The sequence below is a fragment of the Doryrhamphus excisus genome, linkage group LG7 (genome assembly GCF_037039965.1).
Source record: "Doryrhamphus excisus strain RoL-2023G ecotype Guam linkage group LG7, RoL_Dexc_Guam_v1.1, whole genome shotgun sequence".
In the NCBI taxonomy this organism is placed as follows: Eukaryota; Metazoa; Chordata; class Actinopteri; order Syngnathiformes; family Syngnathidae; genus Doryrhamphus; species Doryrhamphus excisus.
The window spans coordinates 13,685,417-13,810,794 of record NC_136363.1 but is presented as its reverse complement, the minus strand read 5'-3'; the positions used below and the strand labels follow the sequence as shown (position 1 = coordinate 13,810,794).

General features: G+C 46.4%; 5 protein-coding genes and 3 non-coding genes across 27 annotated transcripts; 2 read left to right on the top strand and 6 right to left on the bottom strand.

The window, feature by feature from the left end:
- Positions 1 to 4,648: 4,648 nt before the first annotated feature.
- slc45a4a (solute carrier family 45 member 4a) lies at positions 4,649 to 31,502 on the bottom strand. Of its 7 annotated transcripts, none has more exons than XM_078792162.1 (16): positions 31,353 to 31,502; positions 30,249 to 30,349; positions 13,252 to 13,440; positions 12,632 to 12,672; positions 10,662 to 10,841; positions 10,399 to 10,589; positions 10,139 to 10,325; positions 8,991 to 9,449; positions 8,578 to 8,849; positions 8,342 to 8,503; positions 8,030 to 8,129; positions 7,878 to 7,958; positions 7,677 to 7,807; positions 7,339 to 7,407; positions 7,110 to 7,264; positions 4,649 to 6,791 (listed from the first exon to the last, which is right to left on the bottom strand). In XM_078792162.1, the coding sequence occupies exons 2-16, from the start codon at positions 30,269 to 30,271 to the stop codon at positions 6,626 to 6,628; spliced, it is 2,406 nt and encodes an 801-aa protein (XP_078648288.1). In that variant the 5' UTR covers positions 30,272 to 30,349; positions 31,353 to 31,502; the 3' UTR covers positions 4,649 to 6,625. The 7 variants fall into 7 exon arrangements, with proteins under 7 accessions (XP_078648288.1, XP_078648284.1, XP_078648285.1 ...); XM_078792158.1 differs by lacking the exon at positions 12,632 to 12,672 and adding an exon at positions 21,779 to 22,690 and having other exon boundaries at positions 31,353 to 31,418; XM_078792159.1 differs by lacking the exons at positions 12,632 to 12,672; positions 30,249 to 30,349; positions 31,353 to 31,502 and adding exons at positions 21,779 to 22,690; positions 25,182 to 25,707.
- Positions 31,503 to 32,218: 716 nt separating this feature from the next.
- dennd3a (DENN/MADD domain containing 3a) lies at positions 32,219 to 45,154 on the bottom strand. 3 transcript variants are annotated; one of them, XM_058046533.2, is made up of 30 exons: positions 44,994 to 45,154; positions 43,303 to 43,391; positions 43,008 to 43,163; positions 42,788 to 42,923; positions 42,608 to 42,723; positions 42,410 to 42,540; positions 41,887 to 41,998; positions 41,682 to 41,801; positions 41,495 to 41,593; positions 41,300 to 41,419; positions 40,818 to 40,933; positions 40,594 to 40,749; positions 39,761 to 39,857; positions 39,554 to 39,657; positions 39,077 to 39,282; positions 38,845 to 39,004; positions 38,632 to 38,788; positions 38,211 to 38,433; positions 37,057 to 37,136; positions 36,807 to 36,986; positions 36,566 to 36,736; positions 35,859 to 35,988; positions 35,682 to 35,789; positions 34,515 to 34,612; positions 33,884 to 34,038; positions 33,651 to 33,717; positions 33,509 to 33,581; positions 33,322 to 33,440; positions 33,113 to 33,250; positions 32,219 to 32,974 (listed from the first exon to the last, which is right to left on the bottom strand). In XM_058046533.2, the coding sequence occupies exons 2-30, from the start codon at positions 43,381 to 43,383 to the stop codon at positions 32,780 to 32,782; spliced, it is 3,804 nt and encodes a 1,267-aa protein (XP_057902516.2). In that variant the 5' UTR covers positions 43,384 to 43,391; positions 44,994 to 45,154; the 3' UTR covers positions 32,219 to 32,779. The 3 variants fall into 3 exon arrangements, 2 of the variants coding, with proteins under 2 accessions (XP_057902516.2, XP_057902517.2); XR_009119198.2 differs by lacking the exons at positions 32,219 to 32,974; positions 33,113 to 33,250; positions 33,322 to 33,440; positions 34,515 to 34,612; XM_058046534.2 differs by lacking the exons at positions 32,219 to 32,974; positions 33,113 to 33,250; positions 33,322 to 33,440; ... (2 more) ...; positions 33,884 to 34,038; positions 34,515 to 34,612 and adding an exon at positions 34,647 to 35,552.
- A 314-nt stretch (positions 45,155 to 45,468) lies between these two features.
- Positions 45,469 to 45,540, top strand: trnah-gug (transfer RNA histidin (anticodon GUG)). The gene has a single exon. It is a non-coding gene; the product is annotated as a tRNA-His (tRNA).
- A 435-nt stretch (positions 45,541 to 45,975) lies between these two features.
- On the top strand, positions 45,976 to 76,428 carry ptk2aa (protein tyrosine kinase 2aa). 11 transcript variants are annotated; one of them, XM_058046737.2, is made up of 35 exons: positions 45,977 to 46,277; positions 55,459 to 55,485; positions 56,807 to 57,048; positions 57,784 to 57,959; positions 59,424 to 59,511; positions 59,732 to 59,811; positions 59,892 to 59,954; positions 60,789 to 60,843; positions 63,178 to 63,318; positions 63,433 to 63,510; positions 63,587 to 63,694; positions 63,810 to 63,927; positions 65,770 to 65,800; positions 66,211 to 66,275; positions 67,761 to 67,778; positions 68,911 to 68,967; positions 69,162 to 69,182; positions 69,763 to 69,860; positions 69,995 to 70,079; positions 70,160 to 70,260; positions 70,391 to 70,506; positions 70,573 to 70,673; positions 70,938 to 71,027; positions 71,098 to 71,302; positions 71,375 to 71,486; positions 71,562 to 71,636; positions 71,891 to 71,977; positions 72,049 to 72,153; positions 73,637 to 73,699; positions 73,777 to 73,816; positions 73,886 to 73,989; positions 74,563 to 74,718; positions 74,795 to 74,884; positions 75,374 to 75,459; positions 75,525 to 76,428. In XM_058046737.2, exons 3-35 carry the CDS (start codon positions 56,851 to 56,853, stop codon positions 75,643 to 75,645), a joined length of 3,132 nt encoding a protein of 1,043 aa, XP_057902720.2. In that variant the 5' UTR covers positions 45,977 to 46,277; positions 55,459 to 55,485; positions 56,807 to 56,850; the 3' UTR covers positions 75,646 to 76,428. The 11 variants fall into 11 exon arrangements, with proteins under 11 accessions (XP_057902721.2, XP_057902720.2, XP_057902714.2 ...); XM_058046731.2 differs by lacking the exon at positions 45,977 to 46,277 and adding an exon at positions 52,815 to 52,957 and having other exon boundaries at positions 74,795 to 74,875; XM_058046730.2 differs by lacking the exon at positions 45,977 to 46,277 and adding an exon at positions 52,820 to 52,957.
- A 77-nt stretch (positions 76,429 to 76,505) lies between these two features.
- On the bottom strand, positions 76,506 to 76,578 carry trnav-cac (transfer RNA valine (anticodon CAC)). Its single transcript has one exon. It is a non-coding gene; the product is annotated as a tRNA-Val (tRNA).
- A 640-nt stretch (positions 76,579 to 77,218) lies between these two features.
- On the bottom strand, positions 77,219 to 78,371 carry rplp1 (ribosomal protein lateral stalk subunit P1). The gene is made up of 4 exons (XM_058047133.2): positions 78,145 to 78,371; positions 77,639 to 77,713; positions 77,431 to 77,551; positions 77,219 to 77,347 (listed from the first exon to the last, which is right to left on the bottom strand). The coding sequence occupies exons 1-4, from the start codon at positions 78,214 to 78,216 to the stop codon at positions 77,265 to 77,267; spliced, it is 351 nt and encodes a 116-aa protein (XP_057903116.2). The 5' UTR covers positions 78,217 to 78,371; the 3' UTR covers positions 77,219 to 77,264.
- A 2,244-nt stretch (positions 78,372 to 80,615) lies between these two features.
- clptm1l (CLPTM1 like) lies at positions 80,616 to 89,433 on the bottom strand. 2 transcript variants are annotated; one of them, XM_078792155.1, is made up of 19 exons: positions 89,412 to 89,433; positions 87,348 to 87,537; positions 86,783 to 87,005; positions 86,619 to 86,713; positions 86,355 to 86,544; positions 86,081 to 86,268; positions 85,935 to 86,013; positions 85,723 to 85,840; positions 85,556 to 85,650; positions 85,387 to 85,471; positions 85,099 to 85,202; positions 84,913 to 84,978; positions 84,259 to 84,309; positions 84,102 to 84,184; positions 84,000 to 84,034; positions 82,251 to 82,306; positions 82,132 to 82,176; positions 81,116 to 81,231; positions 80,616 to 81,056 (listed from the first exon to the last, which is right to left on the bottom strand). In XM_078792155.1, exons 3-19 carry the CDS (start codon positions 86,945 to 86,947, stop codon positions 80,972 to 80,974), a joined length of 1,656 nt encoding a protein of 551 aa, XP_078648281.1. In that variant the 5' UTR covers positions 86,948 to 87,005; positions 87,348 to 87,537; positions 89,412 to 89,433; the 3' UTR covers positions 80,616 to 80,971. The 2 variants fall into 2 exon arrangements, with proteins under 2 accessions (XP_078648281.1, XP_057902919.2); XM_058046936.2 differs by lacking the exon at positions 89,412 to 89,433 and having other exon boundaries at positions 87,348 to 87,632.
- On the bottom strand, positions 87,935 to 88,006 carry trnah-gug (transfer RNA histidin (anticodon GUG)). Its single transcript has one exon. It is a non-coding gene; the product is annotated as a tRNA-His (tRNA).
- Positions 89,434 to 125,378: the final 35,945 nt, after the last annotated feature.

Below are 125,378 nucleotides of genomic sequence, written 5' to 3'. Positions count from 1 at the left end.
AGGTACCAAATAGATCTCCCGCTCCATTTGGCCTCAGATACCCCCGTGACCTCTGACTCTGCTAACTGCAGCGGGTCAGGGGCGCCCTACCTGCACAAGGTAGCTCACCTGGACATGCAGCTGTACTGTGACTTCTACGCCGTGTGGGTCTCCCTCATGGTGAGGCCATGCAGGAAACCCTGAAAAGTGTGTGTCTTGCATAACGATGTGACCTCACGGGCGTGCAACAGCGTGATGCTCGTTCTGGGCGTGCCCCTCAACAGCCTGGTTCTGTACATCTTCTGCGGCCACCGCCGCTCGCAGTCGGCAGCATGAGTATTGACCGCTACCTGGCTGTGGTGCACGCCTCAAGCACGCAGCATCCGTGGCGGGAGCGCAGGTGCGGCCGGGTGCGTCAGTGTGGCCGTCTGAACTCTAGCGGTTTCCAGGTCAGTGCACACACACACACATACACAGACACTCACAATACATTAGAAATGTTAACCCTGTTACAGACCAATGCACTAGAGCTGAGCACCTCCTGCGCCCTCCTTCCTGCCCTCTTGTACCTCACCATCCTGGAGTTCCTCCTCACGCTCCTCTCATCCAGCGGGGTTTGATGGCCCACTAGCACAGACGAGGGAGAAGGGCACGCGCCGCCAGGCTACTGACGGCCGTCCTCCTCATCTTCACCGTCTGCTTCACGCCCTTCCACGTCCGCCAGGTGCTGGTGTACTTCGGCGTCCACACGGGAGCGGGGGGGCACCCCGGCACAGGTGACGTGCTGGCTTGCCATGTCACTGTGACACTGAGCAGCCTGATCAGCTGCCTGGATCAGGTGGTTTACTGCCTGATGGCGGACAGCTTCAAGAGGGTGTGGAGAACCCGCAGGAGAGGAGCACCGGCGCTGCGTTGGCGATAACTCACCAGGGTCGCTACGCTCACGCTGACCAGAGCGCCTATGTCTGCCGGCGTCATGGAGCAGAAACATGGACATGAGTGATGGCAGGAGAAGATCATCCTGATCAGCTTCTTCCACACCAAACACTTCCGAGCAGGTGCACCGCACTGGGGGATTCATTTGAAGACGCCCAAGTTGTGTCTTTTGGTGAAAGCCAGTGGTTTCATGTTATTTCTGAGTTGATTTAAAATGTATGAATGGTTTCATAGTTGGTCATAAATACGTTAAAAATGTACAGTAAAATGGTTAAAAAGCTATGGCCAAAACATTAAAAGTGAGACATCTTCAAAAAGAATTGTTTCAATGACAGCAAGAGTGAGTGCTCATCTCGCTATTAGACAATCTTTGACGTATTTCCTCTCTCAGTGAAGCAAATATCCACTTATTGTTCATTCATTCATTCATTTTCTACCGCTTATTCCTCACGAGGGTCGCGGGGGGTGCTGGAGCCTATCCCAGCTGTCTTCGGGCGAGAGGTGGGGTACACCCTGGACTGGTCGCCAGCGAATCACAGGGCACATATAGACAAACAACCATTCACACTCACATTCATACCTATGGACAATTTGGAGTCGCCAATTAACCTAGCATGTTTTTGGAATGTGGGAGGAAACCGGAGTACCCGGAGAAAACCCACGCATGCACGGGGAGAACATGCAAACTCCACACAGAGATGGCAGAGGGTGGAATTGAACCCTGATCTCCTAGCTGTGAGGTCTGCGCGCTAACCACTAGATCGCCGTGCCGCCCCACTTATTGTTTTGATTTGCATTTCTGTTTTAGACCGGGGTCACCAACCTTTGGGGAACTGAGACTTACTTCTTGGGTCCTGAATACCAAGGGGTACCAGTTTGATACACACTTCTCAAATAATTAACAATAATTCCCAATTTGACTTGAACTATATATTATTGTGAATAATTAATTATATTCGTCTCCCATGTTATGTTGCTAGCAGTTAGCAACATAACATCTCAGCTATAAGCAATACACTAAACACACTGAAATAACATGCTAACAATAGCATGAATTAGTGGCAATGGCTAACTTAGCTCAGCAGTTAGTGACCAGTTCAGCGGCTAAACCCCAACACACTCCCTCCAATATGACGGTGCCAACAGCGTCTAGCATTGGATAATAACCAGGTTACTTACATTTATAAGCCACACTGTTAATTGCCCTGGTGCATTCATGTGCCCATGTAGTGTCGCAAATGGAAGCTATATTTAATCATTTAATTAATTCATTCAATCACTTAAAGCAGCAAAAGAGAATGGACACAAGTAAACCAGTCATTTGTACAAATGTTTAAAATATATTGTCCTTTCCTGTTTACATGTAATTGTGATTTAAACAAGAATAACAACGAAAAAATTGAGCTGCAGCTCGCAGGTTGTTGTGATGTTCGGGGTATCAGTGAAAGCATCTCGCGATCTGTCAAGTTAGGAAGTGTTGGAATGACGAACGGACTACAGACGTGTTTTTTTGAGATACATAAATTGTGTTTGAATTGCACTGCTGTTGATGTGTTCAGCTGAGAATAAAGTTCTAAAGAGCCGACAGTTCTGTGTGGAGCAACACTGTACCGCCATCTGTCGTCATAACAGAGAGCAGTGGCTTGCCATGATGCGCATGCGTTAATTACGCTGAAAAATTAACGTAATGAATTAAACAAATTAGTTACTGCCGTTAACGCCTTATTTTTGACAGCCCTAGGTGAAACACTGTCGAGCTTAAGAGTGTTCCACGGTGATCCACTAGAGGGCAGTGTTTGTCCTTCCCCAGGGACTATGTATGGACCATACACTTGCAAGAAGTGCAAATAGGAACGTCCTTTCACCTTCCAGTCAACTCGGAAGAGCTCTGACAAGATTTAGTCGTGTGTGTAAACGTACAATCAGATGGAACACCAAAATATAAACAAAGGAACTATAACAAACCCCGTAGAACCTTTAAGAGTGTGTCATGAGAGCAATGTAGGCGAGTGGCGGTCTTCGGTTGTCAGAGTTCACTCGGTGTCACTTTCCACACTCAGCAGGCAGGTCACATGGTACACTTACACACACATTGGTTTCAGTTTCCTCGTCCACCGTGTACACTGCCGTGTTTTCCCAAACCCAAGATGGCAAACATATAGAAGAGGTCAGGTGACCTCTCCAGTGACCCCTCCCCGCCTGCTTTGCTAGTTTTGGTTTAGTTTGTTCTTAACACTGCAAAACGTTTTCCTCTCAATTACTGGGATAGTTGGGAATACAAAAAATATAAAATATCTATAAATATCTATAATTAATTATAATCTATAAAAATTGTTTCTATCCAAAAGAAACATTTGTTGGATAACATGCATTTGCATATATATTACACATATAAATAAAATTGGAAACAATATGCAAATTCATATGAAGTAATTTATGGGAAATTTTCCACCTTTTTTGCAACCCTGGCCTTATATTGTGCATGCTAATACCTCTTCCGCCATTTTTCTTTCTTTGTTAAATGACTTCTGTAAAACGTAGGAAAGAAGAGTCAGAGCTGGTTTGATTTTGAAAAGGTGCGTTCATACAGTGTTTCATCATCCAGAGTCATTCTACATATTCTATGTGGTGCATATTTACACAACATTAAGATATAGATTTCAATATCTAGGATATATACAGGCTTTATATAGAAAACCAAAATAATCATCTTTTTTTCCATAGCAGCAAAAAAAGAGGAAAGTAAAAGTAGGTAATTACACCTCTTTCCTAATGACAAAAGGCATCATAAGCACGTTAAGAGTACACTTCCCATTCTTGAAGTAGTTCATCTCCAGGTACTGTATATACTGTGTATGTATAGATTGAGTTCATTCATCATCATCATCATCATCCTCATCATCATGACAGAGTTGAGCAGAGGCGGAGCCACGCAGGCAACCGAAGAAACAGGAAGACGGCCTCCACCAGGTGAAACGTCCAACATCCCAACAGAACGTGCATGGAAGTCATCCATCGCAACCGAAAACACTTTTTTTAAACATTTGCTCACACGTGTACCCCCCAGAACGCAATTTATCCTAAAGCTACATCACATAATAATAATAATAATAATAATAAGAGGAATAAATATCCACTGCTAGTTTTCAACATTTTCATGTGCAAGATTTGTGCAACATCCAAACATTCATTATGTTTTAGTTTTTCTTAAGAGATGGAATCCGAGGTCCTGTACATCCGAAGCCAAGCTCCCAGCATGCAAGCAACATTCCGGCACAAGGCGTGGCACTTACACAATAAATACATCTTCCAAATCACCACACAGACGCCGACAGGGAGCCTGTCCTCCTCAACATCCTGCTCTTACTCGTACTCCTGCTCCTGCTCAACTCTTCTTCCTTTCTAGAAAAAACACCAACTCACCACATCTTATTCAAAAACCCAACTAAGTGTTAACACGTTGATATCAAGGAATACTGGGGCCACGCTCAGAAGAAAAATACAAATGCCAAAATAAATCTATCAACAAACATACGATGGATGGGTGGGGGGATGTGTGGGTGGGTGAGTGGATGGGTTGGTGAGTGGATGGATGGATGGGTTGGTGGGTGGGTGGATGAGTTGGTGGGTGGATGGATGGGTGGATGGGTGGATGGGTGGATGGGTTGGTGGGTGGATGGATGGGGGGATGGAGGGGTTGGTGAGGGGATGGATGGGTGGATGGAGGTGTTGGTGGGTGGATGGAGGGGTTGGTGGGCGGATGGATAGATGAGTGGATGGGTGGGTTGGTGGGTGGATGTGTGGCTGGATGGGTGAGATGAAAGTGAGATTTCTGTGAAAGAAATGAAATATTACTGGAATAAAGTACTTTCCCTTTAGGGCGTTAGAGTTGAGGTGTGGTGAGAATAAAGTCATTAACATACGTTTACACAAAGTGTCATTTTCGAACACTAAAGTCACACAATATCTTTATCTTACATTTCTCTCCTAATATTCCCAGAATAAAGTACGGTAGTTTCATTTCAGGATGTTGAGGGTGGAAGATTAGGGTTTTAGATTGGATTGGATTGGGGTTATATTAGCAGAAAAAGGTGCCATTTAATCATAACAACGTGGCAATATCGTTGAAGATTTCATCTGAGAATCAAGTATTTTAATTTTTGGGGAATAAAGCTGAGTAGAATGACTTCCGAGGAGAGTCAGGTGGGAATATTCCAAGGTGAAGGAGTTTTCTTTTCAGTGTGGCCCCAACGTTGCCGTAACCGCAGTCACGGAATGACCCCGAGGGAACGCCACGGCGAGTGAACAAAGGCCCCGCCCCCAAACTACCTTTTGACATCAGTACTGAAGTCAACATTCACAGAGCAAATACTTGTAATGCATTCAAGAAGGACCTCATCAAATGCTTCCAAAGTTCAAGTTTGTCCATCCAGCATTGTCGACTGTGGAGACATTCGTTTAAAAAACAACAACAACAAAAAACCTGACTGAGCTTTGCCGCTTGGTCTACTTCCTCAGAGTTGTGAAAGCGGGAGCAAAAGTTGCCAAACGCAGCAGTTAAAAAAAAAAACACCTTGCATGCAACTCTCGAGTGCCTTTCCAGCCGGAATTCTGCTTCTGAGTGCAAGAAGAAGAAGAAGAAGAAGAAGAAGAAGGCTTGAAATTCAACTGGGTAGTTATAGCTTTTCCCTGAAGATGCAGGACGGATCCCACCCACATGCTGCCCTGCATTTATCCATCCATCCATCCATCCATCCATCAACTTCTCCCTTCTTGACGACTGTTCAGCACAAACAACAGAAGAAGCTAACCCACCAATACTATACTACCAGTACTATACTATAATGCCAGTACTATACTGCACTGCCAGTAGTATAGCTTTTATGGGTGCATCATTAGGGGGGAAGGGATCTACAGTACGCTTTTTTTGTAGTTGTTGTTTTTACGGCAGGTGTATTGTTGTATTGCAACAGACCCCCCCCCTCCACCCCAGGTAATCTCTTTGCAGCTCCCGTGCAGCCATTCAGCAACAGCGATTAGCATTTTGTAAAAGCTAACAAAGAGAAGCAGAAATGAGACAAACTTCCTCTCTGGTCGCTTGGCTAACATGCAGCATTTGTCTTATGATCACACGTGAAGAGGTCATGCAAATCATCATTTGGGATAATAACACTAATACTAATAATGCCCTGTATAGTCCATATCTTCTTTATATAATCTCTTATGGAACTTGACACAACATGTGATATACTGGAGGCAGCTCTGTGCTCCTTCTCTTGCCTTGTCCTGGAATGACAAGATTTCCTTAGCAGTCCAACAGTATGGATTTGGGCTCCATCGGTGTGTTTGCAGGATGTTTCATCTCCCGCAAGCAGGCTTTGGGCTCTTCTTTTCAAGTCAGAAAGTCTGGAGAGTCTTAAAGCTTCAGAGCGGCGTTCATCAGGCATCCAAAGTGAGGAAGAACCACGTTTTGGAAAACAGCTTGGAGGACTTGGGAGTTCGTCAGTAACGTCTGTGTGTCTGTGCGTGTGTGTGCGTGTGTGTGCGTGTGTGTGCGTGCGTGTGTGTGAGGGAGCGCGAGTTCCCCCTGAGGTTTCCTGAGAGACGGCGACCACCCCTCCTCCCCTTTTTTGACCTGCAAAGCGGCTGTGGAAGGATTTGGGGTGGAGGCCAATAAGGATGCAGCAAGATGATGGCAATGGCTGGCCAATCACAGAACTGATTCATTCTCCGAGTGACAGGAAGTGGTGGTAGCGGTGGCCTTTCCTGCCTTGTTGAGTTTTAAGAAGCTGGGTTTCTCCTTGGGTGGCGTTTTGTTGTTGCTGGGAGTCAAAGTCAAAGCCTGTTTCTCTGACACTTTGGTCGATCCCGCCTCCCTGTCAATCACAATATTACAATGTCATCACGCCAACAAACATATTTATATGGTATGCTGAACGTGGTGGAAGCAGAAAATATCCCAAAACACCTTTTTGCCTCCACCAACACAACGTAAACAACAGGAAACAGATGTGGACGAAATTGTGAGCAATTGTCGGAATTGGGATATGGAAGAACTGATGACATTTTGGGGTGATCCGGTACAGACATGTGTACATACATGCATGCGTCTCCCATGGTTTTGCCTTTTTATGTGAACTAATCCAACAACAATCAGCATTTCTGGACTCATTTTGCTGATAAAAGCTTCTTACCCGCTATGCGGTGAGGGATACATGACCAAGAAGCAGGCGCTGAGGAATCCCAACAGGGAGCCCCCGGAGGCCACCACGGGAATAACACGCACGCTCCCCACGGCTTCCACCACAGAACCCAAAGCTGAAGCCACCAGGATTTGACTGATGTACACCTAGGAGAGCGGAAGGCGTCATAAGCGTATGGTAGGCAGCCGCGTGTGGGGGTCCAAAAAGGGAGAAAACGCACTTGGCAGGACAAGATGGCGCAGTCGATGCCAAATCCTCTGCGGGAATTGCCGGGACTGTGATGGATGTACTACCAACAGAAAAAGTCCCATCATAACCCAGCAATAAGGGATTAGGGCGGACATTCACACAGCTGTAGACAATAATAACACCGCAATGCAAAACACTGCCTTAAAAAAAAGAAGAGGAAATGTCCAAAAAATATATAGCAATATAATAAAATAGCAAAGATTGGAATGAAATGAAACTACTGAAAATAGAAAGCATATACACTTCAATATCTTGTGTGTGGAATAGAAATTAGTAAAAGGCAACATAGGACAAATGGGTTACTACTACCTCTTTCATTTCGTGGTACTGTCCCAGCAGGGCGTAGGGGCAGTAGGAGATGCTCATGGACATGATGCCCATGCTGCTGATCATCACCATGGCAACATACACATTGGGGAATAAGGCCATGACAGCGGTTCCTGGAAGCAAAGGAGATGACGCGGCATGGTTTTTAGGGCGCTCATTCCCACATGAGGCCGGCGTTCTTACCGATGGAGAATCCCAGCGTGCCCAGGATGTAGATGACCTTGATGCTCAAGTCAAAGTTATCCAGGTACTTTTGCAGGAGAGCTGCATAGATTGGAAGAAAAGGAAGCACATGCGGCCAGGCGCTACTCCGGGTACATCATACGTGTTGCTACCTGAGCACGTAGCAGCAGTCATGGCGTATATCACCAGACCCCAGCAGCCCATCTGAACGCCTTGGTGGTAGTTAGCCAGGGCGGTGGAGTTAACTGCAGCCTGGGACGACAAAACACTTCATCGAGCATGCCCACTAATATGTCACAAATCTGTTGTGAAAGAATACGATAATGAAACTACGATAGAGGTACTAGCACGTTTGTTCTTAATTCTTGTACTGGATCTTTGACGGTGGGATATGCTAAGTCAAGCCCTTGTGCTGGTCATCAATAACATCTTCAGTAAGGGTGTGAAGCAGCGTTGGGCCTCACAGTAGGATCTCCGTGGTAGATGACTTGTCCCATGAAGTCGGTGAAGAAGACGGCCTCGGCGATGATGGAGAACCACGTCAGCAGGTGACAGGCGCAGAGACGCAAGAGCTCCGGGGGCATCTTCAGCATGGAGAGCCACAGGAGACGCACGGTGGTCTCCACCTGACCAGACCAGACCGGCGTTTATTCGCCATGGCGACCGGCGCGTCGCAACAGGAGAATGCGGGTATCCTCACCTCGCCCTCCTCGCTCTCGGCATCCCCACTGGAGGAGTTGGTGTTGCCGCTGCGGTGCCGGTGGCGCTGGCGGTTCCTGCGCCGGTGCCGCGCCTCCACCTCGTACAGGTCGTTCATGCTGCGTGACGGCTTGATGAGAAATGCGGCGTTGGCACGCCGGTAGCGGTAGCGGCGGCTGCCCACTCTGCCATAGTAGGAGAAAGTGCAAGATGGCTGGCGGTAGAAGGTGTGGTGGTGGTGGGACGGCCGCAATGGGGCACCCGTGCTGGCAGCTGCAACAACAGACCAGAAAACCGCCATGACGTTCGCCCTTCCAAATGCTGCACCACAGCCTATCACAGCCAGGACAATAATACTACATGGCAATATAGTATATTGTTATAGTACATTTAGCATTAGCACACGCTAACTACCTTTGACCATTCCGGCACGATGAGCTTGTCCTTTAGCGCTGAGCCCAGCACCTCTGTCCGTGGAGTCGTTGCACGCCAGCAAGCGTCCATTCAGCGCACGCTGCTCATTGAGCTGGTTGTTGAGCAGCGCCTCCTCCCCGTCGTCCTTCTCCATCTCCTGCAAGAACGCAGACAGGCGGCAAATCCTGCCTCCTCCGGTGGTGGTGCTGGTGGTGCAGTGTCTTTGGTGGTTGGCATTTTGGGGACGGAGCAGGTCTTGGCTCCCTGTGCCGCTGCTGCTGCGTCGCACGGCCGGCGGCGGGGTGCTGTGATTGGCGCGTAGGAAGTGGACGGCCGGCGGGGGTGAGCCATGATAGGGCGAGAGGCGGTCGGCGAAGATGGATGGCTCGATGTGGCACAGGAACAAGGCCTCCTGGTCCAGGGTGGCGTCCGTCATGGCCAGAACGCTGTCGCTTTTACCTGCAGGGAGCATGTCCAGTTATTTTGGAGTCCGTCTATTTGAATTTGACTGGCCACTCTCCCTGTCCTTCCACTGCCGTTTGTGGCAGCAGAGCCTTCTGTTACCATGGAAACATGATAGCAAGGGTTTTGCTGCAAAGCATTTCTTTAAGAGACTTTTGAGCACAATTTGAAATTCTGCCAAGCAGCACAACGGACAAGAAAACAAACATTGGTCAAACATTTGCCTGCCGACTCTCCCTGTCCTTTGCGGCATAGGACAGTGCAACCGCCTGAAAACATCATCAAAGGGGTTCGCTGTGGCTGCTACCTAATTTTCCACAAATGACCACTGTAATTATTTTATTTATTTTGTAATAGTACTACTAAAATGATGTGATTTTTCCTAACAATATAACTGAGATTCTCCTAAAATACGCCTTTTTCTTGTTAGGCTGAAACTTTTTACTCTTAATATTTTTTATTTATTCTTGTACAATGACTACTGCTATTGGCCGTGGGCCAACAAAAAAACAGCCATGGACAGCAAATAGCCCCAGGGCTGCATTTTGGACACCCCGGTATATGGCATTGTGTCACTGCTGGGTGTCTAAGTCCAATTTTTGATGGCCGACTTTTCCTGTCTTTCCTTTGTTGCCATAGAAAGATGAAAGGAAGCATTATTTGTTGTTTCTTTTGTGGAAACTCACTTCTAACAAGCTCCACCTCCAGGAAATCCATCTCCAAATCCCCGCGCTCGGACAGGTCGTCTCTGTAGGCGTCATACAGGTCGAAGCTGTCCATGGTGTCGTCCTCGCCGATCATTCCCAGCTTTGGAGCCAGAAATCCCGTCCTGCTGTTGGCTGGAGGTTGAGGGTGGCCTGGATCGGGACTCTCCTGTCAGGAAGGCCACACGTGACACATGGTGCCGGGTTTAAGGTGCCCAGAATACCCCATGAAGGTGTAGTACCTGGTCCAGTCTTTCATGTTGAGGTACGTACTGCTGCTCGTCAATGCTGAGCAGATGCAACACCACCGACACAGAGAAGAGGACGGCGGCGAAGAAGAACAAAATCTGCTCCTGAGACTTGAAGATGGCCCCCAGAAAGGTGTTCGTCCAATTGAGCCCGCCCAGAGCATAGCCCACCGCCCCACCGAGACCTGCCAAGACAAACCAATATTCATGTGCGCCACCGACACGAGCGCCGGCAACGTCACGTCTACTCCGCATACCCGCTGAGGCTGCGTGGATGTTGAGCGCCATGTCCTGCTCCTCCGTGTCGGCCACGTCCAAGAGGTAGGCTCTGATTGGGCCCTCCGTGGCATCAGCGCAGAAGTCCAACACCACCACTCCCAGCACGGTGAGGACGATCCCTATCGGTTGTCTTCCCGGCACGTCCCCCAGAGACAGACCTAGCACAGCACGGACGTCCTTTGGTCTCTTCTACAACTTCATTTGTCACATCACCACTTCAACTTGCATTGAAACTTTCAATGCAATTCTGCCATTTTGCAAGTTCTCCCACTTAGAAAATAGAGAGAGATCTGAAATTTTCATCCCACTTAGAAAATAGGGAGGGATCTGAAATTTTCAGAGATGCCTTTTCACTCTTAGAGACACAATCGAAAAAATAAAATAAAAAAATCTCATTGTATGATTTTTTGAATGATTTATTTGTAAATGGTTCGTAAGTATTTGCACCATTGAGATAATCAGTGCTAATATTTAGTGCAGAAGCCGTTATTTGCAATTCCAGACGTCAATCGTTTCCTGTAGTTGCTCGCCAGGTTTGCACATCCAGCAACAGGGATGTTGGCCCACTCCTCCACACAAATCCACTCTAGATCTGTCAGGTTTTGGGGCTGTCGCTGAGCAACACGAAGTTTCAGCTCCCTATAAAGATTTTCTATTGGATTTAGGTGTGGAGACTGGCTAGGCCACTCCAGACCCTTGATATGCTTCTTACGCAGCCACTCCTTCTTCCATCTTGGCTGTGTGCTTGGGATCATTGCCATGTTGGAAGATCCAGCCACGACTCATCTTCAATGCTCTGGCTGAGGGAAGGAAGTTGTTGTCCAAAATCTGACGATACAAGGCCCCATTCACCCTCTTTTTAATACAGTACACGTCCTAATACGTCCTGTCCCCTTTGCTGAAAAGCATCCCCAAAGCATGATGTTTCCACCCCCATACTTAACAGTAGGGATGGTGTTCTTGGGATGCAACTCAGCCTTCTTTTTCCTCCACACACCACGAGTGGAGTTTGAACCACAAAGCTACATTTTTGTCTCATCTGACCACATGACAATCTCCCATGACCCCTCTGGATCATCCAGATCATCCAAACTTTAGATGAGCCAACATGTGCTGACTTCAACAGGGGAACCTTCTATGCAATGCATGCTTTTAAAGCATTACACCGTAGGGTTCTACTGTGACAGTAGACTTTGAAGCTGTGGTTCCAGCTCTCTTCAGGTCATTGACCAGCTCCTGCCATGTCATTCTGGGCTGATTCATCACTTTTCTAATCATGAATCATGGCCCACGAGCAGAGATCCTACATGGAGCCCCAGTCCGAGGTAGATTAGCAGTCATGTTTAGCCTTTTCCCTTTCCTTTCCTAACAATTGCAGCAAGTGTTGATTTATTCCCACCAAGCTGCTTTCCAATTGTTCCATAGCCTTTTCCAGCTTTGTGGAGCTCTCCTATTTTGTCTCTGGTGTCTTTGGAAAGCTCTCTCGTCTTGCCTATGGTAGCAGTTGGTTTATGACTGACTGTGGGGGTGCACAGGTCACATTAATGAGCTCAAAGGGGGTGTAGGTGGGGGGTTGCTCGTGGGGTAAATGTGGACTTTTTTAGGGTGGACTGAGAACTCTTTGAGAGTCAAAATTGTTGCTGATTCGCAAGGGTGCAAATACTTATGAACCATAGTCATTTACAAATAAATCATTTTAAAAAATCATACAATGTGATTTTTGGACTTTTTTTAGACTATGTCTCTAAGAATGGAAATGCATCTATGATGGAAATTTCAGATCTCTTCCTATTTTCTAAGTGGGAGAACTTCAAAATCGCAGGGGCAGGGGTGTAAATACTTATGACGCTCACTGTGTGTATTTCCTGTCCTGAAATATACTTATTCTTATTGACATGCTTGTGTTGATTTGATTTGAGTTGGCTTTTTGACCATGGGAACATTCTACCATCATGTCTGAGGGTCGAAGAAAGGTTATCGTGTCTGTTTCTGTGTGAGAGCGAGAGAGAGAGAGAGAGAGAGAGCGAGAGCAACACAGGATGACATGGCAGAGCTTTGTCATGCCGTTATAAATGTGTGTTTGTGTGTCCTACAATGGAAGTGCCACTAGTCGCTAGCTAGCAGACAGGAAGTGGTGCGTGATTGGTTGACAGGGAGACGCAAACAGGAAGTATTTTCTTGTGAACTGCCTGCTGCTGGGTTCCCATGTCACCACAGACACAGGCACACACTGGAGGTGCCAGGGTCTCAGCAGGAGATATGAGAGGGAAAGAACGACAATGCTTTTTGTGCGTGTGTTATCATTGGCGTGATGCAAATAATAATGGCAACCACGACTACACTGAACCACTACGCTCAATATTTGCACGCTGTCGGTCAAACTGTCAATCAATGGCTTTGACTTTGAAATGACCTCTTGGTGACACCCTCTGCACGAGGAGGAGGGCCTTTGCCATGCGATGGCCATTTGCCTCCGAGGGAAAGTCTGTTTCCACAGTGAGGGACAAAGCGGGGTTTGCTTGTCCCACGGACGCTTTACTAGGTACGGAACATCTTTTTCACAGTTACCCATCAGCGAGCCATTCAGGAAGAGCGCCACTCCAATCAGCGTTCCGATGCACAGAGCCAGGATGAAGGGCCTCCGCCGGCCCCAGCGCAGCGAGCAGCGGTCGCTGGCTGAGCCGATCAGTGGCGTGAAGATCAGGCCCAGGACGGGACTCAGGAACCATGTCAGGCTGTTGTACTGCTCCGGAAGACCTGGACGCACACATACAGTGAAGAAAATAAGTATTTGAACACCCTGCTATTTTGCTATTTCTCCCACTTGGAAATCATGGAGGGGTCTGAAATTTTCATCGTAGGTGCATGTCCACTGTGAGAGAGATAAACTAAAAAGAAAAATCCAGAAATCACAATGCATGATTTTTTAACAATTTATTTGCGTGATACAGCTGCAAATAAGTATTTGAACACCTGAGAAAATGAATGTTAATATTTGGTACAGTAGCCTTTGTTTGCTATTACAGAGGTCAAACGTTTCCTGTAGTTTTTCACCAGGTTTGCACACACTGCAGGAGGGATCTTGGCCCACTCCTCCACACAGATCTTCTCTAGATCAGTCAGGTTTCTGGGCTGTCGCTGAGAAACACGGAGTTTGAGCTCCCTCCAAAGATTTTCGATTGGGTTCAGGTCTGGAGACTGGCTGGGCCATGCTAGAACCTTGATATGCTTCTTACGGAGCCACTCCTTGGTTTTCCTGGCTGTGTGCTTCGGGTTGTTGTCGTGTTGGAAGACCCAGCCACGACCCATCTTCAATGCTCTGACAGAGGGAAGGAGGTTGTTCCCCAAAATCTCACAATACACGGCCCCAGTCATCCTCTCTTTAATGCAGTGCACTCGTCCTGTCCCATGTGCAGAAAAACACCCCCAAAGCATGATGCTACCACCCCCATGCTTCACAGTAGGGATGGTGTTCTTCGGATTGTACTCTTCATTCTTCTTCCTCCAAACACGCTTATTGGAATTATGACCAAAAAGTTCTATTTTGGTCTCATCTGACCATAAAACTTTCTCCCATGACTCCTCTGTATCATCCAAATGGTCATATGCAAACTTAAGACGGGCCTTGACATGTGCTGGTTTAAGCAGGGGAACCTTTCGTGCCATGCATGATTTCACATCATGACGTCTTAGTGTATTACCTACAGTAACCTTGGAAACGGTGGTCCCAGCTCTTTTCAGGTCATTGACCAAGTCCTGTCGTGTAGTTCTGGGCTGATTCCTCACCTTTCTTAGAATCATTGAGACCCCACGAGGTGATATCTTGCATGGGGCTCCACTCCGATTGAGATTGACCGTCATGTTTAGCTTCTTCCATTTTCTAATGATAGCTCCAACAGTGGACCTTTTTTCACCAAGCTGCTTGGTAATTGCTCCGTAGCCCTTTCCAGCCTTGTGGAGGTGTACAATTTTGTCTCTGGTGTCTTTGGACAGCTCTTTGGTCTTCGCCATGTTACAAGTTAAAGTCTTACTGATTGTATGGGGTGGACAGGTGTCTTTATGCAGCTAACGACCTCAAACAGGTGCATCTGATTCAGGATGATACATGGAGTGCAGGTGGACTTCTAATGGGCAGACTAACAGGTCTTTCAGGGTCAGAATTCTAGATGATACACAGGTGTTCAAATACTTATTTGCAGCTGTATCACACAAATAAATTGTTAAAAAATCATGCATTGTGATTTCTGGATTTTTCTTTTTAGTTTATCTCTCTCACAGTGGACATGCACCTACGATGAAAATTTCAGACCCCTCCATGATTTCTAAGTGGGAGAAATAGCAAAATAGCAGGGTGTTCAAATACTTATTTTCTTCACTGTACATCCACGGCCACAGTTAGTGGGGGTGGGTGATTTATCACGTCAGTGCCATTTATGTACATTGGAAACCATGTAACAAAACTACAGTATCATCTCCATAAATGCTGAGAGTCCTTTTGTCAGTCATACAGTCTCTTGGCCTGGGTGGGCGGAGGCAGGGCCGCTAGCATATATGTACACAGGGGAGTACTGCAAGGTAACTATTGTATGAGTAGATTGCAATATATTGTCATTGGACTTTCCTTAAAGGTTGAGGCTCCTCAAGCATCATAGGTCTCCTTTAATGCACGAGCACGCTTGAAGGTAGAGCAACAATAATGCAACACCACGCCTGGAGTGCAGTGGACTTACTCAATGTCAACATTAACACATGTTGCATAGAGGGTAGGTGTGTGTGTGTGTGTGTGTGTGTTGAGAACTATTGAGCGATCAAGTTCCTCAGGCTGTTTGACTGACAAACACAAGAGCCATAGAAGACTGCAATAACTTTTAAAGTCCAGCATGGACCTGAAGACTAGCAGCGTGGGAAAAAAGCAAACCTCCAAATGCCCAAAGACAGCTGGGATAGGCTCCAGCGTAGCTAGTGAGGATAAGCAGCATAGAAAATGGATGGATGGATGGATGGAGGTTATTATTCAGGGATTTTCATCTCTGCCTCACCGACCTCCTGTTGGCCGCACGTCACGAGTGGCTCTCATTTCAAGTCTCACATTTTCACCCGGCTGGCGTGGGAATCCAGGCAAACTAGACAAACGGGAAATTCAAAGCCATTTTCTGCAAATTGCTGACACTTTGCAGAGGTTTTTGTTGCGGCAGCAGGAATGCCGTCAGCACCGAGCTGTCACTCCAACATAAATTTAAAGAGCGTCTACCTCTGAGAGTCAAATGGGGCTTGAACCCTGTCATCTTGGCGACCAGGTCTCGGGAACACTATCACCACCCCACCCCAACAGCAAGGTAGCCCGCAGAGTGCTTCCTGTTGTGGGAAACTTTCTCTTGGACACACACACACACACAAACGCTCCTACTCCATCAATACCAAAAGAAAGCATTAGTACTACAAAAGGCCAGGATTTGGGATCCAGCCTTACTTGTTTGACAAATGATGTGATGCAAATCATCCGTGTGTATATACACACACATACACACACACTCACACTGAGGCAAAGCAGCAAACACCATCCTTGTTCCCACACCCAGAAATGCAGACATCGTTCCCACACACTTGTAGGTCCTCACACAAAAAGCAAACAATACTGAGAGAAATTGCACGGCAGGAAGTTTTTTAGAAAGAGAAAAGGCCGAGACCAGGGGGGGACTATGAGAAAGGATTGGGGGTGAAAGACAGGGGACAAGAGGAGGATGGAGATGGACAGAATGTTTCTGCTCCAAGATGTATGTTGGGAAGCGACCGACCCTCATGTCTATCCTTTATATTTTGCAGGGCTGGCAATAAATGTGCAATCGTCACCACAGTCAGCGCGTCATGTCAGAGGGGGAAAAGTAAGACGTGTCGACATTCTGCTGCTCAAAGAGCCTTAATGTTGCTTCAGCACGAGGAAGCAAAACAAAAGTGAAGCAGAACTTCCATCTTGCGACAGCAACAGTCACCTCCTTGTTGTCAGAAGACCCTGAACAAGGCCCACTGTATGTCTGCACTCTTTCCCCGGGGGGTGCCACACAATGAAATGCACCCCTGTGTGTATGTGTGTGTTGTTCTGGAAATACAGTGAGGTGCACAACAAGCGTTTGGATGCTTTTATACATGACCAGTCACACATTTGGACATACCTGGTCTTGATGCCGGCGGCACAGCGGTCGAGTGGTTAGCGCGCAGACCTCACAGCTAGGAGACCAGGGTTCAATTTCACCATCTCTGTGTGGAGTTTGCATGTTCTCCCCGTGCATGCGTGGGTTTTCTCCGGGTACTCCGGTTTCCTCCCACATTCGAAAAACATGCTAGGTTAATTGGCCACTCCAAATTGTCCATAGGTATGAATGTGAGTGTGAATGGTTGTTTGTCTATATGTGCCCTGTGATTGGCTGGCGACCAGTCCAGGGTGTACCCCGCCTCTCGCCCGAAGACAGCTGGGATAGGCTCCAGCACCCCCGCGACCCTCGTGAGGAAAAGCGGCAGAAAATGAATGAATGAATGAATGAATGGTCTTGATGCTGGTGTCGGCATCTTTTTTCATGATAAGACTCCGTTTTGTGTGTCTGTAGCTTTAATGCTAATAGACTGTTTTTGTGGCTCCAAAAAGCGCTATCGCCATCTTCATCCGCTTGACATATACACTGTAACACCACATTTGTCCAAGCAAATAGAGTACAGTATGCAGGCCTGCCAGCTCCTTGACTACAAACATGGGGCCACCTTGGGGCCAAATAAAGACAATTATGATGCCGTGTGTCATATTCCTGAATGGAGAAGAAAACAGAATACCGTTTTCCCAAAGGCAATAAAAACGGGCCAAAATGAGTCTCTCTCTTTCGGCAAGCTGTAGCGCCACCTTCCCCTCATAAAAAAAAAAGAAGAAAAAAGGCTATTCGCATCCTGCCATGGCGTGAGAAAAGGAGAGAGCAGCCGGGAGGACTAAGAGGCGGAGAGAAGGATGGATGGGGAAGAGAAAAGAAAAACAGCCTCAAGTGTGACAGATGTTGCTGATTGCGTACAATATTAATATGGGTGTTGAATGCTGCAGATTTCACAGCAGGCAGGTTGGGGGCATGAAAAGTCAACCTGCCGCTGCTGGAGCAGAATGACTTTTTGGGACCAGCACCTTATGGCCGACGAGGAGGAGATGATCCCATGTCTGGCCAGCCAGCTTACATAAGAGCACCGCAGGCAAGCAGAAGTCAGCCTGGGAGGTCGCCACCGACCGCAAACATCCCGCAGTAAGACGACCACACTTTAAACAGTACCTCAGGAGGATCGGGCTTGCCCGCTGCGCTTGGCCTAGCACGCACAGGAAGTTCCCATCATCCGGCGCCACACACATGCAGTAGGTCAGTGGGGACTCATCATCATCATTTCCCTTCTTTAGTAATCAGCAGTAGAACACAGGTACGCTTCAGGAAAATATCAGTTCCCCACTAAAAAAGCCAAACATAACTTTCACTTTGACACAAATATTTTTTCTTCAGCTCAAATATCTAAACGATACAAACATAAACTACACAAAACATCAATATAAGACTTTAGTTACAAATATATCAACAGGAAGTTTTTAGTATTTAGTGTGTGCATGCATTAAAATTTCCCTCCAATGCAACACTCCTCCCCACAACACTCTCACTTCCTCCTTCCCTCGTTCCTGTGTTTTTGCCATCCACATGCTCTCTGCTATGCTCTTCTTACGTGACTTCTGCCACGTGGTGGCCCTTTCTATGGCTTAAAGGTTAAAGCCATCAGTGCATATCCTGCTAAGTCATTTGGCTAACTGACGCTTTGCTTGATGTTTCCCGAGCCAACTCTGCTGGTCGGTCGACGGAAGGCGTGTACACATTTCATGTCCATTCCAAGCCCTGAAAGTTACACGAGGTGTTTCGCAGAGCCGTGTGAGCATTTTCAAGTCAAACGCTTCAATAACAGCGCCGCCGTGTGGTGTGAAAAATAATAGCAGAGGCAACAAAATGGGGGTGCACATGTTGAGAAATGTTCACCGTGTAGCTTACGCAAACTCCGAGTCAACAATCAGGCAGAGCAGATGCTTTTGTAGCTTTTTTAAATCACACAGACAAAAATAAAAAGCCCTCCAGACCACTCATAACAGCTCCTGTGCATGGAAAGCGTTCATGCGTGTGAAGAACGTGGACTTAACATTTGACTGGCGCACTGCGGCCTCAATTAGCCTGCCTTTCAGCTGTACACCATAACCCGCACAGAGAGCTTTGTAAATCTTCCGCAATCTGCACCTATTCCAGCTTGATTTCCAAAACGGTCTGTTTTCATTTATTGCACCCAGGGCCCTGCCCGAGCGCTCACAGCCATTCCAACCTTCTTTCAGGGCTCACCAAATGTCTGGAACTTTGGCATGGAGAATGCTACATTGTACCAACACTAATAGGTCAGAAAAGTGGAAATGCATCACAGGTCCCCTTTAAACGCCACTCAGTCTGTGCTGACTCAGCACCCGAATGGAAAGGCCACGAGCAGCACTTAGGACAGCCAAACTTCCTCCATGACCCCTCTGGACCCCCATGGCGGTAAAATTTGTAAAAATGTTTGGAAGAGTTGAAATCATTCCAAGAGTACTCAGAGAAAAGTTAGCAGGGTGCTTATGTAAGGGCTATGAATAGGCCTGGGCTTTAAATAAACCAGCAGACTGGTGTGTGTCTGAGTGCCGCGTGCCAGCGGGGGTGCGAAACACACAAGATTACGGCCAAAAAGCCTCCAAAGTGGTCACAGGGGGACAACCCACATAGCCGGTAGCTATCATGTCCCACAGACTCTCCTCTTGCAGCGTGCAAACCAAGACAACATGACTGACTGAGTCAGATTATTCTGATTAGCGGGCTGGGTGAAACCCTGTGCTGCACCGTCTGCAAGGTCATCTGGATAGATTATCTAACATGACAAGATCATCTGGCCGCTACCTCGCATGGAGCAAGACGACAGTCGCTCCTCTTCAGACAGAACGGCCTCGCCACCGCTGTCCTACAACCATTGGAAGGTTTGTTGTCTTCCTGGCTCTTCGTGCAAAAAACAGTGCAGTGTTTTACATCTTCAAATGAAGAACTTGTGCCCCTTTACACAACCCGCCCTCAGGATGGACGTGAGGAAGCATCAGAAATGAAAGGACAAAGCTGAGGTTGCTTTAAGGTTGCCATGCTTTTTAAGTCGCGGTGCCTGAGCGGATGTACCGTAAGGACATTTCCCCTTCCGGTAATCCCCTTTAGTAAAAGCCAAGGTGGCCTGATAAGGAGGTGTAACGGTGTCGCCAGCTCCTTAACCATTTCTCAACGGCAAATTGTCAATGAAACCTTGGTTTCTGTCCTCAATTCCTTTCCAAAAATATGAAACCATGTCAAGTAGACACGCGCTTCAGCATGCAGCATGTCTTCCTTGGAACGTGGATGTTTGTACAACTGACAGAAAGGAACTTCTATTTGACAGCTCTAATAGTGACAGTTCGTTTTCTATGCTGTTTATCCTACCATGCTGGAGCCTATCCCAGCTGTCTCCGGGTGAGAGGCGGGGTCCACCCTGGACTGGTGGCCAGCCAATCCCAGGGCACATATAAACAAACAACCACTCCCAGCCACATTCATACCTATGGACAATTTGGAGTCACCAATTAACCTAGCACGTTTTTGGAATGGGGGAGGAAACTGGAGTCCCTGGAGAAAAGCCACGCATGCACGGGGAGAAGATGCCCAAACCCAGCCCAAGCGGAGATAGGAACCCAGACCTTTCCTGACTGTGTGGCCTGCATGCTAACCACTCGGCCAATAGGACTCACCATGACGAAATTGGAAGATGCACAGGTAATCCATGTGATAGCTCGCTCATGGTTGATCGGTATCGGCATAGGCAAAATAAAACCCAGATGGTGGCATTCCTACGCACCTCATATTGTGCAATGTGTGTCCCTAGAGTCAATATATGACAAAGCTAGCACAATGTATGGGGGGGGGCTCCTTCATTCTCCACAATCTCACAGTACATGGTGGAATTCATCTTTCCCCTTCAATAAACCCAAGGTCAGTGGCACTCGTGCAGCCCCAGAGCATCACACCGCCACCACGCTGGACTTGTCCTGAAGACACAATTCATATTGCTACTTGCTGTTGTTGCCATGCTATTTCGACAACAATGGCCATGTTAACTCGTCCGGTGGATGGTAAATGTGTACCGCTCTATGAGCCGTACGCTGACTTCTCCACAGTCTTGACAGGAATGACCCGTCACTTTGGTCAGATCCTGGAAACAGTTTCTACAAGACTCAGGAGTGTGTCCGTTCATGCAGAGAGGTCAGAACACGACTGTGGAAGGTTTCTTGTCTTTTCACCAAGAGCTGTGTAAACATGGGCCGCTACACGCGCACACACACGCGTACCCTCACTGAACCACAAGAGATAGGGTCTCACACACACACACATTCTAGGAGAGCGAGCTCCAGCACCTGCATATCTCCTGCACTTGAGACATTTTGGCCCCCCCCCCTTTGCTTCCCACCTTGTTTGCCTTGCAAGAACATCCTGTCAACACATTTGTAGCACTGTTATGATTTTTGGCATTGCATGGGTTCTTCATCATAGGAAGAGTCGGGTTTGTTAGCTGGATTATGCCAGAACTCCGGTCCTAACCCGAAACCTAGCCCTAGCCCGAGCCCTAGCCCTAGCCCTGCATCCATGTTCCAGCAACACAAAACAGGCACCTCCAGCTCAGTGACGGAGACGTACGGTGGGTGCCTTCCTGAAGGAAGTGAAGCAACATACGTTGTGGCAACATCCGGGTTGTGTTCCAAATGCTTCGGAAGACACGCTAGCATCCAAGCTTTATCACCATTGGACATATGCTCAATGACTTATGGCCAAGTTAGACATTTTGCTTGATGGCAGCCATGATTTTCCAACCAATCTTGCTCACATTTTAAACACGCATGCCTGTATGTCGCCCAAAGGCATGCACCAATTTCCGTGAATCGCCCTGAAGTTACAGCCATGTGAGAAATTTCAAGTCATTTGGGGTTTAATAAGGTCAGGTGACTCACCAATCTGCAGCAGCACGGGCGTCACCAGCGCCGTCTCCATGGCGTAGCAGAACTCCCGGCCGAACATGACGGCGCCATGCATCACCCATCTCTTCAGCGGGATGCCCTCGATGGATCCCTCACTGGCAGACTCTTCCCCGCCAGCGCCACCGCTCCCTCGCCCCAATCCATCCGTCTCGCCGCCTCCTCCTTTCTCCTCGTCCGACGCTGTGGAGTGTTTGGCCTCGGCGGCGCCGCCCAACAGAGATCCCACCTGCATGGTGTCCGCGCCCGTGTTCTGGGGAGGCATGGCGGGGGGGGGCATGCGGACGAGCGCCCTTTCCGAGCTCGAGCGCTCTTTTTTGTCAATTCTTTACAGCTGAATGAAAATTTAATTCCAGCTGATTTGCTTGGAGATGTGAAAACTCCAAAATGGTTTCCTATGATCTAGCATTCCCTACTTAATGCCGTTAGCCACTCAACATCCAATCCCAAATCCTTGTCATGCTTCCATGTTTTTCTCCCAAACAACAAAATCAGCTTTTCCCAGAATTATCAACCCCCCCCCCCCAATAAAAAGGAAGCAGCTTAATTTTCACAGGAAGAGACACATTCAAAGATCTTGTGCAGTTTTGTGAATGTGTGTGTGCGTGTGTGTGTGTGTGTGTGTGTGTGTGAGGTGGGCGTTTATGGCTTCTCGGTCATGGAGGTGCCCCCCCCCGTCTTCCTTACTTTTGTTTTTGTCTATTACAAGGGGTGAAAATCCATATAGAAGACCATTCGGTGAATTCCAGAGTCATTTTGTGTATGGAGGGGGGTTGTCTGGAGCCGGCGGGGGCGAGGGAGAGGCCGCGGGGGGACGGGGAGGGAGGCGGACAGGCGGCGGCGGATGGCGGAGCTCCTCGTGAAATCCCCATCGATGGGCTGATGAATCTGACGTCCGCCAGGAATCGCGGAGGCGGCGCCGTCGGGGGAGAAGAGAAGAGGAAAGGCATCATTGGGCGGTTTCAAACATAGCATGTCATGTCAGGGTTCAAAGGTTCCAGCCAACCACCTCAAAATCGGAGTGGTGAACTGGTTTGGCCTCGCATGCTCCAGGCACAAGTTCTCGCCCGTCACACAGGCGTGTCTACTCTGGCTGTGAAAAGAGGCCATTGAGTCTTTATTGTTCTCAGGCCGTCATGGCTGCCAGCACATGATCCTTCACTCGGAGACGCTCTCGGACGGGCAAAAGATAAAAGCCGTGTCTGAATGGCCTTGCTCTTCGGGACGAGGCAAGTGACCAACAGAACCAAAGAGGCGGGGCTATGTGGACTACCAGAAGTGTTGCCATCGGGGCGCTCACGTGTCACCATTAACATTCATGAAGCACTCGTTAATATTTTATAAAGATGCGCTGATCTGACCTCACGGATTGCAGTGGATTACATAACAGAGATCTCCTTCTCTTGTTCAAGGTGGAGGATCTTTGACCAGCATTTTGCATCAGGTCCTTAGAAAAATATCTTTGACTAGCCTTTTTGCAGCATCTTCCTAAAAACAGCAGAGCACCCCCATTAACAAGCATCTTTGTGGCATCACAGCATCCCAGTTGTATGGAGGATTTTTGACGAGCATTGACTATCATGCATAGAAGGTCTTTGACTCGTGCATTTGGAGTAGGTCCTGAAAAAGAGAGAGTACAGAGCCTCCTGTTCTCAGACAATCTTGGGTAGATGTCAGCAAAGCACTGCTGTCAGGCTAGCGTCGTCTGCAGTACATTCGTGAAAAGTCTCCATCTGTCCATCTATACGTCTCCGTCTATACGTCTCTGTCTGTCCATCTACACATCTCCGTCTGTCCATCTACACATCTCCGTCTGTCCATCTGGACCGCTTGGTCTTCCAGAACAGTCCAGTCTTGTGTATGTTATCTGATTTTAGTGCTTGTGGTGTGGGTCAGTCCTCCCTTTGTGTCCGTGTGTGTTTGTGTGGAACATGAGCTCAGCTAATATGGAATTAGACCTCAGATTTTCTGGGCAAATGACCCTCTCACGTGTGACTTAAGGGGGCGGATTAAGGAGGAAAGCGTGCCTTAAATGAGAGCGGAGAGGTTGGGTAGCAGCTTAGACAAGGTCAAGGCCACGAGGGACGAGGACGTACAAGGAAGGACGAGGGACATCACCCGTGTCTCACAGACCCTCCACCAGCCTTCTCAGTCTGCAAATAAACACACGGGACCCCACAGCCCACGGCCCCCACTCTATTTCGGTGAGTGTTAACTCTTGTGACCAGATCACCTGCGACATCAGGAGGAGCTGGCAGGTGCTGACCTCTGCCAAGGTCAAACAAAGCTGAGAAGCATTGGCTTCCCTCTCCACTGGGGAGGCAGTTTTTGCCGGATGACGCAAACCTCTTTAGGTCATCTTTTACTATGCAAAAGCTTTGATTGATGCAATATGTAGCCTTAGATCGTGTTTCGGAAAACACGGAATGGGAGAAAAATCTCCCCGACTTGTTTGCTCCACATCTGAGAGATGCAACCCTCAGCTGGTTCCTCCTGAGGTCGGGGCTTTTCATGACGTTGTGGAGGAACGACCTGGTGGCATGTTCCAACATTCATCCAGCATGACTCGCCATGTACATCAGTGGTTCTCAGCAACCCACACGGTAAGGTATTCCTATTCCTGAGCTCTTCTCGGAATGCCGCGGTGATGTATCCCTAATCCAGACTGAAGGTCAAGGGACAGAGGGAATGAAACTGATTTCAAACCCTATCGAAGCTACTTTGTGGTGATCTACCTGGACATTGATTGTCCTAAAAAGATCCGCGAGGCACGTAATCATCTGTCGACGTGCAACAAAGCTCTGACCCAAATAGAGCCACGTATGGATTACAAGACTGGAGTCGGGGCTCATGGACGTTTGCCGCTGAGAGACAATGAGGAAACCAAGAGGCCTGGTGAGAAGGCCAGCGCTGACTCCCATCTGCTTCTACAGTCTCTGTGGAATTATGTGGAACATCAAGGTTGGATGAACAATACGATAAATGTGGTCGCGATGACGGCCGAGGTGTCTTTACGGTTGACACACTGTAAGGACAAGAGGCAGCTAGATGGAAAAGCGGTTGCCAACACAACAATAAAGGAGGTGATTTATTCAAAAGGAGACTGAGGGCAGCAAGATGTGGGACTATTTCTGAAATTATAGAGAGTTTACCGAAAAAGGAGACTGTAGCATTTGGGAAGGGTTGTGTTTGGTAAAGAGGCCTACAGTTAACTTGACATCCCTGCAGTCACGCAGCCATTACCATCCATTCCAGTGTGGAACCACGACCCAGTTCCGGCCATAGCGTACTGTGGCTTGGCTGAAAAGCCGCTGTAGACCGACCCGTGTTGTTACCAGGCAGTGTCACTCGGGCTAAATGTCACCGACATATTTATTACCCTTCCAGTTGTTTTCATTCTCGTGAGATGGCGTGACTCGAGTGCAGAGTGTGTTGGGTCTGTATCATGGAGTCCTTCAGAAGCTTTGAGAACCGAGAGAGCTGGCGTTGCCTTGTCGTCCTGCACGCAAAACAACATTCCCTTTCGGCTTCTTGTGTGACTCTCGTGGAAAAAACATCTAGCGTATATTCCCAGCAGTGGGAAGCAGATGGATGGCAGGGAGAAAGAGCGAGGGGGGGTGAGATAAGTGAGAGTGATGCATTTGGGTGCAGTGCATCTGCAGTGCAGTAAGTGGAGACAGGAGGCACGTGCGTTTCAACGTGCGCTCGCTCGCGTCAATGACAAATCCCGTACTCGTCTAACAGGCGGATTATGGCTACACGGCCAGTTAAGAGATGTGACATAATATACCTGCTGTTCCTACGGACACCACCACGTTGTGAAAGGTCTGTGGTGGGGGGGTCAGCACACACATGCTGATTTAGCATCACCGGAACCCTTAGCTTCCCCTTTTCTTGTTTTAATGATCCTGAGCTGAAGCAAAAAGCTTCCTGAGTTCCGACCTGACTTCCTGCCGCTTGTGGTGGACAACGACCTGACTTCCTGCCGCTCGTGGTGGACAACGACCTGACTTCCTGCCGCTCGTGGTGGACAACGACCTGACTTCCTGCCGCTCGTGGTGGACAACGACCTGACTTCCTGCGACTTGAGGTGGACAACGACCTGACTTCCTGCGACTTGAGGTGGACAACGACCTGACTTCCTGCGACTTGAGGTGGACAACGACCTGACTTCCTGCGACTTGAGGTGGACAACGACCTGACTTCCTGCGACTTGAGGTGGACAACGACTGACTTCCTGCGACTTGAGGTGGACAACGACCTGACTTCCTGCGACTTGAGGAGGACAACGACCTGACTTCCTGCGACTTGAGGAGGACAACGACCTGACTTCCTGTGACTTGAGGAGGACAACGACCTGACTTGCTGCGACTAGAGGAGGACAACGACCTGACTTCCTGTGACTTGAGGTGCTCGTCAATGAGTCACTTTTGAGGCAGTTTTCTTGAGCCGGGTGCAAATCTGGCAAGCCAGTGAGAGCCGCGTGTAAAGATTCATTCCTTCACTCGTCAACACCATCAAACGCCCCCCCCCCCGGCCAACACGTGCACAGTGCACGACCGAACTAAGTATGGCTTGTGGCCAAAATGCTCTTGGAAGACATGCTAGCATACGGATCTCCTCAATATTTCACAATCGTCAGACAAAAGCGACTCATGGAGAAAAAACATCGTGGTGGTTTGCGCGTCCCTCAAAGATAGTGAATGTAAGAACTGAATGCAATGCAATCAAAAGGAGAGGAGGTTGTGACGCCAAAGAGGCCCATTCTGACAAGTGCTTGACGGCCATGTTGTCCTACTTTTGGCTGGGTATCGCCCTACCCACAAAAACCACACATAAACGCACCTCAGGCTTGTCTTTCTTTGCCTTGTTGTGTCTGTGTTTACTCCCACACGCTTACAGGAAATCACAATAAGACGCAGGGTGGGGGACCTGTACCGTGCTGTACAAGGTGCCCGGCTTTAGGCCCCGCCCATGTGTTTGCTAATGGAATATTCCACTGCGGAGCGAGCGCTCACTCAGTCAGTCAGTCAGTCACACACAGGCTGGCAGGCAGGCCTGGGGGGCCACATCGGCACGCCTTCTGCTTCCCAAGTCAACTTTTAGCATAGGAGCTGGAAACGTGACCTGCAAGCGGTCAGTCTTTTGGCTTTTGATGGCTTTTCACACGCCGCTGTCCCAGACAACCACCGCAGGGGCACAAACCAGCATTTGGTAACCATTTACACACTTGACACTTTGCACATACTACTTCCTGCCAGGAGCACTTCACCTAACAGAACATCCATGTCCATTATCCAAATGTCCCGTCAGCTCTGTCTTCTGTCATCTGGAATGTTACAGACTGCCCCATTTGGAAGTCTACAGACTGACCCATTTTCCACACACTGTACCCACCTGGAATTCTTAGCAGCGAACTGCATGAGCACGAGGAAGGCTTCCATGAGAGCATGGCAGTTATGGAGAAATAATAAATAATAATCCCACCGTGGATTTTAATCTTCTGACCGCTGTTGGGAAGAATCTGGCGTCAGATGAGGCCTTCAGTGGGGAAAGGAGTAGGTAGCGTTGTGTCCAAATGTCCAAATGATCCAGATGTAAGAGCTTCCGTTCGAGGCAGGTCTTATCAGAGACCTGTAGACCGGCGTCATGAGGGCCGTCTAGCCATGACACACTAGCTTTACTGTCAACCTCGCCAAAGTATGGCGTCATAAAACCGTCACGCACAGAATTCTCTCTGGTTTGTTTTCAACAAAGATGAGTTTTGAGTGGGCCACCCAACCCTGCGCCTGAATGTGCACATGCTGGGTGCAGATAAGGGCTCCAGGAACAGCGCCCTACTGTTCAGACCCGTTAACAGGTTTGTTTAACAAAAAGCAGAATCAGGAAGAAAAAAACTGCTCTGAAGGGAACGTCACATGCACTTCCTTCCGACGGTGATGGGGGCGTGAGGGGGGTTAGTAGGAGGAGGAGTCAAACATGACCAACACTGTCTTTCTCAAAGTCAGGACAGATCTTAACTTCTTAACAAAAATAAATACTTGACTTTCTGCTGTCTCTTTCACGCTCTGACTTCCTTTCTTCTTTACAGCAAGGTAGTCATCCATTGGTGACATCATCATAATGCTGATATTCCTATGCAGGATGCTGACGGCTAACTATGGTGAAAAGCCGCTCAAGTGGACACCTTAACTTACCACTGCATGCAGTCAGCCATGGCATGAGAGTGAAAAAAAGGTCCTCCTCCCACCCCGTGTGGAAGTGGTACATTTTTTGCTACTTAAGTTTGGAAAAAATGAATTCAAGGCCAACTGGTTAGCTCGCTAGCTTGCTATCTAGCGGCCATCTGGCGTGTTGTAAACAAAGAATAATAGGCGTGTAAAGGGGACCGTAGGCGTGTTATTTCACATCTACTGGGCAGCTCTAAGAATGTTAGAAACAAGTTTTGTATGCTCTAACTACCAAAATATTCACTTTATTAACAATGAATCCTCTTTATTTATTGCAGTCGGGTTTGGAACCATTTAACTATATATTTTTATTTGATACCAATTTTCTGCTGACATTGAATTAACAACATTTATCTTGTGTTTATATACGTAATAAGACTTTTTCCAGCTAGCTGAAGTTGAATCAACAGCGCCTCTGCTGGTTGCAGCCCAGAATTGCACTCCATTTCACCTTCAACCAAGTCATCAACTCCACACAACAGACCCAATTCTTGTACGCATCCCCTCGTCGAGAAGCGTATGAAGTCAACACGATGGGCACAGTCGAAGCTTTTAAGGATGCGATCAGTGTGGAAAGATGATTCAGTCGCTTCATCAAAAAACGGGACATTTTGACCGCAGAGGATCCCTCCATCGCAGAGCAAACAAGCACTTGAGATGGTTTGTGGCGTGGAGTGAACCCAAACAGCAGTTCAAAGTGCACAAGTAAAAGCGTAAAAGCACAAAGCGGCCCATTGATGGCGAGCGTTGGCATTCGCCTCCGAGGCAAAAACACCCAAAAAACTCTTCAGCACAAAGTTCAAATACGCTCAAACCGACCGTGAAGGCGTTCAATCAGATGGTGGCTGGGAATGTAGCCTCGTTTGGACCAAAAATCCAAAACAAAACACTATCTCCACAATTACTTACACAGTTGAAACCGGTTTGGATGACAACCACGTTGTGTTCTTGAGCCAGATTTCTGGCTCTGGGCAAACAAGGTGACAACCGTTGGTGGGCTACAATGAAAACACTCACACTGCAACGGGAGGATTTGGGTTGACTCCGCGAGTCTTAGCGACCTCCGTTCACACAAGAAACCTGAACCGGTCGTGGCATATCAAACTTGTCGGTAGGAGGACAAGAGCTAGGAAAGAGGATCCAGGATCAACACAGACCGGACTGGTCGCCGACCATCCCGACGCTGCACACAAAACACAGGCCTTACGTTTGGATCTTCTTCAATCTGATGACCCGGAAATGTGTGTGTGTGTGTGTTGAGGAAAAGCAACAAGGGTCCTTAAACAGTACACAAACCACCATCCAAAGACATGCTTATTTTTCACAAAAACAACATTTTCCATACAAGCAAGATTCAAGGAACCCATTGCAAAAAAAAACAAAAATACTTTCTTCTCAAAGACACATGCCAGCTGCTGTGGTTGAGGACCTCCTGCAAAAAACATGGGTCAAAGATCCTCTATATGACAGGACTGCTGTGCTGCTTCGTTGAAATATCAAAACAAGACCACCACCGTGCGATGACTGTCCCATACATTCAGTCCTTTTTGACTCGCTGGTTGCCACCCACATACAAGGGATCCACGGCCTGCTTTTGGGTCCCGACCCACCAGCTGAGAAGCCATGCTCTCCACGACAGGAGCCCTGTGCTGCTTTCAAAAACATATTGGAAAAAGACCTTCGAGGGCATAGGAGAGGAAGCTCTGCTGGTCCAAGATCCTCTATATGCTCTACGTCGTGCAGGAAGCCCTGCTGGTCCAAGATCCTCTATAAGCTTGACGTCGCGCAGGAAGCCCTGCTGGTCCAAGATCCTCTATAAGCTCTACGTTGCACAGGGCTGGCTTTGCATGGCCGCGGTGTGCTCATGTGACCATCCCGACACCACAGCTCCTGTCAGGATGCATCGCTGCGGTTGTCAGCATCCGTGTGCGTCTGTGTGCCGACTCAGCAGTCAGCAAATGTGTCATCAGGAGGAAGTCGACAGCAAAAGGAACAACACACGGAACCCGACCAAGAGGACCGCGTCCCAGAGCGGGCGTGGTGCCAATGCAATGAAACAGATTTGGAAAGCCTCATCGGCCACAAAGGGCCCTCCTTTCTTTTTACCAACAGAAACCTCACTTCGCAAAGCTAATTTGAAATAAAATTAGCTATTTTGTGGTCTGCAAGCATGAACGACGTCTTCATGGTTTTCATCACAAAAAGCGCTCACTCACCAAAAAGGCTCTGAAAGCTTCATCAATGTCGCGAGACGTTTGGACCAGGCTGCTGTCCTGTACCTGCTCCACAACGGCGTTAGGACTCCAAGTAGGTCATCCTGCCAAGACAAAGCTTGTTATGACGGATATTCCATAGTCCAAGGTATAGTCCCAAAATGTAAAAAAAACAGTTATTCTCCTATCCGGTGTGGAAGTGGTAATTTTGGCTTCTTTCTTCCCCACTCCTTGTTGACCTCCTTTCTTAGGTTTATAATAAATAAATTGCTAGCATGCTGTGTGGCCGCGTTCCTGCGTTGATCCTGTTGCCTAGGCATTAGCAATGTGGCGTGGATAACAGGAGTGGAAAGGTGACCATAGGGCTGTTGTTTCATGACTACGGGGCTCTAATAATGGTCATAAACTGTTTTTTTACTACTTGCATAGCATCAAAACCTTTTGTTATTCACGTTTTACGCTTTTAATGCCCTTTTCGTCATGAGAAGCCCACATTTATGTGAATATGATTATATCGTACATGATAAATGAAAAATTTACACGTTTACCCATAGATCCCAAAATGTTGCCAACAACTGATAACGACATTGGTTATTTGGGGATAAAAACCCGGAATAGTCCTTGTGGTGATGTGATGTCATGGTTCAACACAGGAAGCCAAGCAAACCTTAGTCAGCACCAAGGTGGTGGAGGGTTAAAAAACTTTGATCGTTCCTCTGATGAATCCATCAACAAACAAAAGAAACAATCCCAAGTCCCGTGGGGGAAATGGGGCTTATTGGCTAGCTAATCCGGGCTGCATTGGGGTGCATTGGGGGTGCAGCCTGCGGTGCAAACATAAATAGCCAAACAACACAGTACAGATAAAAATACCAACATAATGAAAAAGCTTGAGCCACTCCTCTATTTTTGTTTTTGTCATAGGCCTGCACAAACTAGTGGAAATAAGCCCGCCCCCCTCCCTCACTGCTTCTCTGCACCAGCAACCTGAGATGCTGCCCGAGTGCGCCGGTCGGAGGATCAACAGTGGCTACAAAACGCCATAGCACCCCCGAGCCCCCGGCTCCCTCGGTCGTCAAAGCTGCTACGGGCGGACACTGGGCTCACCTTGCCGGTCGGTTCGGTATCGTGGCCCGCTGGGCTGCTCGGACCGGAGGAGGGGACTGTCGCCGGTTACGTTGAGCAGCCGGGCCGCCGTGCCTGCAACTGAAGCCGAGCTGTTTAAATACGCCTTTAAAGTCCGCACTCGCTTCCGTTGACGTCATCGCTCATTTGCATAAGAGGCGGGTCCTTGTGGTGAGGCTCACAAAACAAGCCAAGCAAGGGGGGGCCTTCAATTGGGAGTATATTCATTTGGAAATATATATATCGGTTTCCTGTTCTACGATTAACAGTGTAGACGTGGGTGTTCGAACTTTTTCCACCAAAATCACCTTCCGTCAGTGATTTGTAGCCAGAGATCACTCGGTCAAGGGATTTCATTTCCCATTTCGATTTTTTTCATTAAAACATTCTATATGCGATGAAGTTGTGTTAGCTATGTTGGTAAAATGAGCATTTAAACAATATTTTAGAGCCTAATATGGCAACGCTACACACAGGACACCACAATTGTTCCGAACCAATAAAAGTCGATTCCAGACTGACCACCAGATGGCGCCACTTCACATTCAAAGTAAACCGACTGTCTGCACAGTGAAGGGCTAACATAAGATGAGGGGTTTTTACATAACAAAAACAAAGGTAAAGTCTGTATTTTTTTTCAAAGACACTTTCCAGGTGACTTGACCGAGAGGCGGGGTACACCCTGGACTGGTGGTCAGCCAATCACAGGCAAACAACCATTCCTACCCACATTCATACATATGGACAATTTGGAGTGCTAATGTGGAGTTATGTAATTCATATGGCCACTTAGACACTCCAGCAGCGCCATCCTGTGGTAGAATGAATGCAACAGACAGAGAAGAATGTTTTAAAAAGTATTTACTGTGCACATTGCCTTTACTGCTAAAAATCTCAACAGCCGTGTGCACTTTCAACAATAGTGTCATCCTGACGTAATAAAAAAAATGCAATGACTGTGGATGTACAGTACACACATCAAATAGGTAGCGGCATATAAATACGCATGAGACATCTTTAAAGTGATCTTTGTTGCAAAACATTCAGGCTTCCGGTGTCCTTCACATGCGTAAGTCGTGAATAGAACATAGCAAAATGGAGGCGATGATCTGTGAAATATTGCAGTGCTGATTTGACAAGGTCACATGTTGAGTCACAGGTTCAAGTGGGATTTTCGATATCCGTACGCAGTATAACAATGTTTCATTAAATAATCTTCATTGAGGGTGGATAAATGATGTCATCCCAGCTTTTTTCCAGGTGAATTCAAAGCCTCCACATGTAAAGCATGCGTTTCTACTGACGATGAGATACATCAGTTCCATCACTCCCATCAGTCTTCTCTTTTCATGCTACAAGTGAACACGCTGCAAGATGTAAACAACAATGCACTGCCGCGTGTTACGCTCCTACTCCACCTTCCAGATAGCCACCTTCCCGTCGTGCTTGGCGGCACCGCTGAGCACATAGCGGTCCTCCGCCGAGCACAGCGTGGTCACTTTGTCGGTGTGCCCGTGGAGCTCCTTCAACACCTGGCGGCGCTCCGCGTCTAGGACGTAGATCTTACCTTTGGTGGAGGCACGACCGACCGCGCCCACCCAAACCTAGAAAGAGGTGTGTATTAGCAGAGGCCATATTCATCACGCATGTTACATAACAGGCAATAGCATACATACAATATAAAAGAGACATCTAGTGGAATGTAGATGTAGTGTATAATGGCATGTGTATAAGTACAACACCTGTGTTTTCACTTTAATCATGCAGTGACAGCCGGTGCAGTCCTGTAGCGCCACACGGTGGTAGGGAGTGGATGTGTCCTTCATGTGCCAAATACAAACATCTCCGGAATCTACACACACGCTCCACAGCTCCTCCCTCTGTCATACAACCAAAACTATCATCACACACCTGCCGGTAGGTGTATAGAGTGTGCGTGTGCGTGCAGCACCTCAGGTAACAGCAGCACGGAGCTGAACGTTGCTGGGGAGCCTTTGTGTTGCTCGGGCAGGTTCAGACGATGTTTGAGAGAACCATTCCTCCACACCTCCATGATGCTGTCCCTGGAGCCTGGCGAGGAAGACAGAGACGTGACACGAAGTCTGATGGGGTATTTTCATGGTCCAAATGAGACCTACAGCACCACAGCGTCACGTTGCAGCTGTACACTGACTGCAGCCGGTCGCAACACAGACGAAAGTTCTTCTTCACCTGAGTAATGACAATCCATAATAAAATCACTTCCTGTGCGTGTTAGTAAAAAGGTGCTGTCATCCTAACCTGCAGTGTTGCCACGTCCCACACCATGATGGTTCCCTCTGCGCTGCAGGAGTATGCCACCTTCTGGCTAAAATCATACATTCCAAAAATTCAATATTTTAGCAGTTAGAATATAGAAAACCGGTTTATGACCTTCTAAATACTGTTACCATTAGAGCCCAGCAACCATGAAATAACACCCCTATAGTCTTCCTAAGGTGAGACGCATTCTTGCAGCCATCTTCTCTAGCTACCTGTACTTGTCGGTGTCAAGAGCGAGCCCGGTGACCTCCGACCTGTGCTCCGTCAGCTGCCTGTTGCAGACCATGGCCACCATGCTGATGATGTAGATGACGGAATCTTCTGAGCCCATCCACACTTGGTCTTTGTCCACTGCCAGCATGCAGTTCTGCACCAACAGAACGGTGGGTGTTGATATGAAGACAAACATATCTTATTTATGGCTTAGAATGAACAAAACGTGCCAGTGCGCACAAGCACTACCCAAGTATGTCCACTGGGTGGCACTATAGCTATATCAGCCTAAGAAGCTCCAAGCACCATTCAGCATTAGAGGAATCCCACAGAATGGGCATCAGCTGATTGTTAGTGTCAGGCAAATATTTACATGCCTGCATGGGAAACCCACACAGAGCTAACATATGTCACGTGACCGAGACCTGCATGCTTGGGGGCAAAGGTCAGCAAGAAGAGTGGCGCAGAGTGGAATGAACACACAGGCGGTGGCCACTCCCCAAAAGGAACCTGAAGATAGCACACATTCTGTTTGAGTGGTTGAACGTGAGGATGCGTGTCCCATGTCGGTGGCATGCATGTGCTTGTGCACGTGTTCAGTCAGGTGGTTCTTATGCATGGTTATTTTACCAGTCGTGCGTTGCCCACTTGGCAGGTGTGCGTCAGAGACCAGCTGGAGGCATCGAACACCATCACCTTGCCACCGCTTACAGACACCCACAACCGACCTGAAACACATTTCAGCGTGAATAAACACTCGGCTAGGACCAACGCTCGCTTCAAAGTCAGCCGCTTAGCCTGACCCCACCCGCCGCCAGCCAACATGCATATTTCCTGCAACCTTTATGAAACACAAACAAGTGACAAGCCAGGGGTGGGGGCGCATGAGCAACATGGAGGGAATGAAAAGGCGGTTGACAGCCGGCGTGGGAGCGAACTGGATGAGCGCCAGGAATCCGTCTGAATGACCTACATTCAACAGGGCCGGCACAGGAGGCGAGGAGAGAGGAGAGGCCGGCAGCCAGTGTCTGAATGGATGGATTTGTTCTTCTCACCCACAGAAATACAAAATGTCAGCAGGTCGGCCCTGCTACCAGCCGGCCGACTTGAGTGGCACCAGATGTCCACGGGAGAACATCCTCCAGTCCAGCATTGCTGCGGTCATGTCATGGTGCATGAGTGCTCGGGGGAGCTGTGGTTCATTGTGGAAAAACATGAATTTCAACACGTGCTGTGACGTGCCGAAGCAGACCTCTTGTTTTCCAAGGTGAATTAGGGCCCAAACACACCGCCAAGATGGTCAAGAGCCTTACCGGGGAAGCTGAAGGTAAAAGGAAGGACCGTGGAGGACCTCCACCAGCTCCACCAATGATGTGGAGAAGTGGAACCCGTGCAGTTCTGGTGAAAGCCATGCCCAAGAGGATCAAGGCGGTGCTAGACAACACACTAACTATTCACAGGCAGGACATGCCCACTGTGAGGTGGACACACGTCATAGACAGGAATGGTGCAGGAACGCATGAATGGATCCTGAAACGTTTGACCAGCTGATGAAAAGCCTGCTTCCCTTGAATGTTTGTTTGCGTGAAATTGCTGACTCAATGCATGTTTTAGTCTCACTCCCATTTCTTCTTTTAGCTCTACTTAGAACCTCCTTGAGATCCAACACTGCAAGAACAAAAGCGGAAGTGCTGATGGGAATCTTTGGTCACAGTGACACTCAGTGGGGGTTGGGAGGGCCGATGTGTCATGTGATGGCAAAGGGTGGAACTCTTCTCAGGAGTTGAATTGTTATACCTGGCGTGTAGAGCAGAACGTCCACGGCTCGGGGCGTGGCCAGCTCCAGGGAAGGGTTGATTTTGTGCTTGAGCGTCTCGGCGGTGGTTCTGGGAACCATCATGGGTACTGAAGACACACAGACCAGCCCATTAAGAACACCAGCTGCAATACGTTTGTTATTTGCCATTTGTTTACCTTCCATCTTGATGCGGTCAAAGTGAGCCAGCTTGGAGGCGGCGTAAGTGGCCTTGCTGCTCTGAAGGCTGCCCACTACGGCGTCCATCAACAAGGCGTTGGTGAGGGCTTGCTGCATGTACTGGGGGTCCTGGAAGCAAACACCCAGTCAAGGCTTTTGTCCCGAAAGCTCACGTGGGAGTATTTCAGGTATTTACTGCTGCACTGCATCACAACCACCCAGCTTTCCAGGGGTGGTGCAGATCTGGATAAAAATGCTGCTTTATGGATTTTTAAGTTGATTAATCTTTTACTGAAGACCAATCCTACGCAAGAAAATTGCATAAAAAACAATGCAGCCGAGACACTAAATGAGAAAGTGTCTAACGGACTGGTGCTGTGTACTATAAGCATGGGCGCCACAATAAAAAAAAAGCAGTATGCCTGTATATCAAATGCTTCACAGCGGAAGCAGACAGGAAGCCAGGTCCAGCGAACAGGAAAGAGTGTGTGATTATGATGTGTGGCAAGGCTTTGCACTGGAGAGCAGCAGAACCCATCAGGTTCCACCTACACCCAAAACAGTGGAGGACCCTCCACCCCCTTCAGCGGTGGGGACCATGCGGACAGAGCCCACTGTGAATGTGGAGACCCCCTCCAGACTTTTGACCACGGCTTGCTGCAACAGAGGTGAAAATCTGAAGACATCCTCAAGAGAGCGAGGTTACCTTGTGCTGGTCGGCCATGTCACGTCCTGCCCACATCTCCTTGACCATCAGGTGCCACAGTTCGGTCTCTGTCTTCAAATTTGCCTCAAAGGTCTCTCTCCTGCCCCGGACGCGCAGCTTCAAGCTGGGGATTCGCAGGAGCAGGAAAGGAGCCGAGGAGACTTTCACCTCCTTTAGGCAAAGTCAAGACTGTCATGGCGTCCTTTGAATACATCATCTGGTCATTCACCGACCGGTCTACCTCCAAGTCTCTGTACTGAGCCACCTCCACGTATCCCGGCCGCCCCTCGGTCAGCAGGAAAAGGCGCCGCTGGGTCATGGCGATCTTCCCCACGCCACGGCTAGTCTTGACCGAGGAGGACAGCTTGAAGACGCATTCACTGGCTTCGATGTGCTCCAGCACAGACGCGGGTAAACACACCTAGAAACAAAACACTCCAGCTAGCTACCTGCACAATCGCTACTTCACCTTAGCTAACATTGATACACACCTCCTGTGCTTCCGCCTCCGTCTCCTTCCAGATGGTGTAGAAAACCCGAAACAAATCTGGTCCAACTTGCTTCTGATGGCCTGAAAGAAAGACCTTTTTATATCTCAGTCAGTCAGTCAATTACAGTCCTCTAAAACAGGCCACCAACAACTGTGTCCAAATAAAACCTCCGGTTCTAATTAGTGCCAGGTCAAAAAGCAGTTTTAAGATGGAAGTATCAGCATCCTGATGAATGATCAGCATCCTGCAGCTTTTAACAACCTGTCCATGTTCCTCATCTGGAGTCACAACATTGGTTCTATCCAATAAACAATAAAACATAAAAGATACACTTTTCCTTTTCTTTCTCATGCACTCCAGATCCTCCTCGGCATATGATGATCAATGCAGCCCGTAGCAAGCCCAGCGTGCAGAGGCGTGCCCTAGTCCCTAGTCAAATGGCAGCTAATGCAGCCAAAACGCTGGACAACGTTGGCCCGTATGTGCCTGGCAGTCTGGATGCCACTGGACAATTAGACCAATCAGATGAGCAGCCTTCGTCAGCAGGGGGAGATACCGGGTTGGCCGACACTCCCCCACTTGGAATTAACCTACGTGCTACCAGGAAGTCCTGCTGGAGCTCTTTTAATTAGTAATGACCTCTTATTTAGGCCCATGTCAGTCGGGGCACCTCGACATGATGTTGCCCCAGGCCAATAGCAGCCGTCAATGAATGGATGAATTTAAAAAGAATCCATGTTATCGCTATCGGTTGATTTCGCTCATGGATGGTCGGTATTGGAATCAGCAGCAGAACACCCTAATGGGAGTATCCCTCGTTAAGAGATTTTTTACCCATTTTGGAAATAACAGCTTGGCACTAGAGAAATATTAACACTCCAGCTCTTTCCGCGCTTATCTGGTATTCTTGGCTCCTTGCTAATCAGTCACAGGAATGCCGTCAGGTCACAGCAGCACCAGGAGCTACTGGGCTTCAAACCATTCCCTGGATGACTATTTGGCATCCACAGGACCTGCATGGAGATGATTTGTCTTCAAGAATGTGGGTAAATAATTCACCTGAGGTCGATGTTTGCTAAGACGAGTGTGCACTGAGGCTGAAAAAGGCCTTGGAATCTGTTGAAAAGCATCCACAAGATACCGACCACACTTACCAACAGTGAGCGCATCAAAAAGCCTTTGAATGGTCCCCTGGTCTTTCACCATCCCCGACTCCTGCACGCATTTCACAAACTCATCCAGCTGCATATACTTTTTCGGCAGCTGGAAGCGCTTTATGGCGCCTTCCTCGTGCCCGCTGCCACGGCGCTCCAGCTCCCGCTCTTGGTCCCGCTTCAGACGGCTGATGAGGCGCTTGAGTTCTGGCCGTCTGTCCGCCTGAGATGAGCAATGATCACATGACTACCCCTTCTGGAGCAACAACACTACAAGAGATAGTCTTTGCAGCCGTACAGATCTACTAACCATGAAAAAGCCTCAACACATGAAAATAGGCAAGAAAGTACAGTGAACATGTTATATATATTGATATGCAAGCTGTACATTGACTACTCTAAAGCATCCATGCACACTGACCTGCAAACGTTCAGCTTCTGGAAGGGAGTCCACCAGAGACTTAACCATCCGCAAAGGAAAGATGTCCGAGTCGGTCTTATAAAGACTCTGGAAGTCCTCCAGAGCATCCAGGCGTCTGTTTGACACCGTGTTGACCAAACCACGCAGGTAGTGGTACCTGGACAGAGAGCATGTGTCAGTCGTTGGTCTCTGTCGCTCATTTTATTTCAGCACCTGGCCAGCAGAGCAGCTTCATCAGGAGGTGTGGCGTTGATGGCCCGGCCGAGGCGCGCCACCATTTCCGAATAGTAGTTCTGGACGTAATGATATGCCAAAGGAGGGGGGAACTCTGGGAGGTGGAAAACCTTCACTGCTTTCTGAGGGAACTTCAGCCCTAAAATGGAGGAGGATAAGGAACGTTGAAAAACAAGTGACAGTGATCATCAAGCCCTCGCAGTCCACCCACCGATGTCAGGGGTCATCTTCCTGAGCGAGGCCGGCCTGACAGGGCTGATAGCAGCCAGGGTTTCGTGGACGGACTGGTCCAGGTTGGGCATGCTGGCTCCCAGGCGCCTGCTCAGCCGGTGGTCTGGGCTGGCGTAGCTGCTGTAACCGTTCCTGGCCAGCTCAGACATGGGGGGACGCCGAGGCAAATCCGTCACCGCTCGGTTCCTGCAAGAACAGAACATTTTTGGCTCTTATTAACGTCACGCTCCAGCATTTTTGTTGAATAGGCGCTGCCTTTGACATGTCATATTGCTACGCTTGTCCATAATCTGGATTTCCAATAGCATAAAGAGAGGAAGTGGGCTGACTCCTGCCCAAAAGGGACCATTAAAACACAAAGGTCCTGCTTCAAGTGGCCCTCCTCATACATCCAAACAGCGTGTTGACTTGCACCTGTTCCCTTGTTTGTCACACGCTGATGACATCACAGCATCACCTGTGCGTGAGGTTCCGTGTGCTCTGCTCCATGCGACTGAAGCCGTCCTGTTTCCTGTTCAGCCTGTCTCGCAGGAATGAGTGGAAGATGTGAGTTTCTAAAACCTGGAGGGCAGAAAAAGCCCAAAAAGATGGGACAGATGAGGAGGAGGGGGGCCAGCGTGCTTGCTCGGCATAGACAATATATCTTTGTGTTTTATTAGGCCACCTTCTTGTAGAAGAGCTGGTCTGAAGGCTCCCTGCTTCTTAGAAACTCCTCGCTGTTAAAAACTCTGTGCTCGTGGTTTAGAAAGTCCTGGACACCCCTGAGAGAAGACATTTTATTATCTGTTATTACATAGCTCTTTTCTTTGACTTGTACCAAAACTGTTCTTGCACGTTTGGGCAAAAATCCCACAGCCCCCAAATTTGACACATGTACGCATCCCAACATGTTGGGATTACTTTTATCGTGACTATTGTAAATTCCAGATCAATGCGAATCAAATCTGGATTTGATGTTGATGCTACTTTTGGATGTCTGACCATGCGTACACACACATTGAACACAATTTGGGGAAAAAATTGGGGCAATATCCAAAGGATAGATCTTTTTTTTTTTTTTTTTTTTTTTTACTTTGTCTTGTTATTCTTATACTGACTTGAGTTAGATATTTTTCATATTTTTATACACAGCATATAAAAAGAAAATGTCAATACATATAAATATAAATAAAAAACAAATATTAAATTAAAAAAATGTGTAAATGTGTAAAAAAATAATACTAATTATACAACTTATTATACAAAAATGATTTAAATTTGATTTAAAAATATATAAATAATATCATTTGAATTGAAAGAAATTCCACTTTTAATGACATCAGTAATAAAAATGTAAAGCTACGACACAAGTAAATGAAAAATTACAATATATATATATAAAATACATAATAAACAAAATTATTGAAATGTAAATGTACATTCATCAATGTGGAGCCAAAGAAAAGCCACCTTTCCCTTCCAAAGGCATCTCGGTGGCGGTAAAAAGAATGAACATGCCTGAAGATGTTGACCACCAGCTCCAGGCAGATGTTTTGGATCTGCTTGTTGAGCCTTCGCTGCCAGTCTCGCCGCTGGCACCGCAGGATGTTGGGGTCGGTGGCAGATCCCAGGTGGCACAGCTCCAAGTCGTAGTGGAGCTGCAGCGACTCGGCTCTGACAAAACAACAAACACGCAATTTCCAATCAGGCTGTAGCGGGACAACGGACGAACGCTGCGTTACCTGGAAATAAAAGACTCAGCCGCCGTCAGCGGAATGGCAGGTAGGTCGATGACTTCGGCCCAAGACGACTGAATGAGGCCCTCATCAATATTGACCAGGATGAGATCCTCCGTCTCCTAGATTGAAAGAGTTTGACACAACATGTCAGGCTGGACGTCTCCGCTCCAAAACAGGAGGGACGTGCTGTTTTTATAAAAAGATCTTTATCAGTGCATCTACTCCAAAATCCACTCCTCCATGAAAGGACTGCTTTGCTGTTTTCAGGAATCAACTGCAAAGATCTGCTTCATGAAGGAGTACTGCTGTTTTTAAGGATCGACAACAAAAATATGGCAGGAGTGTTGTGTTGTTGTTTGGAATCTACTGCAACAACACTCATAAAAGATCCTCTTTAAAGGAACCGGACACTGCTGTTTTTAAGGATCTACTTCTAAAACGCTAGTCAGAGGTCCTGTATTGCGACAGGAAATGTATGTACTCACTGCAGCCACCTCCTCAAAATGACTAATGTGGCAGCCCATCAGGAAGGCGGTGGGCGCCATCAGGAAGTCCAGCATTCCACTGGCCAGCACGGGAACGTAGGGCTGCTGCCAAGAGAGAGGCTGCAGAGGACAGGGAAAGACGGTGCACACAGAGATAGCAGAAAGGCGCGTGCAGGGCTGCGGGCAGACACCCACCTGCAGATAGAGCAGGAGACACTCCGCCACCAGAGTGAGTCTGGCCCAGTCACACGAGAAGAGGACCAATCGCTGTTCTTGGAGGAGGCAGGACAAAATCTAAAAGAATGGCACAACATCATAAGTCCTACACAAACAGCGGACACGTTTGTGGACGTCCGGGAGGGCAAAGCCAGCTTGGCGTTACCTGCAGGAGTGTTGCATGGGAGAAAGACAGGAAAGGCAGGTGCAAGTTGATGTCAATAATGGGGCCGTCCTGGTCCTCCCGGGATGGAAGGACCACCTGCAGGGGACGCAGGCTGAAAGACTGGACACACACACACACACACACACAATTTGGTTTGACTGAGAAGATTCTGACATAAGCATGATATCGTTCTAAGCGTCCTGACCACGTGGAGCTGTCCAGAAGGAGGTATTGGGACCAGGGACAACTTGGCAGAAAACTCCTTCATTGACTCCTCAAAGTCGGCATGTCTGGCGGGCCGCAACTGGACAAGCAGGCTAAAAAAACAAGATGTAAAAAAAAAGACACAAACAAGCATGTCAAAAGCCGTCATTTAGCAGTAGCAGAGCTGTTCAACTGGCGGCCTGGTGACCAAGTATGGTCCATAGATGATACCAGACCGGTACACAGTTCACTTCAAACCAACATTTTTGCAGCAGATTCCTAAAACATCCGATATAAAGGATCCTATTTTTGCAGCAAAGTAGTCCTGTAATGACTACCATCTCAGCAGTAGAGCATTAACAACAGTAGCATCTGGTCATAAAAGCAAAAAAAGAGCAAAAAAAAGCAAAATAATCCCGCCATACGGAAGGTATTACACTCCTGTTCTATGTGGGATCTTTAGCTAGTGCTTCTGTAGTCAGCCCATACAACATACAGTATAACCAGTATTTTGTCAGCATTACCAGGACAAGCAGTCCCTCAAGGCGTTGTAGTAAGGGAACTTGGAGATGACACACACAGCGAAGGGCGTAAAAAGACGGGACTTTGATGAATTCCACCGATGTCCGTTCTGGCTGGCGCCATCCTGGCAGGACTGAGACCACGTTGCATGAACATGTAAAAAGCACCCACACCCCTGTTTGGGAATATCCACTATCTACCTGTACAGATCTGTGGTACTGCGCTACCACACCGTGAGTGCGGTTTCCAAAGAGGTCAGTAAAAACCAGGAAATGATAAGCATCTTCTCTCTGCTCACTGGCCAACTGGAGGCCACCTGCTCAAGAAATCCACCATGACATGACTTGCTGCCAAGTGTAGCCGCATAAAAGTCAGATTACCAGGAAAGCAGAGCTGCGGCAAAGCGATGAGGTCCAGATCCTTCGGGACGCTGATGTCCTCTGTTGTCGAGGACCCCTCTGAATGATTGGCGGCTTCCCCGTTATGTACAGGGTCAGGCACGCGATCTCGCCTTTTCTACAAGACCCAAACAAGCTTTCAAAATGGACAAAAAAAATATCTTAATGATGATAATGATATGGACACAATACCTCAACATACCTTCTTGATGAAGCTCCTCCTCCTCTGCACACGGCTAAATGCCGGACCGATGGCCTGACTGGAGCTGGTCTCCTTGGAGACAAAAGGCGGGATGTGCACCTGCAGCACCTCCGCGTCCAGCAGTGGTGCTTCCACTGATTTCTTTTGCTGATGTAGCTGGTCACAAGGAGACAGAGACTCACTTCATCAACAAATCACATTTTCAAAATATCTTTGAAAAAATGGATACGGGTGACTGGAAGCACGTCATGTTCCAACTGAAAGACCAACCACAGCAATGTGGAGCCATGAGTACCTGGTATACGTCTCGGAGCTTATCACCAGAGGCCCCGACCACCACACATGCCTCCAACAGTCCAGACGGTAGTTCTGCCATCGCGCAATCTGAAAACAACAATGTGTGGTGAGACATTCACCGCATCCCAACGTCATGACAAACCTTGACTCACTCCTAAACTTTCCACAATTGTGTGGATGGGGATGGTGGCGGGGGTGTGGAGAGGTGGGCGGTGAGTATGCAGCAGCAAACCAATTAAAAGCCAGCATAGTCACCACGTGAGGGTAACACACAAGCTTGCATATCTGCCTTTGTGAAACTTCCTGCTCATGAACTGCAAGACAGGCCTTCCTGTCATATAGAGGACCTCGTCTTTGACTTGTTGGACTTTATGCAACACTTGCTTCACAAAGATGACATTAATGACATCATGTGAAATGTCGGCGGACCTCACAGGATCTCAGATCAGCCAGCTCTCGCAGGAGTGCTTTGCATTTTCTTTGGCTTTTTGTTTGGATTGCAAAAAGACAATCGAGCGGGAGAGTGTTTGTTGTTTTCACAGTGGTCAAACCCCCCATTATCCTTTGTGATGGAACTTATGGCTTAGTCTTCTTGTCTTTGCTATTGTGGTTAACTTCTTTTTACACTTGTATGACAGTTAAGCATGCACAAATCCTACCTTAAAGGCAGCCAGTACTGTCGATATGGTTTTAATGGCCAGCGCCGGACACTGGAATTTGTATTCCCATCTATCCCAAGAGGTAGAGTCTTCACTGTATCATACAGTATACTGCACCACTGCTCTGCACTGAGGACAGCAAGGCGGGTCCATTCCAGCCCGACATCTGACTTCAATTAGTTGCAGGCACCAGCAAAAGACATTTTTGTTCATACAAGAGTCAGTCTTTGCTGCTGTCATGTTTTCTCCTGTCATTTTCCTCAAGTAAAAGCCTCTATTTTGTCATTTTCCATTCAACTTCCTCCCCCTCTTGCCATGTCTATCTACTGTGTTCTGCTTTATCTGACGCCTCGCCTTCAAATAGGCCTTCTCTTCAGGCCATTCCGGCCTCCGACCGACTGTGTCATGGAAACACACACTTAAATCACAGGTTTCCCCTTAACCCCCCCCCCCCTCCTCCCCGTTTGTAAAACTAACAAGATCCAAACACACACTTAACAACATGCAGATGTGACATTGAATGAAAGAGCAATGGAGAGCTTATGTGGGATTCTATTTCATGAATGCACACATTTGATGCCAGCCCCTCCAAGGAAAAGGACAATAACTGCAGGATACCTTTAAACCTCAGTCAAGCAAATAACAAACGCTTATTGGGCTTTAGCAAACGAGTTTGGCTTCATATCTTTCAGTGGAGCAGTCAGTGTTTTATAGCAGTGAGATAAGACAGGCTGGAGGGAGAAGCTCATGGTTAGTCAAGGAGCAAGGCATGTTTATTATTCTATCATAAACATTACATCCAAGTAAGCAGCGGGTACCTTGAAAGTTCACTTTTGCAAAATAAGCCGTTTTCTTAGTTTGATTCATTAATTCATTCAGTGAAAACATGTTTCGCCCTAACTTTAGTGAAGTTTGGACTGAAAGTGTATGATTTACAGAGTTCCTCTTTGTTTTCATGCACACACTATGATAAATCAATGATCCTGGCCGACTGGCGTTATTTTGCTGTCTGACAGTCAATGAAACTTACCTGAAATTAGTCAAACATCTCCGCTGATTGCTGCTATTTCCACTCACGACGTCGAGTGAGCAGGCCCTGCGGCCATTCAGGAGTTCACACGGCGTGGACGACAAAAAAGTGTGACGCAAAGCTGTCAACAAAAGTTAGGTTACAGGTTTGCCCGCTCAAATGTCAAATGTATCGGATTAGCAGGTACTTTTCCGGTTACACTTTCAACATAAGAGAGACTCCCAGGCCACGTTCCCGGAAGTGGAGAAAATATCGCAATGGCGCTATCTGCTGTACATTCGCTGCCTTACACCGAGGGAAATGCTGTAAATTAGAATAAACTGTGAATTTGCACACTATAGCCTTTGGTTTGTCTATTTAGCTATCATTACCATACATATATTTATATATAAACTATATTCCTACACATATGATTATCTTGCAGGCCTACTCAAACACCCTATTAGAAGGATTGCGGTGGCCGTTACTGTTGTCTGCCGTGATCGTATAGTGGTTAGTACTCTGCGTTGTGGCCGCAGCAACCCCGGTTCGAATCCGGGTCACGGCAAATGCACAATCTATTTGGAAAATTGTATTGTTGTATATTTGCCAAATGTATCTGATTTAAATTGAAAGTATAGTCTAAACATAATGCGTAAATGTTGCTGAGTACCACTAGATGGGGCCCGCTAGACGGAGAAAGACCTTGGCCTGGCTCGTCATCGCCATTGGTGTCACTTTTAAAACGTGCATGCAGTGTCACTAAAGCTTGTATCACAATAAAAGTTTACATTTACAAGGCTGAACTCATTTAACTACTACAAGCGGGTTCTTCGTTGATTCATTGATTAAAAACAGTAAAAAGTTTAGTTAGTATTTTCGACAAACGGCAGTCGAAGTTGAAGCCGTACTGGCTGGGTAAATTAATCGGAGATCCCAGAGTTATCCTTTTCATTCTTCCATTCATTCATAAAGTGGGCGTGTCTTGTTGAACCCGAGGCAAGGATTCAGACGCGTGCCAGCGCCTTGTTTGTGCACGCGCCCAGGAGTGCGTTCGTGTGTGCGTGTGTCTCCCAGCGGCGGCCATGTTGGAATGTTGGATGTGGACGAGGCGAAGAGGGGAAGCAGGAACAGGCGACTCCGGAGCGAGCGAAAGGGGGGAGAAGACTGAGGAGGCGAGATTGGAGCGATAATACACCGCCAGCAGCTATCATTCTTCCGGGATAGCGGATCTTCCAGCAAGTTCTTTCAGTTTGAAAGCCGACTGAAGGCTGAACGTAGGACGTCCACAGGAACCAGTCAGCGGTAAGTTGACTTTTTAAGAGGTGGGATTACTTCAGGAGCTAAAAGGAAATGATGCGTTCATTGCTTTGGGGATATCAGCCCATTAGCAGTATTTGTCGTTACTTTTTCCACTGTCATTCGCTATTAAACAGGAGTTTAATTAGCTTCTAATAGCGACTAAGCCAGGGGGTGTAAAATAAAGTAAGTCACAAGTCACATGGAGTAACGTTACCTCCACCGTGGACGACTGGAGTGGATTAACCCACTTTTCTCTCCTAAATCTCCCTCCCAGGTGGTTATTTGAGCCACAGGGCACTGTTTTTTTAATGAAGCGGTTTTGAAGTATTTTTCACCTGACAGAAAGGCCCGTGTCTTTATGTGGTCCAGTTATAAATCCTTACCTGAGGCTTTTTAAGGCAGCCATATTCAACTTGCGACCCATGGACCAGTTCTGGCCCGCAAACGACATTAGGCAGAGCACAGCAGAGCACTCACTCTATCTATATATATGTATATATGTATGTGTAGTATGTATGTATATATATATATATATATATATATATATATATTTTATTTTTTTTATTTTTTTTTGTCAAAGGTCATTAAACAGCAGGGCAATTATGATCAGCTGTATGGAGGATCTTTGACATCCTTTTTTTTGAAGACGGCAGGGCACTCCAATTGAATAGGATGTCTTTGACAGGCTTTCTTGCACTGGGTGAGTTAGTCCTTTTAATATGGAGGATTGCTGAGTAATTTCTGTAATCGGCCCCCTCACATACAGTATAGTGATGTGGTCCAGAGCGCTCCTGTCATGTGAAGGATCTGTAAAGTACTTCTATTTCCCTTAAAGGTGTGTTGATACTACACTGTCTGTACCTTTTATTATATTATTTATATAGCCCCTAGTGAAAAGAACAACGCTATAGAGGTGAGAATGAGCCACGTTACGGATTGTGTCGATGTAAATTGACCATCAGTGTTGTGTGGTAGTGCTGCGTTTCGCTGCATGTATGATTTGCTTCTACTTCACATTCCAGATGCAAGAAAATGCTAATGAACTGCAGCATCCACTAGTGAGTCTCTCTGTGCACTAATAAGAGCACAGGACTTCTTGTGCAGTCCTCATGTTTGCATCATTTCCTCCACTGGTGCTAGTGAACAAGGGCAGTGGCATTGGAAATGATTGGATGTGGTCCTTAGGTCAGGCGTGCTGGTGAATCTTAAACAGTGTAGTCCGATGTGGACCACTCAGGTGATGCGCACGTGTTTCCTCATGTCAGCGGATTTGTAACACTCCCTTGTTATGCATTGTGTCCGTACGACCCTGCTTGTGGGTGTCACAGGACCAGCTTGAATGCAGGCTACGCAAGGACACAATCCATTTCATTATGATGTAGTCATGCAAGTGTAAAAATAAGTGAAACCCAGTCGATGGTAACACGTACGTGCCTGGAATTAGAAATCACTCTCTTGGAAATTTTCAAGTGTAAAAAGAAGCTAATCGCTGTTGCGATGGTGCGCCACGGCCGGCTGGCTTTGCCTCTTTTCATGTGCTTGGTTACAGCAGGCTAATACAGGCGTGGCAATGGTGTGTGTGTAAATTGCAGAGCAGCGCTTGTATTTATAGAAACACTTGACGGCTCTCAGAGATCTTACAGAGGCAGTCACTCCTGCAGAAAACAGTCTCAGCTTCAGTTCCTCCCATTTTAGTGTTATTTTTGTCAAACTAGTGAAGCGACTTCCTGCCTCTGTTGGTCATGGAAAGCGAATAAGCGGGAGAAAGGGTGACAAAGGCAGCAGTCTAGTGCCAGCCGGCTGCTGCATGACTCTGCTATGATAGCAATCAGTGTGTCAGGAGGAATGTCCAGCTTCCCAATAAGTGCTGGGATTCTAGCCAGGCAGTTTATTTATTTAAACCACAAAGAGGACAGGGCGTTGATTGGGAGCAGGCGATCAAGTTCATTTTTGAACCAGCTATATCATACAACACAGCAGTGACTGAACCAATGTTGTAATTGTAGATATGGCATGTTAATAAGTTGTAGAAAAATACAATGCATCTCATCTCAGCTTTGTGAGATAGCTGAAAAAGTCCATTATTGTGTGTTTCAGTGTTTGCTCTTTTTTCAAATTTTTGCTCATTTTAAAAACAATTCAAAAAAATTCCGAAACATTTCAGCTTTCTTCTACAATAACCTTCATAAATCTTCTTTTTGTAATATTGTGACTTTATTCCCTTAATACTTTGACTTTATTCCTATCATAACCTTTCCCCCTGCCTTTTTTCTCCAAAATGACAACTTCACATATTTCAAGAGGAACATACTGTATATTTCACTTCTATTCCCCAAAAATGACTTTTTTGCTCATATTATTTTCATCAATTTGAGACTTTTTTCTCTTAATATTTAAACAAAATCTTGATAAATTATATCTGCAAATGTGCAGGCAGGCAGTAAAAACAGCCTTGGCAAATGGCCCCCATGCTGCACTTTGGACACCCCTTTTAAAACGTGCATGCAGAGGTAGACCAAGCTGCTACTTGAAATATGGCTACTGCCGTATTGTGGAGGCTGCCTACAGCCACAGCTGTGCTTGTTTTTTGATCCAAAAATTCAATTCAATTTAGTGTACAGTGGGGCAGTGACCCACCAGATCGAGCAGATGGAGCTACTGTGAGTGTCATTTGAGATATGATTATTTTCATTATTTTTCAATTCATCTACAGTGACTTTTGCCGATGGTGCATATGATTACATGGGGATGAAAAATTGTCACTGTGCACACCCTCTACTCTTCTTTGGGTATACATGCAGGAAGTAAAGCGTGCACTTCAAGGCCGTATAGTGTAGTAACCATGTCGCATCTTCTTCCTCTGTGTCGCATGTATTTTCTTCACCTCACTATTTTTGGTATTTGTGTGGATGAAACCTGTGTGCAGGGTAGACTGCGGTCTGCGTTACAATGGCAGGAAATGACATCATCATCGCTAATGACCTCGTGGCTCCTTGGGGGCTTGCACTTAGCCGGACATGTGCCATAGCCGGACAAAAACACACCATGTTTCTCACATTGGCATAAACCCAACATTAAACATCCACACTTTTGTCCACGGAGGCCTGCATACGGAATAATCCATTCTGCACTATAAATCTGATATGTAAATATTCTACCATGTAGATATACTCAGATTTTTTTCATCAAGCTGCACTTTGGACACCCCTACCCATTGCCTTTTTGCTTTTTTCAACTTCCGTGTAGTTTTCTTGTTTAACTAAAGCAATAAAAATGCTGCAGGACCAAAAATGACCCCCAGGGCGCACTTTAGATACCCCTGTCTTAAAGGGAAACTGCACTTAAAAAAAATTGTCCATCCTTCGCAATCTTTATGTGAAACATAAACACATATTTCCTTTTTCTGTACATTATATCACCAGAAATTAAGTGAATATGAGCTAGCTAATATTGCATGTCATTGGGACACAGCTATGTTGATGTTCAAGCCCTAACAAAAAACGTCAGCAGTGTTCAATTTCCATAACTGACCTGTATATTAACCCAGCTACAGCCATATTGTTCTTGTAGCAGCTAACACCAAATACTATTTGTATTTCTGGTACAATAACACAACACCAATGATGGGCAAAATTCCCCAAAAAGTGCAGTTCCTCTTTAAAGCAAGCCTTCTTGACTCTCACTGGAAGACAACTTGGAGACTAATTGGTCGTCTGAAGTACACACACACACACACACACACACACACACACACACACACACACGGTTGAGAGAGCAGTAGTCTTGAAGGTCAGTGGGTGCTGCATGTCAGCCGGGGGAAGAAAGCCCCAGGCAGAATAATAGGACATAGAAATCTTGGCTGCAGTCTCACTCCTTTAACATTTTCTGAGGCATTTTTGCTGAATTGCGAAAAAGGGTGCACATATTGTAAAGCTGTTGCCTCCTCGCTCCCTCTGTCTGTGTCTCTTATTACATGAGTCAGAGACAAAAAAGAAAAGCGTCATTGTCATAAAGTGAAAAGAAAAACAGAAACTGTGGGGAAATGATCCATGCAAATTCCCTATGGCGTATATGTATGCTATTTTATTCAGTTTTGTGACGGGATGTTGGCTCTATTGTTCAATAAATAGATGAGGTTTAGGGCCCCCCCTGCAGTTCTTGGCCTTTGTCCACCCGCCTTCAAAGGCTTGAATCTCAGGCTACGTCTCAGACGTGCAGGGGTGTATGGATATTTCAAGTTCAATCAAAAGTTGGAGTTGTAGGGAGGATGACAAAGCGCGTTGTGCATCAGCGTCTGCTTAGCCGATCAAATGACCTCATCTCTGCTCCTCAACAAACACACACTCACAACAGACACCGTCCTCACAGCTATGACATCACACACACTTGCACGTTTGGACACTGGAGAAGTCAGGCTTGGGTAAAATAGCGCTTGGTGTGTCTGTGTGTCTGGTTGTGTGATGAGTCACCCGCAAACGCCGTCCTTTTAGACAAAGCTTCATTCAGCCCCCATTCCTCCTCCTGGTTTGAACCCGTTTTATGGCGCCTATTTTCACAGCATACACAAGACGGGAAACATTGAAAGTGCAGTGCCACTAGAGGGTGATGGTACTCCATGCTGGCAGCACACCTTATAGCAGGGGTCCCCTAACTAAGGCCCAGGGGCCGGACATGGCGCGCTTCCACATATGAACAATACGCTACCAGAGATATGCGTATAACCCCACCACCACTCCCTTCAGCTGTTTTGCCATGGTACAACCGATGTCATGACAAAAACTGTACCTGCTCGGATAGAGACAGGGTGCGGTATCTGTCACAGAACCGAAAATTGAGTTGTCTATTTATTTTTCTATTTCATCTAAATGCTATTTGCCATTGTCTGTAGGGTGTGTGTGTGTGTGTGTGATGTCTTGGCCTAGTAATCCAGTGGCCCATTAATCTGCTTTGGTCTTGAGCAATTCCGGCCTGGACTGTCAGGCTGTTTGCTTGCTTGGGATTCTGTCCACGAATAACCTGCTAGCATACTGTACATGTGGTCATATTGGACCGTCGCCATGCTGTTGTTTGATTCTCAATGTGACACTGTGCCATCTTTTCTTCAGAAATAAAACAATACATATGCATAAATCCGTAAATGGTGTCAAGCCATCTTCTAATATTTGGATGAAACTAGTCGCTGTGGTGGCCGTTGCCTCTATCTGTCTGTTTCAGATGGGCAGTGAGGTGAACAGCCTGAGCGACAGCCTGTTTCACTCGGACTGTACTGAGAATGTCACATTATGACTAATGGAGTAGCCCCCTCCGGGTGGTGTTTGTGTCTGAGAGGCGGGAGGGCTCGAAGGCAACAACGCAAGCAGGATCGCGCGCACACACACACACATGTCTGTTTTTGCAAGGATTTTGTCGCATTTTGGGATGTAATATGCTACAAAAATATTAGTTAGTAGGATGATGCAAAGCCTTTACAGTTTAAATGCTCAAAATTATAGCTGGGGTGTCTAGGCCCTTATTGGAAGCAGACAATAATTGAGAGAGAGGTTGCTTGATCAGTAATTATTGATAAAAACTTCATTTTTTGTTGTCAGTCAGGATTTGGACCTGGAGCTGGACCGGTAGCTGGTTCAAAACCCTTGCTTTTGTGGAGCATGCACCCACCAACTATGGGAGACTTGGTAGTGAATTGAAAAAATGCAGTTAATTTGCAGTTAATTTTAATTTAAAAAATTGGTTTTATTTTAACCATAGCGTCAGTGGGGCAGTGACCCAGCAGATACCGCCACCTGTAAATTATGTCTAATCTACACCCATAATCATGATTTGGAGTGCATGAGAAAGTGGAACTGTCTCTCTTTGACCACGTGGTCTTCTGGCAACAAGTATATTATGCACAACGTGACAGCATCAGAACCAATGTTGTAATAGCCGTAAGGACTTGCAAACTGCTCATCCAGCCTTAATACCGCTGATGAGTTCATTGTACATCACAGTACGGCAACCTTAACCATAACGTGCAGGCAGAGCACTGCTCAGCAGGAGGTTTCCTACAGCCAAGGATGTGAAAGCCAGTGTTACAGTATATATTAGTGACTGTAACTTCTTCATCAGGAGGTCAACTACAGCCATAACCAATATTTTTTTGTGCTAGTGTTAATTAAAGACCTCAAAGGGAGACTCAACTGGCTCATTAAATAGATGCAAATTGATAGGCACAAAAAATGGAAATGGCAAGAGAGTTGTAGAGTCCGCTTATGTTATGGTCAGATGGGGCAGTGACCCACCAGGTCCAGCAGGCAGAGCTTCAGGAAAAATGTACCTGCTTTATATTGTGAAATACCGCCACCTGCAGGACTCGAGTAGAACAGTGTGTTGATGCTCTTGAGTCAGTGTGACTACATCTGGTTGCCCCCCCTCCATCCCTCCTCTGGTAGACAAAGATTCCCCTTCCCCCTCCGTCCTCCTCCATGCATGCATCCATCCATTCCTATCTCCCTCCCACTTAGGATGCTGTCTCTGCTTCCCACTTATGCCACGCTCTGTCAGTGTTGTAGTAGAAGTCAGGGATTAGGAAGGGGAAGGCCGGGTTTGACAGTGACCACACAAGCCCGGGATCTGGGCTTGCCCAGTTTAGCACCCTTCTTTTTTCTACTATTCTGGACTTGAAATGGAAGGATTGTACCATGGTAAGGAGAGGCCGTGGTTCACTTCATGTGTTGTTTTGTCTTTGCCCTTTCTTATGAAGGTTGTCGCAATCAGGACTTTGTTGACACTTTTAAGGATTGACACAAGCGTGCAGTTTTGATAATGGTGTGTGTGTGTGTGTGTATGTGTATATACAGTGTTTGTGTGTGCATGTGGTTGGTTTGAAGTGTGTGTGGGAAGTTGCATGTGTGGGAGAGTAGATGGATGTTAAATTAGAGGCTTGTGTTGTGCATTCTTCTAGAGTATTTGGTTTTGTGTGTAGGCATGATGTATTTCGGTTTTAGGCTTTGGGCATCTGCAGACGTGTACTCCTGAAAAGGTTTTCAAACATGTACCCCCTGCTGAGTTGCCCGTGCTATTATTTTCTAATAACGCTAAAGCCCTATGATTTCCGAGGAAACAGAATGGTTGAATTGGCCAATAAAAACTACTCTTAAACCCAGAATGAAATACATATTATTTATATTTGTGTGCAAAGGATGACGTCCCTTTAGCAAAGTCGGCCAAGCTCCATGCATTTGTGAAGTATGTAATATAAACAAGGAATTTCCTATCACAAAAGTACACAGTTTATTCTGGTAAAATAAGCAGAAAGAGTAAAAACAGATCTTAAAAACTGGGGGGAAAATGGCATTTGGAGAAAAAAACAAAAGGGAACCAAATAAATCCAGATGCCCTGTAAGTTGGCTGGACTTGAAATTTCTCCCACATCTTTACATTAGACTGTAACTTGATGGTGTCCAGCCAATCACAAACATTGGATGCACACCTTGAGGCCATTGCCAAGCACATATCTGTACATGGCAGGACAACATGGCTGCCATCATCCAAAATGCATGCTAGCATGTCTTCCATAGCAATTTCAGTGTCACTTGCAGTTACTGGAATAACTGCACATCAATCATGTCCTTTCCTCCTAAATGGATGCTGAATAAAAGATAGTGTGTGGCGACCACGTTAGCGCCGCACCTCCACACACTTGAGTGAGCATGTGTGTGTGTGCTTTTGCAGATAAACGCCAACGAGCACTCATGCGTCGACATGACCTTATTATGGTTCATGCATGCAAGATTTATGCATCATCTGCGTGTTTAATGTGACGGTCCATTCTCATCTATCCCAACATACGTAGTCATATATGTACATCTCGTAAGTCACAGCTGAACTTCTGCATACAAAAGAGTGATTTCCACGCTTCCCTGCTGTCTTTTTGAGCGGCAGGTGTGCCGGTTGCCTCGGGCACTGTGTTGTTGCATACTAGACTGCATGCTCCACTAACACGTCTTTGTCCGCAGGGTCGCAGAGCAGTGACATACTCCTCCTGAGGCAGTGAGGCAGACTGCTTGCATCAAATGACATTAAGAACTTGCAGGAGCTTTAGCGGCAAGTGTGTTTGCAGCTTTGAGGTGCTTGGCTTTGACTGACCTCGCTTGTGAAGCTGTCAAAGCAGCATCAGTAGAACAGATGGTGGGCTTTGGAGTCTATCTAGATGTCATTATTGTCACACCAGCACATGAACTGATGAGTTTTCAGGGTCCTTTTAAGCCACTATAGTCGCACTATTTCACTTTTCCTCAGTCAAATCTTGGATTTTCACAGGACAACAACAAAGGTTCAAGTATGAGGCACATATGTTGACCTCATTCTTGTAAAAGCTTAATTTTACAGTTTATTCTTGCGTTTTTTAACATAATTAATACTTTTTTCTTGTAGCCAATGCTTCATTTTTGTATTATTAGTGTTATTTCCTGTCTCCACTACACACACACACACACACACACACACACTCACATGCACACTGTGGTTTCATATTACACTAGTGTTTGTCCATAAACTGTACTGTTTATTTGCATGACATCATCCTTGTTGAGGACCTCCTGTGTGTGTGTGTGTGTGTGTGTAGACCTGGGTGTCTACACAGCACTTATCCTCCTGACCTGTATCACTGACACACTAAATGACACCCAAAAGGCTTCTCCTGGACTTCCTGTGGCATTCATTTGATGAGGCATTTATTCCAAAGTACTGTACGTCTCAGTATATAAAGTCTAGCAACCTGCTGAGGGGTTTTTATAGACCCCCACTTAAAGGAGTCCTATAATCATTGTGCTTGTTTATCTTTGTCCCAGCACCACATCATTTATCAAGGAGAAAACTTTTAAATGAACTCTTTCAGCTGTTTATCTGACATCTGATGGCCTGTTGATTTTTCCCAATCAATATCCTGTTGGAACTGGGATAGGCTCCAGCATCCCCTGCGATCCTTGTGAGGATAAGCGGTTGAGAATGAATGAATGAATGAATATCCTGTTGGTGTTTCTCATCATTGCATTGATTTATTAAAAAAAACTCCAATCCAGTCATCAATAATTTTAACACCAGGTGCAATCCCCTGGCGTAATCTCTGACCATAAAGCTAATACGATGACCGCTTTATGCACTTTAACAAGCTTAGTGAACCCCCCCTCTGTTTGTCTTTCAGATATTTCCAGGATTGCCTACTACACAGGTGAGTCCCATTTCATTTGCCATTCATTATCATACAGCTGCTGGCCCACCAGAAGCCCCCCTCACAGGGAACAGAGGTGTTACTCAGATCGGTGCACCGCAAGATGTTTGATGCTCATGAACGGGCTCTCGGGACCCATGTGACTGTTAGAAGGTTCCTAAAAAGTCCATTCGGCATATTGGAGACACTTGAATATGATTTCCAGTTAAAACATGAGGAAAGGTGGTTGCGATGGTAGCACTTCAACATGGCGTGAATCGGACGTCAGAATCAGCAGCTTCTGCCTAATGAGTGACCAAAAGGTTTGACGTCGCCACTCATGGACAAAGGTGGGAGTGGCTTTTCATTGAACACCAGAGCTTAGCAGTGACCGGCATGAAGCTCCTCCCGCTCCTCTCTTGCTCCCCATTCAACTTTCATTTGCACTGCTTTTGCCGTCCTCTTCCTCTCATTCTTGCTGAAACAATGTCAGCCTTCCCCGGTGTCCCTGCACCTCCTCTGCCTCCCGTCCCCTGCTGCTTTTGTCTCTCTTTCATGGCATGCCGCTGTTGCTAAACAAGAAGACAGCCTTCTACTGGTCGATCACTAATTAATTGTCTGTCTTTTTGGCTCGGACCGCCACTGCGTGTCCACTGGTTTGGAAGAGGGAACAAGGAGTCCAAATCCTCTGCTGAGGGACGGTCTCCATACACTTCCAAGGCAACTGTGTTACTATGGCGTGCAGGCATGGGCCAGGAAAGACCCGATAGCTAGCAAACAGTGTGTTGTCGTCAGAGAGGGGCCGCCAGGGAGCACAAGGGAAAGTGGACAGAAGAAAAGCAGAAGTGTCCGAATCAGTCTTGTGGCTTTCTCTGCAAAAGGACTGGAAAGGATGGGATCAGACTGCGTTGTCACACAGACTTTTTATGGATGTTCCGCTGCTGGAAGCTGCAGGCTCAGGTTGGATCTGTGGTTTTTGTAACTCCTGCACGGGAGCAGGTGCAGAAAGGGCGTCATGCGTGGTTGCGAGGCCGCCAGCTGCCTGTCGGTGCTCAGCACTGACGGAGGCAGGCGGGGACGGACCTGCGTTTCCATGGCGACGAGCAGCTGTAGCCCCTTCCCCATGTGTTGGGGCCGAGGTATGCACGGAAGCTCCTGGATAAGAAGAATGGGAGTTGTGTTAACACACAGCACCGCATACTGATGGCGTGGGGAGGGGAAGTGTGTCAGTGTTGGGGATTTAGACAGGAAAAATAACCACTTTAGGTCCATTGTTTTCATTCTGTTGGAGAATTTTTTTGGAGTGTTTTTTCATGCCAATGTTTCTTCTTTGTCCTTCCAGAATATGACAGACACCTAGCAGCGGCGGTATCGGCAGGGAAAACCATGGCCACGCCATACATGGACCCCAACCTTAACCACTCGCTCCTGGGTGGCGCCCCAAGGCTTAGTGCGGGGGGGTCGGACCGGACAGTGGCCGGCTCCGTGGACAGGGTCCTGAAAGTCTTCCATCACTTTGAGACCAACACGGAGCTCAGCAGCTGGTCCTCTAACATTCGATACGGGGATGCCACTGATGTCAGGGTAAGATACCTTCCTGTTCCTGTTGCACTGCGGGACATTGCAAATGTTAGCGTAGCAATGTGCTAACATTACATTTGCACTTCAACTTCTACATCTTTAACATCTCCGACGTTTGACTGACAGAGAAGTGATGTCCATATGCACAGGGCCGACTCCTTCATGACACCTTCGAGTACCCCTTGATGTGCTGGAGGACACCAACCCTAGTGCTAGTAGCTAATGCTAACATAGCAGTCACATTTTAACATTTTATTCTCAAAGCGATAAACACAAAGCGATCAAACTTACAGCCCCCATGTCTGGCGGAGATACAGTAGTTTACTGACTGGGCTATTCGTCATTTTAGATGTGTAGCGAAGCCAGCTTTGATTTTCTTATACCATATGCTTATGCTGTTGCTGCACCTTAGCTCTGGATGCTTAGGTATTATGATCCTCAGTCTCCATCTTGCTGCAGTGGTATCTTTTCCTACTGCACTGGTTCTCCTCTTGACAATTCCTCAAGATCCACTTTTGTAATGCATAAAGTACCAAGCACCCCTCCAACACATCATATCTGGGTCAGACCCACCCCCCAAGAGTTTTACATGGCAACACACATGCTCCTGTGAGCATACTCCACATGTGATGTCTGGCAACATGTCTGTAATCCTAAATTGACTGCATGCATGGAGTGATGCCCTCAGGACTCCCATAATCCAGTTGTCAGAAACATCTGATATCCCCACATCTCCAGGGGATCATCCAGAAGATCCTGGACATCCACAAAGTGCGCTGGACGTCCTGCTTCGGCCTGCGTCTCAGCAGCAGTGGCCAAACCAGAGACCACCAAGTCCACTGGCTTCACCCGGACCTGGGCGTGTCTCACGTCCGCGAAACATATGAACAGACACATCCCGGTGAGGAGTGGAGGTGAGAATCCATGAGACCTTTTGTGTGGCTGTTAATGTGCAAGATGCTTTTAAAAGATAATGCATCTTAAAGATTAATCTGTGTGGATGCGCAAAGGATGTCACGTCATTTATATTTGAAACCAAGTAGAAAAAGAAAGAAGGAATAGTCTGTTTCCACTGACAAACACCCAAACTCTAACACTGCTCATACGGCCCTGCCTTATGAAAACCAGCTTACTCACATACAACCCTTCATTCTGTTTGGCCCGGGACCGTCAGGAGGATAAGCGCTATAGAAAATGGATGGATGCAATATGGCAGGAAGTAGGGCATTGCCCCTGCAAGATAAGATGTGAGCTTACAGTTGGGCTTCCACAAAGTCCCAGCTAGCATCCTTTACTCAGCGTCCTGTAGCCAATGAACAAAGCCACAGGAGTGAATTACTGCCTCATGAAAAATATCCAGCAGGGTCCGTCTGTCGTGCACGCCGTGGATCACTTTTATCGTGGCCATCTTGCTGCAAATGCCATTGTGCATTTAAGACTTTTGCACCGCGGAAAAAAGAAGGGAGGCAGATGTTGCCTTTTGGGTGACTTAAGTCAGCAACTTTTTTTGGCTTCAGGGATGATGTAACCTCTTCTTTTGGCTATTTTACATGTGATGTTCTCCTTTCAGATTAGCTAGAGAATCTTTAAGTTGTGTTTTTGTCAGAAGAGCTCTAATAACAGCTGAGTGCTCCTCTCAAATAGACAATCTTTGTGTTTTCTTTATGAATGTGTTACTTTATGGACTATTTTAGCCATTGTTTAAGTATTTTTAAATATATAATGTGGCCTTAGCTATAGAATAACTGCATAAATGTAGTAACTGGTGCATTCATGATGCATGCAACCCTTATACAATATTATATAATATATACAATACACATTTTGGTCATTTATAGCATTCGCAGAACTTCCTTCTTAGGGTCGGGCCTCATTTGAAGATTCTAGTTCTGATTCCAATTCCTCATTTTGATTCCGGTTCCCATCGATTCTCGATAATGTCATTGCAGGTCTCATTATGTGAATGGAGTGTTCTTGTCGCTCTTTGGAGGTTCTGAGCAGCCCCCTTTTATCTCTTTTTCTATCTTTAGAAGGCGCAGAGAAGAGACAGTTGTTTATTCGTGTACTCGTGCACACAAGGATTGTGGATGATGGGCAAAATTCTGAACGTAGTGCACTTTTGCTAGTCACAGGCGGCTCCGTCTTGCTTGTGGCATACAAAACAAGCCACAGAAGAAGGTTGTCTCAATGTCTTTGGCTTTTCATGTTTTTTTTGCTTACTTTTTGTCTCCCACTGCTTCCATAAATATGACATGCACATGCAAATTAGACGATGCCATCCGTCATCTTGATCCTTAACTTCTTCAAACTGTGCCCCCCAGAGGTTGAATAGACCAGTTTTAAACATTGCTTCTTTTATATTCTTGTATATGCTATAGGTACGAGCTGAGGATCCGGTATCTGCCAAAAGGCTTCATACAGCAGTTTACAGAAGACAAACCTACACTCAATTACTTCTACCACCAGGTACTCACACACACACACACACACACACACACACACACATTTCATCTCTCAACAACAAGGCATATGGCACTGATTGCCGCCTGTGTTTTGCCTGGGAGTCATCTAGGTCAGCAGGCTTGTTGCAGGCTTGGCCTTCCAGATTGTTGCTGGGAGATGTAAATATTTCATTCTCTTTGAATAACAACATATGCTTGTGTTTATTTGCATACATCACATCCAGGTGAAAAATGACTACATGACACAGATCGGGGATCAGTTGGAACAGGATGTCGCCCTCAAACTGGGCTGTCTAGAGATCAGGTGAGACACACCGCAGGGTATTAAGGTGAATAGAGTAGAATGTTGACCGGGATGGCTGACTGTACTCTGCTGATTTCCAGGAGGTTCTTCAAAGAGATGCGAGGCAACGCCCTGGACAAGAAGTCTAACTATGAACTACTAGAGTGAGTGCCCGTTTTCTGCTTTGCTCAGTGATGCAGTTGTATACCTCCAGTGTTTGCTCAATATGTCAATGACTTGATGTAAGTTTACTCCAGCCAGCGCTAACGAAGGGGGCTCCTTAACGAGGATTGGCTCCCACTCTAACGAGCTGCTCCATTCTACCCGAGTCTTTCTTTCAGCCCATTAGCCTAACGAGCGCTCCAGTCAACTGAGAAGATATGTCCAGTCGTTATGGCTCCCACTTCCCATCGCCGCTTGTCTCCGTTGTCTTTCCCCCCGTCCTTTCATTTTGGTTGTCTTTGTGGTTTTGTCTCAGTCCGTCCCTCATCCCTGCAAATATGTCACTTTCAAAGGCGGGGCTGCTGCAAGGACCTGACACTTGGCCATTAGTGTGGCATCTTCACCATAACTTATGTATTGCCATAATGTCATGAATCCAACAATTCTTAGTCCAATTATGTCGGGTCGATAACCAATTAACCATGATAAACGAGGGGTGACTGTTCTTGAAAGTAATGTTCGAGCCTCGCCTCGTCTCGTTCCTGTAGACCTAAGATCATGTATGGTCTCGTCTTGTAAACTAATGATAATCAATATTTTAGATAAACATTTACTACAGACCCATTTTGGTTCTCCAAAACCACAGTTTGGAAACCTGAGCAAGACATGGTTGCTGTAGGATTCCCATCTCCTGTTGTGCAACCGAGCTTTGTCGGTCATTTGCTAGCTGAAGAAAAAACAAATTGCTGATCAGATAAAGACATTAACATTCCTGTGAGTATTTACAAGATTGTAAAGATTGTGTTCCTGATGGCGGCTTATTTGTCTCTCTCCAGGAAGGATGTTGGTTTGAGGCGTTTCTTCCCCAAAGACCTGCTGGATTCAGTCAAGGTGAGGAAGCCACAGTAGCCATTACTGTATTGGCCTTGACTGTACCACATGAAATGTCAATTGACAGGAGACTTCATTCATTTTCACACATTGGGTGGGTGCTCATGAGCAGTGATAAATTTAAGGCACACGTTGGTAGGCAGGGTCCGTGTGTGTGTGTGTGTGTGTGATCCCAAAAAGGTCCTGATGTCAGAGGCGGGGAGACAGATGCTCTGCAGTGGGGAGCGGAACAGCTCGTGTGCGACCCCCGGGGTCACGTTAAAGCCCACTTTTCTCTTTCCAACAATGAAGTGGGAAGGGGGGAGGTGTGCGCCTCCTTTCCTGGGTCCATCCCTTCTGCCTATCAAACCCAGCTGCCCACCTCGCCGCTTCACAAACATAAAGCGCTGCCTTTGAGGCCACCCCCTGACACACACACACACACACAGTCAAACATCCATAAATTGTCTGATAGGACTTGAATGCAGAGGTCTGTGTCCCATTTTCATCCTCTTTTTGTGGACAGCGCAGGGAAACTTCCATAGACTACACAGCTGTTCGAGGGAAATATACCATCGAGCGTTAAAAAAAATCATCATCTATATTTGCACATATACAATTAGGTATTCCAAACATATACATTGGAGCACATCTGCTGTGTTACATTTAGAGTTCAGCTGAATGGGAGTCATTTAATGTGATTATTCCCTCTCAATGGACTCCACTTGCTACACACGTGCACATAAACACACGCAGGAAAGAACAGATGGCTACAGTAGTAAAGAGTGACTTATGTCTGTGCCGGTCAAAGCCTTCTCAAGACCAGAGGCTGTTCATTCATGCTGACAGCTTTGCTAAACATGTTTGTGTGCGGATTTGGGGATGCTAGTGTACATATCTTACCTTCCATAAATGTCCCTCCGCTGGTATGGCCAGATGTGGTGTTGTCATGGCAATGTCGGCACGCACAGTGATGGCAAGTGCTATGGCTACTTCCCCTGGACACTTGAGTGACACTTGAGTGACACTTGAGTTTTGAGGGGGGTGTACACTCCTAATTAAAATTTTAAGACCAGTTGAAAAATAGCAAGAATATATTTTGCATTTTGGATCTTAAAGAGGTTCAAAAAAGAAAAAAACAACAACATACAAAATGAAGAAAATGGTGCAAGACAACAAATGTTTCAGTAAGTAAGTAATTTATTGCAAACAAGCATTAAAGTGAAATGGGCTGATCATCAGCTGCTGATCAGCGGGCTATATGTGGCGATGTTGCAGGGGGCATCCATCATTTTTCAACACTTCCTCCAGAGGGATAAGCTCACTCTTTTGGGCCATTCTGCACGTTCCCCTCATTTAAATCCAATTGAGAAAGTTTGGGGATGTGTGACACACCTCCCACTCCACTCCTGGAAAGACTGGCAGCAAGCATGCCCAAAATGTCCGTTCTTCAGTAGGTCAGAAGTTTGTGGTGCTGGCGGACGTATATTACTGTAAGAACATCATTAACAAGCCAATTGTTCTTGATAATTATAGGTTATCACATGGTTTGTCTGGTATCATGCTGACACTTGGGGGCATGATACCTGGCCTGATAACAGACAAACCATGTGATGATCTTATTATCACATACTATTTAATCATGAGCTTATTATCACGCACTATTTAATCAAAAGACCATTTTGTTTCCAAAAAAATTTCAGTTTATTACATGTATTATATCTAAACAGTGTACACTGTGTGTTCACGCTCGTGCGCTGTTCTCTGATTGGTTGTTTCACGGGCACGATACTAGAGCAGTGTGCTCTGAGTGGACAGCTACGGGGGCTGATACTGGACATGGTTACACTCTATATTTTATCAGTATCACTGCCCTGGGCCTTTACCCGTATCATTCATGGGCGGTTTCTAGGGTACAGGGCCAATTAATACTGTAGTATGTGATAAGATGGTCATACCGCTACAGCATGTCGGTTCAAGCCTGGGAGAATTAGATATTTATTTAATGCTGCCAGCTACATGTTGTCTTAAACCTGCTTTGAACCAAACTCAACCTCCAGACTGAATCTCCTTTATTCCTAATCTATATATAGTGAGCCGTTTATAGATGTGGGGGGGGGGGCTTTTCTACGCCTTTACTGTACTACTTCCACTGCATGCATGCTTGTGTGTGTGTTTGGATTATTCTGCCCTCCTGGTGCTCAGTGGATTAGTAAAGTTGCTCATCAAATATCTTAGAGATGATTACAGCCTATATGTCACGGTTTAGGCATAAAGCGGTGAAATGGAAAGTTTCTGGACGGATTTTCTTCCCATTGTCAAAAAGCATGATGGATGGCTGATCAATTCCTTCAGGCTAAGACTCTTCGTAAGCTCATCCAGCAGACTTTCAAGCAAGTGGCCAACCTCAACGACGAGCAGTGCATTCTGAAATTTCTGGAGATCCTCGCTCCCATCTACCGCTACGACAAGGAATGCTTCAAATGTGCGCTGGGGGTGAGTCGTATTTGCTGAAGGCTTGCGTTAGGTCGACCCCTTGTGGCGGCATTGATTGTTGCACGCATTCAGCTTCCATGAATGCATTTTTCTCCTTTCTGATTCATCATGCAGTCCAGCTGGGTGATCCAGGTGGAGCTGGCCATCGGGCCAGAGGAGGGGATCAGCTACTTGACGGACAAAGGATCAGCAGTGAGTCCAAGTCCTCACCCCTGGACTCACACACACATACGGTATGAAGTAGTCATGTCTCTTTCACCTCTTCAAGCCCACCCATCTGGCCAACTTCACCCAAGTTCAGTCCATCCAGTACTCGGCCATGGAGGAGAAGGACAGGAAGGGAATGCTGCAAGTCAACGTGGCGGGGGCTGCTGAGGTAAATGGTCACAGCAGCTTTCCATGGATGCTATCCACGCTGTATGACACTGGTGTCTCTGCCCCTACAAACTATAAATGAAATCTCTGGAGATAATGACCTTTTTTATTTGCAGCCTCTCACCGTCACGACAGCCTCTCTGACCATGGCCGAGAACCTGGCCGACCTGATTGATGGTTACTGTCGACTGGTCTCCATGGAAACCCACTCTTTCATCGTCAGAGTGCAGAAAGGTAAGGATGTGCAAGCCGCAGCTGAGTGTTCAGAATGTAAGATTCCTTGCATAGAGAGCATGATGACACATCACTACATTGACAAAACATGCTGCATTGATATACTTCATTGTTATTTGCATAGTTATGGTTTTGCACTGCATTGCAGATATGTAGTGCATCACACAGAGAGGCATTTATAATTTTGTGTCTGTTTAACGATGTGCTCCAAGATGAGATGATCTTGGCGTCTACTACGTCTATAAAGGCTGTCAAGTCCATATTCAATAAATAATAATAGTAAAAGATATCCAATGTGCAAAATATATTGGACCGGAGATCCTGTCATATAGAATATAGAGCAGGGGTGCTCATTAAGTCGATCGCGATCTACCGGTCGATCGCGGAGGTGGTACTGGTCGATCGCGGCGTGACATTAAAAAAAATATCATCCTTGCATCAATGCCGTCACTTGATTGATATACAGGGCAGCCATTCAGATGACAACTGAATGTTGCCCTTCGGGTGACCAATCAAATCAAACAACGTCTCTAAGTGCAGCAGAACTTACCATGTCAGCCTATCATCCATCCCCGTTACTTGATTGACATACAGGAGAACCAGTCAGATGACAACTGAATTTTGACCTTTAGGTCACCGCTCATGCGTAAACAACGATGCAAAGTGCTAAGCTCGTCGGCGAATAGCGTCAGATTTTAAGCCCTCGCTAAAGTTTATGGTCACTAAAATGAGTGAGTGAATACATTTGAAAATAAATAGATGTTTTGCATTTTTGTAGTGGGTAGATCATTTTGACTGGGTCATTTTAAAAGTAGCTCGCATGCTGAAAAAGTGTGAGCACTCCTGCTCTAGATCCTCTATATGACCGAGTCAAAATGATCTACTCACTACAAAAATGCAAAACATCTATTGAGGATTATTTGTACGTACAATGTATGTTGATGTACCTTACATAACCAAATGAGCCAATATTGCAAAACACACATAATTAACTATTAACATTTTTTGTAATTACCTGAGTTTACTTTGATGACTTGTACTGAATTGAATCAGCCAGGGATGCATAGTCCAGACAGTAGCTGCTGATAGCCAGGTTAGCCAGGCAAACGCACTTCGAAAAAGACATTGTGAAAAAAAAGTCCACCTCCCATTCCGTATGGAAGTGATATGTTTTTGCCTTTTTACTTGGTCCAGCTACTTCACTCATTTTAGTGACCATAAACTTTAGCGAGGGCTTAAAATCTGACGCTATTCGCCGAGTAGCTTAGCACTTTGCATCGTTGTTTACGCATGAGCGGTGACCTAAAGGTCAAAATTCAGTTGTCATCTGACTGGTTGTCCTGTATGTCAATCAAGTAACGGGGATGGATGATAGGCTGACATGGTAAGTTCTGCTGCACTTAGAGACGTTGTTTGATTTGATTGGTCACCCGAAGGGCAACATTCAGTTGTCATCTGAATGGCTGCCCTGTATATCAATCAAGTGACGGCATTGATGCTAGGATGATATTTTTTTAATGTCACGCCGCGATCGACCAGCGATCGACCAGTGCCACCTCTGCGATCAACCGGTAGATCGCGATCGACTTAATGAGCACCCCTGATCTAGATGATCTGTAACTGTAGAGGATCTTTGACTGGAGTTTTTGCAGTAGGTGTTAAAAACAACAGAGCACTCCTGTCTTATAGAGGATCTTTTGCTGTGGATCCTGAAAAAACATTCATTCATTCATTCATTCATTTTCTACCGCTTAGCCTCACGAGGGTCTGGGGGGGGGGGGGGTGCAGCTTTCCACGAATAAGCTGGCTTTGACATGTTGTAATGTGTTTGTCATCCTCCAGAGGGCGAGAGAGCGCTGCCTTCCATTCCAAAGTAAGTCCACTTCAAGCAGTATTCTCTTTTTTTTTTTTTACTTCAGTTGAGTTCAGTTTCAGCAGCGTGTCCAAATCCCAGTGCCAGTCACTTGGTTGGTTAGCTTGGGGCCTTCATTGTGTCTCTCCCTGCTTCACCTCCTTGTCCTTTTGCTAATTTTCACCTCAAATCTTTGTCTTTACCTCTCTCTCTGTCTCTTGCTCTACCTCCCCCCATGTCTGCTCAAATAAGGAGATAAGTTTGGCAGCCAAATATTTTCCACTTGTGTGAGTCTCCTCCTCTTTGCCGCGGCCTCTCAGTCTTCCAGCCTTTGCTCCCCACGGCTGGAGGAGGCAGAGATGATTGATGCACTTCTGGAGGTAGTGAGCAGGTCAGAAATGCGGTGTTAATACATATGCTTGTATTTGCAGAGTGTCTAACAATGAGAAGAAGTTGGAGGCGGTGAAGAGCGGAGTGAGAACTATTTCCATCTCAGGTAGGCCAGAAATTCCCTCTGCTCTGGTTTCCTCCAACATCTGTTTTTTCTCTTTGTTCCTGTCTGTCCCTGTTTGCTGACCCCCCCCCCCCCCGCATATCTGCCTGTCCTCTTCCATTCACGATGTACAACTCTCCTCCAACCAACCCACCGCGTGTCCTCTTTGTGCTCTCTGATTGGCCGAAGACCCGGTGCCATCATCGACACTTCCTAAGCCAGCCAAGGCGCGGCGTTTCCTCCTCCCCTTTGTCTTCTGTTCAGAGTCGCCACCCAATGGTATTCATTGGCTGTGTTGTTCATGGCCGGCTTGTGATGTAGCATTCAGCTAACACCGGGACTGAAGGCCGTTTGAGCAGCTGTCATGACAACAGGCTGCATCACAACCTACCTACCCTCTCTTCCTCCCTCCTCACCACCTGTTTTTAACACATTCACAACACTTACGTTTGTTTCTACATTCTTGTTACAATGTTTCTCTTGGTTAATATTTTTTATCATTCTACTAATATAATGCCCTAATATTGTACTAACAACCTGTTACATGCCCTACTTGCTCAGGTTGCAGCCTGGAAAGAGAGTGTGTAGTGTCAGCCCCATACACATGCACACAGTTGTTATTATTATTATTATTAATACATTATTATTGGTGGAAGCACAGCTGCAAGCTCAGCAGAGCACAGAGTCATAACTCATCAATCTGGACGGCAGCTTGGAATGCTGTAGACATTTTCCCAAAGCTGCTGACTTCCAATTTGACATGTAGATGTTGCACATATTCAAGCATTGCTCTTCCAAAACAATGAGAATATCCAAGCAATGAAGATATCCCAAACCTCTCTGACCACAGCAATGCTATGGGCCAAACCCGGCCCTGAAATGACGTCAGCCCCCATGTTCAGCTCAAAATGTGGGAGAGATGATTTTGCAGTCGATTCCTTTGCATTTGCATAGTATTTATTACTGGTTGATGATGTTGTTACTATACAGCATATGGGATGATTTCATCAAGTAAACCTTACCAAGTAAACCTTAAGATGTGCATTGAATCACACATAAAACAAGAATAATACTGAAGGGAAAGGTGCAGCCCCTGGTTCTTTGAGTCCTGAATACATTGTAGCATACTCGTTTCAGCTCAGGGTTCACAAGAGAACACTGAGGGTCTGACCCTGCTCTCGGTTTAAAGTCCACCACTGGAATTTCTGCACTCACCTCAAGCTGCATCCACGGCTTCCTCTGAGAAATATTTACACCGGCCGCAGACGACAGCACTGGAAGCCACAGTGGCGTCTAAACGCTCTTTCCACTCGCCGTCCCCCTCCCAAGTTAACGCATTCATCGTCTTAACTTACTGCTGGCTGAAGCCTTTTTTTGGCTTTGCAGGCTGTGGTGCCACAGCAGCCATCTTGTTGTAACCTCTGCTCTCTCTCTCTCTCTCTTCTAATCTGCTTTCCTGTCTCTTGCATGCTCTCCTGGACCTCGCAGAAGATCTTAGCGGGGATGGTAACGTTATCAATCTTTCTTCTTTCATGGTGCCCCAGCTGAGTGCACCCTTCTGGGGGGGTTATGCATACATTCCTCCTTTTAGCCGCAACAACACTATGTACTGTATCTTGCATCTTTAAATTCCAGTATGCAGATGAGTGTTGGTTCTCATGTTTCCCGTGCTATTTCTCTTTAAGGGAATTCCTCCAAATGCTTCTCACTCTCCTCATGCAGACACACAATCATGCACACGTGGCCCGACTGTCATATATTCATGCGGGCAGAGGTTTGCATTCCATGGCTATAACGGGCAAACTGGAACACACTCACTCACACTTAGCCTCCACTTAAAAGTGCTCCAGCACGTTGTATAACACTTTTACAGCTAAAAGTACACAGCCCGACCCCCCCCCCCCTTTTTAGTATCACTGACAGTATAGCATTGAGTATTGCGCAATGGTTAATGTTTCTGGTAGTGAAGTGAAAATGTCCTTTCATTCATTGACTTTATAGAATGATTCTATTCCTGTGGGACGCAGCGCTGTAGGCTATTTCATTGATGTTTTGTGAGCCAGTGTCATGTTCCCGTCCACGTTTCTGTAGTCACTCAGCCCCCATGCCGCTACAGGAGTGCTGATAAACTGGTGTCCAGTCTTCACACAGCGCCTGATGAGTCCCGTGCAAAGTGGTGCTGGACAGCAGATGTTCCGCTCGTGTTGCTAGCAGCTGTCCCCGTGCGCCCTGATTTTATTTTAAACACCGCCATCTGGTTAGGAGAGATCCGTCCATCCTTCCCTCCCTCCCTTTTTTCTTCACTCCCTCCCTCCTCCTCCTTCTCTGTCTGTCCTCAACTTGCAAACATCTCTTTGGGTCCGCTGCGTTTTTCTTTCTTTTATCTCCTTTTCCACTCTTTCCGCCCTCCTCTACCCCGACCCCACCCAATATCATCTCCTCCATCGCATTGCAACCCAGCTGCTCTCCACCAGGCGGGCGGACACACCGAGCCGTGTCTGTGTGTGTGTGTTTGTGTGTGAGAGTTGCATGGGTGCCACTTTGGGCAGGAGTTCTCCAAAGAGTGAGACTTTTTACAGTGACGGCTTGCTCCTTCCTTTCCATTGACAAAGTCTTCATTGTCATCCCCACCTTGCAGAAACTGATGACTACGCCGAGATAGTTGACGAAGAGGACACTTACACCATGCCCTCCAGTAAGTCCGTGACTAGCACGCATGGCTGTCCCGCTGTCAGCCAGTCTGCTCCTCTCTCAGTATCCACTACATCCCTGTCTCCTTGCTACATGTTTTCCAACACAGAGCATGCATGTTCGTCCTTCCTGTCTTTCTCACTTTTCACCTTCCCGTCTTCCTCTTCTTTTTCTCCCCTCCACCCGTGGCCAACGCAGTGACCTATGGAATAGTGGAAGGTAAAACCAAGCTTGAAATGCTCTTGTGGATTTTTCTTTGCCAGACAAAAAGCTAATATTTTATTGTAGCATAGACTCGGATTCCATATGCACAGCCTTTAGGGAAGTTTTGACGTAATTACGGAGGAAATGCAGGGCTCTGGATCTATCCGACATTTTCGTAAAGCTGAAAGCTCAATATTTTAACGTCACATTTTGGTTTCAACGTGCAGAGATATGCAGCAACTAACTGAAAAGGACAGGTTCATTTTCATCTCCAAGAGACAAAGTAGTGCTGCATGCCTCTGACAGACTTTGTCTTTCTGTCTTTCCCGCATAACATCAGCAGGTATGCTGATGTCAGCATGTCCGGCATTCAAGCTTAGCGTTGGAAACTATTGTTGAGATTTGGTGGCTAATAATTGTCTGGCCAAGAAAAATTGTTTTTATTCCTCAATACGTTGTTTCAACTGCTGCTAGCTCTATTTTATTTGACGTTGCCTCTTCTCTTTTTGCACATGTAGAATGGGTAGGTGGTTAGAACACAAGCTTATGAAATGCTGCCTTTCAGCATTCTCATGATTTCATTTGTCCTTGGAAGCGCGGGACTACGAGATCCAGAGGGACAGGATCGAGTTGGGTCGCTGCATAGGAGAGGGTCAGTTTGGAGATGTCCATCAAGGAGTCTACAACATCCCGGTAGGTACCTGTATCTACCTCTGCATGCGCTGCAAATCCTTGCTGTTGTACTGTACTGTTGTTCATAAACGAGCATGTGGCCTTTTCCTTCCCACTTTGGCTTTGATTGGTGGAACGCCGCTGTTGTTGTGCAGGACAAGCCATCCCTCGCTGTCGCCATCAAGACGTGTAAGAACTGCACTTCAGACAGCGTCAGAGAAAAGTTCCTGCAAGAAGCACGTAAGGTTGCACCCCCCTGTGCTTTTTGCTTTTGGCTCTCCTTTGCCAAACACCAGTCTCCTTCCACACGTGTCCTGCAGTGACCATGCGCCAGTTTGACCACCCTCACATCGTCAAACTGATCGGTGTGATAACGGAGAACCCGGTGTGGATCATCATGGAGTTGTGCACGCTCGGAGAGGTGGGTCCAAAGCTGTTCTTTGCACGCTACAGAATGGCATTTTTTACAAAATGTATTTAATATACGAGTGCTGTTTTGTGAAATGTGACGTAAACAAAGCTTAATCGGAGGGTCTTCTCTCCCCAAACAGCTGCGCTCCTTCCTTCAGGTGAGGAAGTACAGTCTGGACTTGGCCACTCTCATCCTGTTTGCCTACCAGCTCAGCACCGCCCTGGCGTATCTGGAGAGCAAGCGCTTTGTGCACAGGTAAACCCGTCCTTCTATCCAGCATGCTCGCCTCGGGCATCTCAAGCATCATCTTCCGCCTCTCAGGGACATAGCCGCACGCAACGTGCTGGTGTCATCGGTGGACTGCGTGATGCTGGGGGACTTCGGTCTGTCGCGCTACATGGAGGACAGCTCTTACTACAAAGGTGAGTGTCCCACAACGCACCATTGGCGGTGTTTTGCCAAAATCCAGCCTTGATGCCGGAACTCCAGCTCTGCTGCCGTCTTTTGCTCAGTCGAGCAAACAAGTGCTCCCCTTTGCTGATGAATAGGCTTCAGAGACACCATTCAGAGGCCATGTTCGCATAACAGGGGAGCTTTTCACGCAGAAGCAACCAACCTCACTTCAGTGGGACCTTTGCACCAAGATTCAGCAGCTATTTGAAAGCACTTCCTGTGTGTCTACACAGCCTCCAAAGGGAAGCTTCCCATAAAGTGGATGGCGCCCGAGTCCATCAACTTCAGAAGATTCACCTCCGCCAGCGACGTCTGGATGTTTGGTGAGCCAGCCTCTCGTTTGCATCCCATGAATCCAAGCGCCGACGTCACTTCTTGCCGTCTCCTTCGAAGGCGTGTGTATGTGGGAGATCCTGATGTACGGCATAAAGCCCTTCCAAGGGGTGAAGAACAACGACGTCATCGGCAGGATCGAGAACGGAGAGCGGCTGGCCATGCCCCCACAGTGCCCGCCCACCCTTTACAGCCTCATGACCAAATGTTGGTCATACGACCCCAGCAAGCGGCCGCGCTTCACAGAACTCAAAACGCAACTCAGGTAATCCTCTCGCCATGGCGTGTAAGCCCGTGTGGGAAAGCATCAGTACGACTGCTGTCGATGCTCTCGTAGCGCCATCCTGGAGGAAGAGAGGCTTCAGCAGGAGGAGAGGCTGAGGATGGAGATGAGAAGACAAGTCACAGTGTCTTGGGACTCTGGTGGTTCAGATGAGGCTCCGCCCAAAGTGAGACTCCTTCTGAACTTTGTGTACTTCTTCTGTCCGCTATGGAACGCAAACAATTTTCCATTTGACTTGCAGCCCAGTCGACCCGGTTACCCCAGCCCCCGCTCCAGTGAGGGCTTCTTCTCCAGCCCGCAGCACAACCACTTCCAGGTACACACACATACATCAGCATACCCTAGGGAGACCCTCAGATAGGATTTACTCCTGTGTGTCTTTTTGCAGTCACTGCCTGGCCTTTTTTAGTGGACAGCTATTTGTTTCTAATGCATTGACCATAAGTACTGTATGTCGTTACAGATCGTTAAATCATTCTCATGTATTGTATTTGCTACCAGTGCTGTTGTCACTAAAGGTCTTGTTTCAGCATGGTTTCGCATCTCTTGCTCACATTTGTCCACCGCCAGCCCACGGCCCACGGCGGCTTCCCTGCCGGCGATTCCTGGAACCAGCACAGGCCAGAACATCCGGCGCTGTGGAGCCCCAACGTGGAGGTACGGCACGGCGGGTGGTGGAAAATGAACCAAACCTGGTGACATTGAAAGACAAAGATGCATTGCTGCAGGACACAGGATGTGTGGGCCAAGCCCTCATGGAGGAGAGGCTGATGATGCAGCAGCAGCAGATGGAGGACGACCAGCGATGGTTGGAGCAGGAGGAAAGCTTCATGGTAACGTGTGGTGGTCAAAATGCTAGCGTACATCGTACATGTTTTATCGTCTTTACCGACTCAGGGTGTTCCGCTTGAGGATGGCCATGTTTTTCAACTAATCTTGCTCAAATGAAACGCCACTATGTCCCCTAAAGGTGTGTTGCGAATGTAGTGTGGATTCAACTCCCTAAACCTACACACGGACACCTCCAGGCCAGGGTGGAAGGCTCCATTACAGGGGTGCTCATTAAGTCGATCGCGATCTACCGGTTGATCGCGGAGGTGGTACTGGTCGATCGCTGGTCGATCACGGCGTGACATTAAAAAAATATCATCCTAGCATCAATGCCGTCACTTGATTGATATACAGGGCAGCCATTCAGATGACAACTGAATGTTGCCCTTCGGGTGACCAATCAAATCAAACAACGTCTCTAAGTGCAGCAGAACTTACGATGTCAGCCTATCATCCATCCCCGTTACTTGATTGACATACAGGACAACCAGTCAGATGACAACTGAATTTTGACCTTTAGGTCACCGCTCATGCGTAAACAACGATGCAAAGTGCTAAGCTAGTCGGCGAATAGCGTCAGATTTTAAGCCCTCGCTAAAGTTTATGGTCACTAAAATGAGTGAAGTAGCTGGACCAAGTAAAAAGGCAAAAACATATCACTTCCATACGGAATGGGAGGTGGACTTTTTTTTTCACAATGTCTTTTTCGAAGTGCGTTTGCCTGGCTAACCTGGCTATCAGCAGCTACTGTCTGGACTATGCATCCCTGGCTGATTCAATTCAGTACAAGTCATCAAAGTAAACTCAGGTAATTACAAAAAATGTTAATAGTTAATTATGTGTGTTTTGCAATATTGGCTCATTTGCTTATGTAAGGTACATCAACATACATTGTACGTACAAATAATCCTCAATACATTTGAAAATAAACAGATGTTTTGCATTTTTGTAGGGAGTAGATCATTTTGACTCGGTCATTTTAAAAGTAGCTCGCATGCTGAAAAAGTGTGAGCACCCCTGCTCCATTAGATAATCGCGCCACCATGTGGATAATGGCGCTACCATGTGGTGCATTTATCAGAGAAACAATAGCCGAGGAGGTGTCCATGTTGTTGTGTGTGTGTGGATTCAGGAGTAGAGAAGCACTTGTTGACGTTTAGGAGTTTGTCAGCTAGCTAGGTTGTGATTGGCGGAGCCCACAGTGGGCTTGGGAGACGGGAAGTGGGCTCGGGAGGAGGCGTTGATGGAAGGAATGAGAGGATGCTCAATGAGGCGGTGTGTCTCCCTTGGAGCTGGAAAATAAAGCCTCCTTTTCTGTCGCCTACTTCCTTTCTTGTGGGAATACTTCTCCCAAATGTAACTGTTCAAGGCGTGCGTCAGCACAACGATAGGCGGAGAGGGAGGGAGGAGGCCATTGAGTTGAATTCCACGCCTGGCACATTGTTCATCAGCTGCGTGGCTCATAAGAGTGTTGTTCTGCTGCAGAAGGCCGAGTCCAGGAACAGTCGAGGAAGCATCGACAGAGAGGACAGCAGCCTCCAAGCGCCGGTCTGTGCTTCACACGCTTTCCTCCAATTCCCCCCCCCCCCGGCGTTTGCATGACGCTGTGTTTGTGTGTGGTACAGGGTGGCAGTCAGCACATCTACCAGCCCGTGGGAAAAGCAGGTGACTGCTCCAGCTGACTCTCGCCTCACATATCCACACGCGCTGGCTTTAACCGTCTGTCTCTTTAAGACCATGTGGCCCCGCCTAAGAAGCCGCCCCGCCCCGGAGCGCCCGGCCACCTGGGCAACCTGGCCAGCCTCTGCCCCGTGGACAGCTACAACGAAGGCGTGAAGGTACGCACCCTACGGTCCTGCTAGCGCCGTCTTAGTAGCACTGTGTCACGCTAACGTGCTGTCCCTCGCTCTCTCCCCCCACCGCCGCCCTGCCTCCCCACCGTAGCCGTGGAGGGTAAGATGACCCGTGCGTCCCTTGTAGACATCTAGTTGGCTCCGTCGGCCACAGTAGCTCCGCAACAGTGTCCTTAAAGGTCCCTTATTATGTCATATCTCCTCCATCCGCTTGGTTTGCTGTGGACCTTTTGAAGGCCTTCCATGATGTCATGGCGCTTGATGAGCTCGCTCCGTCACAGAAGACAAAAAAAACAGGCTTTGCTACGAATCTGAGAATTATCTACAAACGTGGGAAACAACACGGCATGTTCTAGTGTCCACGCGCTTCCGATGCTGTTTCATCCTTTCTTTTGGAATAATATGGGACCTTTACCGAGGCTTATCGACATCACAGTAGAACGTCTTGATGGGTCTACACATCTAGATAGCTCTCCGCTGCCATCCAGTGTGCAGTCCGTGGAAGTGCAGTGGCTGGCTGCTTGATTAAAACTCAAAGGTCTCTGTCCCACGATCCAGTTGCAGCCCCAGGAGATCAGCCCGCCCCCCACCGCCAACCTGGACCGCTCCAACGACAAAGTCTACGAGAACGTGACAGCCCTGGTCAAGTCCGTCATCGAGATGTCCAACAGGATCCAGCCCGCAGCCCCCGAGGAGTACGTCCCCATGGTCAAGGTATAAGGGGGCGGGGCAGGGTCGTGATTGGCAGACAGCCAGGTGCATGTCCGCTAAAGACCGTGTGTGTTTGCAGGAGGTGGGGCTAGCGCTGCGGACTCTGCTGGCCACAGTGGACGAGACCATTCCTGTGCTGCCTGCGAGCACCCACAGAGAGGTCAGAGAGGTCAATGTGGTAAACACCACGTCGCTAACGTGTAGCCGACTATCCACAGGGAACAAACGTCCAAATATCAGTCGTGCTTTCTTTGGCTTGCATCCAACATCATCGTCTTCAATTAAAGATCTGTTTCATCACTTCAAGAGAAAATTATTATTTTTTTATTTGTACAACATTTTGTTTACATTTGGATTTCATATAATGACAAAATATACACATATTTAGATACATATGAGTATGTAGAAAAATAAGAAAATATATATCTTTGTCGATTAATATTTATATGCATAATGGTATTAATTTGTAGAATATTTTGTCCGTATATCATTCTATTTTTCATGTTGAAAAACACTATGAAATATGGCAGAGTATAAAATGTACTACTATATTTTAAGATAGAGTCTGTATTATTGGTTTATTCATGTATTATTATCATTTTATTCATTTTTGTAATTGAGAAATAAATGGAGAATAAAAGTGAATTGTTTTTTCCAGATCGAGATGGCCCAGAAGCTGCTGAACTCCGACCTGGCGGAGCTGATTGCCAAGATGAAGCTAGCTCAGCAGTATGTCATGACGAGGTATGAACACGCCCCTTTTCCTCGACTTTGGCTTCCTCCGTGCTGACATCCCCCCTCAACTCCAGCTTGCAGAAGGACTACAAGAAGCAGATGCTGATGGCGGCCCACGCTCTCGCCGTCGACGCCAAGAACCTACTGGACGTCATCGACCAGTCGCGGCTCAAGACCATCACCAGGCCACATTAGCCGCCGGACAGAGGCAGGGGGTGGGGGGCGCGCCGCTGGCGAAAGGATGGACAGCGGACAATCAGACACCAACGCAAGACCTTCTTGTGAAAAACAAAGAAACACAAAAACTCCTCCTTCATCGCATATCCTTTTTCTTTGGATTTATTTAACACGTGACGGCTCGTCTGAAGGACTTGGCACGTGACCAGCTGGAGGATCATGAAGATATTTCCTTTTTTAAAATAACTATACATCTATATATTCATATTTGCAGCCATGCCTCTTCATAGGATGTTATTTTTTGGATAAATCTCCCTTTACAGTTGTCATGCTTTCTTTTCTCAGGCTTTAAATGATCCACGTGGGAATTTTTACAAACATTTTGGAATGGAGAAAGGCCACTTTTTAAGTTAACATGATAAATATACAAGTAGAATCTATATTTTTAACACCTTTCCCAGACATTTGGAGACAAATGAAGGAGGTATAAGGACACCGAAAGCCATACATATCTATCTTTTCACAAACGTATTGCTTGCTTTTAATGTACTCTTTAGTTTTTAGAGAATGTTGACTTCACACAGCACATTGGCAACAGCCATTTCAAAGTACCATCCAATACTGTGAATAGTACATGATTTATTTATTGGCTGAATGGATGTTTCAACCTGACAAACTCACTTTATTTCACCAACTTGGTCTTCCATTCCACTGTTCACTTTTGCCTCTGCCTGGAGGTGAGGAATTCTCTCAGGAAAGAGTCGCATGTACAGTTGCAAATAAAAACACTGTTATAATGAAGTTGGAGTTTTTCTTGGCCTGAAGCCGTACGTGTGTGTTTAATCCATCCAACGTCATTCTTTCAAGAAAGAAAAATATGTTTCCGCCCGGTTTCGAACCGGGGACCTTTCGCGTGTGAGGCGAACGTGATAACCACTACACTACGGAAACCTGGCGACGCTAGAGGGTATCATACTTATTTATCAGCACGCGCTTGGCCTTAGAACGCCTGATTAGGGTCGGTCTTCGAGAATTGTTTTAAGAAATATATAAACTTTTGAAGATAAAATGTTCCAGTGGTACTAAATGCAGTCCTCGTAACAGCGGACTGTCATTGACTGCCCCGCTGCGGCCAAGGTCAGTACTACACAGCACAGCGCCACTGTCCTATCCGCTCCTGTTGTGGCCGAGGGCGACCGTCCAATGCAAAACTAAACAGCGCTACAACCCATTGACTACCATCTTGTGGCCAAAGTCAGTACTACAGAGTATGACAAAACAGCGCCACTGTCCCATTGGCGCCTATGTGGTGGCCGAGACAGACACTACCAAGTCAGGCATAAACTGTGGTAGTTTCTGTGTAGGTTATCGAATACACTTTGCTGTCGTGCTTTAATGTTACCAACATGCATATATCACATTTACATCATATGCATAAGTGGTGCTTTTAGTCAAAATGCACATATTAACTTTGATAGCTTCATACTTACACTGGGATTAAAATATCACTTTCACATAAGAACTACACAAATGTCATAGCTGTGAACTCGTGTTTTTAATCAAGGGGGAAAGTAAGTGCAAGAAGTCAAGATAACTTTTTTGGAATCATTTTATTGTGTTTTTAGAAAAACAGCCATTTAATCAAAAAGACCGAAGCCCATGTCATCATCGGACTCCTCTGACTCTTCTTTCTTCTCTTCTTTCTTCTCCTCTGCCTTGGCTGCAGGGTCAAAGACAATGGATGAGAGGTTAAATTGAAAAAACTGAAAACCAATTTCCCAGCAACTAAATTTGTCCATCCACCTGGGGCGTCTCCTCCAGCTGCAGCAGCAGCAGCACCTCCAGCAGCCGGGGCTCCAGCTGGGGCTCCACCTCCAGCACCGACGTTGCAGATGAGGCTGCCAATGTCGATGTTGGACAGAGCCTAGAAAACATCAACATATGTTAATTTTGCATCTTTTGTGCAAGTGTGCGCCATGACAGTTGTGTTTTCCATCTGGTGTTTACTCACTTTGGCAAACAGACTGGGCCAGAAAGGCTCAACTGTCACTCCTGCTGCCTTGATCAGGGCATTGAGCTTGTCCTCCTGAAGATACATAATGGTCAATATTACATTTACGGATAATAAAAAGGAATGGTACACACTGTAAAGCTGCATTCATCTCATGTTTTGGTGTATTCGTGTGCGATAGTAACATCTGAGCTGGTCCCGAGACTTGATCACATTGCGACGACTCTCGCATTTAATCATTGGAAATAAACAAGGTGCGATTATAAGGTGGCTACTTCTCAGCTAGTTCCAATACAGCTGGTCCGAGGAGCGGTCACTCATGCTCGACGTTAGCCTAGCCTGCCATTCGGAGCTTGCATGGCGCCTTCAAACTCTGGTAAGAGCGGTTTCGTGTTTAAAGACATTTTCATGACTTTCTAATTCAAACGTGTTGATATCATTTCACTACACATTTACGGTGCATTTTCCTAGTAGCTAACATGGTTAGCATCGAGCGGGACACTTACAGTGACAGTGACTTCATCGTCATGGAGGATGAGAGCTGAGTAAATACAGGCGAGCTCTGACACGGAGGCCATCGTGGATGTTTGTTTTGACGTTTGTGGCGTCGGATGCCTAAATTCGATGGTGCTAGTCGCCGGATTGCGGGCCTTAGCTTCGGGTGAAGAACCGAGCACCTTAGGCACGTCGACTTCCTGTAATTGGAAAGGGACGGGAGGGGGCGGGAGCTTGGGATTTATAGTGTACGTCAGCTGCGTGGAAGTGACGTAACGACGCACACCCACAACGGACTCGACGTTGCCGGCTCGGGGTCGGTGCACAGACATGGCCTCGTGTACTAGTTTTTCTCTGATCTTAATGTGAAAGAATTCTACGACAACAGATCACAACAGTAAGGATAAAACATGTAGCTTTTCTACATTGAATAAATCCAAAATAATTCATTAAAATGTGACAAAATATTGTCCATGAATTTATTAAATTAATATCTTAATTATATTGAACCATTTCAAAAAGTTTCATTTTTAGTTGATTAAACCACAGTGTGATGTAAAGAATAATGTATTATTTATTATTATTTTCTTCAATGTGCAAGTGGAAATGTGATGTTCCTTATTGTAATTTTAAACTTGTACAAAATCAAACTATATAACTGTAACGGCATATGGCAGATTGTTGCACAGGTCAGCTGTTGGTTCCTGCTTCGACCTTCCGGCCTGTCGCACCCCCTCCGGTGCCGATGCAGGCAGCTGCAGGGTCATCAGCTGGAGGCCACCGTTCACAGATGTTTTGCCCCCATGCCAGTACATCTCCCGAAAATAAATATTGTAAAATGACTTCTCTCATAGTAATGCAACTTAATTTTCACCAAAATCCAAACAGGCTTTATTCGTGTAAAAATGATTTGACTTTTTACTTACAATATTAAGACTTTATTCTTAAAGTTGCCTTAAAGTGAGTTCCCAATATTTTTAAATTGACTGCCACAAGCCCCCCCCCCCCCCCCCCCTTTTCAGGAAGGTTTTCATCCATACGGTAAATGTATGGTATCTAAATAAATTAATTTCCTTTCAGTACATTGGGTAAAGTGTTTTCACCTTGTACATAAAGGCTTTCCAGGGCAGATGGGCCACCGATTTCAACTGTTGAAGAAGAGAATGTGAAATGTTGTAAAAAAAAATCCAAAACACACACACTATTATTATTTGTGATCTGACCTTGTAGTTGACAAACAGTTGGGGCAGCATGAAGAGGAAGCCAAAGGCGTAGACACCTGCAGCACAATACATGGGCATTACAGTGCATCCGGAAAGTATTCACAGCGCTTCACTTTTTCTACATTTTGTCATGTTACAGCCTCATTCCAAACTGTATTAAATTCATCTCTTACCTCAAAATTCTACACAAAATACTCCATTATGACAATGTGAAAAAAGGTTTTTTTGACATGTTTTGAATTTATTAAAAATAGAAAACAAAAAAAATCACATTTACATAAGTATTCACAGCCTTTGCTTAATACTTTGTTGATCCACCTTTGGCAGCAATTACAGCCTCAAGTCTTTTTGAATATGATCCCACAAGTTTAGCACACCTATCTTTTGGCAGTTTTGCCCATTCTTCTTTGCAATAAGTCTCAAGCTCCATCAGGTTGGATGGGAGACGTCTGTGCACAGCCATTTGATTGTTGCACAGGTCAGCTGTTGGTTCCTGCTTCGACCTTCCGGCCTGTCGCACCCCCTCCGGTGCCGATGCAGGCAGCTGCAGGGTCATCAGCTGGAGGCCACCATTCACAGATGTTTTGCCCCCATGCCAGTACATCTCCCGGTGGGGGGGCAGTGGCGTATGGGGACATCTCCCCGCCACTCCTTTGACGAAAGTAGCTAGCGTACTATTGCCTGGCTGTGGTTTGCAGCCAGCCACCCTGCATCTTTCAAGGTGCTCTGCCAACTTGGCTAGCACCTGGTCGTGGCGCCACCTAAACCGTCCCGGGGTCAACGCCACTTTGCATCCTGACAGGATGTGCTGGAGGCTAGCCTTGGTGGGACTGCAGAGCGGACAGCCTACCTCACTCCCGAACCACGGAGTGAGGTTCCGGGGGCATGGGAGGGTGTCGTAGGCTGCTCTGATCAGGAAGCTTAGTCTGCTCTGTGGGGTCCTCCAGATGTCTGCCCAGCTGATGCGCCTCTGCACAGTAGCCTCCCATCGTGTCCACACTCCTTGGCTGCCCTGGGATATCGCCTTTATGTGGAAGTGCTCCTGCTCCACCCTGGTGACTTTGTCCACTTCCATGGTCTTCCTCTGCCTCATGGTAGCTTTGGACCAGAACTGTTGCGGCGCTGCCCAGCCTAGGCCAGTGCGACCTATCTGGGTTGACCCCATCACCTCTTTGTGTTGCAGGCTGGAGATGGTGTTAATAATAATAATAATTAATTAATAGTGATTCAATTGTAAATAAAATATGCTTCAAAACCAATTCACATATTTAGTCAGTTTTATTCCAGCTCATATCATCACAATTCACAGTCAAGTAATATCATAAAAAAAATTATACCAGAACAGAAAACCTTCACTGAGTTTATTTAATCTGAAAAACAAACAGGTTATTTTAGAAAAATGGAAGAGAATGTATCATGTGACTGTTAATACTTGGCTTCCTGTGAGTGTGCCTGTTGAAACATCAGAGCATAGGTGGGCAAGTCAAATCCCGCTCATGTTTGCCACTGATGCGTTGTCTTACTTGTGAGATGTTAAACAAAAAATACTTGTGCAACATTGAATTAGGCGGCAGAAATGACACAATTTCAGATCAGTACACGCAAAAGTTCCTATTTAGTCCTTGTGAGTTTTCCCTCTTGGTTTGTCATCGTACGAAACGCCATATTCGTTAACTCTTGTCTTGTCCACTGGGTAGAGCCTGTGAAGGAAGAGACGTTTAGATGCGAATTGTGTATGTTAGAGTGTGTTTGTGTGTACCATCGCTGGTAGAGGTAAATGAGAAACACAACGTCGTCTCTGAAACAGGCCAGTCTATGAGATGTGGGCATGGTGATGATGAAAGCAAATACGTCATCGATGAAGGTGTTGAAAGCCTGGAAAAACAAAAGGGAGAAACGATTCTGATCTTTTTTCAAAATAATTTGAAATATACCAACATTTCTAACCAAAATGTTTCAGATGTACAAAATGCATACTTGTAAACAGCGGCAGTATGCTGTTGGCTGCCACCTTGTGGCCAAAGTCAGTTCTACAAGGCAAGACTAAACAGCGCCGCTTCCCCGTTGGCTGCCATGTTGTGGCCAAAGTCAGTACTACAAGGCAAGACTAAACAGTGCAGCTACCCTATTGACTACCATGCTGTGGCCAAAGTCAGTTCTACAAGGCAAGACTAAATAGCGCCGCTTCCCCATTGGCTGCCATGTTGTGGTCAAAGTCAGTACTACAAGGCAAGACTAAACAGTGCAGCTACCCTATTGACTACCATGCTGTGGCCAAAGTCAGTTCTACAAGGCAAGACTAAATAGCGCCGCTTCCCCATTGGCTGCCATGTTGTGGTCAAAGTCAGTACTACAAGGCAAGACTAAACAGCGCCGCTACGCCATTGACTGGCATGTTGTGTCACTAAAGTCACTAAAACTATTCTGTTAGGTCTATTCAAAATTTAGATAAAAAAGCCTCGGATTAATCTTTTATTCTTAGAAAATAAATATTGTAAAATGACTTCTCTCATAGTAATGCAACTTAATTTTCACCAAAATCCAAACAGGCTTTATTCGTGTAAAAATGATTTGTCTCTTTGCATACAATTCTGACTTTTTACTTACAATATTAAGACTTTATTCTTAAAGTTGCCTTAAAGTGAGTTCCCAATATTTTTAAATTGACTGCCACAAGCCCCCCCCCCTTTTCAGTAAGGTTTTCATCCATACGGTAAATGTATGGTATCTAAATAAATTAATTTCCTTTCAGTACATTGGGTAAAGTGTTTTCACCTTGTACATAAAGGCTTTCCAGGGCAGATGGGCCACCGATTTCAACTGTTGAAGAAGAGAATGTGAAATGTTGTAAAAAAAATCCAAAACACACACACTATTATTATTTGTGATCTGACCTTGTAGTTGACAAACAGTTGGGGCAGCATGAAGAGGAAGCCAAAGGCGTAGACACCTGCAGCACAATACATGGGCATTACAGTGCATCCGGAAAGTATTCACAGCGCTTCACTTTTTCTACATTTTGTCATGTTACAGCCTCATTCCAAACTGTATTAAATTCATCTCTTACCTCAAAATTCTACACAAAATACTCCATTATGACAATGTGAAAAAAGGTTTTTTTGACATGTTTTGAATTTATTAAAAATAGAAAACAAGAAAATCACATTTACATAAGTATTCACAGCCTTTGCTTAATACTTTGTTGATCCACCTTTGGCAGCAATTACAGCCTCAAGTCTTTTTGAATATGATCCCACAAGTTTAGCACACCTATCTTTAGGCAGTTTTGCCCATTCTTCTTTGCAATACGTCTCAAGCTCCATCAGGTTGGATGGGAGACGTCTGTGCACAGCCATTTTCAGATCTCTCCAGAGATGTTCGATCGGATTCAAGTCTGGACTCTGGCTGGGCCACTCCAGGACATTCACAGAGTGGTTCTGAAGCCAATCTTTTGAGATCTTGGCTGTGTGCTTCGGGTCGTTGTCCTGCTGAAAAATGAACCTTTGCCCCAGCCGAGGTCAAGAGCGCTCTGGAGCAGGTTTTCATCCAGGATATCTCTATATATTGCTGCATTCATTTTTCCTTCTATCCTGACTAGTCTGCCAGTTCCTGCTGCTGAAAAACATCCCCACAGCATGATGCTGCCACCACCATGCTTCACTGTAGGGATGGTATTGGCCTGGTGATGAGCAGTGCCTGGTTTCCTCCAAACATGGCGCCTGGCATTCACACCAAAGAGTTCAATCTTTGTCTCATCAGACCAGAGAATTTTGTTTCTCATGGTCTGAGAGTCATTCAGGTGCTTTTTGGCAAATTCCAGACGGGCTGCCATGTTCCTTTTACTAAGGAGTGGCTTTCGTCTGGCCACTCTACCATACAGGCCTGATTGGTGGATTGCTGCAGAGATGGTTGTCCTTCTGGAAGGCTCTCCTCTCTCCACAGAGGAACGCTGGAGCTCTGACAGAGTGACCATCGGGGCCTTGGTCACCTCCCTGACTAAGGCTCTTCTTCCCCGATCGCTCAGTTTAGAAGGCCGGCCAGCTCTAGGAAGAGTCCTGGTGGTTCCAAACGTCTTCCATTTACGAATAATGGAGGCCACTGTGCTCATTGGGACCTTCAAAGCAGCAGAAACTTTTCTGTATCCTTCCCCAGATTTGTGCCTCAAGACAATCCTGTCTCGCAGGTCTACAGACAGTTCTTTTGACTTCATGCTTGGTGTTTGTGCTCTGACATGCACAGTCAACTGTGGGACCTTATATAGACAGTTATTATATTTCCAAATCATGCCCAATCAACTGAATTTACTGCAGGTGGACTCCAATTAAGCTGTAGAAAGATCTCAAGGATGATCAGAGGAAAAAAGATGCACCTGAGCTCAATTTTGAGCTTCATGGCAAAGGCTGTGAATACTTATGTAAATGTGATTTCTTAGTTTTCTATTTTTAATAAATTCAAAAAAAAAAACTTTTTCACATTGTCATAATGGAGTATTTTGTGTAGAATTTTGAGGTAAGAGATTAAATTAATACAATTTGGAATGAGGCTGTAACATGACAAAATGTGGAAAAAGTGAAGCGCTGTGAATACTTTCCGGATACACTGTACATGAAATAATGGCATTTATGGTTACACGGAGGTCTTACCGTTAACTAAGCTGTTGATGAGCCACGAGTACCAACTACAAAGGTGACAAGCAAAGTCAATGAGGATCATGTGATGGGTCAACCTCCAGTGTGTGAACGCACCTCTTGTATCGTAGGAAGATGAGCGCATACAAGGCTCCCCCGAAGCACAGCGGGTAAAGAAGGTAGGACAGGTACTTCATAGCCTACCAGAAGCGACAAACGTGACCCAATGATGAAAGGCACATCTTGGTAAAATTGTAAGAACACACTTTCTTACCAGAGTGTCGTACTCTTCTGTTCTTCTCTCCGACTCGTCAAGTTTGCCAAACTGTAATGAAAAACCAGGAGAAGAACATTTGGCAATATTGCATTAACACCAGCACATTTTTTCCCTGAAAAACAGTCGGAAAAAGACAGGTCGTCTTATATTCTGAGTCGCAGGATTCACACCTGCAGGCGTTGCTAAATGACGCATCAAGTGAGCCACAGCTTTCATTCCTGCATTAAAACGGTATTTTATTCCCTTTGAAAAACATCTGAAAAAGATGGGTCGTCTTATTTGGGCTCCGGAGATTCATATAATGAAAACCAAAAGGTGGTGCCAAAAGACTTCTTCAGGAGCAAAACTTTTTTCCCTTTTCCCCCCAAAAAGGAACATAGATCGTCTTATATTTGGAGTGTGGAGTTTTATACATGCAAACCTGAAGGTGGCGCCAAAAAACAAGTCTGATTACCTTCCTGTGGCAAACGTTTTTTCCCCCTATGAAAGAAGTCTGAAAGACATGGGCTGTCTCATATTCGGCGTCTAGAGATTTCTACATGTAAAATAACTTTTCTTCCCGTCAGATATTGTCTTAAAAATCACGGTATATGGAGGGTTGTCTTCCACTGTTGGGCTTTATTCAGCACATTACGCATACCCTAAACCTACCAGGAATGTTGGTTTTCCTTCTTTCCACGACAGCTGAATCTTCAAGGCCTTTTTCACTTTCCATACCTGCAAGCACGTTCCATTATTCAAACATCCAACAGCACCTCTTTAAGTAGGAAACAGCATTACTGAAGAAAAAATCCATCACAGTAAAGAGCAGCCGTGCTTTGCATACAGAGCGCTTACCTCAATGACTGCGCCGATGCCGGCGGGGATGAGGACCAGCAAGCTGGTTTGCTCGTCAAACAAGTAGAGGAAGATGACAATGGTGCTGAAGCAACGCCACAGCACTGGAAATAAATGAGCATTATGATTATTTCATGCAAACAATAAATGCATGTGTAATGTATACATGATGTACATAATCCCAAAGTAGCAAATAAATATAATTAAAAGACCTGTCGTTCCTATTTTTTGCGTTCGAGGATCTGCTTTCTTTACTTTCACATCTTGTGACCATACACAAATACCTACCAGCTTTGCTCGACATTCCCACCATGCTTTTCTTCTGCTTCCAGAAGCTGATGTCGTTCTTGAAGGCCAGGAAGTCGAAAAGGAGCTGCAGACAAAAAAAATGAAAAGGACACTCACTTGAGCTTTTAATGAATTTAAGCTGGAGCATTCCTCTTGCAGCCACTCTCACGTGGAAGGCGGCCACAAAGAAGGTCAAGGCCAGGAAGTACAAGTTAGTGTCCGTGAAGATCCCTTTAATCTCGTCGGCGTCCTTCTCTGTGAAGCCTGTTGGCCGAGGAAGAGTGTGAGACGGGCGGCATGACGCGTGAATGCGCTGCAAGGGAAAGTGCGACATACCAAACTGTTGCAAGGAGTAGACAGCATCCTGCATGTGGATCCAGAACCTAAGTCGTCCCAAGGAGATGGGATCATAGGTGATGGTCAGGGGGAGCTCCATGGTGGTTTTATTTATCTCCTACGCACACAAACAGCAATATCTCATTTAAAATAGGACTTGTGGCTCCACACAGCACAGGACAATTTCAAGCCGTCACGTGCGTGCCTCTTACCAGGAGGTCCTTGACGCGGTTGCTGAGCTCGTCAACAAACAGCAGAGGTAGATACACCATCTTCTTGCCATTTTGGAGCCTGAAACCAATATCCTCAATCTCATCTTTGTCACGTTTGAGTTATTCTTTTTTTTTTACACTCTTACACTCTGAGGTATCTGTGCACGTCACTCGGAAGGGATTCCCTGTCGAACACGAAGTGGTCGCCCACGATGTTGAGCGTCAAACGAGAGCGCCAGTGAGAGACGGGCTGATCTGACATGGAGGCTCCTCCCCCTCCTGCTGTAGGAACTCCCTCACGCCGTTTCCTCTGCTGAGTCTCTTCAGCAGTGTCCTGCCCCATTTCAAGAAAAAGGGTAAAAGTCCAGAATTGTCTATCAATATTGCCTCACATTATTGCTACCATCACCTGACCCATACCAGTGTTCGATCCTCCCTGGAAATGAGGGAGATTTCGGGTGGTTTGGGCACCATGTAGGTGGTGAGCTCGGCCACCAGGTGCACTTGACGTGGATCCTGCCACGGCGTGACGCCGGTCTGATGGACAAACACCAGTGCGTACAACGTTCCGTTATTGCGCGTCTTCTTGGGCAGAGAGACGTTCACTGTCCTGAAGGATGCAGTTTATGTTAATGTTATGGGAGTATGTGATGTATTTTAGTGGGCTTGAGCTGTCCTGCAGACCTCTCAAACTTGTCTTGGACATCAAAAATCTCCTCCTTGTGGATGAGAGCGTGCCCGCCGTCTGCGTTGGGCCGAGGGGCGGCGTAGATGCTCATCTGGCAAACACACACACAAATAATAGCAAACATGTCCTGCAATCGCAGACAACGTTACACGTTTCTTACCTGAAGCTTGGGCATTCCTGCCAGGTACGGCGTGATGCAGTTGACGCCGCTAGGTGGGTCGCAGGGTTTGGTGTACACGATGCCGTACATGACCCAGCAGGTGTGTAGCACGTACACCACAAACACGCCCACCACCAGGGTGGTGAAGGACGATTTCAGGAACATGGCTCTACTGGCCGTTTGTAGTCGTCTTGCTGGCTAGCTGGAGGGCGGGGCCATGTGTCTGAGGCGGAGTTAGCATTGGAGTGAACATGCATGTCATTAAAACATTTGATGAACCTGATCTAATGGTTTAGCAAAAAAAAGTTGTGTAGGTGCCGATTGTGACAAGCTCCCAACTACGACATTGGAGAGTTTCTCTGATTTCGACTAAACAGCACAGTATTCAATCGCTCGATGTTACATAATAGCACATAATAAGCACACAACATTTATCACAACAATGGATACATTTTAAACATGCCATGGCTTATCTAACTAGCGTGTCCTATGCATAGTGTGTGTTTATAGGAGTGTCTGGTAGAATGTTTCAGATACATAAATGTCGATAAGTAACCAAACTAACCGTTTTTCGAAAGTGTCGGGCTGTCAGTGACCGGACACTCGTAGCTCTTGCATGAGCGAGCGACCGGTTCAATCACCGCGTTGACATCGTCTCTTGCTTTGCATCCCCCGCAGCGCCTCGGCTGAGGACATAATTCAGATACGAATTACCTCCTGTTGCCGTCGCTCCATTCCGGGAAGACAAGCCAGTCCTGTACGGAAAGGAATCGATAGTAAAATGAAAGCGTGAGGTGGATTTACGCTACTTCCGGTATGCACTTCCTGGTTTGGCGCGTTGGTCTGCTGCTGGTAACGCGAGAAATGGCGAGACTACGAGTGGTGCGGCCGTCACAGCAGGTTTTGAGCTATCTTAAAAGCTTCGGTGTTGCCACAGGAGGTAGGCAATTTCTACTTTTTGAATATTAAAGTTTGGACATGCCACCATATTACGTATTATTATACACACAGACTTGTAAATGCACACGCTGTGTAATTCATCTATTTAGTTACGTCGCCCCATGTATTTATTTTTATTTAATTGACTTTGTTCCATGGTATAATTTTAGCACTGTGCGAATAATTTTTTTGAGGTTTTCTACAAAATTAAAATGCCGTGACCCGGAATCGAACCGGAGTCGCTGCGGCCACAACGCAGAGTAATAACCACTATACGATCACGGCTCGTGACATGGAACGGAACATTCGGCTTCAAGATGAAGCGGCTACGTCATCACCAAGCGACAAATGACAGCCGGCACAGATAATGCCAGTTTGACCCAAATCTACAACGAGGCGTCGTTGAATTACAGCTACATATTATTACATTAAATATACACACTTAAATATAATTACACAACATTTGGTACATCGTGGGTTCTGTGTGGGCTGCACGGCGGACGAGTGGTTAGCTTTATGTTAGCTTCATTGGCACCCCCAAATTGTCCATAGGTATGAATGTGGGTGGGAATTGTTGTTTGTCTTTGTCTTGTTTGACTTTATGCTGATTAGGGCAGGGCTTGGCTATGGTGTATTAACTCAATACACTTAATAGTCTTAATTTTTTGTCATTTTGTTGGGTGGACAGCATTCATGCACCATTTCTAGCTGTCACTTTTGATGCTTCCACTAGCACATTTCCAAGCAGGTCAGAGAATATGCCCGCCTGCTTCAGATCCCCAAAGTAAAAAGCCGAACTCTGTGTGCTACTGAGCCTTTGGGCGGAACAGAATGTCAAGAACAGTGCAAGTGTAAAAAATGCAAAGAAGAATGGCACCATTTCAAAGATGGGAGCAAAGAGAAGGGCAGAATTCTCCCCGATGCATTCACAGCCCGTCGACTTGTCAGAAGTGATTAAAAGGCTTCAGCCCTTCCCGTCCCCATGATGTACTTCCTACCCTCCCCCCCGGGACACCTGAGTCAAATACATTAACCAAATTGCTGAATTTCCGCTCCCCCGTGAGACAGAAAGCAGGTGGAGATCCTCGGGCAGATTCTCCGTCCTACTTTGAGGCGAAAGGTGACCAGACTTTTGCTGTCAGGCTCACTCGTCTCGGAAAAGTCATGATGGTGGAATGTTAAGATGCCTTCATTTCACATCACACTCATCAAACATCTTAACGTCTTAATGGCCCGTTTGATGAGGTGTCCTCACGGCGCTTTAAGGGATATTAATCGCTACGCCACCGCTAACTACTTTTCTTCAACAGTAATGAAGTCTGCTTGAATAGATTTGTAATACATATGCCAGATTAAATAAGTTTCAGACAAATACAACACTTTCTGTTTCTCTTCTACTCCTAAATCGGTGAGAAAATAAGAAAAAAAACATGCACTCTGGCTGTGGTGCCTATGCTGTGATCTGTCTGACAATTTCCGTCTTGGAAAAATGTTTCCTCAACCTTGATTTGATGATTCTCATAACATTCTGGACAATTACGACTTTCCATGTTAAATCCTAACTTTTTTAAAAATATATATTTTGACTTTATTCATGTCAAATTTCTTTGCTTTAAAAAAAATTGTTTTTTTTTGCTAAATAAAATTTTATTTTCAGACCCCCCAAAAAACAAACAAACTAAAAACCTACCCGCGGCTGCACTTTAAACACACACGCTGTAGGGTTTTTTACCGAATCACCACAACATCTGGCACACACCTTTACGGGATGAGTAAAAATGTGCGTAAAATTTGAGCAAGATTGGTTGAAAAACTGATAAAATAGGGATATTTCCACCACTGCATCCTTACCTGCACGCATTTATTGTTGATTCCATCTTCATATCTGCTGTAGATGTCTATATCTATGAGATAAAAGATGAGATTTGGTCCTAGACATTGTTATACGTATGACTACATTCTCATTTCCAGCACCACTTATAGGTGACGCAGCAGCTCCGTGGCCCCCCTCCCGCGGACAACCTGACACTTTCGATCCCGCCATTGACCATTCCGAGGCAGCAGTCGTTTCTTTCTCTTTCTCTCGTCTCCGTCCGTCCTTCCACATTGCTCCGCCATGATCCATAATCACCCCGTGGTGTGTCTCCATTAACATCCATCACTCCTGGAGGAGTTTTGCGCTCAGGTTGGCGGGGGAGAGAAATGGACATTGAGTGGTTTCCAAATGACCTCCCACACAGAGAAAAAATGTCTCCCCATGTGCACATTTGCAAGCGTTGGGGAACATGGACAGACGTTTTGGACTTCCGGGCTAGATGAGTGAAAAGGCCAAAATATTAGCAACACCGTGTGGTATGATGCATTACTTGTATGGTCTCAAGAGGAGAAGGGCAGGTTTTGCCATTAAACGCCTGTGGCCTCAAACACTCCACACGAGTTGCCCCACTTTTGATTAAAGCTTTGCCACTTGAGCCTAACTTAGTTACGGCAGCAGGACTGGCGGAAAAGTCAAAATTCTCCCTAGAGTTAAGGGTTGGTTGGATGCTCAAAATGGTGGCCTCTTTCATGTGGAAATTCATCACATTCTACCCCCCCCCCCACACACACACACCTGCACCACATCAATACACTTTCTACAGCAGAACATGTATTAAAGATGACTCACTAGATAGGACAGCCCTAGTCTAGTTCATGCTGAAATACTAGGAGGGAGGGATACACAGCAGTCAGACCAGATAGGACAGGGAGCTTGGTGCAAGATCCAATCTATTTATCCTCTGAAGGAGGAGGCAGGTCCAGACAGGAATGGCTGTCTCTTTAGTAGTGTCAAATGACGATGTTTAGGATTCAATGGAGTGGGGCCATCCGGTCGTGAGGCCATCCGGTTGTGGGGCTTCCGGTCGTGGGGGACTCTGGTCGTGGGGGCCTCTGGTATCACCTTTGTTAGCATCCCATTCAGGTGTAGCAATGGTCATGAAGCATGTGTCGGTCCGACAATCATCATGCAGCCCTAATCCAATTGAATATTTCCAGAATGAGTTTAGTTTGTAATAATGTACCACCAGCTTTCCATCCCTTTGCAAGCCTAATTAAGAACCTAGTCATTCATGTTGGGACTATTTACCTTCCTTGTTCTCGACCACCTCCTCCCTTGCCGCTGGTGGTGTCGTTTCAGTCTCCTTGCATGCCTTCATTCTCATTCCGGACTGTCACTCTCCTCATGTGCGCCCAGTGCCCCCCCCCCCCACCTCGGTGTCTTGTTCCCAATGATTAAGCAATGTCTCCAACCTCCCGAGCGCACCCTATATTTCCTCATGTCTCCCGTCTGTCCATCTTTGCCCCGTCTATCGGAATCTCTTACCTCTCGCCATCCGTCTCGTGGAGGTCGTCATTATTTCTTCCTCTCAGCGTCCTTCTTCTCTCTGCAGCCTCCCTCGCTGCATCTTCTGCTGATTGAGTGAGTGGAGAAGGTAGTCGGACGCCCTTCCGCCGTCCTCTAAGGTTACACACACACTTGACCTTCCCGTGACTCCTCGGCTTCTGGAGGCTTTTCTGAACTTTTATTACTGGGGACTTTGTTTTTGTCCCGCTGCGCAGGTGTCTGTATGCGTGGACGCTTCAACAAGGAAATTACTCATTTCAAACGGGCTTGCAAGCGAAGGTCGCCACTTGACGAAATGTCAATCATCTGTCTTTCTATGGGTGGGGGAGGACGGACACAAGATGGACATTGTCTCATTTGACTTGACAAAACACACACACACATGCAAAGTCACCTTAAAGCCACCACACTGCACGCATCATCAACAAGAAGTTAGCCATGCTGTCAATCACTGCCATTTCCAATTAGCACTACCGACTCCTAGACGTGCTCATCCTTCTCGTACTTACTCAATTACACCGCACCGTGTCCTGCTGGAGACAAGAAGTCAAGTCAAATGTCACTTTTTTGAGCGACCACTCAAACTCTCGCTTCCTCAGGCTTCATTGCGTATCTTAAAATGCCAAATATCAGTTAGTCGCTCTTGATAGGACAATCAATAGCTTCTATACTTTATGATGTGTATTTCCTCATTGTTCTTCTATTTTAATTGGTAATAATTATATTATTAAAAAGTATATATCCTGAAATGATATATATATATAAATTACATATACTGTATTATTATAAATTGACATAAAGCCTTGTGTAGCAAAGAAAATATCATTGTGTTGTAGTCAGTTCTATTAGCCCACAAAGGTGTGTGTATTTTTTTAATTACCCACATCATTTAGAAAAATATTGACTATGTAAATCAATATTTGTGGTCATATAGTCATTATTTTTGTACTTGTAATTTACTACCTAAATGTGAGCGTGTGTTAACGTAAAAGTAAAAAGTGTTAATCTGTGTGTAACTTTTGGACATTTTGTGTATTTCTGCAGACTAATGAGCCACCAAACGGCCATCAATGCACGGCTTCCTGCTTCCTGCTTTGCACTTGGCACACATGCATAATGTGTGTGTGTGTGTGTGCGCGAGTCCCCAGGCTGCGTCCTGATAGACCACTACTGGCTGTTGTGGAGATGAAAGGGATGCTGGGAAGTCATCTCACGCTATGAATTCTGGGTAAGTGGCGTGTGATGTGAGCACATCCTCATCACTGGCTGAAAGGAGGCTTTCATCCCTTATCCCTTGGCCTCCATCAGCATCCCGTCTTTTTGTCCACTTGCCCCGACTTTTCTTTCTCCCCACCCCCGCGGTCTCGTTGGTGCCTTTGTTGCCCCCCCGCCCCCCGTTTCTTTCTTGCCTTCATTTCTTCATACCATTTGGATTTGCCGCTCGCCTTCTCATTCGCTTCTTTTTGCTTGTCCTCTCACCTTACTTCCACCCGGCTCCTCTTTCCTCTTCTCTGGTTCTCATTCTTTTTTTGTAATACCCACCCACCCCACCCCCAAATTGTCTCTTCATCCTTCTTTTTTCCTTCATTGTGAACAGGAAATGATCAAAGTGCCCATTCTGGCCATGACAGTTCAATTTTGCCAGGTGCACCATGACCGTACACACGCACCCGCACATGGCCCGCACATGGCCCGCACATTATTTGACAAAGTTTAGTTAACTAAGGTTTGCTATCGTTAAATGTATAGCCAACAACTGACTGACTGAAAATTGTGATTTCGATCTTTGACATTGCGTGTGTGCGTGTGTGCGTGTGTGTGTGTGTGCCTTATGGCCATACAAATATCAGACACCCGTGAGTGACCTGTCATGTTATTCGTGCTTAACGTACGCTTGCAACATCCGCTATCAGCTGGTAGTGTTCATTATTTGTAATCTTGCATACAGCAGGCTTAGACATGCATCTACATTGGCTAAGGCGCTAAAGCAAGCGTACAAATATGCCCCCTAGTGGCTGCAACAAATGTGAGGACACGATACCACAACTTCATCATTTTCTCAAAGTCAGAAGTGAATGCCATGAAATCCTCCACTTTATGCATGTCGGGGACTTTGTAAATGCACGCGGTGTCCTTCCAATAGACATCAAGCTGTTGAAATTAGTATGCATGCCCATTCATTCATACTGCAGCACTTTTCAACTCAGCATGTGTGCTTTCTTTAAAAGATGCAGGCTGTGTTTGTCTCTTCCTTTTGTCTTCCATCCATCCATCCTGATGAGATGTGTTAAGCTGAACTAAAAGTGAAACAAGTTCCAATCCCTATTCTTCTCTTTCTCCTCCCTTTCCTGCCTCCCTGGAGCCCCCCACCCCCTCCTTTCTATCTCTTTCATTAACAAGACTTATCTTTAGCAGTAATTACAGCACACACAGTAATCATTTATTTATAAGTGCTGCAGCACCACGGTCCCACCAGCGAGGGGCACTGTGGTGTTGTTGCCATGACACAGCTGATGGAACATTGTTTCACGTCAGTCAGCTTTTAAATTTGTTTGGGGCCTGCCCTCCCATACTGACTCATTGGCACAGCCTATAGCTGCAAACATTTGTACTCTAGAAGGAGCTAATGAGACGCTCATTTCGGCAGGACCCATAGTCTCCGACCAGCGTGTGGGTGTGTGATGTAATCCCTCTAAAGCAAACGTGGCCCCCGCTGCTGACAGGGTGTGATTGATGTCCCCTCTGCCTCCGTGCGGTGCTTGCTAGCTGCTTGACATTGACAGAGTGACTGACAGCGAGCTTGACAAAGTGACAAAAGCGCCAAGACCGGCGTTCATCATTGCCCCGTTTCGTGGTGGGGAGGGCGGGGGTTGAAGTTTTACGACCCCTCCAAATACCAATGAGACATGTTGTGTTCTTGAGTCTACATCCAGGCTTTAAACAAAAGGATATGATAGGTTTAACACACGCATGTTGGATTCATTGACGTGAATCTTTGGTGTCTTAGGTTCATTAAGTTCTCGTGTCTTCATTGCTTATGTTTACAAAAACCTGTTTGGCTCAAGTATAGACAAGTAAGCAAAAATTTATTGGTGACTCCATCTTGTCTTTGAAGTTTATAAGATCCCATTAACACACGCTCACCTTCCATGATGTGCGCACGCACACTCACATAGCACAATCAGAGTTGAACAACACTCGCTATGAGAGCCACACTTCCATACATAATACATTTATTTACTTGCCAACGTGCCATAACAACACTGAGATGCTCAGCCCTCAAGTGCGGTTCACATGCACACATCCACCCCCCCACCCCCACCCCCGTGCAGTGATGTGCACTCAAGCCGAGAGTGTATTATTGTCACCTCAGGCCCCCTACAGCATTTATGTGGTTTGTGTCCACCCACACGTAGACCAACACACACACACACACACAGAGGGTAACAGGTGTGTGTGCAGTATGTGCGGTGGTGTGCGGTTGCAGGTGTGTGCCGGTTGATAAAGTTTATCTGCTCAGGGTGCTGCAAAAAGCAAAGGAAAAAGGTTAAGTGCCCTCCCCGGGGGTGCCACAAAGGCCCATGTCAACAGTGGGATTTGAACACATACTGGCCACAAACCCATATCAGCCCTTTTCCACTGCGCCATCCAGAGAGGTGTTCTTAATATTTTGGTTCCAGCTGCATACACGTGCACATTTACAGTCTGCAGGCATGCTGACGTGTGTGTTATTTTTCCAGGGAGAGGGAGGAGAGCTGGGACAGCTTGAATCTTCTGAAAAGGTATGTGTCCCTGCATCCTTGAACGCACCACGAGAATGTGGACTGATGAATGAGCGCACAGCTATAGTTGTGAGCAGCAGCTGAATGATGATCATATACTGTATGTCATGTGACATCATCCACTAGATGGCACTGTTGATACACACACACACACACACACACACATACGATGCACACAAGTTGGCAACAAATGTTGTCGAGGAGTGTTTTCCATCACATTCTTTCTGCTGCCTTCACACGCTTACATTAGCCGTCTGTTCATCCACTGTAATTCGCTCCTCTTATTAGAAAAGCAGAAGATGATGTGCACATCTATACTGGGGGGGGGGGGGGGGGGGGACAAGCCATGGGGGTAAGTCCCTGTGATGATGCGCAAGCAGGCATTTGGAGGCTGTGGTGTGATTCAGCCAAATTCCATTATTAATCATATAATGCTGCAGGACACTCACAAGCTGTCTTAGATGCTTTTGTAAAGTCACTCCACTTGATTCTTTGCTGTGTGCGCTGCACTGAAGGGTACTTCAGAAGAGAGGATTGCTTCTCAGCGATGTGGTCATTTTAATGAGGCCGGCGTTTGCACACGCATAAAATATTCTGCCTCTCCAAAGATAACAATAGTCATGTTTGGTTGGCACTGACAGAGCTATTCATCCAACATGATTACAGGACTCCGTCATCCCCAGGCTTGTTCCTAATTATTTGGTTGCCTCCTTAAAGGTCCCCTCTTAAAGGACCTTTTCATGATGCCTAGAACTGTTTTATCAGCACCAAACCTGAGAAAAATAAATCATCACACTCTACCGGTCGATTTTTGAAGTTGCAGATTTTCAGCGGAAAGCCTCCTCCTTCTTGGACATGATACCACCTTTGACCCGCCCTTAGCAAGATGAGGCCGCCCCCTCCATGTATCCACCCACCAAAAAAGAGCAGGCTTCGCTATAGTCCTTAAGAAGCCTGTCTGTTAGCCAACTTATAACATGGTAGATGTAAGTTTGAGCCGTTCTGATTTTTAATGAATTCATAAATCACCAATGAAAGTTCACTTATTCATTCATTTTCTACCGCTTATCTTCACGAAGGTTGCAGGGTTGCTGGAGCCTATCCCAGCTGTCTTCGGGCGAGAGGCGGGGTACACCCTGGACTGGTTGCCAGCCAATCACAGGGCACATATAGACAAACAACCATTCCCACCCACATTCATACCTATGGACAATTTGGAGTCGCCAATTAACCTAGCATGTTTTTGGAATGTGGGATGAAACCGGAGTACCCGGAGAAAAGCCACGCATGCACGGGGAGAACATGCAAACTCCACACAGAGATGGCCGAGGGTGGAATTGAACCCTGGTCTCCTAGCTGTGAGGTCTGCGACTAATGAAATTGGACTATAATAATAGTTAACTAAGAATTTAGAGACCAACTGGAATTGGCTAATTTCCCATGACATAACTGGAAATCTGATGGAGACGGTATATCCAGTGTCTTAAACAACTGAAGGATGCCTGATGGGATACATGGTGGTTGCCTTCCAATGTAACAAAGAGTTTATCATGTGCTTATGCACCACATCATCCTGTGAGATGTTGGTAATCTCTTAGCCCTCCAAAACATGAAGAAAGAGCTGAACACACCTTTTCATGGCTACCATTATTACGTCTCTGAAAGAAGACCGCTCTCATCAGATGCTGCCGTCTGCTCGCGGTGATCAAAGGTCAAGAGAAAAGACCCACGCCGACACAAAAGACAGCCTCTCCTGTGCAGACAACCATCATCATAATTCATGGTGAAAAGAAACATGTTTGCTGGTCATGTGGGCTCCCTGCGGTTCAGCCAATCGCGAGTGTCCCCCGTCACGAGTCAACGTGGACGCGGGCGTAAATGTTGTTGTGGCGCCATGAAACCCCAAGGAGAGGCGCTTTGGGAGCGGACGGCTGGCAGGGCTGGTGTGGTGTCGTGTAGTGTAGTGAATGTCCGTGTGTGTGTGTGTGGGAGGGGGTGTGCGCATACAACGGACAAACACCAGCGGTTTGCATCCTGCTGTCTCCTGCCGGCGGTGAATATGTGGTGCAGGATCAGAAAAACTTGCGGTTACGCTGGAGGGCGTGCTGCATGCTGAGTAAGATGCCTGAAAAACAACATATCCCTTTGCTGACTCACTGAGTCAAATATAAACAAGCAGTGACAAACACTTTGAGAAATGGTTCATCTTGTCTGTAATTCATGAAGAGCAGATGCCAGCCTGAAAAGTCGTTACCTTTGGCTGTGTTTAGTCACGCGGTTACCATGGAAATGCATTAATACTCTTTGTCTGCTGTTTGGTCATTACTCTTGTGCAAAATTCAGGTTTCAGTTATCTTGTTTATGCGCACTTGTCGTAAGTCTAGATGAACCTTGGGAACCGGAAAATGACGTTCTTTCTTCTTCTATGGTTGGTGGTTCACGTGGTTCCGTCTGCATGTGTGTGTACAATGCCACACATAGATGTTCCTTGTTTATTCCATCCTTTTCACCCAGCGATCCATTCCTGTCTGGATGCAACTCTTTACTAGCTATGCAAAAAAAAGTTCCAAGAACATTCTAGTGTGGACAGGACCTCGGACAATTGAACAGTGCACTTTGGATCATATCCCTCACTTGTCTGCTCCACTTTCCAAAGTGCTGCTTGCTTTTGAAGCTCTATGTTTTCATAACGTTACAAAAGACCTCCCCGACCTTGGCTACTCATCTTCAAATCAAGCTCTGCCGACTATCTTGCACTTCTGGTTGGATGCTAACTGCATTTTGTTGCCCTGTACCAGTGACATGAGCAATAACAATAAAGTTGAATCTAATCTAATCTAATCTATCCGTCAGTCAACTGAAGGTTTGATTATTTAGTTGTTTGGGCAAATAGGCTAACCGAGCATGGCGCTGCATGATGTTGTTACAATGTGAGAGGAATGTTTTCCTCTGTAGCACACATAGCTAGTATGCTAGTGTTGCTTTCATGGCTGCCTGGTCTGCATTAACTGCTTTTCTGTCCCATGTCTTTCCCCCAATGGCCATGATGCGTTTATGTCCATATAATTCAGTCTTTGAGTTGTCCTCGTTTTCCCTATCTCGCTAATTTTCTTTTAGCTTGACTTTGCCTTAGCCTCGGGTTAAATAGATGATAAATAGATCTCTTGCTGTAATTCAAGACAGCCGGGACGCCTATACATCAACCAAATTTCAAGTATGACCTCTGCTCATCTTTTTCAGTGAGCCAGAGCATCAATTTTGCTTTTTGTTTTTTTTTTTTTGGAGGGGGGGGGGGGGGGGGGGGGGGTTCATCTGACAGCTAAAACACCAAGACGCTTGCTGCCAAGATTTGCTGCAAGTCACCAGAGCAGCGCAAGCAAATCATAAATTCAGAAGAGTCGCAAGGCACGTTAAACCAAGTTGGGCGAAAAAGTTGTTGATCTCGGCATATATTTGCGGCGATCATCAAGGACTTTCCGACTGCGAGGAGGTGGCTGCAGCAGTTTGGATGGCGATGCCGAAGCGGTGACGGCACAAGCATCACATCTGATTTGCCAGATGGTTGCCTCGTGGCGACGGTGTCCAATATGGCTGACGCTCACTGTGCTGCCAAATGCTGAGTATCCTCTAATCCTGCTTAAAGGAAGGACATGAAACCTCCAGTCTAACATTTCCTTTAAGTGTTAAGTAGCAACTGGTTTTCCTTGTATCTTCTTTTGTACCCATATCTTTGCATGATGCTGGCAAATACCGTTTCCACGCAGGCGCTTCTTATCTTATTTTTTAAGGCCCAAAACCTTGACGTTGAGATCCATGACATTTTCTTTTGCCCTCTGGTCAGGCAACACGGATAAAATTCATTCACAGGGTAAAAGAAAAAAAGAGACATTGTGATTTAGACAGTGCCAATTTTCCAAAGGACGTGATAAAATAATAACGTTTTGAAGCTATTGAAAAGCTTTAGGGAAGCTACATACAGGATGGTTACTCACTAGTGAGCATGCTATACGGGCTATATGGATGTATGGATATATGACTATATGGATAAATGGACAATATGGCTATATGGATATATGCTATATGGACTATATGGATATATGACTATATGGGCTATATGGGATATAGTATGGCTATATGACTATATGACTATATGGATATATGACGATATGGATATATGGGCTATATGGATATATGACTATATGGATATATAGCTACATGGATGTATGACTATATGGACTATATGGATACGCCATGGCTGACTCCATGCAGTGTGCAGGTCATGTCTCATCAATGTAACAATACTGACACCTAGTGACCAGAATCCCACATAGAACTAGTTTCTGGCCCAATAATAGTCCACAGTCAACCATTCATTCATTCATTTTCAAAAAAAGACGATAGAGTGAGGGAGCGATGTTGGAACCACAATGACGCAAGGGAAGACTATAATTGCATTCTTTGAGCTAAAATTCTGCAGTTGGGAGACTCTTTTCAGCTCCTCAAAGTCACCGTCCAAGAAATGTGACCATTTCCTCCCGGGCCTTTGTATTATAGTGGAGTACAAAACCTTGCTTAATGGGGCCAATGCCTAGAGAGGGAACATTTATCATAGCGTCTGCACATTGGGGAGTCGCTCCAATGTAAGCACCTGCACAGAGATCGAAACCTGCACGTGTAAGGGGAAAAGGAACATTTAAAGACGCCTGTGTTTTCCATCAAGAGAGGCAAACACAGCTACAGTATATCAATTCCGAGCTGTATCTTTTTGACCCGAGAGAAGGTCACATTCCTGAGAGTGCAGTCATTTTAGCTTCTTGGTAGGAGTTGCGCTTTTTTGGTTGAATTTAGAGCAAATAGTGCTTGCAGTGGAGTCACTAGCCGTCCTAAACAAGGGCATCTTGGCTGACGTGATAAGGAGAGGAGCAAATTCCCGCGATGGCTATAATTTGACAGAGGAGGTAAAAGGCTGCCGACGCTTCTCGAATTCAGATTGCCGTGTTGGGGGTCAATCCATAAACGTCATCCTCCCCTTTTTGACAATTGGAATTGTTGAGGCAGCATCATGTTGCCCTTGGGGGGGCCAAGCTATTCGCACGCTGGAGACACATGGTTGCGGCCACGAGAAAGTGATCATGGAAATTTATGGCGATGATATTGTTGGCGGTTTGATCCTTGGCCTACACCATGTACAAGTTTGTGGCGCCTCCTATGGGTGGTGCGGAAAATGGTTTGCAACCCCGCTACATTAAATACAGACAGATGTATAAGCATTAGACCAGTGGTGTCCAACTGCAGACCGAAAATCTCCCCGCACCCCCCTGTGGACTCGCGACGCAAGTGAGACATTTTGCTTGATGGCAGCCATGTTTTTCAACCAATCTTGCCCAATTGGTATACACACCTGCTTGCCAGTCCCCTACAGGTGTGTACCACATGTTGTGGTGATTTGGCTAAACACCCTAAAGCTACAGTGGGCGTTTTGTAGAATGCAAGAATGCTTAAGGGATTCAATAACTGCGGCACCATGTCTTGTATTCCTCCGAAAAATAATAGCACAGGCAACACAGTAAATGTGCAAGTTTTGACAAATGCAGCGCTTCAGGAGGAGAAGAGTTGTCTGAAACACATACATGGGAAGTCATGTGAGCAAGATACGAGTGTCAAGAAGAATGAAAAGCTTCTTATTATTTTTTGTCAAGGCAAACACAGTTTGTGTATGCAAAGAGCTTCGGTGACATCGGTAATACTCATCCAAGGAACCTCTTCTGATCTTAAATGATGTTATAGAATAACATTCATGTGCCGTATAGGATCACACAACCTGCCACTCATCAAAAGAACCCCTGGATGATATGAAGCCCACTCTTTGATCCTGCCGCTGCCGTGGTTTCCGAGCCTCGCTAGATTGTCTGGTGTCCCTGCAGAGACGTTTCAATTCATTTCCATATACGGCGCACATCAAACGCAGCCCTGGACAAAGCAAAAGTCCGTCAGGGTGGACAGCAGCGGGAACATTCAGGCTGCTTCCAAGCTGGTCTAAGATGCTTGAATTGGTGCGAATGTGTCACTCATGGGTGGGAATCAGCCTTTTCCAGTTGTTTCCAGTTCAGGTCAGTCGAGAATGGTAAACATCTCCATCACCGCGTCCATGAACTTCAGTAATGGAGCATTGTTTCTCCTTGGCACCTTAGTCTTGGCAAAATATGTTTTATCTTCTTCTTCTTGTCTTCCTCGTTTGAAGATTGCAGTATCCCACTTTAGTACCGTCGTGCACATGGCGCCCAATTCTACCTCGACCTGAAGTGGACTGCTTGATGAAAAGGAGCAATTGACACAAATATAGTGTATTAGTTCCCTTGTCAGAGCTTTTTTTCCCGTCACTAACACACTACAATGACTTGGAGACCAAAGACCCGCTGGAAGAGACATGCTGGATGTTTAATCATCAGCTTGGTAGGAGTCTCCTATGGCTACTCGGACGCCTCCCAGAGAGCAGGTCAGCTTCCAGGTTGTTATTTGAGAGTAAGTCGTTGAGGTGTCACAGGAAGTCCATTTTCCACTCCAGGTAGTGCAGCTGATTGGAATTTGGGACTTACCTGACACCGATTAGCAATTGGCACACGGCCCGTTTGACCCGTCAATCACTCGGTAGAGTTTGCAGCTGGTCGGGGTCAGGTGGCGGTGCCGGATCCTGGTCCCACGGGGGAGAGCGCCATCCTCTATCCATGCGCAAACCTCTCATATCGAGGTCACTTAAGTAAGCCTAAGTTAGCGTCATCTTGGATGCGAGTGTTGTCCCGCGACTCGCCGGTTCCTGCAAAACTGGGAAACGGACTCATACAGAATAGCCCATATTTGCTTGTTTATTAACAGCAGCTTCTAACAGCACCTAACAGTAAAATTCCATGTCCAGTCTGGTTGGTTTCTGAAAGTAATTGGAGTAGATTTTAAGTATGACTACTGTATACAAACTGTCAAACTACCATCAATTTTAACTAAACTTGGCCAAATAATAGGCCTTCTAGATCAGGTTTCTAGAAAAAAACTCAATTCTTGGCTTATGTAGATAAGAAAACTGTTTAATTCTTTTTTTTCATGCTGACATAGCGACCCAAATACACTCCTGATCAGAATTTGAAGACCAGTTGAGAAAGGACCAGAAAGTATTTGCACTGTTGGACCTTGATGAGGTCTAAGTAGAGTTTGAAAACGCAATAAGAAGACATTTTGAGTAAGCAATTTATTGCAAGTATAGGCTCAGCTGAGCAAACGTTTAAGCACACAGCCTTTAAAAGCCAAAAATGGGCTTTCTGTTCAATTTTCCGTCAGGTATTCACACTGCCATGATCTCTTGTTGGAAAAGGCAAATAAGCTTTCTCTCTTTGTTTCTCTCACTGTATAAGCAGTAAGACAGTCATTTTAAATTTCTTCTTCTACTGTGGATGCCCTCCGTGACCGTGACACCATCCTCACCACATGGAGCGTCACCTCTCTTGAGAACCTCCTGAATGAAGATCCAACAGAGCCAAATGTCCATTTTGATCAGGCGTGTATAAGGCCGTACAATCGGACTGGGAGGGATTGTCTGCTATGCAGCTTCTACATATTTTATTCATGCAAACCAACAGGTGGCAGTAAATGACTTCTCCCAGAGTGTTTCTTCCAGTCACTCACGTAAATACGCACACACGAGGTCCAGCGTAAATAGTGAGGAATTATACAGTGCTTTTTTAATGCATGTCCACCCCCCCTCACCTGCTTCCTCTTACCTTAGCTCCTTTTTCCTTGTCTCCTATCGCCATCCTTTTCCCCTTCATGGTCTTGGCAGTGCTTGCCGCTTGCCCACCTTGTCCAGCTAGCAGGTCGCTGTGTGTGTGTGTGTGTGTGTGTATACGCAGTCTAGACGTGGTTTCCTCTGCAGTGTTTGTCTTTCTCCTCAGGCCAGCTGATCTATTCAGCCAGGAATGTTCCTGCCCTCCTCTAGTGCTCGTTCTGTGATGCTGGTTCTTATCTAAGCCTGACTTTTTAAAGCTTTTTAGCGCCACCTGTCTATGTGGACACCTCCCCCCCCCCGCTTGCGCTCAGCGGGAATTAAATGTGTCATTTATCTTTCTTTTAAATGATCTCTCCACATTTTTCCTTTTTCACCTCCTTCCCCGGCTCTCTCCTCCCGGAGCGCCTGCCGAGTCATCATTCGCTGGCAAAGGAGCAGCAGCACACCTTGGCATGCATGATTAAGTAGACTTCATCTTAGCACGTGTTTTCTCATTTCCTACCAGATAACATGCAGGGACGCCCCAAATTTCACCACCTTTTGTGAATTTTGGCGACAAGAATAGCTGATTTATTGATGGTGTTTATCAATATTTGCACACACCAGTCACTCATCGACAGCAAGAGATCCAAAACGTCTGCAGGGACGCTCTTCTTAGCCTCCCACCATCTGCTTAACTTATCAGCCGCCTCGCTTGCTGTTGCTGCGGCAACCCAGCAAACAGCGGCTGCCGCGCCGCACAATGGCTCTCTGTTTTCCCTCCATCATCTTTGCCTTCCTTTTCCCTTCTTTTTTTCTCACACCACTTTATTTCTCCTCTGTCTGCCCTTTGCCTTTCCAAAATGGACTCTTGCTGGAAGTCAGTGAGGCGTTTGTTTTGCCACCAAGGTGTCCAGAGGGACTATCTAGTGATGCTTAAGAAATATTCATGCAGTCTAATCACTTTGGTTGCTAATATTTGAATATCCAAGACTCCAATCACCACCGAAGCCCTATCCCTCACGTTTGATCATGAATCTTTCATTTACTGTCTTTTCTAATAAATCATTGATCATTCCACTAATGGAAAGGGTTGGTAGTTTGGAGTTAGTTAAGTTTTGGAAAGTCATTAAAGAAGACAAATGTAGTGATGCATAATGATTTAATAGCCTTTACATTTTCTGCCACCAAGATGTCCTGAAGGACTATCTGGTACGACATCGTACAATTCTAATCCAATCACATCAACGTTACTGCTAATCTTTGACAGACTCTAATCCCATCTGCCTGCTATTTACTCTGTTATACGGAAAAGGATTCTTCTTCAAATGAACCCAAATGAACGGGTTCAAAAAGGTGGGATTGCGGGGGCAGCAGCCCGAGCAGGGAATCCCAGACTTCCTTCTACCCAGCAACTTCGCCCAGCTCCTCTTGGCGGACCCCAAGGCGTTCCCAGGCCAGTTGAGAGACATAGTCTCTTCAACGTCTTTGGGTCTTCCCCGAGGACTCCTACCGGACGCGCCCTGAACACCTCCCTGGGGAGGCGTCCTGACCAGATGGCCAGGCAGTGTTTCGTTGACTTCCACCACATCATGTGATGGCGTGAGAGAGCAGAGTGTTATATTTCACTTTGCTGGAAGGTGTCAAGGTCTTTGATGGATTTAAAATGGATTTTCCAGCGTAGAGCAGTGCTTTTTTTGCATCATTAGCACGTGCACGCTTGTGCTGGCGTTGCCGTGTGGTGGCTGCCCTTGCCCAGGGCGGCAAACGAGTACACGCCCGTCGAGTGAGTGATGGATGTGTCAGGTGAGCAGGTTAATCTCTTGCTAATGTGGATGAATTGTTCAGCATCCAGATTATGGCAAAAGTGCAGACGCACACTCAAAGACAACACGGCTGCACACAACGCATTACCGCTGCATTAGCCTGTTGCTCTTAGCGGAAAGGAGCAGTGCAGAAAGGCTCTTCTCAACCCGCAATTTGCAGAATGTGGCTTTATTTCTTTATTTCTACCTACGACTGCATGCACACAAGTATTGGGACACTCGGCCATTTGAGCACAGGAAGGGGGAATGAAAGAAAATGTCCCTTTGTTGCATCTTGAAAGGATGTTTTTGAGTTGCAGAGGTGGTTATGGCCAGGCAGATAGCTTTGGAACAATTACTCATCTAATCCACATAGAGAAAACCCAGCTCCACCTCTGGCATCGTTATTTCTTTCTTTTACAAGTGGAACAGCTTGACAGCGTTGTCGATGTCTCGCGTGTTGCACGGCATGCTGGGATGCCAGGGTCAAATGACTCACTGAGAAGTCGGCACAGCCGCACCGCCGTCAATTAGAGAGGCAACAGGAGGCGCGTACAAAATAAACAACCTGTTATGTTGTTGCCTTTTTCATCTCTGATGGAGTGCAGTTCAGTAACACCCCACCACGGCAATAAGAACCATATTATTATTAGGGCTCGAGCACTGACCAGTGCGAAAGCCCTATTGTAATCGTTCCGTTTATTATTATTATTATTATTATTATTATTCCGACGAAAGGACGGCCATTTTGAGGGCCTCAACATGCCCGAAAACTCACCAAATTTTGCAAGCGCGTCAGGTCTGGCGAAAATTTCGATCTGGTGGGGGTCCCGAAAACAATGTTCCAAAATTGACTCTCTAGCGCCACCTTGGATTTGAAAAAAAATTAGCCCCCGACACCAGTTTCACCTATCGTCACGAAACTCGGTGGAGACGTCTATCGTGACAGGACGGACCAAAAAGTCTCAAGAACCCATATTGGAAAACAAACAGGAAGTCAGCCATTTTGGATGGCGGCGGCCGTTTTTGGGCCAGAAGTTGGGGTCGTATCTCGACGAACTCCTCCTAGGGGGTTTGACCAAATGAGTCCGTTGTTGCATCAACGGACACTAGACGGATGGCCGACGTTAAATTGCGAAGGATTTTGGGATATTCCATACGATGTGGGCGTGGCACGCCCCCAAATTTTCCCCTTGTTCATCTGCCCCGGCCTTGCACGCTGAGCGTAACTGTAGACGTGAATAACTTGGCTCCACGTGGTCAGATCTTCATCATACTTGGTACATGTGATCATGGCCCCGCCCCGAAGCTCCCCGTAGGTCACTTCCTGATTTCGTCGCAGCGCCACCTATTGGCGACAGGCTAAAGGCGTGTCATCTACATGAGGCCTTTTCTGCCAGGAGATTCATCAGATGAACATCGGGGTCACAAGGTCACTGCCTGACAGCCTGGTGAAGCCTGTTGATGGACCATGATGCAGGAAAAGCGCACGTGGTGGGCGTGGCCTGGCAGCGAATGCTCAGGCCTCGCCATTTACATAGAAAAGGTCATCATTCGCCCGCAAAAGGTCGCATGGGCTTGAAAACTCATAGGGGGGGGCAGAATCCAGGCCTGAGCGGCCTGGTGTGGCCCCCATATGAAACCAAGCCAAATTGACTCACTAGCGCCACCTAGAAGTTTTAAAATAATTATCCCTCGCCTCCCGTTGCACGTATCGGCATGATTTTCGGAGGAGACATCACTCGTGACAGGACGCACAAAAAAGTCTCAAGAACCCATGTTCTAAAACCAACAGGAAGTCAGCCATTTTAGGTGGCGGCGGCCATTTGGAGGCGGATGTATGGGTCGTATCTCGACGAACTCCTCCTAGGGGGTTTGACCGAATGAGTCCATTGTTGCATCAACGGACACTAGATGGATGGCCCACGTTAAATTGCGAAGGATTTTGGGCCGCTCCATAGGATATGGGCGTGGCACGCCACCAAACTTTGACCTTTTCATATCTGGCCCTGCCTGGTGTCTGGCCTTGCCTTGAAGCAATGTACATCAAAGTCAATACACAGTTTGACTGACAGACTGATGATGTCAGTCGATGGACTATGATGTGTGTAAAGCACATGTGGGGGGCGTGGCCACGGCGAATGCTCAGCCTTCGCCATTGACCATCAAAAGGTCATCATTTGCCTGCAGAAGGTCACAGGCTGCTGAAATCTTAAACGTGAGGCCTTAATCCAGGCCTGAGCGCCCTGGTGGTGCTCCCATGTGACACCAATCTAAATTGACACACTAGCGCCACCTAGAAGTTTCAATTCATTATCCCTCGCCACCCGTTACACGTATCACTATGATTTTCGGTGGAGACGTCTATCATGACAGGACGCACTTAACGCTCCAGAAGCCATGTTCAAAACACAGCGCCACCAACTGGTGGAAATGTATATCTGCCGTAACTTCCTGATTCATGGTCAGATTGTCTTGCAATTTTTTTTGGTGTGTTGGGTCAATCTCTGGTCTGTTATACTGTGTGTACATAGACTGTATAGCGCCACCAACTGGTGGAAATGTATATAGCCGTAACTTCCTTCCACATGGTCGGATCAGCCTACAAATTTTTCTGGTGGTCTGGGGTACCCTCTGGTCTATGACTGTGTGTGTACATAGACTGTATAGCGCCACCAACTGGTGGAAATGTATATAGCCGTAACTTCCTTCCACATGGTCGGATCAGGCCCAAATTTTTTCTGGTGGTCTGGGGTACCCTCTGGTCTATGACAGTGTGTGTACATAGACTGTATAGCGCCACCAACTGGTGGAAAGGTATATCTGCCGTAACTTCCTTACGCACGGTCGGATCGGCCCCTAATTTTTTCTGTTCTGTTTTCTGAAACTGGTGGAAATGTATATCTGCCGTAACTTCCTCCAACATGGTCGGATCTGCTCGAATTTTTTTCTGGTGGTTCGGGGTACCCTCTGGTCTATGACTGTCTGTGTACATAGACTGTATAGCGCCACCAACTGGTGGAAAAGTATATCCACCGCAAGTACCTACCACGCGGTCCAATCACCGTGAATTTTTTTACGGCGGTTCGGGGCGTCGGACGGGATGTGACCGCACACCCGCCTCGCCACCGGTGTCGCCCCCTCCTGGCGGAAATTTGTAAATGCCGTAACTCCCTTACCGCTTGTCCGATCGCCGCGGTTTTTCCTACGGCGTGTCCGCACGCCTGTCCGGTCACGCACGCGCCCGTCCGGTCCCGCGTGCGCCCCCGACCCGCGCGTACCCCCGACCCGCGCGTACCCCCGACCCGCGCGTACCCCCGAGCGCGTCGGGGTGCTCGAGCCCGCTCATCACTGCTCGCAGTTTTAATTATTTTATGTTATTACTTCATACACCCTCCCCAACCCTGGCGGGTGCCAGCATGCATTTAGGACACTGAACAGTCTGCATCCAACCCCTGGACTGTGTGTTCTGGACTCGGGCAGCAACACTGTTGTATTTTTCTTCTTCGTTGGTTCTAGACCCGACCCGTGATAAGGAGTAGGGTTCTTTCCTTAGAAATTTAATATTTTGTAGTTAGAGCATAGGAAACCTGTTTTTGATATTATTAGAGCCCTCGAGACATGAAATAACACCCCTATAATCATCTTTGTGTGTCTGTGTGGAGGGGGGGCATGTTAGGGATGCTTGTGCCTGTTTCAATTGCAAGCCTAGTATAAAAGCCTGTTGTTCCAGCGATCAAATCTAGTGTTTGTGTGTCTCAGCCAACATTACAGTAACATTACTGACACCTTGTGACCAGTGTAGAGTACTACATATCATCACAAGGTCTTTTAATGCCTTATATTTGATTTTGCCTCATTTTTTGGAAGTCATTAATTGAGAATTACTTCTCCATGTCAAGACGAACCGTGTTTGTTATTCGCTGATTGCTTTCTCCTCCAACGCTTTTCACTTCCGGATGTCAGTCCAACAGTCCAACTTGTAAACAAGTTCAAAAATAGATGAGTCGTTCATTAATGATTGTATTTATTTGGTCCGTTGAGGAAATGTAATATTCATATCAGGGCTGAGCTGAGGGTTGAGGTCCTCGCTCATGAAGACAACTTGCACCCCCCCTGCAACCACCCTCAATTTTCAGCATTGTGTGCGTGTGTGTGTGTGTGTGTGGGTCTCTGTGAGCCCAGTCCTTATGGCCGCCCCCTATAAAGAACATATTGATTAGCACCGTGTGGCAACAACACATCTTAATGTCCATCGTAAAGTATTCTGTTCCCTCTCTGTGTGTCTGGGAGAAGTGTGAGGATAATTTAATGTACAGCGGAATCAGTTTGCTGTGTTTGTGTGTGTGCGTGCCTTTTGTGTCCTGGCTTCACCTTCCTCCAATAAGCATAAATTCCGCGTGGAACTGACTCCTGCTGTCAAACACGCACGCTGCCATAACTATAATTTTTCTCAAACTGCGTCGGCCTGTCTAGAATGCCAGGATATTTATACACACATTCCCTTCCGACGTAGCAAATGAACTGCCCCTAAACACAACATTAGCACTTGCTCTCACGTACACGCAAGACTGCAGACAGTCGGAAGGGGTGTTTGCCGCTGGTAACGGTGGACGGTAGAAATGTGGCTCTAGTTTCCACATCCAAGACAAACTCTCATTAGGTTGACTCTGTCATTACTTTTGTTCTTTCCGACATCCAAACAGGCTGCAGGATGGACATTTTATTGCTAAAGGTTCGATGGGATCCAGTCAGCCTGTTCCCATGGAAGCAGAGGCAACCACAAAAAGAAAACACCCTGGATGCTGGAGTCTCCTACTCCATAGTCTCCACTTTGCTGCATGTGTCTCTTCATCTCTACTGCAGATGCGCCATCACGGGCACGGCGTCCTGCTCGGGAACCAAAGGGTGGCACTGGGCTTCTCTCAATGTGTTTTGCTTCTGGCGGAGAGCTGTCTGGCGAGCCCTTTGTCGGTCAAAATAATCCATTGTCCGTCTTTTGATCTTGCAAGATCACGTAAGAGCTGCGAGTTGAAGGCCGCCGTCTCTTATGCAGCTTTGAAAAACATCCCAACCAGGTTGGCAACTTTTTGGACTTCCTTCACTGTTGGGACAGAAATCCTCACATTGCAAGACAAATCCTTCAGCTGCTGCTGGAGTGGTGGCGAAAAGGAAGTTGAACTTGTGGTCACAGCAGAAGCAGCCCGAGGGATTTGTCAGGGATACCGGGACATTTGGCTGCGTAAGCTCACTTGATAACAATTTCACTCCGTGGGGCGCTGCTGCTCTTATTTTCCACCAAAGACAAGTGGAAGTCCTCATTCCAGGAAGACACTTGCCGTTTTACAGGGACGACAGTATCATCAAAACAAAGTCATTTCAGTCATTGTTTTAAGAATAGCACATGAACAAAACTGAAAAGTCATTTTATTACAGTGAAATTGTCATTTTATGAGAATAACAAGTAGCTACAACTAAAATAAAGTTGTAACTTGTACGAAAAAAGAAGTGATTTTACGCGAACCAAGTCGACATTTTATGATAATAAAGTCATTTCATTACAGCAAAGTTGTCATTAATGAGGAAAAAAAGTCGATATATGACTAGAAAGGGATAAAAACCTCAAAGAATATCATCATTTGTATGAAAAATTAAGTTGTTATTTTCCAAGAATAAAGTCCAAATAGTGTGAGGACAAAAAAGACATCTTATTACAGTAAAGTCTACTTTTTTGAGGAAAAAGAGTAAATATATCACACGAGCAAGAAAAAAGTTTAATAAATTATTTATGAAAAAGAAGTCATTAATTTCTAGGAATAAAGTTATAAGTCCTAATTTTCCCCCAAAAAGTCGTTTACACCACAGTGCAGTGCAGGGGCGGCCTCTGCTATAAGCATTAGCATGCTACCGAGCTATGTAGTTAGTCTGCAATGTATTTATTCTAAACTAAAAGAAGAACAAAGCAAGCAGGCAAAAATGTACCACTTCCACATGGAATGAGTGAAGAAGCCAGGACACGCCATGGCTGACTTTGTGCAGTGTTGAGGTAATGTCATGTATTTAATGTATGCAATGTAACAGTACTGGTGTCTAGTGGCCACTTCAGCACATATTGTGTGGAGTGAGGGAGTGATGTTCTAACTGTGAACTGGCGAGGGATGGCTTTATAAAATGTATAACCCGCAAGGCATGCTGGGAAGATCATGCTAACACTTATGCAGTTTTCCCACAAATAGAAAATAATATTTTGCTAAAAAATCTGCCAATTTGCAGGGTCGGAGATGCGAAATAATGATCCACTACATAGCAAAGGAGTATTTTTCCCCATAGACGTTTGCATGCAATTAAAAATAAATGATGTTCTTTTTGGCATGGCCCTAACACTCCTTTTTATGATGAAAAGTTTCCGAGTACCGCAATTGCCCAGCAAGAGCAGTTAATATTTTTTTCTTTCATGAAGTTTGGAGACAAATGGCGTCAAATAGTAACCCTGCCATGGTTAGCGGGCAGCTTTCTTCTTGAGCTCCTGCAGGAAACTGAAATCAAAAGGAGCCTCAAAGCCAGAAGCTGTAAATCCAAGAAGAAACGCGAACCATGACGTAAAGCCGTGATGCGTTATTGACATCTGCAAGGTAGTCGTCGGCAGCGTTGGCCTTGGGGGGGCTCGCTGAGTAACAGTTTTGGGAGGCCTAAAAGGGAGGCCTGGCGAGGGTAGACGCTCATTATTCATGTTCCCTAAAATAGGGTGTTGATTCACAGCGGCCGCTCATCTCATCTCTGGATGCACGTTTACTGTGTTTCCCTCCAATTTAGCGCACTGGCACGGCACGAGGGGCGCGTACGGTTAAGGTCAAAAACTTCCCCAGAATGACAAGCGTGCGTTGACAATCAATTCAAAGGCAACAAGCGCATCAACTTTGAACGCGTTAATGGAATTCAGCTCGGCTGCCTCAATCTCGATTAATTATTCACACGCGAAGAAGCAGAGGGAGAGACACAAACATGGTGCAACATGTTCAACACGGCCCAAATTCATAGAAACTCCACTGCAGAAAGCCACTGCAGCCATCATAATAAAGAGATAAGAAGCAAACTTGAAAAGAACGTCACAAGTTTTACATGCCACAGTAGCGCTAATCGATCATTTACAACGTCAACACCAGTCAGCCGTGCATTCACGTGCAGCCACAGAAGAAATACGCAAGCAGAAGAAGTTTTACCACGTCTTTGTCAGAAGAAGCGTGTGTTTCAAGCAGCCTGTGTGGGTGTGGCATACCAAAGATCACAAAAATAACTGAGACAGTAGCCACGGTAGGACTTACGCTATGTTCTATGTTCTGTCTTTTCTATTCCTATGTCTACTATATTGGGTAACGGTAGGAATGGAAAGGTCACTATAGGGGTGCTATTTCTTGTCTCGTGGGCTTTAATAATGCGAGAAACTCTCTTTTGAAAGTTTTCTACACTCAAACTATGAGAATATTTCACTTCTTAGTAAGAAATCCTACTTTGCAGAAATTGGCGTATCAACAACGGGGGGGGGGGGGGGGGGGGGGGGGTGCTGTGTATTGGTGATGTGTTACACTCATCACTCATTTGCTTCTAGCAGTTTGTATCTTTAATGCCCTAAAACAGTGACTCCCAATGTGTGGGCCGCGGCCCCCCGTGGTGGTACTGCAGATGGGCCATAAGAGGTCATTAAAAATATGATTCATTTTTGCTAATGTTATTTTTTTTATTATTTTATTGTCAAATATTGCACAATTAAAAAAATATTTATAGGCCTAAGTAATAACCTATTGAGTGTTATTGACCTGTCACAATATTTTATGAACCTGATACAGTTTATGATTGGAACGTAGCTCTCTGGTCATCATGCCAGTCTTGAATGCAGTTATGAAGTATGAAGTATGAGAATTAATTCTGTCTTGTGTGTACACCACAGATTAAAAGTTTGAGCTTCCTTCATCTCCCTGCTTTCATTTCAATTCTGAATCTTAATAATAATAATAATAATAATATTAGAAGCAAATATTATTTATTATTATTGTTGTAATTGTTATTGTAATTGTTTGGGAACCCCTGCCCTAAAAGATGATGCCCACCCTGGAAAAGGTTTGGACAGACCTGATTTTAAGACACCTTGGCCTATGGGGAACAAAGTGTATTATTATTTATTCTAAGTAACATTTCCACTTGTTCCACTTCTGTGACGCTTTTTCACTCTCTGTTCTTCAACGTTCTTTTGTTTCATTTTATTTCCTCGATGTGCTGCAGGCAGCTCATTTTGTGCGTGATGATTTCATTTTCATATGTTTTGCTTTTTGCACTCAGTTACACAGCGAGGGAGCGTCCATAATCCATCATTTTTCAAGGCTAAAGTCGTCTCTGTGAGGGCCAACATAACGCAGAGAGAGAGTACCAGTAATTAAAAATAAGGTTCCATCAGCGTGATCCCGTCCCCTATCCTCAAGCTGCCGCGTTCTTCTTGCATATCAACGTGTGGTTCATGCACGGCTCCCTTCACAAATATTCCGCCCGCGTTTTTTTATTTTTTTGCCAAGCAAATTGCCAAAACTCTTCCAGGAGGTTGGGAGTTTCAAGCCTCACCTTCAATATTTCATAAGCCAATTTGCATAAGTTCAAATAAAAAGTCATCACCTCGACGTTTGCATTTTGATGCGTGCTCTTTGAAAGAGGAGGCAGCAAGTATCGCTTGCCAAGGACAACACCATCGTTTTAGCTTCTTACCGTTCCATCAATGTCGCGTACGTAAAAACAAACATTTGGGGGTACAGTACGTACATACGTACGTATGTACTGTACCCCCAAATGTTTGTTTTCATTATTTGGTCTTAAACTAAACTTGTTTGGTGTTAAAAACGCGCATAAATGTAATCATATTTCCAGTGTCCTAATCCTGTAGAAAAAGCACCGACCTGAATGATGAGATCAAGTGGACCACTTCTCCCTGTCACCATTCTGTATAAATGGCACCAACAGTGAAAGTCGACCCAACGCCGTGATGCATCAACAGCTCTGACTAAGTCCACCTGCCATTTTTACACATTTTATCCCGTGTTGCTGTTCTGTGTGATTGGCACCACCACAGGTCCAGGGTGGACCCCGCCTCTCACCCAAAGACAGCTGGGATAGGCTCCATCATGCCCCCACCCTAGTGAGGATAAGCGGCACATGTTTTTTATATTTTTTTACTTTTCATTCATTTTTGATTTTCATCCTTTTTTTACACTTTTAAGTCATTTTAAATTTTCATTTTCTTCAGTATTTGTTTTTTTCCCACTTTTCCCATACCAATAACGATAAGTGTAACTTGACATCTGCTGTGGTGGGAGGAAGATGTATGTTGTCCACAGCAACAGGACAAAATCGGATACCAATGTCGACCAATATCACCTCTTTATGCTGATATCCGGCTGATACTTATCAGTGCGGACAATTATTGGACATCCCTAACTTTGATGTAAGTCAGAAAAGGATGCGTGGTTAGCATGTCGGCCACACAGTCCCCCGTGACCCTGCTGAGGACCGGCACTATAGAAAGTGGATGGGTGCATAGTGCAAGTCTAGATAAAGGTGCAGTGTGGGCTTTGACTGTCAGCTAGGTTGGGGAAGTCCACCCTCAAACCAAAACGTCGGTGTCTGTCCTATCATGACATTACAGCGTTCAGACTGAAGCGGGAGCTAGCATAAAAGCTACCAACCAACATGAGCCATCGGCTTCTGCATGACTCCACATTTCTCCCAAGTTTAGACAAAGCGTCTCATTTCCCTTCCGTGGGGATGAGCTGCAGTCATTCCGGGAAGACGAGAGACAAAGCGTCGTTAGCGGAGATGACGACAGATTGAGTGGGCACGCTGAGCGAGTCGATGGACGGCGATTAATCGCCCAATAAGAGCCCCGATGTATCCGCACATCACAGGTTGATGACATCTCAAAGGGAGAGAGCACTCGCGGATGGAATCTTCCATTCATTTTGTGCACTTTGACGAGCGCTGAGTCACGACGCTGACACATACGGTGGCTAATATGAGGGATGTGTGCGTGTGTGTGTGTGTATGTGTGTGTGTGTGTCAGTGCGTGGGAGGCACAGACGGGAAACAAACCGAAACCTCTGAAATATCAACAAGTAGCCACCAGGCCACAGATTTTTCTGCCGTTGGCCAAATTAATGATGCCAGCAGAGGACAGCCGCACATTAATTATTCATAGTGGGAACCCGAAAAAGAAAAAAAAAAGTTCCGCAAGTTGCCCTCCACGTTTAATCCATCGCACATGACTGATATCCTGGCTTTAGAACAGCAATCGGTCACCGAGTGTGAATTTATTTTTCATTACGGCGCCTAGCCACCCCCGCGGGTCATCCATTACGCCAATATGTAGCTTTTAAAGAGCCCATGCTCACATTTATTACATTTCCTCCTGTGCCTGCCTCCATCTGTCTGCTCCTTCAACATGCACGCTGTCGTCAACATCGCTCCTGCTCGTCTTTGCAGCACAACAATTCCATCATTCCATACCTCCAACCTCATGGAAGTATATTTCGTACCAGAAAGAAGTGTTTGGGATGGAGATGAGCATCTTACCCACAAAAGCTTAGAGTCGTACATGAGAGTGCACTACTCAGCTTCAGCCAGCAGAGGCGCTGCTGACATAGGCTCAACGTGACAGTGTCATATTACAAATTTTCCTCACTTTTCCTCATAGACTTCCTGTGTGTGGTTGCGTCCGACAGAGGCCGTACTAACAGTGCCTTGACTGTGTGAGCCTTCCATGGGTTTAGCGTGTACGCGCACCATCGCCGTGCTTGTACGGCAGAGACTGCCATTATTGACACGGCACAGACGCAGGCCTTTTCTACTTTTCCACATGGTATATACGCTGACACAGGCGCAGGCCTGGACGCATGACAGCTGGGGAAAGTCTGGGAACTGGCTGTGTTTTTAAAGGAGGTGTCAGCTCAGTGGAGCGTTACCATGGCTCTGCATGGCTTTGGCCGCAAGCTTGTGTCCCTTTTCCTGAGCTAACTTCAATAAATACGCCTCTGTGATCTCCACGTGTGGGGAAGATGAGCAGCGTTAATAACGATGTTTAGCGCTGAAGAGGCTCGTCTCTCACGCAAATAATACATTTCATCATCAAAATCGTCAAAATTACTGTTGTTCTTGTTGTGTTTTCCACCACTTCACTTCCTTTTACACTTGCAAAAAAAGCCAAAAAACATGGCTTTTATTCTTTATTCAACTTCTTTTTACGCTCGTAGGAATGTTGGGAAAAGGAGCATCATCTGTTGATAAGTTTACATACTTGTTTCAAAAGTGGAACTGGGACCGAAATCCATTTCATTTTTATGACGTCCGCTTGGCGTTGGAGATGTCAATGGAGCGTTCATGGAACACCCCCTCAAACGCCATTCCTGTTTCTGTGCAAGTCCACCCCAAAGCGGGGATTACCCAGCGCATTCCCGCCGAACGTGGCGCGAACGTAAAGTGAAGCACCATCGAGGTCTGCTTAGTCACTTTCCAGTTGCGGCCGAACTGGAGGGAACACCAACGTGGACGTGGAACACACACATGGATGGCTCGCCAAGTCCAGGATTATATACGGTCGGGCTTCGCCGGCCTCGTACAAACACGTGATGCCGGCGTGCACTGGAGTGGAGAGGGAAAGGCGGGCGTGGGTTTGCGTATTTATGATAGCCCCGTCAAAGCGGTCGCCTCTCCCCGGGGGGGCATTTGGCTTTCACTGTACGTGCACAGCCTCATGCACGCTTGGCCGTGTCTGTGTGTGGTCCTCCGCCGAGACGGCGTAGCATACTTACCTCAAACCTTCAAGGTCAGATTCATGGCCCCAGAAATGGGGGGAGCGGCTCAAAGCCATTCTTTCTAAGATGGCGTAGGAATATGAATTCATTGTGTTATGACATTCAACCTTACTGTGCTTATTTTGGAATACAACATATACATAACTAGCATCATGTCATATGTTTTATCATGATTATATTGTATAAAAATGCAATGAGAACGTGAACAAGGTTTTTTCATCCCAAGATGGTGTTGTCATTAAGATGAGATAAGACTAGATAATAAGATGGTGGCCGGGGGCCAACTTGTTCCAATGAACAACAAGGAGCTAGGAGCTAGGACGTAGCAGGTTGAGGGTAGGACCTAGGAGGTAGGACGTAGGAGGTAGGACGTTGGAGCAAGGAGGTTGGAGGTAGGAGCTAGGAGGTTGGAGGTAGGAGGTAGGCGCTAGGAGGTAGGAGCAAGGAGGTAGGAGGTAGGAGCTAGGTGCTAGGAGCTAGGAGCTCAGAGGTTGGAGGCAGGAGCTAGGCGCAAGGAGGTAGGAGCAAGGAGCTAGGAGCTAGGAGGTAGGAGGTAGGAGGTAGGAGGTAGGAGGTAGGAGGTAGGAGGTAGGAGGTAGGAGCTAGGAGCTTGGAGCTAGGAGCTAGGCGCTAGGAGCTAGGAGCAAGGATGTTGGCGGTAGGAGCAAGGCGCTAGGAGGTTGGGGGTCGGCGCTAGGAGCTAGGTGCCAGGAGGTAGAAGCAAGGAGCTCGGAGGTAGGAGCTAGGCGCTAGGAGGTAGGAGCAAGGAGCTAGGAGGTTGGAGGTAGGCGCTAGGAGGTAGGACCAAGGAGCTAGGAGGTAGGAGCTAGGCGCTAGGAGGTTGGAGCAAGGAGCTAGGAGGTTGGAGGTAGGAGCTAGGCGCAAGGAGCAAGGAGCAAGGAGGTAGGCGCTAGGAGGTAGGAGCTAGGCGCTAGGAGCTAGGAGCAAGGATGTTGGCGGTAGGAGCAAGGAGCTAGGAGGTCGGAGGTTGGCGGTAGGAGCTAGGAGGTAGGAGCAAGGAGGTTGGAGGTCGGCGCTAGGAGCTAGGCGCCAGGAGGTAGGAGCAAGGAGCTCGGAGGTAGGAGCTAGGCGCTAGGCGCTAGGAGCAAGGAGCTAGGAGGTTGGAGGTAGGAGCAAGGAGCTAGGAGGTTGGAGGTAGGAGCTAGGAGCAAGGAGCAAAGAGCAAGGAGGTAGGAGCTAGGAGCAAGGAGGTAGGAGGTAGGAGGTCGGAGCTAGGAAGTTGGAGGTTGGAGGTCGGCGCTAGGAGCTAGGCGCCAGGAGGTAGGAGCAAGGAGCTCGGAGGTAGGAGCTAGGCGCTAGGAGCAAGGAGCTAGGAGGTTGGAGGTAGGCGCTAGGAGGTAGGAGCTAGGAGGTAGGAGCAAGGAGCTACGAGGTCGGAGGTAGGAGCCAGGCTTTTGAGTGCGCCTCTGTAGTTAAAGGGCAGCGTTGATATCAGTTTTGATGCCCATCTTCTGTATTTGTGAGGCGCAGCCAACAAGAGGCTGGCGCGCTCACCTCCCGTTGATTGGGCTTTTCCAAAGTTCAGGCGCCGATCGTAGACGTCGGCCGTGATTCACCTGCTTCTAATGATTCATTTGATCCTCTCCTCCAGCGCAACAGCAGGCAACACGCTTAACCGCAAATCCCCGGCTCGCTCTCACAAGCGCTGGTTCAGCGGGTGGAAACGGATTACAGCAAAGGCGCAATTAATGAGCCTCAGTGTGGCACCTTCGCATATTAGCGCATTACAGCACGCCGCTTGTCGCTGGGTTTTACCAGTCACGCCGCACAATTTGTACGGGCTGCTGAAAAGCCTGCTCGGAAACCTGCTGACCCCAAAGTGGTTAATGACGGCGAGCGGAGCCGAACGCGGAACACGGAGACAAGAGATAAGCCCAAAGGAGGATATCTGAATGCTGATTAGTACGGCTGCTTATTTTATTTACCCGCCGGCTGTTTGTCCAGGGTCCGGCCTCTTCATCACGGCTGCTTTGGCTCTCATTAGCGCAGTTCAGTAACTCCTGCACTGTAAAAACTCATTAGAGGAGCTCATTCGCCGCCCCTGAAGAGCAATGTGCTCGCGCAAATGCTGGGCGGCACTCTTCCATATTGCATCATCAAACCGAAACTCCTCATAGCTTGGATTCGGAGCAGGGACTTGGAATCCATTTCTACATCTACAAAAACTGGTGTTACCGCAACGGAGGCATGGTTTATCTCTCTACCAACAGAGGGCACTCTTGGTTCAGGCAACTGCTAAGCTGCCTAAACGGGCTGCCACGGTATGGCCTGTACTTGGGCAGGATGGGTAAAAACGGAATGGAGTGAGGCTCCTCCTGGCTGGTGAGGTTAGCACATCAACCCTCTGGGGTGAAGTTTAGCATCTTCACGGAGAACCGGATGGGAGTGACCGGAGTGAGGCTCCCCGAGCTTGTGAAGTTCGCATTTTTGCATCCCCCTCAGCTACAAAGTTTAATGTAACACTTTTTTGAACCGACAGAATAGCAACATTTGTCATAAATATTGCAGTATCACCCGTATCTACACCAGGTTTGGTAAAAAGTGAATGGAGTGAGGTTCCCCAGGCTGGCAAAGTTAGCGCATGAGTATGCCTGCATTAAGTTTGTGTACAACCAGTTTGAAGTAACATAAATAGCTACAGTACATTTTTGCAAATATTACAACACAGAGAAGACAGAATAGTAAAAAGTGACTGGAGTGAGGTTCCCAATGTTGAAGATATGTACCAGTAAGTAGAATTTAGGGGCAAAAGCACCACTTTTATTTGGAATATTGCAAATATTATCTAGACAATAAAGATGGTAAAGGAAGTACATTTCAATTTTAGAACGATAGCTGGAAAGAAAACAAAACCTGAATATTGTAATACTATGAGTGAGGTTCCCAAGGCTGGTGAGGTTAGCGCATCCCCTCAACGGCAAAGGTTTTTTAAACAAAAGTTTGTGGTATTTTTCCAAGTACAACACAGAGCAGAGTAATGTTTCCCAGGGTGGTAAAGTTAGCGCATGGCTACCTCTGTTATTTACGTCATGGCACCATGGCTAAACACCTGCTTATTTAATGCATAGGGGAAGCGCCATTGAAAGTGACTTGTATTTTACCTGTGTGTGTTATTGCTGAGCTATTACCACAAAACATTGTTTGACAAAGTTGACTCAGCATTTTGTCTGCCGCAGCATAAATTGCTCCCTCATTCATCTTCCTGCCGGGACGCTCGCGGCCTCCGCGGAGGTTTTGACCCGTTGACTCCTCACATCTCTTGTCAGTGTTCCAAGGCAACAGCGGCGTGTTGGACCTAATAAGAGCTCTTGCTGGCTAACGTGCCTTAATAGGAATTCTATGCAAATGACAGCGTAGTCACCCTTCACGCCGTCTGACAGCAGGATGAGTCTGTATGATCTCTGTAGAGAACCGCAGAGCTAATTCATTCCGCGCTCCAAGCTCATTATCATACTTTTGGGAGGGAAGTCATTTGCTTTTCTTTCTCGGCTTGATGACGAAACTTTACGAGGAGAAAGCAAACATTTGCATATTTATAACATGTTTTTTGCCTGTCGGTTGGTCTCGCCATCTGTCATCCTGTTGGCCGTCTCTATCGGTCCTCCCTGTCTTTGGTTGGTCGGTCTGACAGGCCATCTAACGTCTATACGTCTGTCTGTCAGTTTGTCCATCCATTCACCCGTCCAATGCTACTGGCTAGCAATCTATTGCCTGGTTGGTCCATCTGATGGGTCCATCAGTCCATTGGTCCATCAGTAGTGTCCATCTATCTTACAATGGAGATGTTGGTCCAGCTGTATATCTCTCCATCGTTTCATTGCTCTCACAGTCCATCAGTCCTGTCTTATCAATCTACCGCTCGGTTAGTGGGGGCGGTCTGTCCAGCAGTCCGCGTGTCTACCTGTCTACCTATCCCCCCGTCTGTTTGTCTGTTGGCCCCTCAGTTTGTCCGCCCTATGTATCTGTTGGATCTAGTAGTCCACATTTAGTCCATCTGTCCCTACGTCTGGGGCCCCTGCCAATTAATCAATCTATCTGCTGGATGCTTGGTCTGTCAGTCTGTCGGTCCTATCTATCTAAATACAGTATGAATGTATGTATCTATGTATCTACTGTATCCATCCATCCATCCATCCGTCTTTAATTAGTCAATGTCATCATTCATGCATCGTTTTTCAACATTCATGCAATGTTTTTATTACGTTGTTATTTAGGGAGATTTTACCATATGCAGCAACATTTTGTTCTAGTCATGTCTCGCTATGTGTTTGTGTGTGTCAATAGGTGTGTGTGTGTGTGTGTGTGTCAATAGGTGTGTGTGTGTGTGTGTGTCAATAGGTGTGTGTGTGTGTGTGTGTGTTTATGACCAGGTATTTCTCTCGGTGGTGGAACTGCTTGTTAAACCATTTTTCAAAAAACAGGTGCAGTTTGTCTGAATGACTTCTCTGTTTTCTACCCCCCCCTTCAAAAACCTGTGTGTGTGTGTGTCTGTGTGTGTGCGCATCTAATGAGCGCAACCTCAGCCGTCATGTCTGACAGCTAGCTTCCTGACAACACACCTAAGAAAACACACTGATGCAGCACACGTGTGCAGGCACACACACACACACACACAGGAGCAGATGTGGTTGTGTACGGGTAAACACCCCCTTTTTGAAAAACAAGACACGGCTCACGCCGCTGACAGATGAAAACACGACTTCTCCAAAGTGTCAACATTTTAGTGGCCGCCCTCCCCTGATTGATTGTCGTGTTTGGGAAAATGGCGGAATGAGGCGATGGAGCGCGGCGGCTCAAAGCAGCAGATAAAGACCCCTTTCAAGCCCGAAGTTTCCATGTGTAGAGCAGCCACTGCGCTGAGCTCTTGGATGGAACACCGTGTTTTGGCGGGCTTTGCGCTGATTTTAATGGTAGTCCTCCACGGAAGAAGACTGGCTTTTTTATTTTGCAATCAAACAAGTGGATTTGTGATTTCTGCTGTTTGTTTTTACTCATGCTTGGACGGGGCTACGTTGATGCTCTATGGTAAAAGTAGCAATAACAGAATGCTACGTGCATGTCATTGTTAAGTCATTTTACCTTTTGGATCACACTAATTGTATGATCGGAAAGGACGGGTGTCAAATCGTTCACTGGGCTCGATGAATTGATGAAATGACGAAATCTAATGTGGGGATTTATTTACACCGAGCTACCCTCAGTGATCACATTACTGTCATATGATAATTATGCTAATTATATGGCATCATAACCACTCCTCTGTTGTTTACTTCCTTCAAGCAGCTGCATCTCTGTGAGTGCCAGGAAGAATAGCTCCGAGTTAAAATGTATTTTGGACTTTTCTAGGGAAAACATAGCGTCTCAATAAGGTTTACTGGCGCATGCTAGGAGAACTATCATTAGATTTCAATGACCATGTCATCCATTCATGAATTTTTCAATTCAAAATTAATTAGTGGATTTAAACTTACATTTTGTCAGCTGAAAGCTAACTAAATAAAAAAATAGACCCAATAAATAATAGCAAATACGATATTTTCCGCACTATAAGTCGCATTTTATTTTCATAGGTTGGCTGTTCCTGTGACTTATACTCCAGAGCGACTTATAAATGAAAAAACTGTTTATGTTACATAAACACTGGACACCTTTCCTGTTCATGTTTATTTTTTGTATAGCTGAATAAGCATTGTGTTAGCATATCTTACATTTATTCAGCCTGTTCTCTATTCTTTTATTGTTACAACTTGCCTTCCAAGAGGACGTAATGTCTGTTTTGGTCAAGTAGTTAAAATAAATTACCCGCAAAAATGAGACTTATAGTCCAGTGTGACTTATGTATGTTTTTTTCTACCTACTGGTGCATTTTTGGCCTTGTGCAACTTATACTCCGGAGCGACTTATAGTCCAGAAAATACGGTATATCATCTAACTGTATAGAGTATAATGGAATATTTTGAAGCGTGCACTCGAGTATGAAGCGTTAAAATGCCACAAATTGCCAGGACTGCAGGGGGAGCCAAAGGCCCCAAACCTAAATTAGCATTTAGCATAAACAATAGGATGCTAACAGCATGAGGTGGTTCTCATTATTCTCAACTGTCTGAACCGTTTTTATCCAGAAAAAAGGTCAAATTAATTTTTCACACAGATGGGAATTTGATTAGAGTAGCCCATCTGTTTGGTGCGGTAGAACAAATAAAGGGCAAAACCAAATACAACAATCCTCGTATTCTCATGCGTGTGTGTGTGTGTGTGTGTGTGTGTGAGATGGTTGGTGGATACAAACAGACAGGTAGCCGTCGCTGTATGGCTGAGAGAAAACACACACGGGAAACGTTCAAGACATCAAAATGTGTGAAAAGGAGGTTTAAAAATAATAGACCCCGAAGGCAGAAGTACAGGGTCAATAATGCGCTGAGCTGCGGATATCCTGATTTACAGCCGCTGCGCTGCGCTCCAACAATAATTAACAATCAAGCAGACACTGGCTCTCCACATCTATTAGGTACACTTCCATAAAACTAATGCAGCATAATACAACAGAGCCGCGGTAAATCCTCCCTAATGGCCTTGAGAACGCTGTCTCCATTCAGTCCCTTTGAAACCTCCATTTATTTCAACTGACGCTTTTTTTTCGGGGGGGGGGGGGGGGGGGGGTGATTTACGGAGCGGTTGTGGTGAGTGGAGAGTTTTGCCCCCAGCAACAACCCGCCCCCCTCCCAAAGTTAGCACAATATTATTACATGGAAGAGCACCTGTCCATCAAGCGTGCGGAATGCAAGGGGGCGTTCCCATAAAGTTAAACGGGGCTGATCAATAACAAACGCCCTGCGCTAGCTCACCTTACATAAACTATGCTGGACCTGGCTGGCCCCTTTTCATGCATTGTATAATTAATCATGTATCATTTAATTGCTTCTGACCGTAGCCGTTCCCCCCACAGAGGTAATAAAGCTGATGCTGCGCTGACAGGCCACTAATGAGGTGCGCCGCATAAATGGATGCCAACGGAGAAGCCCCCGACATTCACCAGAGGCCGCATTCACACTCGGGCTTCATTACCCAAAAATGACGCTTGGGTGTCAAAATCAGGGGTTCTCTGCCGGTTTGGCTACTGGGACCCGCCGTCATCGCTCAATGGAAAGAGACGACCCATCCACCCATCTTCTTTTGCTTATCCCAGGTTGGGACTTCCCTCTACCCGGCTACTTCATCCAGCTCCTCCCGGCGGATCCCGAGGTCTTCCCAGGCCAGTTGAGTCTCACCAACGTGTCCAAGGTCTTCCCAGAGGCCTTCTAGCGGTTGCACGTGCCTGCAGGTCCAGACCAGATGTCCCAACCTCCTCCATGTTTATGTTCATCCTTATGGCACGCTCCTCTCCAGCAGACATCTGCTGCTGTGTGTCCAACTTCCTCTTCTGCTCAAACCTGAGAAAGTTGTCCATGAACTTGGCACACACCCAACATGGCGGCCAATAGCACATTCGTTTGTGGCTAGGCCTACACCCCCACCCTTCCCAGCCCACTTTTGTAGAGAATCCCTGCCCTCCCATGCTTTTGGAGGAGGGAGGGGGCAGGCCACGTTCTCTTATTTGTCATTTCTGCACATTTTTTGCTGTCATTTTAACACCTGTGCCACTGATGTCAGGAGGTTGCTTACAGCCACAGCCAGCACTGCCAGTGTAATGTAACTACGGACAACGGAGCATTTTAAGTGCTGGCATTGACAGGAATGAAGAAAATGTAAATAGAATTTAATTTATTACATTTTGTTTGTCAACATTCTGAATTTCATAATCCAACATCGTTGCATTTTTGACATCTGTAAGATATAGTTATTACATAGTGTAAATGTAGCTTATATAGACTTAGTGTGTCCAAACTTATTTCTTGGTTTGATGTGAATAAATTCCCTTATTTATACGGTGTTTACCATTTATTTGTCAGTGGTTCAGCACGTAAATGGGGTGACACGATATCGCACACTGAAAGCTGACCGTGACGCCGTCCCACTTGGAACCGCTGTGCACATGCTGTATGTGGAATGTGGAATTGCGTCACGCAAACAGTAACATTGGCACACCGTTTGCAGCGGGTGACATCTGACGTGGCGACAAGCAAGGCTGTTTATCAAGTGGAGAGAGGGGGGGTGCACATTAACAAATGCCAAGAAGTGGTCCCATCTCTTCGGAAATATGCTGAGCCAAGCAACTTCTTTTTCAATTCTCGCCTGCTGTGTTGATATTTATTGCATGTGAATAATACGTGTCTAGTACTGTTTTGCACTTCACACCTGACCTCAATTTAGCTGCTGCGTGCGTGTCGATGCGGCAGCGGCGGGATGCTGGTGGCTTCATTTGTCCTTCACTTGTTTACACCAGCATCCCGAGATAATGAAAGGACAGAAGATGGAGGAAAATAAAATACGGTACATTAGATCTTCTTTTTTTTCAAACAAAACTTTATCTCATTGTAAAAGTTCAGCATTGTAACTGTCCCTTTCTACCTCGTCCCAGTCCCATGCGGCTACACGGGTTAATAGGAAAAACATTCATGTATTTTCTACCGCTTATCCTCGTGAGGGTAGCAGGGGTGCTGGAGCCTATCCCAGCTGTCTTGGGGCGAGAGGCGGGGTACACCCTGGACTGGTGGCCAGCTAATCACAGGGCACATATAGACAAACAACCATTCACACTAGGGATCTACCGATATGGTTTTTTTCGGGCTGATGCTGATGCCGATTTTTTCCCATCACCCTTAGCTGATACCCGATTTTGCTTGGGCCGATATTTGTGGCCGATACTGCTTTTGCTCCCTCAAGTTACATGAAAAAAATGACAATGGTAACAAATATTACAGGTTATAGGATTCAGCTTTCTTAAACACACATTTAAATGGCATTATCAACTTGAAAAGGAATAAATATTAAACCATGTGCAAAACATTTCTGTCGTAGTTTTATCCAGCATCGATGTGATGACTGCTCCTCCACAGTGAGATGCAACCCCCCCCCGCGCGCCTCCACCACGCAAACACATCACACTGACACAATTTAGTACGATATAT

Coding starts and splice junctions, on each gene's coding strand:
- slc45a4a (XM_078792158.1), bottom strand. CDS start 22,082: ATGCCCCCCCCCGCCATGCCTCCCCAGAACACGGGCGCGGACACCATG. Junction 10,590..10,661: donor CATCCACGCAGCCTCAGCGG/GTATGCGGAGTA, acceptor TTGTCTTGGCAG/GTCTCGGTGGGGCGGTGGGC. Junction 8,504..8,577: donor CCGAGAGCGAGGAGGGCGAG/GTGAGGATACCC, acceptor TGGTCTGGTCAG/GTGGAGACCACCGTGCGTCT.
- rplp1 (XM_058047133.2), bottom strand. CDS start 78,216: ATGGCCTCCGTGTCAGAGCTCGCCTGTATTTACTCAGCTCTCATCCTC. Junction 77,714..78,144: donor ACGATGAAGTCACTGTCACT/GTAAGTGTCCCG, acceptor ATGTATCTTCAG/GAGGACAAGCTCAATGCCCT. Junction 77,552..77,638: donor GGCCCAGTCTGTTTGCCAAA/GTGAGTAAACAC, acceptor GATGTTTTCTAG/GCTCTGTCCAACATCGACAT.
- clptm1l (XM_078792155.1), bottom strand. CDS start 86,947: ATGTTCCTGAAATCGTCCTTCACCACCCTGGTGGTGGGCGTGTTTGTG. Junction 85,651..85,722: donor CTACTCCTTGCAACAGTTTG/GTATGTCGCACT, acceptor CTCGGCCAACAG/GCTTCACAGAGAAGGACGCC. Junction 84,979..85,098: donor GCATCGGCGCAGTCATTGAG/GTAAGCGCTCTG, acceptor ACGTGCTTGCAG/GTATGGAAAGTGAAAAAGGC.
- dennd3a (XM_058046533.2), bottom strand. CDS start 43,383: ATGGCAGAACTACCGTCTGGACTGTTGGAGGCATGTGTGGTGGTCGGG. Junction 42,924..43,007: donor GGAGGAGCTTCATCAAGAAG/GTATGTTGAGGT, acceptor TGGGTCTTGTAG/AAAAGGCGAGATCGCGTGCC. Junction 33,718..33,883: donor CTTGACACCGACAAGTACAG/GTAGCTAGAGAA, acceptor GTATGATTTTAG/CCAGAAGGTGGCATACTCCT.
- ptk2aa (XM_058046730.2), top strand. Junction 69,861..69,994: donor AAGGAGTCTACAACATCCCG/GTAGGTACCTGT, acceptor GTTGTTGTGCAG/GACAAGCCATCCCTCGCTGT. Junction 70,507..70,572: donor AGCAAGCGCTTTGTGCACAG/GTAAACCCGTCC, acceptor TCCGCCTCTCAG/GGACATAGCCGCACGCAACG.